Here is a 120,920-nt window from a genome sequence, read left to right on the forward strand (position 1 = left end):
CACAGCACTCGTAGGCAGGGCCGGATTAACAATGGGCCTGATGGAGCTACAGCTCTAGGCCCACTCTCCAAATAGGCCCATTTTTTAGCTGAGGGCCAGGGCTTTCCAACGAGCCCAGCCCTGCGTCGCTAGCCCCCCGGGAACTGGAGATACTGCCAGGCAAACCTGGAATGTTGTCCCCATAGAATAACATGGGACCCGCTAATTCGGACCTCCACCCGGTTCCACCGGCTGCCAGTTCCCCCTCCGGCATCACAGAAGCTCGAGGTTGATCTCAGTCGAACCTTCAGTCTGATAACAGGCCCATATTGGTTCATTGGTTCTAGAGATATTTCGGGTAAACCAATTTTTTTTTTCATTTCTGATATGTAATTTCATGGCTGTTCATGTTGTTTGAGGACAGATTTCTCTGGAACTGGCCCAGTTTCACGGGACCAAAATCATTTGAAGCCTACATGTAAATGGGTCAGTTAGTTCCGAAGATATAGCTGTTTGTTTAAAGGGGGGCGTCGGTGGTTTTCTCTCCCCTCACACCAGAAAATGCAGGGACTAGGCTGGTGTAAAAGGGGCCAGTCCGGGAATGTCCCTGCATGATCCTGGGACCATATTCCTGGGTAAGTCCCTGCATTTTCTGGTGTGAATGGGGTATTATTTCAAATAGCCGGGACATGCAGTGCTCTGAATACAGCCGGGCAGCCCCCTGCTCTCTGCCTGGCTGTCAATGACTGTCATTTCTGCCTGGTGGTGGCTGTACCCCAGTTACCACGAGCATGTATTCCCCCTTGGCAATGAGGATGTAATCCCACATGGCAACGAGCATGGAACCCCTGGCAATGAGCATCCAACCCCTGGCAATGAACATGGAACCCCTGGCAATGAACATGTATGTAATGAAAATGTAAGCAACACTTATGTAGCATAATTTTTAATAGGCATTAGGGTGTTTGGCATAATACGTAATGGACATTATGGTGTGTGGCTTAAAATGTAATGGGCATTATGGTGTAAATTTTTAATGTGCGTCTTTGGCGCGCAATGCCCCTATTTATGAAGCATATTGTCCATTATTGCTCAATCTATTTGGTATAGTGCAGGCATGTCCAAACTATGTCCCTCCAGCTGTTGTGAAACTACAAGTCCCATCATGCATTGCCACAGTTTTGCTATTAGGGAATGCTAAAACTATGTCAAGGCATGCTGGGATGTGTAGTTTCACAACAGCTGGAGGGCCACTATTTGGACATGCATGGTATAGTGTGTATTTTGGTTCAATCCATGTGGCAAAATGTGAATTTTGCCTTAATCTGTGTGGCATAATGTAAATTTTGACTCAATCCATGTGCCATAGTGTGAATTTTGGCTTAGTCAGTGTGAATTTTGGCTCAGTCAGTGTGAATTTTGGCTCATTCCATGTGGCATAATGTGTAAGAGGCAAGTACAGTATAAGGGGGTTACTATTGTGTTGCATGATTTTTATAAGGGGTATATGGTGTGGTAAACTTAGGTGACTACATAAAAGGTGCTGAAATGTTGTCTACCAAGTTTCGGCTTTCAGTATATTTTTATGACTGGAGTGCCGCCTCACCCCGCAAGTATCTTAGGACATCGGCATCCTGTGGGTGCACCTTTGGAGTGCACCCGCCAATATATCTCCCTGCATTTTTCTTATGCCAGTCCCCTGCCTTTTCCAGGCATATATAATTAGTTGAAAGTATTTACACAAATACAGATACACCCATGAGCAGACCACCCAAACAGAACACTGGTCACGCCCCCCCCCCCCCCCCCCCACATTATTAGGTGCTGGCCACAACCCCTATTATTGCGCATAATAGGCCCTTGATCATTTTCAGCTCCAGGCCCATTTAGACCTTAATCTGGCTCTGCTCGTAGACCAAAAGTTTGTTATTGAGAAATTCTGACTTTTAAGACAGGTTCCTTGAATTATTAAATAATTACAGAGGAATTCATAAAAAAATATGAAAATAAATAATTTGTGTTCATACTGTACGTCACGCTTAGGGACAGATGGTGATTGACAGGATTCAATCCTGTTTCTTAACATATTATGTGATTGGAAGCCACAATCACTAGTGACCATAAGTAATTAAAATCCTAGACCACCAACCCAGGGTCCCCCTGCAAGTGCCCCGTGGCACCATCAATGATTCAAGTGCCCCGTTGACCATCAATGATTCATAATCATCAATGGTTTGTGGCCAATGTTGAATTATTTTGCCATCTCTGGGGAGAACAAGATGGTTTCCCTCCATCGATGGCACAGTGAATATTTTTTTTTAGAAGTGGGACCCTTGGATCTGATTGGCCCACAAGCCAGTCAGTCAAAGAATGGAGATGTCCACTAGGTAGTGAAATCATCGATGTTATCTACTGCATACAATATTTGTTCACCGTCAATGGCCATGTGCCATATCACCATCAATGCTAAACATCGATGGCAACCAAGCCAGTGGCTCTCCCTTTCCCTGAGGTGCCACAGCACCCAGTTAAGAAACCAATTTGCTAAGGAAAATTAAAAGGGACTTTCAGCAGGCAGTCTACCAATGTAAGAACAAATGTTATCACTCAATGTAAAGTTATAGCAATTATGAAAATTCTGTTTTATTTTAAACAGCCAGCTACACAATTCATTACGTGCTTTAAAATCCTTTATTTGTTTAAAAAAAATACAAAAATGTGAATTAATGCAATCTTAACAGCTTCACATAGTTAATAGAAAAAATTATGATATTGCATAAAAATGTTGATTTTTTTTCCCAACAAGACATTTGTTTACCACCTCCTTGTTCCTCTTGTATAATTATCATGGCCACCAGGTAACTTTTTTGGGGATTGTAGTCAGTCATTGGCATCATCACAGTAGTCAGAGCAAGTATATGTTCTTAGGGTAAGCCCAATAATCACCCCTTTGAGACCAGCTCATCTGACAAATGACAGGATTACCTATCTATTTGTGAGGGTTAATCTGACACAACATTTACAGTCGAGATGTGCACAAACCCTTGTGTTTGGGTTCTAAATCCTCTTCGTGGTTAAGTGTTTTGGGTTTGGTTTGGATCTGGGTTTCTTTAAAACTTGATAAAAAAGGGTAAAATCATATGATTTGGACCTGTTCTTGTTTCTATTTTGCCCACATCCTTCTGTTAGGTCAGTGGTTCCCAACCTGGTGTACCAGTTAAGGGTACTTGAAAATAAGATTGGCAATGACGGAAGAAGTCTCCCGATGGCGGAAGAAGTCTTCCATTGTCATGGAGACAAAGCATGTTCCCTCACTTCTGGTTCATCTGCAGCGCCATCCGCGCCTCCTCATGTTTTTACCCAACCAGCAATCCACTGGGAGGTACCCAGCGGCCCTCAGACACCAGCAATCATCTGCCCTGCATTGACATGGGCGACAGCAGCATTAATCCTACAGGTGTTAGCAGGAACCCCGGAGACAGTACACAGCCAACAGCCATACACAGAGGGACCGCATTCCTGAGCGCACACTACTCCTCCGCTACTCCTTACTATAAGGACACACATAAGTATACGAATAACGCTCACTTCCACTCCACTCTTAAGTACTATGAATACTTCAAATTGAGAGAAGGAGGTACTCATAAATGCAATGCCTAATTAAGGGGTACAGGAGAGACAAAAGGTTGGGAACCGCTGTGTTAGATATCAGCAGGAATGGAACAAACTTGTGTTTACTTACATACGTCTGGCTGTTCTAATCTAAGTTTTATGTACATATGTGTAAACCTATCTGCAGATCACGTCAAATAGACCCATCTTTCGGTAAATGTGTGTTATGGGGCAGATTTATTAAGGCTGGTAAAGTGATAAAGTGAAAGGGGGTAACGAACCATCCCCCAGGGTCCCCCTGCAAGTGCCCCGTGGCACCATCAATGATTCAAGTGCCCCGTTGACCATCAATGATTCCTAATAATTGATGGTTTCTGGGCAATGTTGAATTCTTTTGCCATCTCTGGGGAGAACAAGATGGTTTCCCTCCATCTATGGCACAGTGAATATTTTTTTTTAGAAGTGGGACCCTTGGATCTGATTGGCCCACAGGCCAGTCAGTCAAAGAATGGAGATGTCCACTAGGTAATGAAATCATCGATGTTATCTACTGCATACAATATTTGTTCACCGTCAATGGCCATGTGCCATATCACCATCAATGCTAAACATCGATGGCAACCAAGCCAGTGGCTCTCCCTTTCCCTGAGGTGCCACAGCACCCAGTTAAGAAACCAATTTGCTAAGAAAAATTAAAAGGGAGTTTCAGCAGGCAGTCTAGGAATGTAAGAACAATGTTATTACTCAATGTAAAGTTATAGCAATTATGAAAATTCTGTTTTATTTTTCAACAGGCAGCTACACAATTCATTACATGCTTTAAAATCCTTTATTTGTTTAAAAAAATACAAAAATGTGAATTAATGCAATCTTAACAGCTTCACATAGTTAATAGAAAAAAATATGATATTGCTTAAAAATGTTGATTTTTTTTTTCCCAACAAGACATTTGTTTACCACCTCCTTGTTCCTCTTGTATAATTATCATGGCCACCAGGTAACTTTTTTGGGGATTGTAGTCAGTCATTGGCATCATCACAGTAGTCAGAGCAAGTATATGTTCTTAGGGTAAGCCCAATAATCACCCCTTTGAGACCAGCTCATCTGACAAATGACAGGATTACCTATCTATTTGTGAGGGTTAATCTGACACAACATTTACAGTCGAGATGTGCACAAACCCTTGTGTTTGGGTTCTAAATCCTCTTCGTGGTTAAGTGTTTTGGGTTTGGTTTGGATCTGGGTTTCTTTAAAACTTGATAAAAAAGGGTAAAATCATATGATTTGGACCTGTTCTTGTTTCTATTTTGCCCACATCCTTCTGTTAGGTCAGTGGTTCCCAACCTGGTGTACCAGTTAAGGGTACTTGAAAATAAGATTGGCAATGACGGAAGAAGAAGTCTCCCGATGGCGGAAGAAGTCTTCCATTGTCATGGAGACAAAGCATGTTCCCTCACTTCTGGTTCATCTGCAGCGCCATCCGCGCCTCCTCATGTTTTTACCCAACCAGCAATTCACTGGGAGGTACCCAGCGGCCCTCAGACACCAGCAATCATCTGCCCTGCATTGACATGGGCGACAGCAGCATTAATCCTACAGGTGTTAGCAGGAACCCCGGAGACAGTACACAGCCAACAGCCATACACAGAGGGACCGCATTCCTGAGCGCGCCGCACACTACTCCTCCGCTACTCCTTACTATAAGGACACACATAAGTATACGAATAACACTCACTTCCACTCCACTCTTAAGTACTATGAATACTTCAAATTGAGAGAAGGGGTACAGGAGAGACAAAAGGTTGGGAACCGCTGTGTTAGATATCAGCAGGAATGGAACAAACTTGTGTTTACTTACATACGTCTGGCTGTCCTAATCTAAGTTTTATGTACATATGTGTAAACCTATCTGCAGATCACGTCAAATAGACCCATCTTTCGGTAAATGTGTGTTATGGGGCAGATTTATTAAGGCTGGTGAAGTGATAAAGTGAAAGGGGGTAACGAACCAGCCAATCAGCTACCAACTTTCAAGTTACAGGCGGAGTTTAAAAAATATATGACAGTTACGAGCTGACTGGATGCTGTGTTATATCATCTTCCACTTTATCACTTCTCAAGGCTAATACATCTGCCCCTAAATCTTTTACATTATACTGTACCAATGCAATTGTGACAAAAATGCTAATCCTATTAATTTAGTACGCTATTACTATTACCAGGGCCGTATTTCAGTGCCATAGCGCCCCTAGGCACCAAATTTTTTTGCCCCCCCCCCCCAAAAAAAAACAACAAGAGAGAGATACCTTCAGCAGCGCAGGGCTGCACTTCCCGGGTCGATCCCTGGCAGCACAAAGCCGGGGGGTGGGGCCTGATCCCCATCTAGCTGCTGCAGCCACAGTCACCACCGCGCTGGGCCGCCTACTCCCGAGTCCCTATCTGGCCGCCGACAGGTCCCCACTCCTGCCTCAGCAAAGGTCAGGCAGGGAGGAGCCCAGGCTGCAAACGGGTGGGGAAGGGGGCCATCGCAGGGCAGCTTCACTCGATCCCCAGCGCCGGAAGCACTATACTGGCCGCTTTTCCCCGGCGCCGGGTGCTCAGCAGCACCACTCGTTCTCCAGCACCGAGCTCCTGTCACTGACATGACAGGCGGCGCTGGTCAGCACTTGATCCCCGGCGCCGGTACACAACTCCCCAGATGCTGCAGGCAGAGCTAGGGAAGGGGGCGGCACTTGCTGCGCAGCACAAAAGTAATAAAAAAAAAAATTGACAAAAGAAAATCACGCCACTGCTTGCCGCCCCCAGCAGGTGCCGCCCATAGGCCCGTGCCTCACGGGCCTAGTGAGAAATCCGGCCCTGACTATTACTGATCTGTGCATGGTTCAGTCAAATTCGCCAGTCTGGTCTATTTGTAACGGTTACCAAAAGTCGAACCCTATTACATTTGCGAGTTGTATACTTTATAATGTGAGAAAAAAAACCGGACAGATCAAAATGTGTGAATTTCACGGCAAAAAGTGAGAGTTTTACCGCAAACCGCATCCTGTTACATGTGAGAATTACACAATACAGGCGAATTCGGACTTTTTTGCCTAAAACTTTCAAAATTCTAAAAATCTCATCCTACAGTATTACATCTTGCCCGTGGACTTATTTGCTTCACTCTCCTAAGCACGCCATCACACTGTACAACTGTAAAAGTAGCCAATGCCAATTTCCAGGTTCACCACAGCGGCTAACTTAAGCAGTGCCACTACCAATTTGGTAACACTGCTAGCACATATATTACATACATGTACAAATGTGTGTTTATCTGTGCTTAGTCATCCCCCCCCTGCACTATGTAGTCAGCACTGTAGCTGCCGCTGAATAAAATAGCCACACCCACTCTTCTGGGAGACTGCAGTACCTTAAAAAGCGGAAGCTGGGTTAAGTAACATATGTATTACAGCTTGTTTTTAATGCTTTCAGGCACCCACCACCCCCTCTGGAAGTAGCCGGGACGCCGTTGCCAAGCAACGCCGATCACCGGAGGTAAGGCAACTGACCACTTCCGCCCGGAAGCTCAGCTCGCCCGGAGGATGAGCTGGGATTGCCTTCACACGGTATAAAGGTGAGGTGTATGTTTGTTTTATGTCACTCTGTTATCTGAAGACGGGGGCAAGTACCCCCAAAACATCATTAAACTTTATTCTGCTTTCAAGTCCCTGAGTGCCGTGCCGGGGATTCTACTAACCCAGCTTCTGCTCTGCGTCTATGTTACCTATAGCAAAGGCACCTGGGTAATTGCTATCTTTCTTTGGAAGTGCCGGCTCGCAGCACCTATATATATTTATTTATATATATATATATAGTATGTCTTCTTTAGTAGAATATAATATGGAATACAGTATATTATATGGTCTGCCTTGGAATGGTTGTTATATGGTCTGTCACTGACAGTTACTTACATTTTAAACAAAACATAACAAGAACAAGACAACGTTGTGCAATAACAGTAACAAGAGGCGACACCACGGATGTACTTAGCATTGACTAACGTCAATGACACTCTAGCTCAGTGGACAATGGAATGTTTTTCATGCCGATGTCAGACATTTTGGGTCCATGCTTTGGTCTCCGTTCCCAACCTTGGCGGATTTTTGTGATTCGTTGATCCAGACAAGGAATGACAAGGATGAACTTCATCGCCAGAACTGCACATGGAATAATTAAGGAAAGAACAAATGCTGGGGGGAGACACCATCGATAGAAAGGTCCGAAGATAAATCTGTCTCCACCATAGACAAGGGTATGAGCTGTACTCAAAACCAGGGTCAGATAGCCCAATTTTGACTGTGAACATAATAAGAGTTTAAGTTAAGAATTGGGTTTGTAGTAGGGAAAGAAAATGACAGTATAGTGTGGGCCAGATGTACTAAGCTTCAAAAGTGATAAAATGGAGAGTGATAAACACCCAACCAATCAGCTCCTGCCTGACATTTTTCAAACACAGTCTGTGACATGGCAGGTAGGAGCTGATTGGCTGGCGGTTTATCACTCTCCATTTTATCACTTTTGAAGCTTAGTGCATTTGGCCCTGTGTCTGGTACATAGTGCTATAGGTTGGTTTTCTGCCACAATTGGAACATATACTGTAATATTGATTGGCATCTACCAACTGTATACTGGCTTTATTGTGTGGTTGTGAACATACAGTACCTTAGGGAATAGATATTTAAACCTTCACTGGGGCAGACAATAATTTTACAGCAGTGGAATATTTTGGCCTTATATAACGTATATATTAATCTCATTAATGCTACAGTTTTCATACAAAGTGGGTGACTTCATCAAGTTTGGAGAGAAATAAATTGGAGAGAGAAAGTACCAGCCAATTGGCCCCTAACTGCCATGTTACTGACTGTGTTTAAAAAAATTACAATTGGGTGCTGGTTTGCCGGTACTTTATCTCTGGGCTCTCAATCCAAGACTTAGTAAATAGACCCTGTATTGAAAAATGACAGTTATGGGGCCTAATTGTTGATACTTTGGGGTAGATGTCTGAAGCAGTGATGAGTAAAGAAGTGAGTCATGGCAAACCAATCAGCTTTGAAGTAACATTTATCAAGTGCATTCTATAAAATGATACATAGCAGCTGATTGGTTGCTATGGCAATGTATATATTTCTTTGAACCTTTATATATATACACAATGTACTCGCCTGTACAAAGCGAAATTCTCTCCAGTTGACAGCATTGCTCACCGACGGTAGGGACGTGATGCCCAGTAACACGTAAAAGAAAAAACCTAGTATTCCCAATGCAACATAGGAATCAGAAAGCCAGGCATAGTGGTGTAAAAGTGGAAACGTGCCATTGCCTTTGATCTGCAAATGAGACACAGTGAAACATTTACCTGGGTCTACAACAAGATGGAAAAACTTTGTCCTTCATGTACAGTTCAGAGTCCCAAAATAACACATGGAGAGAGACCTCAAAATGTGTCCAGATTTACAACATTAGCATATGCGCTATGATTACTTCATGCACACCACAATAGCATAGAGTAGGCATCAGTGGCGGGTTTTTACCTATGGGCTCCAGGGCTGCAGCCCCCCAGGTAAAATCCACCACTGTAGTGAAGACAGATAAAGTCTGTGAGACTGCACTGGCTTCACTGTGACTGGCAGTGACTTCCTATTGGAAGTCCGACCTGCCAGTCACCAAGGCAGTCCCATTGGGAGGTGTTCCCTCCCTCCGGGACGCCTTGCTGCGGGCTGCCGGGCAAAAATGCCAAATGTGCGTGCGCAAAACTTACATGGGGGGGGGAGGTTGTGTGTGTGGCGGTGTGGTATTAACCTGCTTACTAGGCTCTGATTAAACGCAGCCTAGCTAGCAAGCACGTCTGAATTACCCCCTTAATTCAGACTTGATTACATAACACATTGTTAGCCAATGGACAACCCCACGGTAGGTCAGATGTAACATGTGCAGAGAGAGTTAGATTTGGGTGACGTGTGTTCAAACAGAAATTTAAATTGCAGCATAAGAATAAAGACCCTGTCGACCAAAGCAATGTCAACCTTTTTATTGTGTCAGCATATGGCCTGTCAACCAATGGTTGACCTAATTACTGTCGAACCTATGACTGTCGACCTTAATATACTTGACCCAATGACCCATACCCTTTTACTATTAGAAATGAGTGATAAGTCATTTACCCATGTTTATTAAATGGGGCCCTAGCTACCGTCCACAGTGCAAGGGGTCAATGGAAGATGGAATGTTTCATCATCAGCACAGGAAGGATTCTTTACTGTAAATGTGGTGGTGGTGGTGTGTGTGTGTGTGGGGGGGGGGGGGGGGTGTGCAGTCACTAACAGAATAAAGAAAACAGTAAAAATGTATTACCTTTTGGATTAGATAATATTCTGCCCCCCATCGTACGTAATAGCGTATTGGCATCACCAGTGTATAGACGGCATGGAGGAAGGCGTAAGCCAAGGCTACTAGTCCCAGTTGTTTGCGGCAGAGCATCCATTTGTCCAGCCAGTCTGGGAAGCGGCTGTATTTGGTGCCTCGGTAGAGCTGGATGATGGCACCGATGATCCCTGGGAGGTACACTAAGGCAAGTAGGATAAGAGACACAATTGGGAATACTCTGTTGGGAATAGAAATGGCAATCAAATAGGAAGTGTCCTTATTGGCTGTAGCATAGGGGTAGAACACTTCAGTCACTAAGCAATAGAGAAAGATTAATACAGTGAAGCCAGCACAGATGTAGAATGGAAGTCTCCACATTGGAAATAGCTGCAGTGGGTAATTCTCTATCTCATTGGCTGCCAAAAGGGATCCTTGGTCTAGCGGTGTGAGTCCAAGAGAACGAGCAATCTCTGCAACCATTTCTTTTGCTTTTGCATCATCGCCACACAGGAAAACCTGTCATGTGATAAATCGGGATTTAAAACTTACAGTAAATCTATAAAATACTACTACTACTACTACTACTACTATTACTACTTATTTTACTACTACTATTACTACGATTACTACTACTACTATTACTACTTCTACTAATACTATTACTGCTACTATTACTACTACTACTACTATACTATTACTACTACTATTACTACTACTACTATACTATTACTACTACTAATACTATTACTACTACTATTACTGCTACTATTACTACTTCTACTAATACTATTACTACTACTACTACTACTACTATTACTACTTCTACTAATACTATTACTACTACTATTACTGCTACTATTACTACTACTACTATACTATTACTACTATTACTACTACTACTACAATTACTACTACTATTACTACTTCTTCTACTATTACTACTACTATTACTGCTACTATTACTGCTACTATTACTACTTTTACTACTACGATTACTACTTCTACTACTATTAATATTTCTACTAATACTATTACTACTACTATTACTGCTACTATTACTGCTACTACTATTACTACTACTATTACTACAATTACTACTACTATTAATACTTCTACTAATACTATTACTACTACTATTAGTGCTACTATTACTACTTCTACTACTATTATTACTACTACTACTACTACTACTACTATTACTACTATTACTACTACTACTACTAGTATTACTACTTCTACTACTATTACTATTTCTACTACTACTATTACTACTTCTACTACTACTACTACTACTACTACTACTATTACTACTACTACTACTACTACCATTACTACTTCTACTACTATTACTACTAATATTACTACTACTATTACTACTTCTACTACTACTATTACTAATATTACTACTACTATTACTAATATTACTACTACTATTACTACTTCTACTACTATTACTACTACTATTACTACAATAATAATAATAATTCTAATAATAATAATATTTGGAATAATGTGGCAATTAAATATATTTAAAGAACAAAAATACATATTTTAAAGTATATCTACACTGTACTACACACACATATATAGAATTTGGAAATTCCGCACTCACGGCCAACATTGAATATCATAGGGGGTGCTCCTTTAAGGCGACACAAGATGTCCCAATCATAAAGCAAGGTAGGATATGGTTAATCCAATATGGGCACTCACCAAAGTCTCATCATGAAGTTTTAATATTGATGACTCTTGAGCTGTGAGGACGTCTACTGATGACCTGTCTTGAGAAAGGCCACCTAGTGGCCGAAATGTAGACCTACATGTAAATTGACTGGTAATGTACCAATATTAAAACTTCATGACGAGACTTTGGTGAGTGCCCTTATTGGATTAACCATATCCTACCTTGCTATATATATATATACACATATATATATATATATATATATATATATATATAAAATATATATATTCATACTTGCCTATCCATCATACAGGCTACTTTGGGGGCGAGGCTGGGTTGATGCCAAATTGCCCCACCCACAAGACAGGAAAATTATCATGATTCGCAATGGAGGTTGCTGACTGCTGTAAGTATATATAGGCATAACTACCCATACACACAAATTCAGTCACTATGAAGGCGGTGAATCTGTTTTATTCTTCATTAATTGTCATTATTCTTATTACTTCTCTCGATTACTGTTTATAAAGGTCGTCAATTATTGTGTTTTATTGATTAATAATTATTAAGTAAATTTACAGTTTATTGTTAACACATGTCCTCATTACTGTGTCAGATGTATGGTATGGCTGGTGTGAATGTGTTCCTAAAACCCCCCCACTATCCACACTACCTGCGAGGGGCGGCGGAACGCCTCCTCCCGACCTTTTCATACCCCCACTATCCACGTCGACGTGGAGTAGATTCTTTATAGTGTGGCGAGCGCAAAACCTTGAAAGCCCCCCACCACTGTCACTACAAGAGGGGTGGTAGAGGATGAGATAGTTGGTAGAGGACCAGAGGTGAGGGGGGGGGGGGGGGCAGTGCCAGATTAAGGTATAAATGGGCCTGGAGCTGAAAATTATCAAGGGCCTATTATGCGCAATAATAGGGGTTGTGGCCAGCACCTAATAATGTGGGGGCGTGACCAGTGTTCTGGTTGGGTGGTCTGCTCATAGGTGCGTCTCTATTTGTGTAAATACTTTCAACTGATTATATATGCCTGGAAAATGCAGAGGGTTGGCATAGAAAAAAATGCAGGGAGATATATCAGGTGCACTCCAAAGGTGCCACCGCAGGATGCCGATGTCCTAAGATACTTGCGGGGTGAGGCGGCACTCCAGTCACAAAAAAATACTGAAAGCTGAAACTTGGTAGACAACATTTCAGCACCTTTTATGTGGTCACTTAAGTTTACCACACCATATACCCCTTATACAAATCATGCAACACAATAGTAACCCCCTTATACTGTACTTGCCTCTTACACATTATGCCACATGGAATGAGCCAAAATTCACACTATGGCACACGGATTGAGTGAAAATTCCCGTTATGTCACAGATTAAGGCAAAATTCACATTTTGCCACATGGATTGAGCAAAAATACACACTACAGTATACCAAACGGATTGAGCAATAATGCACAATATGCTTCACAAACAGGGACATTGCGCGTGTAAAAATGTACACCATAATGCCCATTACGTATTATGCCAATCACCATAATGCCTATTAAAAATTATGCTACAAAAGTGCTACTGACCTACATGCTCATTGCCAGCGGTTCCATGCTCATTGCCAGGGATTCCGTGCTTGTTGCGATGTGGGATTACATGCTCATTGCCATGGGGGAATACATGCTCGCGGTAACTGGGGGACAGTTGCCAGGCAGAAGTGACAGCCGGGCAGAGAGAGGGAGGCTGCCTGGCTGTATTCAGAGCACTGCAGGTCCCGGCAAAATATTACCCCTTTCACACCAAAAAATGCAGGGACTTACCCAGGAATTTGGACCCAGGTTCATGCAGAAACATTCCCGGGTTGGTCCCTTTTACACCAGCCTAGTCCCCTTTAACCAACCAGCTATTTTTTCGGAATCAACTGATCCATTTAAATGAGATCAGTATGATATTGAAGAACTTTTGAGGTGTGATTTTGGTCGCGTGAAACTGGGCCGTTTGGTTCCAGAGAAATCTGCCCTCAAACAACATGAACAGCCGTGAAATTACATTTCAGAAATGAAAAAAATCAGTTTACCAGCAATATCTCTGGAACCAATAAACCCATATGGATCAGCCTGGTATCAGATTGAAGTCCCAATGACTTTGACTGAGATCAACCTCGAGCTTCTGTGATGCCGGAGGGGGAACTGGCAGCCGATGGAACCGGGTAGGGGTCGGAATTAATGGGTCCCATGTTATCCTATGGGGAAAACATTCCAGATTTGCCTGGTGGTATCTCCGGTTCCTGGGGGGCTAACGACGCAGGGCTGGACTTGTTAGAAAGCCCCAGCCCTCAGATACAAAATCAGCCTATTTGGAGAGTGGGCCTGAAGCTGTAGCTCCATCAGAGGCCCATTGTTAATACGGCCCTGGGGGCGGGGGTAGAAAAGGTGTGGGGGAAGAAAGGTTGAGCAGGGGTTTGAAAGCGTTGCGACAGCCATCACTGTGTATCTTGCTCTGTCCCTCTGAGTGTAGGCTTCCTTTCCCCAACAGTGCAGGGTTCCTCTCCCTTGTGCCGGGTCTCCCTCTGCCTGCTGTGCCTTGGCCCACCCAAGCTTGCGGGCTCTAGGCACCCTCCATAGTTATAGTTACACTAATTGGGGTCGATGTCGACATAGACAAAAACCCATGAAAAACGGTTGTCAACCTTTTCCGGTGTTGACCTTTTGCCAATGTCAACCTAATGCATTTCATTCTTTTTCATGTGTCCACCTTTTCAATAGGTTGACCACCAATAGCGGTCAACTTATTGACTATCAACTGTCTATCTTTTCATCCCCACCCAACAATAACATATACTGAAAGCAATAAACTAGCTCATATTAATAAAAATGTTTATAGATCAATTTATAAATACTTTAAGAAAGTCATGAAGCATCAGAATCCTGCAGGCACTGGTGGCCAGGGGGCAGGAACTGTAACAGATACTGGACACTGTATTGAGTAGGACAATAATGCTTACCTGCCTACTTGCGTCTAGCGTCCCTGATTGCAGGGCCCAAGCTGAGACCGTGTTAAATGCCTTGATTACTTTGGCTCCAGGTAACAAACTGGCCAGGTGTTCTGCATTAGAATTTGGATACTGGTTTATTTTCAGATTGTTGCTGACATCTACCAATACTTTACCTTGCAGAGTGTCAGCAAAAGCTGTCAGAAAGTGATAATTCTCCCTGTGAATGGCTATGATAATGAGGTTGGACTGCTTTGCGGCCTCTGCATGGGCCAGGACTTCCGCTCCTTTAGGGATAAGGGTGGAAGAGCTGGGATTTCTGCTTCCATAGATAACCGTGTAGCCACACTGAAGAAGCTTATACCCAAGAGATCTTCCAAAGTCTCCAGTTCCAAAAATACAGACAGTATCTTGTTTTGCAGACTCCTTTGGATGAAGCGGAATGCTATTCAATGAATTGTCCATTTCCTGTAAAATATGAACAGTAGATGCTCTAAAATAATACATTGAATTCAGTAAATACTTATTAGATATAACACAAAATTCTAAATACATAAATTGCAGTCTCCTACTTTAACTACTGATATTTGAAAAGGAACATTGACCTGAAATCACCAGTAGAAAACGAAGAAATAGACTGTTACCAGGTTTTTGAACATCTGACTTCCCTTGGCAATGTCTGTTGCCAAGGAAACACTTGTCTACAGTTTGCTGTCTTAGTTACAGGTTTTAGTAAAGTACATCAGTTATTTACAACAAATCTGGTAAACGACAGGTACTGTAGAGTTTGTTATTGAGGTTTTAACAAGTGATTTCAGGCATAAAATTCACAATTCCAAAAGCATCAAGATTTAGTGCAATAAATTGCAGTACAGATCCTAGCTGTAATGATGAAGGCCTGGGTCAAAGGTAAACACCAATGACATGATTACCGGGTGTTAACACATAAGAGAGCAGCTGAATCAACACATTTTGTAGGTTCTTTTCAAACTAGGACATTGCCTCTGTTCACAACACTCAATTGTTCCCAGGTTGACCCATTAAAGTGAACAGCAAAACTCATTCCAAGTCAGGTGGGAGTGATTAAGTTCTGAAGATGCTGTCTTCAACACTTTCATAGCATAACCCTATCTGTGTGACATGGCAAGATTAATGCCCATTTACTTCAACATGAGTGATAGGAGAATGATTATTATCTGACATCAGTCTCAGACATAAAACACAAAATATACGCATTGAAAACGAAAGAATAAACACATTACATTACAAAAGTACCAGCCAAAAACCAAACACAAAAAAACATATCTAACTAAATTTACACTATGGGCCTGGATCAGACTGGATCGCAAAGCTCACTTTTTCTCTAATGGACAAAATCATGTGCACTGCAGGTGGGGCAGATGTAACATGTGCAGAGACAGTTAGAATTAGGTGAGTTATTTTGTGTGGAGTGTTAGAGAGTTAGATTTGGGTGGGGTGTGTACTTCAAACTGCAATCTATATTGCAGTGTAAAAATAAAGCAGCCAGCGTTTACCCTGCACAGAAACAAAATAACTCACCCAATTCTAACTCTCTCTGCACATGTTACATCTGCCCCACATGCAGTGCACATGGTTTTGTCAATCGGAGAGTGAATTTGCCTTTCCGAGTGAAAAAGAATAACCACCTTTATGTGTGGAATTGTTTTTAACCAAAACCTGCCAACATTTGTGAACACATCTGTACCTATTTACTAAGTTACTAAAGGTAGGGATGTTAGCCATCTAGGCATTCCTCATTGTGCAAATTATATATAAAAATCTGAAAAAGGCACAATCACGCTCTAATGGACAAAACCATATGCGCTGCAGGTGGGGCTGATGTAACATGTGCAGAGAGAGTTAGATTTGGGTGGGGGTGTACTTCAAACTGATATTTATATTGCAGTGTAAAAATAAAGCAGTCAGTATTTACAAATATAACATATACCTTCTGAAGAAACCGTCATAGTCTCAAGACGGAGAAACGCGTCAAGATTCGAGCCTTGTCACCCTGACTTGTCCAGGATTCCACCCGCCACCTTTACTACCATCCACGGAAATAACGTGGATAAAAGACTCTATAAGTTTGAGTCACGTGGAATAACAACCATACTATTGTCTACCTGAACCCGTATACACCTCAAAGTAAATAAGTGGTGATATATTTAACCTTCCCTCTTGTTGGAAACTAACTATCCAAGCATTGATACAGCTATTCTAAAGGATACAAATTTATTTACTATCTCTTGATTAGAAATTGTGCTTGGAAAGAAAAATCAAGATGATAAGATTCTGGAAACTGCCAATAATTAGTTCATATGAATGGACAATGTTCAAGGGGTACAATAACTTGCATTAAATGTGTTTTAATGTCATCAAATGTTTTTTTATAATTGATATTTTTTTAATAAATTTATATTAACTGTTGTACATGCTCTCTCTTTAATTAGTTTATCAGACAGTATTTACCCTGCACAGAAACAATAAAACGACCAAATCTAACTCTCTCTGCACATGTTACATCAGCCCCACCTACAGTGCACATGGTTTTGTCCATTAGAAAGTGATTGTGCCTTTCCGAGTGAACCAGAATAAACCCCTATATTTCAATGTTTTCATAACACTATGTAGAATGATAAATATATTTTCCTTAACGACCCCCTAATTTATTTTGGCATGTGCCTCAGTCATTACTATCTTGTTTTTTTTTTTGTCTTGCTTAGTGTTGTTATGGATCTTTATATTCATGTTCATATATTGTTATGACAAATCTGAAATAACCCTGTAAAATTATAACAAGCAGTCCAATGTCAGCTACCAGCAGTTTGGACCAGCACATTCAATCTCCACCATAATCAATCTCCTTATTAATGGAAGTAGTTCTTCCAAAAAATTGTGGGGGTCTAAACAAACCAAGCACTTCAGCCTCAAAAGTAGAAGTCCCTGAAGCTGAAGCAGTTTGTTAAATTATGCATGTACTTTTCAATATACAAAATAAGGGTGGGTGGGATGATCCAAGGACAATTCTATTTTCACCACTTTTCTTTTCATGAAGTGCTGAATTTTGGCTTCATAATGTCCTGAATTTTTTTTTTTTTTGCATAACCAAACATATTTATTGGTTATTCCCCTAATACATTACATTATTAATTTGCAACATATTTTTTAACCAGAAAATAATATGTTAACAAAATAGCCAAGGATTCCTAACAAGTGTTGAGATGAAAGAGATGCCAAGAAAATGAATAGTTCTTTTGAAAATAAATGAATAGTTATCATTAGTTGTGCTGATTTTCTAAATGGAATGATGTTTCTCACCAAGATTTGTAAATGTTTTTGGACAATTTAAAAATAATCTAATGATAGTGTGGTAACAGCTTATATTCATTTTTTTCAAAGCACTTTGGCCCTTATTCTGATCTGTGCGGCCAGATCAGAATATGCGGCCAGGACCGTGCAGGCGAATCCCCGCCTTCCATACGGATCGCCACCTCCGTCCGTACGCGGATATGTGGCGGTCCGCATGAAAGTGGACGGGGATACGCCTCCTCCATCTTGGGAGCAGCCCCTGCACTCGATGGTCGCCGACCATCGAATGCAGGGCCGCACGCTCCACCAGCTCCCGCCACCCTAGACCACACGGACACTTGTCCGTATGAAATCATGTATGGGGGCGGGCAGCTGACATCCGGCGATGTCAGATGCCCGCCCCCTACACATGCGTCACGGCTTTATTACCATGCATACGCCCAGCGTTTGCATGGGAACGCCCATGAAACGCGGGGCGTATGCATAGGGTAATGAGGCTAAGTAGCCCCTCACGCCCCTCTCCGCCCCCTGTGCGGCGTCTAAAAAAAACGTACGGCGAAACCGCTTGCACATGCGCAGAGTGACCTCTGCACATGCGCAGACGAAAAACATCGGCGGTACGACCGCAAGCGGCAAACACCGCACCAACCAGAATAAGGGCCATAGTGTATAGCACGATGACTGTCACTGCAAAGTAGAAATGTATTTATGTTACAGTAATTCTGTGATGTATTGTGAAATATCTGAGCTTACAAAGAAATATATTAACATAAAAAGGTTTTTATGACTGTGTTCAGAAAAAAAAATAAACATCTTTCAAATGTCCTTTGTGGTTGTCATCAACATTTTATTTACTTATACAAATGAGTAATGTTTTCTGCCAGCGTTATCTTCCTTATAGGATGTTGTAACACGCTGTGTACATCCAGCAATGGATTAAAAGCCTTCACAATCCATTAACATTCTTTTCAAAGTATTTGACTAATAAACGGCTGTTACTGTTCATAAGCCAATTAGAATTAGGGCGGGACGGGGTTTTTACAACATTTTCATGTGCACTAAAGTCCCTCCACCGGGTACCGCTGCGGGGGTTATCGCTAGAAAAAGATGGCAATACCCTATAGAAGCCTATGGGCTTCTCTCCACAGTGTTGTGTGAGGGATCCGTCATGGATCCCTCCAAGCGTGCCCCGCAACTGGTACCATCACCCTGCAAATGCGTAGAGGGACTCCTGGGTTTCAGACCTGGAAGTCCACCTCCGAAGCCGCTTTACAAAGAACAGCTTTGTGGGAATGCAGAGGCCACAACAGAAAAATTGGCATCTACATGGGAAATATGGTGGCCACAAGGTTGCTCAGATGGCTGATGGGTCACGATGGTTATCCGATGCTGTATCATTGGACATACAGTAGCAGCAGATTAAAGGAGCCACTGGTGGGATCCTTTATCCAAACTCTGAGTCAGCAGCATAGAGATCTGCAGGCACATAGGTGTATTAATGTGTATTCAAAACTCTGCAGAGCCCAGAAACACACAACTTCTCTGAACTTATTGGTCCATATGGCGATGAGGGGCATGATTGCATACCTCCCAACATTCTGTTAGCTGCAGTAGGGACCTCAGCTTGCGCCTCCAGTAGGGGGCATGGCCTAGTGGTAATGGGGCATGGCCTATTGATTGTGACGCCCCCTTTTTCCCCCATTCTGTGAGCTGCTGACCATGCCCCCAGCCCCTCTGTCTCTGGGTACAGATGCTCAGCAGAGCAGCGGCAGGCAGGAGGGTGTTCCAACTGCCCCAACCCGCCTGCTGCGAGACACTGTCTGCCTGGGCGTGACGTCCCAAAAAAACAGGACGGTTCTGCGAAAATCTGGACAGTTGGGGAGGAATTTTTTATGAGAACTATCCTGATAATGCTGCGGAGGGGCACTGCACGGACAGAGCTCTCTACTCTCGCAACCTCTGTCCCTGCATTTGATAATTGATTCATCCATGCTATCTAATTGCGGATTGGGCTGATATTATCACAACACATCAGCATCTGAGGGCGCGGATGGTGATAAATCGTACCCTCCATGCTTAAAACCTCACTGCAAATATTATGTTATACCGCTGTGGTCAGAGTTTTCTTTACAGTAAATGCAAAATAGCAGAACCAATAGCAAAAGGGCTATGAATAATACATGCAATCATTTTTGGAAGTGAGATATGTTGCCCATAGCAACCGATCGGATTTTATCTATTATCCTCTAGAGGGTGCTACATGAATGACAAGTAGAATCTCATTGGTTGCTATAAGCACTGCACTCACTTCTAGAAACTCACACTGTAGTAAATTTGCACATAGAACAAAAACCCCTTTATGTAAAGCGAATAAGGACTCACCTGATATCCAGTTTCAGACGCGCGCTCGTAGATTGCACAGTCCCCGGGAGCTCTGATTTTGTCCTGAGGATTTTCAGAACTCTTCAGCCAAGTGTTTTGCAGGGTAAGAAGCCAGATTTATATCCCTCCCACTCTGTCAGATATGTAAGGAAGAAAACTTTGTGGAAATCTCAAACTTTCCCATGACAGGATTTTTCTTAAGGATGTTTGCAAACGATCACACTGACAGCATATATTGCATAATAGAACATCATATCACATTTCACTCCTGTGCACATTTGTCCTCATACACTATTCCTGCCATCACGCCGAGCAGTCCTTCCATACTAATGTTATTATGCCATACCCTCCAACATGACCCATTCCATTAGGTACAAAATGCTCTGTTCCTGGACTTCCCTGCAAGTGGCAGTTACAGAGGTTGGACTCCAGCACAGTCCAATATTCAAAGAGGGGTCACATCAACTGCCAGTGAGTCCAGGACAGTGATGCTTGGAGTGGCAGTAGGTGAGGTTCCCCTTTTTGAATATTGGACCGTGGTGCAGCCCCAACTCTGCAACTGCCACTGGCAGGTAAATCCAGAAACAGAGCATTTTGTACCTAATGGAATGGGTCATGTTGGAGGGTATGTTATGCATGTGATGCCGACCTCACGGAACCGTGTATCGGTATCGCAGGCAGGGGAAACGCTGGGATTTTGACTAATTTCTGATCACACCGTGGGGGTTATTCTGGTTAGTTCACTCGCATTCGAATTCACATGCGAGTGCGATGTTCCTTATCTGCACATGTGCATTTCTATGCATGTGCATGTGCCGGGTGCGTGCGGCAATGGCGAACAGAGTGTTCGCCAGGCGCACGTACCCAAGACTGTGGGCACGGGACATGGGGGGGGGGGGGGGGGCGGACCGCGGTATTCCACCATGTGAATGCCCAGTGTTTCATAGGAGTGCCCATGAAAATGCTGGGCGTTCTAATGCAAATTGCCTGGTGACACAGGTGCGGTGGGGCGGGCAGCTGACATCACCAGATGCCAGCTGCTCACCCTGTTCCTGGCGAGTGTGCACACCTGAGAGTCACATGTGTGCACCTTCCACATCATTCGATGGTCGGTGACCATCGAATGATATGGGTGTCACCCCATAGGCTGCGAATGGATGTTTTGACAAAACATCTATTCGCAGCCGCGTGGGCATCCCGCCGTGTGGACCAGAATAAGGTCCCGTGTGTATACACCTTAAGGAAGGACCTGGAAAATAGTAATCTAATATGAGATCTAATTCAGACCTGATCGCACGACTGCCGATTCGCAGGCCGGGGATAATCGATAGACTGCGCATGTATACGGACCCAAAGCCGTCCTGCAATAAAAGCCTTCTTAATCGCTGGTCGTTCGCAAGTTGATTGACAGGAAGCTGGCATTACGGGGTGGTATCCAGACCCACCCAAGCATTTGAGGAAAAGACTTGTGACGTCAGCTCTGGCCCCAATCAACCCAGGGGCGAATTTAGGGGTCAGGTCGCCCCTAGGCACAACAATTGTTGTCTGCCCCCCCTCACCCTCTATTTTAACATGACCTGGTGGTCTAGGGCTAACTGCCTACTGGCGAATGCACTTGCCCTAGGCAGTAAAGGGTCAGGGCTGGTTTGAGGCAGCAGTTTTTAAGTGTGCTTTGCGCTCCCGGTGCAGCTGCCTATGTGACAGGAGCACCCGGTGGCAGCAGGAACGTAGGCCAACCATCTTTACATCCTGTCCTCCTACCATTCAGCTTCGTCTCCTGTCCCCTTCCCATCCATCTTAATCTCCTGTCCTCACTGCCATCCATTTCCCCTCTGTCCTCTCTACTTTCTATGTTCTCCACCTGTCCTCTTCCCATTTATATGCCTCTCTTCCAGCCACCATCCCTTCCTGTCCTCTTCCCATCCATCTTCCTCTCTGCAAACCATCTTCCCATCCTGTCCTCCTACCATTCATCTTCCTCTCCTTTCCTCTTCCCATCCATCTTCTTCTCCTGTCCTCTCTACCGTTTATCTTCCTATCCTGTCCTCTCTACTATCTACCTTCCCCACCTGTCCTCTTACCATCCATCTTCCTCTCTGCAAACCATCTTCCCATCCTGTCCTTCTACCATTCATCTTCCTCTCCTGTCCTCTTCACATCCATCTTCTTCTCCTGTCCTCTCTACCATTTATCTTCCTGTCCTGTCCTCTCTACGATCTACCTTCCCCACCTCTCCTCTTCCCATCCATCTTCCTCTCTGCCAGCCATCTTCCCCTCCTGTCCTCTCTGACGCCCATCTTCCCTTCTTTAATTTCTGACAGCCATTCATCTTCCACTCCCATCCTCTCTGTCATCTGTTTTCCCTTCCTGCCCTCTCTACCATCAAGCGACCACCCTTAGTAGATGGCTAAAGATAGTCAGCAGTTGCTAGAGCGGCAGTAACACTAGCTAGATGCCAGCAGGTAATCAGAGGGACCATGGTTGACAGACACATGTTTGACAAGAGTTTTTCAGGATTTTTTGGTGCCGAATGTCACAGGGGTCCCTGGGGACCCTGTATTTGTGCACTGTGTCCTCTTGCATGACCCGCTATTCTATTATATTCTAATTCTATGTCTTGGATAGTAAAAAAGTCTGATCCAAGTGGACCTGCACCTAAAAATCCAGAAAAACTCCTGTCGAACATTGTCCTGCAAATCCCCCGTTACTGGCAGTAGCCGACTATCTTTAGCCATCTAACTCAGCGGGGTTGACTAAGTGTGGTCGACCAAAACATGGTCAGTCTAAACCCGGTCAACCAGGCATCCGGATACCGAGTAGAAGAGTAGTCCTGTAACATGGCTCAGTATATGCAATGATGAATACCCAATAGGTGGGGAAACCGTGCTACACCCAGAAATGTCACCATAGTGGCCTATATAAAGGTTTTTTTAAACACAAGGTGGTCTCAGCATACCCCATTTACAATCTATAGATGGGTGAAGCACATTTACAAAACCATATCAATTCCCGCACACACATCCCTTGTCATCATGTTGTAGATGGTCGACGCACTTTGGTATCAGCAAACTGCTATTGCAGTGCAGGGAAGAGGCCAAGATCTCCATCAGGGGAAGATCCGACACTGCATCCTTGGACCATATAGGGGTATTCAATCTGTGCTGGTATTTCTCGACAAGGGAAATATCGACACTCGTCTATTCAATACTGTCGTTAATGTCAGCAATCTTGCCATTACCGACAGCATTGAAGGTTGTCTAAAACGGTTGTGGGTTGTTAAATTCTTGGCCGTTTTCCTACAAATTGCATCCGTTTTTGACAATTTTAGAACTTTCCAACACTCTACTGTCTGTACATTGAATGCCAACAGTCAAATTAGTGTCGGAAGTCATCAAAAACATCCAGGATTCCGACAGTTGGGACATTCCGACAGTCAAAATCCCGAATTGAATACCCCCCGATATGTGCTATCGCTGCTGCCTCTATGTAAGCAGCAGTGATAGCACCTCCATCTATATCTCTCTGAATGAGGGCCAATGCCCAGGATTGGTTTCCCTAATTGTAATGGCTCTGTGACAACGGAGTTGAGCTGCCATTATTTATTATATGTGTGGATTTCTTCATTACTTGGTCAGTAGAGCCAAACTGGCAAACAGGCAGGCGCAGATGTGCTTCTAATATATATGAAGAAAGGAATACGGAGTCCAAGAAATTATAGACCAGTAGCGAGTGGAATATTTGGCATAAGCGATATTATATTGAGAGATATATTGATTTTCGGCAAGCTCGTAACAGAGATTCAACAAAGTTATACTGAGGATTGGTTGTGCCAACTAATATGATCAGTGTTTATGAGGGTATAATGTAAAATGGATTTTGGCAATTCCACTTCATGTGATTTATTTGGACAGTGCTAAAGAATTTGAACACGTTCCACGTAATAAATTGTTACATAACATTACAGCACCATGAACTGGGGAAACTCTGATGAATAGATAACTGGCTGAGGGAGAGGAAGCAGGTGGTTATAAATTCAGCATTCATATTCGGCTACGGTTGTGTCAGTAGTGTTCCATACAGATTAATACTCGACCCCATCTTTTTCAGTATTTTTGTTGACAGCCTTGTGAATGGCATATAAAGTGTGTTGTCCATATTTCCCGATGACACAAAGCCTTGCGAAGGCTATAAAGACATAACAGGACAATAACTCACTACAGGCATAAAGGGAAAGTGCACATGGGGATCAATATAGGGAACCTGTCTAGGCTGTGGCAAAATATAGTCTACATATACAGTAAATGGGATGCGACTAGGGGGACCAGCGACGGAGATAATAGGAGGAGGCTGAGCGGTAGCACTACAGGCCGGGCAGATGCTGTACAGGTTACTACAAATCTGGGATGCATAATACTTGGCATACAGCAAACACTGGTAAATTGCTGGTTAGAATATATTTTATACTGTATATTGGATACAAATTGGAGAATACACTTCTCTATGATATATGCATACCTCCCAACTTTCCATGGTGGTATATCGGGACCTTTGCACATGGCGCAGCTGTGTGCCCAAAATGTAGGGGCGTGGCCTTATGGTGAGGGGGTGTGGCCTTCAAATCACATCACTTTCACAAGGCCACGCCCTTGTTTTTCCACTGCTGCCCCTCTGCCTGTGGGAAATAAATGCTGTGCACATGCGCACAGCTTCTGTTCACCGCTGCCCAGCAAGTGGCAGCGGGGACTCCCATCTGCCCCTCCCTCTGACGTGGGTCGCGGCAATACATGTCCCTTTACTCTACGCCCCGCCCATTCTCTCATTAGTCCTTTCCCTTTTCATAGCGGCCGCACCTTCGGCGTGGCAGGTCCCGATTTGAAGATTAGCAATGTTGGAAGATATGGGATATGTAGTTTCACAAAAGCTGAAGAGCCATAGGTCGGCCAGGCCTGATATAGGATATTTTATGAAGCTTTATGACTAACAGAGAGAAGGGAGTTACAGATGGTGTAATGGTTAGCATTATGACCTCACAGCATCCAGGTCATGAGTTCAATTCCCACTATTGCCCTCACTGTGTGGAGTTTGTATATTCTCCCAGTGTTTGCAAAGGTTTTCTACTGGTACTGTGGTTTCCTCCCAAAATCCCAAAATATAGGGCCTTATTTTGGTTCATTCTTTCTGACAAAATCCTTCTTAGATTGACAAAACCATGTGCACTGCAGGGGGGGCAGATGTAACATGTGCAGAGAGAATTAGATTTGGGTGAGTAATTTTGTTTCTGTGCAGGGAAAATACTGACTGCTTTATTTTTACACTGCAATATAGATCTCACTTTGAAGTAAAACCCCACCCAAATCTAATTTTCTCTGCACATGTTACATCTGCCCCACCTGCAGTGCACATGGTTTTTCCCATCTAAGAAGGATTTTGTCAGAAAGAATGAACCAAAATAATGCCCATAGTGATAGTTTAATTGGCTCCCAGTATTTAAGTGTGAGCACTTATGTTTCGGTTAGACTAGACGGGCCAAGTGGTTCTTATCTGCCGTCAAAATTCTATGCTTCTATGAAAGTGCCTAGTTTCAGAACACATTTATGTGGTGAAACTTAAAATACTGAAAACACATTAAAACACATAAAATGTAAAACATTTCTAAAAGTTATTCTAAAAGGTTATAAGGCGGCTCCAATACACTTATACGATTTTGGCACTTTTCACCAGATTGCGAAAATGTATATTTCTAACCTCTAATTACGATCTGTTGCGCTGCCCTGTCCTCATTGGATCAGAACCTGAGATTGCAAGGGTTTGTGCAAGGGATCTCATACCATACATTGTATGCACAGGTTGTATTGTATTTGGTCCGGGAGCCCGGCGGTTCCCTGGTGGGCATTTGATACAGTATCTTATCCGAGGGAGGCATGTGATACTTTGCATAAGTGCATGGGCACCTTAACTCTAAACATATGAAAGGTGCTACCATGTTGAGACGGCAATGTTATTTGTGATGAAGGAGACTGTCCTAAAGTGTGATCAGACAAGATGTACAGATATATCCACGGTCATCGTTGCTGCAGTTGGGCCTTTGGAATGGTTCACTAAGACGCACTATTGCTCCATTAAAAACTACGGGCCTTATTCTAGTTCACTCTTAGAGGCAAATTCCTTCTCAAATGGACAAAACCATGTGCATTGCAGGTGGGGCAGATGTAACATGTGCAGAGAGAATTAGATTTGGGTGGGGTTTTACTTCAAAGTGAGATCTATATTGCAGTGTAAAAATAAAGAAGTCAGTATTTACCCTGCACAGAAACAAAATAACTCACCCAAATCATATTCTATCTGCACCTGTTACATCTGACCCCTGCAGTGCACATGGTTTTGTCCATCTGAGAAGGAATTTGCATCTAAGAGGGAACTAGAATAAGGCCCTATATCCCTACCACATGTACACGCACACACAGACATTCTAGGGTTCATTTTGTTGGGAGCCAATTAGCCTACCAGTATATTTTTGGATTGTGGGAGGAAACCGGAGTACCCGGAGGAAACCCACGCAAGTACGGGGAGAATATACAAACTCTACACAGTTAGGGCCATGGTGGGAATCAATGCCATGATCTCTTTGCTGTGAGGCAGTAATGCTAACCATTACACCATCCGTGCTGCCCCAATTGCTTAAAGTGGTGGAACTCATCTAATTGCCCCCAACTTGCCTCCCCCCCCCCCATTACATGGAGCCATGACCAGTGATACAGTAGCATACAGTAGCATTAATAGTTAACCGGTATCTGGACTGATCATAGATCGACTCTAGGTCAACAGTCATAAGGTCGACCACTATTGGTCGACAGGGTCCAAAGGTCGACAGTGAAAAGTTCGTAAGGGTCAATAGGTTGACAGTCAAAAGGTCAACATGAAAAAGGTCGACATGCGTTTTTCGACAAAATTTTGAGCCGACATGTGCCGACAGTAGCATGCAGCTGGTGACCTCCAGCTGCATGCTACTACACCTGTGCATACTATTGTGGAAATTTCTTCCAGCAAACCTTCTAATTAACTCCTCTGAGTTTGGGAAAAATACTATTTTATTTGTCCTGAATGATTGGGATCTTCCCGGACTGTTGTATTGAACTATTCGTCTGTGAATCCACTGTATAGGACACTCATAGTTATTATCGATTGCACTCTTGCCCCTGATGAAGTCATGTTCATAACGAAACGCGTTGGGCCCTTGTCATTGATCAAACTATACACCTAATCAGAGCTGTATTTACTGTCAAGAATATTCACCACGTGTATTTGTATGATACCTGATTACAGTTTTTTTATTTGTTTGTACATTTTATTAAATATTAATCATCAATTTGAAATAGATTTACCATTTGAAGCGCCCTCTGAAACTCTTCTTTTCTTAATTTCTATCTTTCGGGTCCTATGTAATAGAGGACCCCTCAGAGGTGCTGCTCGCACAATCTGAGCGCAGGAAGGGGTCCCCCCATTGTTATACTGTATATATATATATATTACCACATGAAAAGCCTGTGTTTGTCCCTCTGTACCTTACTCTGTAGGAGCCATGCTCAGCGTTACCTGTGATTAAAAACCCTCCCATGACGAGGCCGCCGCTGCTGTCCTCCATGGGCCTGAGAAGCATATGATGAGCTCCACCAGCACAAGCTGCTCAGCCTCTGAACTCTTGTGCAAAATCTCATGGGACTTAGTAAACTCCCAGTAATGCATTGCACACTTGTGCAGTGAGTGTGCCTTGGCTCCCGATGATCAGCACCATAAATCATTGTCACATTAGCAGATAGGTGAAGCTACAGCACTACCCCACTTCCATGTACAAAACCTTTAGCTAAAAATAAAAACAAAATAAAATTCCTACCAACCAAAAAAGGCCCCTAGATAGAGGGGGGCCCAGGGGTACTGACCCCCTGTGCCCCCCCCTTAATCGACCAACATGCTGGTGACCCAATGACCGTATCCCTATAGTGCATAGTGGTGGTAAGACATTACTGTTACCATGTCTGCAAAACAATCAGCTTCTGTCATTTATCTAGCACAGTAAAAAGAAAAATGATGATTTGTTGCTTTGGGCAACTCCCTCTGCACATGTTACATCTGCCCCACCTGCAGTGCAGCATGATTTTGCCCAGCTGCTTGCTTTTTCATACCTCCCAGCATGTGAATCCCAATATCCGGACACTTGCGCTGCAGAGCCATGTGTGCATCCAAAAAGGGGGCTTTGCCTCTCTCGAAGGGGACGTTGTCTTTCTGGGTGCCACTTCCATAAGCCACGCCCCCATTTTCCGGCACTATGGGGAAAAGACTACTGCTGTCCATGCCCCCAGCCCCTCTGTCTCAGTGAATATTCCCCTCTGCTCAAGCAGACAGAGGGACTCCCAACTGCCCCCCCCCCCTTTCCGGAACGCTGCTGTCCCTGGATGGGAATCTGGGATGCTTCCAAAAAATTAGACTGTCCCACGAAAATCGGGACAGTTGGGAGGTATGGCTTTTTACCTTTACTTCTAGCAGGAATCAGATCCCATATCCACTGGCCTCCACTATATTTCATATCACTGTGATTAATATTACTGTCAGTTAGCTGTCTTACTCCGCGCAGATCTCCGGCCTCATTTCTGATGACATCTTGTTTCTATTTGCTGAGTCTCCCCTTCTGCTGGAGCTGTTAGTGTAACCTGGTCACCGCGTCTCCTGTTGGCTGCACACATGGACTTGTGCCAACGTATAACCTTGTTAGAAGAGTCAGTACAGCTGCTCGCACAGTAGCGGATCTGTCCCAGGCCTTAGGAAAGCATGTGTTCCTGACATGTTGCATAATATCAGAATTCACTACTTGTGCTAGAATATCCTCGCGCATAGAACATTCAGTGCTGATAATTCATGGCATGTACAACATTACATAATAACGATCTGTTTAATATTATAGTGCTTTTCTAAAACGGGATGCTTATACAGTATATGCTTACACACACACACATAAATATATATGTATCATATTGTACCTTCTATATATCTATATATATCTATATAGATATATAGATATATACAATGCTATTTTTCAGCAGGAACCAGCAGGAACTCAGTTCCTGAACCTCTAATGAAATATGACATCATCAGGAACTGAAAATCTACTTTTCATAAGATAAATTGTATTTTAAAGTCACCTGTGAGTGCCTTTGTTTCTAAATACAATATATAGATCTATCTCTCTCTCCCTCTCTCTATTATATATATATTTTTTAATTTAATTGATCCGCCCCCAGACCTGGAGTTCCTGGACCTATTTTTCCAGAAAAATAGTACTGGATATATATATAGAAATACTAGTAAGCCCGCTCGAAGCAGAAGCTTTTAAAGCTAGTCAGCTGCCTTCTGTGTTTGTGCATGTGTGAGAAAGAGTTGTAGTTTCACTCTCTACTAGTAGATGGCAGTGTTTCGGAGACTCACGGGCACTAGACATATATATATATATATATATATATATATATATAGATAGATAGATAGATAGATAGATAGATATATATAGATAGATAGATAGATGATGGGGATGGTAATTATAAGCGCAGGCAGCTTTTCCAGCTACGATGCCAGTCCCTAGTACTATCAACCGAGCCCTGCTCACTGGCCTCTAACAGGCATCAGCACCCTGCACTGTGGGTAAAAGGGATCTTTTAAACCCCTTTCCTGCACCTGACTTCCTGCTGTCCCTGGGTGAGCAGGAATACCTGGAATTCCTACAAAGGATCCTCATTTAAAGATTATCAGAAATCCACAATTTACATGATATATCCCAATTTATAAATATTACTAATAAAATTTTTCGCCTGATGTCACGGAATAATCAGCTTATTTTAGCTAATTTCATACTTATCTCCATACAATATCTGGGTGGGAATTATTGCACCAGATATATAGGGCGAGATATAATGCTGCCCGAGTTCAGCGGCAGGGCGAGATTTCCGTCGAACTCTGATGTTTTTTTAAAAGGGGAGTTAACTTACAAGGGCATGGTTTTGCCTTGTAAGTTAATTCTCCTTTAAAAAAAACCTTCAGATTTCATTCAATTGCTTGTCTGCGGCAGGCCCCTAACCAATCCGTGCAGTGCAGCTAGACATTACTGTCAGCTTACAGATGCTTCCGCACCAGAAATAAAGAATGTGCGGTACTTCTGTAGTTTCACGGCGCCGGAAGTGCAGAGGCTCGCGTGCCGCTCTAGCTATGAAACTTTGCAGCCTGCCAGAGGCTCTGATTAACCGTGTGCGTGCCGCTCTAGGTCAGACAGAGTGTGCTCGCGCCGCTCTAGCTGTATTGACAGCTACGTAAACAGCGTATAGCTGTATTGACAGCGTAGCGCCGGGCAGCAGCAGCGCGCTGCCCAGGCGCTGAGAGGTCACTGTCACTGTGGCACTTGTAGTTCCACAGTGAAATAGGCAGCGCCTGGGCAGCGCTGACAACGGGGGTATGTTAAAGTGGACACCCCGGCACAGCGATGCCGGGGCTTCTAAACTGTACGCGAGATTCAGACGCAACTGCGTCTGAATCTCGAGTCGCATAGATAGCCGCTAAGAAGTTTAGGTGGCCCTAGGGGAACACTATTGAAACCCAGTCTCAGTGCCACTAGTGGACGCCACAGCTGTGGACCGTGTAAATCCCACTATCCACGCCCACCCAAAGCGTGGCGAGCGGCGGCGGTACGCGTCCTACGACCTTTTCATACCCCCACTATCCACGTCGGCGTGGAGTTGAGAATAGATTAGTGTGGTGAGCGCAGCGAGCCACCGAGCCTGAAGCGTGGCGAGCGGACGCGGATACCTTCACAGCTATCCGCGTCCCCTCGCGGGCTTCACAGGTGTCAGCGTCCGCTCGCCACGCACCGAGCCCGAAGCGTGGCGAGCGGACGCTGACACCTGTGAAGCCCGCAAGGGGACGCGGATAGCTGTGAAGGTATCCGAGTCCGCTCGCCACGCTTCGGGCTCGGTGGCTCGCTGCGCTCGCCACACTAATCTATTCTCAACTCCACGCCGACGTGGATAGTGGGGGTATGAAAAGGTCGTAGGACACGTACCGCCACGCTTCGGGTGGGCGTGGATAGTGGGATTTACACGGTCCACAGCTGTGGCATCCACTAGTGGCACTGAGGGTGGGTTTCAATAGTGTTCCACTAGGGCCACGTCTGAATCCAGGCTTTCCGGCTTCTTAGCGGCTATCTATGCGACTCGAGAGTCAGACGCAGTTACGTCTGAATCTCGCGTACAGTTTAGAAGCCCCGGCATCGCTGTGCCGGGGTGTCCACTTTAACATACCCCCATTGTCAGCGGTGCCCAGGCGCTGCCTATTTCACTGTGGAACTACAAGTGCCACAGTGACATTGACCTGTCAGCGCCTGGGCAGCGCCGCTGCGGCTGCTGGCCGGCCGGCCGCTACGCTGTTTACGTCCAGCTAGAGCGGCACAAGCTCAGTCAGGCAGAGCTAGAGCGGCACGCGCACAGTGAAACAGAGCCTCTGGCAGGCTGCCAAGTTTCTGTTACAGACTGTGCGCGCGGTGGCGCCGTGAAACTACAGAAGTACCGAATGTGCTATTGGGGGCCACTATCATTTTGTGAAGGCCAAGATCCCCTTGTACCAACACTGGTGTCCCAGGATCCTTACTATACAGTATGTGCCTGACACATCTACCCCTTAATCAATGCTCATTTTTAATAATCATGCCACCATAATTCTAAGTTAAATATTAATATTAAAACTTCACTAAAAAAGAATATTAACAATGGTATTTTTATAATATTTTCCAGTTGTGCTTATTTTCTTAGGAATGGCTTGCGTTATGTGAGAACATAATTAGAAACCTTTAATTCTCACTGTATAAACGCATGGGGATGTGCCATTAACACTAATAATCTGCAGCTCAGTGCCATGTAATTATTTTGTGCAAAAACTTATAAATACGTATGTCCCTTAGTGCTATACATAAATATAAATGTGACCATTTCATCTGTGACTTGGCATATATTATTGGGTATGCATCGCCCCCTGCTGGCTGGAAGAGCCTGGAGTTATTACATAAAATTTGCAGGACTCCATTGGGGAAAAATTTAATAGGATGAGAGATTCAGAAAGTGAGAGATTTGGTAAAGCTGTGTACACATGGTGCAATATATTGCTCAGTGTCTCCTTTTCATCAGCGACCAGAGATGGTCGCTGATGAAAGGGAACCTCTGCCGGGGGAGCCGCAGAGGGAATCAGCTGGTCGACCAGCGATTATAAGGGGGCTAAAAACGGAACTACGCACCCGGCGCTCAGCGACCATATTGGCAGCGATAAATGCCCATGTGTACGCACCTTAAGAAATCTCCACTTTTTTAAAGCGCCAATGATTTACACTGCAAAATCAGTTTGATTTTGCAGTGAAAATGATTGCCACTTTAAAAAAACTGGAGATTTCTTACCAAATCTCTCATTTTCTGAATCTCTCATCCTATTAAATGTCACCCATCAGTCTAGTATTACAGTATTGTTATAAGATAGAGGCCTGTGTTGAGCTTCTTGGCCTATGTCCCCTTGGCACTATGAGAATTATTGGTACTTGTGTAATATCTGGGCGCCCGGTTTTTTCATTGCATTGCATCGCATCGCATCGCATGCAATATAGTGGCATACAATTCATGTGATGCGATTTTTCATTGTAAAGACCCAATTTTTTATTGTATAGTCACCCATGGGTGATTTCATACCCCCACAATCCAACTACGCATGGAGTTGATTTTATATAGTGTGGCGAGCGCAGCGAGCCACCGAGCCCGAAGCGTGGCGAGCGCAGCGAGCCCTGCGAGGGGCCGCGCATTACTTTACATGTATTCTGCGTCTGCTCGCCACACTATATAAAATCAACTCCATGCGTAGTTGGATAGTGGGGGTATGAAATCACCCATGGGTGACTATACAATTAAAAATCTGGTCTTTACAATGAAAAATCACATTGCATGTCTTAAGTAGTGGCATGTAATGATAAAATCGGGCGCCCAGATAATACACAAGTACCGAATTATTAGGCAGTTAGTTATTTACCTTGTCTTTGCTAATCTGTAAAAGAGACGTGCCCAACCTTTTGAAAGAGTTGTGGAAAGAGATAAAGTGGCAACCAATTGGCTCCTACAGGCCATGTTTTTAAAATGGCAGGAGTTGATTGGTTATTACTTCTTCTCTCTTCCCTCTATGGGGCGGATGCATGAACACCCGCTGCTCTACTTAGCCGCACATCGACGGCTACTGCATTGATAATCGCATATGCTCTAAGATATGCAATTATTATCACATTGGACAGCTCTTGTGTTAAGAGCTGCCCTTTGTGAAGCAGCCGGTGATGTGTCATCACGTCCCTGGCAGCTTCTTCTTGTGCCCTCCTGGCTGCAGTGACTCAGTCTCCTCTGACTCCTCCTTCCTGCACCCGGATGGGAAAGTACGGTGCTAGGGAGGAGGATGTCACTGTTCCGGACATCAGGTGAGGGTGGAGCGGTGTGGCCAGTGTGAGAAGCCCGTAGGCTTCTATGATGTATCGCTAGCTTTTGCTGGTGATACCCCCACAGCGGGTTTTAGCTCATACGAAAATGTGGTAAAATCCTGATAACAGGGTTTTAACCTCATTTTTGCTTTAGAGCATCCCACTCCATCTCTCTTCAAGGACTTCAGCCTTTATTTTATGCCATGTAAGTTGCAACAGGACCGGCGGAAGCCGTTTGGCAAGGGATGCAAAGCAGGTAGGCACCAACCAGTAGAGGTGCTCTCCCTGCTCTGCCTGTCACGCAGCATGACAGACAGAGGCGCTAGCAACATGAGCTGCTGATGTCCTGCACGAGGTGGGGAGGATGGTTTTGGAGTACTGCTTAACTGCAGTACTGCCAGAAGCCACTAGATGCCCCCATGTGATCCCACTGTGGAGCTCTGCCCTTATCAGTGTGGTGATAGATGGCCCTGGAAAGAGCCGGCCCTAGGCATAGGCAAACTAGGCAATTGCCTAGTGCATTTGCCATGCCAAGGGGCGGCTCACTTTTACATTGGTGGGGGGGCGGAGCTACAGGTGACTCAGGCTAGAGATTAGCAAAATGGGTCAATAAGAAGAGCTGAGATCAAGCGATCAACCAGTGAAAAGATCCAGCTCTTTTAGACGGGTCTTCGGCTCACTTTGAAAAAAGGGGTAATTTGATAATAATGAAGCAGAATTTGTTTTACAATAATTTATTGCCATTTTTTAAAACAAATAGGAACATACATGATCGAGTAAAACACTGATCGATGGCTGGGTGCAGATTCGCCATCGATGGCAACCATCAATGGCGTCTGCACCCATGGCCATCCCTAGCAGCAGCAGCCTTGTTATTCTTTCTTTCACTTGCAGTCGCAGCAGTGTACTCTGTCTCCGGAGTCAGTACATCTCAGCTGCCACAGATGGCAGTGCTGAGCTCAGGCAAATGCATTGTAATGAAAAATGAAACTTAAAGTAAAAGAACGACGGTTCACCTTTTTGGGATCGGTGGCTCAGTCACTCTTTAATGGGATCTGTCCAAAAGATCCACTTTGTTCGCAAGCAACCCATCTCTAGTCAAATGCATTGTAATGAAAAACAAAAAGTGAAAGTAAAAGAATGATGGGTCACCTTTTTGGGATCGGCGGCTCCCTCACTCTTTTATGGGATCTGTCCAAAAGATCAGCTTCTAAACTCACCTGTGCCATATTACCCACATTGTTAAGGCCTCAAAGAAAAGCTAAAAGCAGTCTTACATTCATTATGGTCACACAAAATAAAATCCTCTCACTGTTTCCTCATCTGAAGAGTTTAAGGCTCTTTGACTATTTACAGCCTGCACCACCCCGAAATTGTCGCACCAAAAATACAATATGATGATTCCTGTCATGCTCGCTCCTCAATTCCAAAGCTACTATAATGGAGAACAATTCTAACAACAAAAGGTTCCTGGTCAAACACTGCTGTACCCAATCATGGGCCATCAGACCATGAACCTTCAAGGTATGCGAAGTAACCGAATACACCCAAAGCATCAATAAACAGCTAAATATGCAGGCTAGGGACTTGGGGGTCATACTGTTAAATTCCTGCAAGAATGAGTCCCAAACCCACAGATCCCTATGAAGCTCAGTGCTTAACCGGATATATGCAGTGCCCAGAACTCAAAATTCTCAAAACACAGCCTGCACCGAGAAAAGTAACAGCGCAGCATTCGGTATCCGCCAGGCCTAGACACAGGAATTCCACGGATGGCGCCGCATCGCAAAGGACAGCTCTTCTGGCAAGAGCTGTCCTTTGCATTACTAATCGCATATGTAAGTGCATATGTGATTAGTATGAATGCGTTATCCGGCGAACTGGGGGTGGAGAGGGGCAGCGGATGGTGGGTGGTGACAGGGGCGTAACTAGATGTTCGTAGGCTCCATAGCAAAATTTTATAAGGGCCCCCTACTTAGCGACTGATGGTGATAAATGTATGTAAAACATATTACTTAGGATGGGTCCCCTTCAGCTCTGGGCCCCATAGCAGCTGCACCCCTTGCACCTTTGGTAGTTAAGCCCTTGGGTGGTGAACATCCCGCCCTTAATCTGAAAAAGAATCCCAACCTTACAGGAAAGCGGCCAACCATGCATCCCAACTATAGCTTCTTAGCCGAAGGAGACAACTTCTGCGATTTATGTGCTGCTTGATGCCCAAGTGACGTTCCTACTGGCACCGATGGTGCTGAGAGGGGGCGGTTGCTTTTTACCCAGGCCCGGGTCTGATGGAGGGGCCTGATACACCCCCTCCCCCATTGCAGAGAGCCAGGCAGTGGGACAGAGAGTACAGGTTGCTAATGCAGCACAGCCTCTCTCCTCAGTCCAGCACAAACTTGACTGGCAAGCATAAAGCCAGGGCCGGCGCTACCCGCTCAGCAAAGCCTGCAAAGCAGGTAGGCGCCGGACCTGAGAGGTGCTCCCTGCTCCCCGCCGAGTGACAGATTTAGGGGGCACCTGTTTCATTAATTGTCCCCAGATGCTTTAAAAGACAAGTAGAGTCCACCGCATCTATACCTATTTCACATGATAGCGGCACATGCTCCTTCCCTTGCTGCCCGCACACTCACTTTTTCTCCTCTCCCGGCGGCTCCTCAGTCAGGCATGCAGCTTAGTGCAGCCTACAGAGCACCGATCAGCATCAGTGGGGGAGCACCGATCAGCATCAGCGTGGAGCTCCCCCTCTGTGTCCTAGGCTCGGCACTCTGCAGGCTGCACTGTGCAATGTGCCTGACTGAGGAGCCGCCGAGTTAGGAGAATAGAAACAGTGAGTGTGCGGGCAGCAAGGGAAGGTGCCCATGCCGCTGTCCCTGCATGTGAAAGAGGTAGAGTGGTGGTGGACACTGTGTGCACTGTGCAGGAGGTTGACGCAGTGTCGCTGTCACTGCTTGCGGAGGAGGGACAGCAGCTGTGGACTCTACTATTATAGCAGGGTTTACAAGAAGGGTGGAGATCTGCGGCAAGGCATCACTCCTGGACCCCTGGTAGGTCTCTGTCCCTGCATCCCCCCCCCTGGTCCCTGTGGCCCCCCAGTCCTTGTCCCTGCGCCTCCCCCCTGGTCCCTGCATCCTACCCTAGTCCTGCATCTTCCTGGTTCCTGTGTACCCCTAGTCTTTGTTCCTGCATCCCCCCAGTCCTTCATCTTCCCCCGGTCCCTGTCCCTGCGTCATCCCCTGGTCACTGTCCCTGCATCATCCCCCGGTCCATATCCCTGCGTCATTCAGCGGTCCCTGTCCCTGCATCCCCCCCCCCCTGGGTCCCTGCGTCCCCTCCGGTCCCAGTTTCTGAGTCACCCCTGTCCCTGCATCCCCCGGTCCCTGTCCCTTCATCCTCCCTGTCCCTGCATCCCCCCCTGCCCTGATCCCTGCCTCCCCACGGTCCCTGTGTCCCCAAATTATATGTAAAGTTTGGCTCAATCCGTGTGGCAAAACGTGAATTTTTTTTTAGATCCATGTAGCATAACATAAATTTTATCTCAATCTGGGTGGCATGACCTAAATTTTGGCTCAATCTGCGTGGCATGATGTGAAGTTTGGCTCAAACTGGGTGGCATGATGTTAATTATGGCTCAATCTGGGTGGAATAATGTGAATTTTTGCTTAATCTGGGTGGCGTAACGTGAATTTTGGCTCAGTCCGGGGGGCATGATGTGAATTTTGGCTCAATCCGAGTGGCATGATGTGAATTTTGGCTCAATCTAGGTGGCATAACGTGAATTTTGGCTGTCGGAGTGGCATAACGTGAATTTTAGCTCAGTCCGGGGGGCATGATGTGAATTTTGGCTCAGTCCGGGAGGCATGATGTGAATCTTGGCTCAATCTGGGTGGCATGATGTGAATTTTGGCTCAGTCCGGGGGGGGGGGCATGATGTGAATTTTGGCTCAATCTGGGTGGCATGATGTTAATTTTGGCTCAATCTGGGTGGAATAATATGAAATGTTGCTCAATCTGGGTGGCATAACATGAATTTTGGCTCAGTCCGGGTGGCATGATGTGAATTTTGGCTCAATCTGGGTGGCATGATGTGAATTTTGGCACTTTTGTTGTGGCATAAAGGTGCCCATACACAGAGCGATCCTGTTTTGCGAGGTGATAAGCGGTCCCCTACATCACAAAGCACAATAAGTATGCTGCACGTACTTTTTGAACTAGATCGCACCGCATCTATGTCAGAACGACGCTGCTTTAGCGCATTACATATGTTTTAACTAGATGCAACGCGATCTAGTTCAAAATGCACGGAGCACATCGCTCCATGTATGGACACCTTAACGTGAATGTTTGCCATCCGGGTGGTATAATGTGATTTTTGACTAAATTTATTAGAATTTTGGCTCATTGTGTGTCGCATAATGTTTAAGGGGCAAGTATTATGGGGTCTGCTATTGTGTTTTATAATGTGTATAAGAGGTATATGGTGTGGCACACTACACTCAAGAACATGCCCCTTTAAAGTGGCCACGCCATTTTTCTGGAGCGCGCCTTCACCAAGCGCATAGCAACATCCTTCACTTTTCCATACCCCCACTTTCAAGTTTCCACTTCAACCCCTGGTGGACATTGTGTGTAACTTGCACTACTCTGGTTGTTATGTGTAAGCCACATTACTATGGGCATTATATGTAAAAGGAACTATTACTGTTAGTATTATATATAAGGGGAACTATTGTGTTGCATAATGTGTATAAGGGACACTAGTGTGTGGTGTAATGTAAATAAGTAAGACTACATACAGTGTAATATGAATAAGATTATGCTACTGTGTGCTGTAATGTGAAAAAACACTCATTGTGAGAACATACCCCCTTTTTTATTGTGCGTACCTCAAACATGCACTGTATCTATTATAAGATATGGGAGGGAGGGCGCAAATTTATAGTTTGCAGGAGGGCGCCCAACACCCTAGCACCGGCCCTGCATAAAGCCCTGACTTCAATCCATAGAGCACCTTTGGGATGAACTGGAACGAAGATTGTGAGCCAGGTCTTCTCATCCAACATCCGTGCCTGACCTCATAAATGCTCTACAGACCGAGGGCCTGATTCTGGTTCACTTGCAAAAGCAAATTCACTCTCTAATGGACAAAACCATGCTGGACTGTAGGTGGGGCAGATGTAACATGTGCAGATTTGGGTGGGGTATGTACTTCAAACTGATATGTATAATGCAGTGTAAAAATAAAGCAGCCAGTATTTACTCTGCACAGAAACAAAATAACACCCATATGTAACTCCCTCTGCACATGTTATGTCTGCTCCAACTGCAGAGCACATGGTTTTGTCCATTAGAGAGTGAATTTGCTTTAACAAGTGAACCAGAATCAGGCCCTGAATGGGTACAAATTCCTACAGAAACACGCCAGCAAGGCATGTTCCTGTTTCCTGCTGGTGTCCTTGTTTCCTTGGCAAACATCCATTTTGGGATGGAAATGTCAGAAGAATTTTGGCAGAACCATTAACACTTTGGGGGTGACATTTAATTGGATGAGATATTTCATCTTTTGCAAATTTTAGTACAAAAAAAGTCTGAATTTGCACGTTTTTCCGAAAATCGCACATTTAACAGGATGCGAATTGTGGTAAAAACAAAACATAGGGGATCCCCAGGATTTCTAAAACCAGCACCAGGCTCAAGGTCCGGTCCTGGTTGCCAAAATACAGGGGACAAAATGAGTAGGAGTCCCTCGTATTTTGACTGGCAGTACCCCTGCGAGTGAAGCCGAATGATTGTTTACATTCGCAGCTCCTTCCGGGGGTTAGTCCTGCCCAACAGCCAAAGACCCCGCCTTATTTGCTGATGGGCAAGACACAGGGCCGTATTCAATGTTGTGCGAAAATGGTTATGTTTACGATTTTTCGCACCTTTCTCTTCTTTCGGTACACTGACGCGATTACTAATTTCGATTTTTCGTGTATTCAAAGTTTCGTTTTCGTGGAACGCCTAAATGCGTAAACTAACCAATGAAGTGAAAACTGGGCGTTTCGTTTTCGCTACCCAGCCTCGCCCGTTTACTATATAAGGAAGAGTACTGCGTAGTGTACTGCGTAGTTTACCCTCCATTTTGGAACACTGCGGAGCGCTGATTTGTATCGTGGACTGTGTGCTGGAAAAGCATATCCAAACGAAGGCAGAGCACTGGAATCACTCGCGGTCTTGAGGTTAACCTTTTTTTTAAAACTGAGTGTAATGTAATTGTTTTATTTTGTTTGCATATGTTTTTTATGATGACAAGTGTGCAGGGATGAATTCCAGTTTTGGGGTGGCCGGTTTGATAGATTTGACAATTCTAAAATGCAATTTTAGAATGTATGTTTTTTGTGAAATTGCGGTTTGCTGTTTTATTGTGCAGGTTTGGGGTGTCCTTTTTTTTGCGCCAAAGATCAGGGTGTGGCTCTTAGCCTACTGTACACTGCTAGTAAGGTTTGTTTGGGGGCTGCAGAGCTGCTGAATGATGTCTTTGGGGTACCATGTGGGGTCAATATTGGCATTGTCCCTGTTTTTTTGCCACCACACATCAGGGTGTGGCTCTTAACCTACTGTACACTTGTAGTAAGGTTTGTTTGGGGGCTGCAGGGCTGCTGAATGATGTCTTAGGGGTACCTTGTGGGGTCAATATTGGCATTGTCCCTGTTTTTTTGCCACCACACATCAGGGTGTGGCTCTTAACCTACTGTACTCTGCTTGTAAGGTTTGTTTGGGGGCTGCAGGGCTGCTGAATGATGTATTTGGGGTACCATGTGGGGTCAATATTGGCATTGTCCCTGTTTTTTTGCCACCACACATCAGGGTGTGGCTCTTAACCTACTGTACACTTGTAGTAAGGTTTGTTTGGGGGCTGCAGGGCTGCTGAATGATGTCTTAGGGGTACCTTGTGGGGTCAATATTGGCATTGTCCCTGTTTTTTTGCCACCACACATCAGGGTGTGGCTCTTAACCTACTGTACTCTGCTTGTAAGGTTTGTTTGGGGGCTGCAGGGCTGCTGAATGATGTATTTGGGGTACCATGTGGGGTCAATATTGGCATTGTCCCTGTTTTTTTGCCACCACACATCAGGGTGTGGCTCTTAACCTACTGTACACTTGTAGTAAGGTTTGTTTGGGGGCTGCAGGGCTGCTGAATGATGTCTTAGGGGTACCTTGTGGGGTCAATATTGGCATTGTCCCTGTTTTTTTGCCACCACACATCAGGGTGTGGCTCTTAACCTACTGTACTCTGCTTGTAAGGTTTGTTTGGGGGCTGCAGGGCTGCTGAATGATGTCTTTGGGGTACCATGTGGGGTCAATATTGGCATTGTCCCTGTTTTTTTTCCAACAAACATTAGTGTGATAAGTTGAGATTGAACATATTTCACTTTCATTCATAGAAATGTTGAGGAACTCTCAAAGACATTTCAATGAGCAGGAAGCACATTCGGATGATTCCCGGAGGTTATCCAATGAGTCAGGGCAAGACACAGAGGAAAACAATGTGCCCGGTCCAAGCACAAAAGAATGCAACAAATTAAGGAAGTCCAAAAGAAAGGTAATGTTCTCCTCAATTTGTACCACCCCACTATTGCATTCACATGCACTGTCCATTAAATGTATTTAATTAATTTTCATTTTCTTATAGGCATGTCACAATTGTTGTCCGACTTTACCTGTTATTTTACATTGATTTTATATTTATTGTTTCAATGGCTGCATGTGTACATTATTTACGCAGACTTCAAGAATGAGAAGCCCTAATCTTTATGAAAATTCGACATCTGAGGAATCGCTAGGAAGATTTGATAATGCTTGGGAGGACAGTGAAGAATTTAGATTGTGGCGATCAAAAATATCATCATCTCGCCGAAAGGAAAATACTTCTGCAAATTCTCAAACCAAAGTAAGTTAAATACTGTATACTTCTTGTTTTTATTTCAAAAGAATGATGCTAATATTTTGGCTTTGTATCTTTTTTATTAGCAAAATGAAGAAACCCATTCTCGTAGGCATGATACAACTGTTCGACACAGGCGTCAAGAAGATGGTCACCAACATGAAATACGTTGTACAGAACCACAAGCTCCAAGGCATACAGGCAATCGTGATAATGATGGAAATTCAGATGCAGGTGGATCACATAATTCTCCCGGAGATGGATCTGCAGAAGAAAACTGCAAGAAGATGCAGAGAGGAATCCGTTTCAATGAGTCAGAAAGCTTTGCCTTAGTTGATTTAGTTGATCGTTACTACGACATGCTATTCGGGCCAAGGGCACAAACTACTGCTCCTAGACAAAAAAGAAAAATATGGAACACAATTGCTGAGAAAGTAACATCGATTTCTGGAATACGCAGGGATGCAAAGCATTGCATGAAGAGATATAACGACTGCCGTCGTCAAACTAAAAAAAAATTAGGAATTCAACGAAGGCACGAAATGGGGACCGGTGGAGGGCCGGAACTGAAAGTGAATTGGCTTTCATGGGAGGAAGTTATAAAAAAAAGATTAAACCCAATCATGGTTACAGGCGTAGCAGGCAGAATTGACTCCAGACGTCAGGGAGATTTTGTGCACGAAGAGGAGCCTTCCAGAAGGAAAAGAGGATCTGTAATGAAAGACAGAAACAATAAAAGAAGGCAAATAGGTAAATACAATTTTATTTTACACTTCAAGTTTCAGGTATGACCCAAACACTCTGGTCTGAGATGAAACTTGATCGAAACTGAGGTTTAAGCCAAATTCTCAAGTATGTATGGCTGCCCATTGTGTGCTGCCACACGATATACTGCGTCAATGTCACCTGGAAAGCTATTCGTCTGCAGGTTATTTTCGCAGATGAACAGCATTTATGATGGCGTTACAAAGTGCTCGGCTATGCAACGCTGTCGACACACTATACTTTGTTAATGGGTGGTGTTTTGAACTACTAGCAAAAAAATCAGTGCTTATTGACCTGATATTGTTACATAATAATTTCATAAGTATTTCTTCTAAATGATAATGATTTTTTAAATTATATTTGCAGATGATCGTCCAGTTATTGGTCAAAGCATTTGTAATGAAACAGCTGTAACAGCACTTCAAAAGAACGCCTTTACACCCAGTAGAACCCAAGAAATGCTAAGCATACCAAGTTGTTTTTTAAGTTCAGCGGAGACTACTTTCCAGGGTTTTGAAGCAAGTTTACCTGAAAAACAAACATCATCAAGAGATTTGCATCAAACTAAATCACGAGGAAACAGTGTTGATTCAGTAGAAAATGCACCAACACCGACTGAAGGTACAATATTTATTTTTCCACAGTTGAATGTCCATGGTGTACATATATATATATATATATATATATATATATATATATATATATATATTGAAACAACTCAATTTATAATTTTATTTATAGATGACAATCCAATGAACATTGCAGGAATGTCCTCCTGTATTGATCCATGTTTTAGTCCAGATTTGATCGGAAATAATTCCAATGAAGAGAATGATGAGCATCAAGCAGCTTCTACACCAATTGGTAATTAGTGTTTTGATAAATAACATTCATCTAAAAAACTCTTAAATTACTTATTAAACCATATAACTGTAATTTGTTTAACTTTATTCACAGCAAGACAGCCAAGGGTGCAAGTAACAACTAGCAAAGAGATTCCAGATGCAGAATATCAGCACATCCTTGCTCTCTCTGATCAAATGCAGGATCGACACAAATCATTCCACACTCTTTTACAGCAAAGTATGGGTAGCCTGGAAACTTCATTAACAGAATTAATTACCACAGTGCAAGAGAATGAAGTTAACCGTCAAAAAGACAACAAAGCATCTCAGGATATTATGATAATCATGGCGACTGCGCTTAACAAATTAGTAGAAAACACATCATGTCAAGCAAGTAGTCTAATGCTAATTTCAGAGGCAAATCAACATTCTGCAACATATTTGAATGTGATGGCAGAATGCCAACGTCAGACAGCATCAAGTTCTGTTTTGATTGCCACATCTTTAAAATTGATTGTTGAGAACATGGCCAATAAAGCTCAACGTAGATCGGATTCACACCATGCTCAAACAAGTCATCAACAGTTAGAACGAAAGACCACTGCCCTTACAGCAGGTTCAGCAACCTATTCATATTCACAAATGTATACGGGGTTTCCAGGAATGTTGCCACCGGGCCGTTATCCTCCAACAGCAACAGTATCTGGGCAACCAATACAATCACCTTCCACGACTGAGAAGCTGGCTTCAAAGATCGCTGAAAATGAAGAGGAGTGTATTACACCACCAGAATAGGGTAACATTTTTGTCCATCTAATTTTTATAAAAATATCCTTTTGAGCACTTCCCATTCCATCACGGCAGTGCCCTTTGTGCGAGTTCTCACCCACATCCCATAATGGAATGTAGGTGAGAAGAAGTACAGGGTACTGCCATGTTGGGATGTGTTAATGGCCTTTTCAGCTGTATCTGCTTGTACCCACACTTCCCATTCCATCACGGCAGTGCCCTTTGTGCGAGTTCTCACCCACATCCCATAATGGAATGTAGGTGAGAAGAAGTACAGGGTACTGCCATGTTGGGATGTGTTAATGGCCTTTTCAGCTGTATCTGCTTGTACCCACACTTCCCATTCCATCACGGCAGTGCCCTTTGTGCGAGTTCTCACCCACATCCCATAATGGAATGTAGGTGAGAAGAAGTACAGGGTACTGCCATGTTGGGATGTGTTAATGGCCTTTTCAGCTGTATCTGCTTGTACCCACACTTCCCATTCCATCACGGCAGTGCCCTTTGTGCGAGTTCTCACCCACATCCCATAATGGAATGTAGGTGAGAAGAAGTACAGGGTACTGCCATGTTGGGATGTGTTAATGGCCTTTTCAGCTGTATCTGCTTGTACCCACACTTCCCATTCCATCACGGCAGTGCCCTTTGTGCGAGTTCTCACCCACATCCCATAATGGAATGTAGGTGAGAAGAAGTACAGGGTACTGCCATGTTGGGATGTGTTAATGGCCTTTTCAGCTGTATCTGCTTGTACCCACACTTCCCATTCCATCACGGCAGTGCCCTTTGTGCGAGTTCTCACCCACATCCCATAATGGAATGTAGGTGAGAAGAAGTACAGGGTACTGCCATGTTGGGATGTGTTAATGGCCTTTTCAGCTGTATCTGCTTGTACTCACTTTTTACCCACACAACAGCAATTTGTTTAACGCTTTATCAATATCATTTCAGATGTCCATTTGAGGAATTGTGAAGAAAACAAGAATTTCTTTCAAAGTTTAACCAGTTTTAATTTTATTTTTTTCTGGAACAAAATTTGTTTTAAAATCTCTTTGACTTTTTCAAAATTTGGGTTCGATGGTCCGCTTTGAACTGCAGTACAATGTTGAGGTTCATTTCAATATTCTGAAGACAACACCCTTTAAAGACAGAAGAAGTTCGCAAATGTTAGAATTTTTTACGAAATAACAGCATTTATAAAAAATAATCGTAATAATGTTAAATTTTCTGTCAACAAGCAGAAATATGAGTACGCTTGAAAAGTTTAATGTCTGGCTACAATAGTAATGTGCATGTGATATCGCTTATAGGTGATACCTCATTTTAGAGTGACAGAATAAAAAAAAGCTTGTTCAGCATCATCAGTTACTCAGGATGACCAACTTGCACTATTGGAAATATCTTTACAGCCACCAGCGTACAAGTTTTTTTTTTTAATAAAAAAAAAATCAGGAAATATGGTTTGGTTTTGTTCAGATGTGCGAAAAGAACGATTGCTACATTTGCAATGAGTGTTGGTGAATGACAGAATATACTTGGAGCAGATAAGATGGATAAATAATAATACAGATGTTTAGGTGGCACAGGAAAATTAGTGTGCAGTGTAACTAGGTTATCCTTGATTATGCCCCCAGCATGCGCAATGCTTTAACCAGTGCATAATAAAATGCAAAGGTTGCCACAAGATCACATGTCTGCAGATGTGTATTTGTAAATATTGTACTACCTACATAGCTACATATCAGAGACCCATACTTTAATTGGGCATGTGCTAACAACAGAGAAAGGTAATATCTATGGGAGTGTGGGTTTGTGGACATTTCCAGATTACCTTGCCTGGAACTAGAGGTTACAAATCTAATTTAAATAACAGCAGCCTACATTTTCAGAAGATTTTCCAGGCCACCCCTTTGGACAAAGTTTAATTTCAAGAATAAAATATAGATAAATGAATCACGTTTTGCCAAAATGTCATCCGTAAATCAAGTTATATGGTAAGGAAGAATATTAACCTCTGTTTCCTGACATTTTTTAAGAACGGAAGCGCACACACTTTACAGGGGGGCAGTGGTTCAGATTAGCATACTCACCAATTTCATCAGCAGAGGAGCAGATAATCCCACCGTCAACAGATCCATCCGTAAAGGTGAGCAGGCAGAAGGGTCATAACTGAGCAGGTCCGGCAGCCACACAGCACATCCTGCAAGGGAAAACAGACGGGGGGCACAGGTTATTGACTGTTTGGATGGGTAGGAGTCTTGACACCGGATTCCCATGCGCACTGAGCGCACACACTTTACAGGGGGGCAGTGGTTCAGATTAGCATACTCACCAATTTCATCAGCAGAGGAGCAGATAATCCCACCGTCAACAGATCCATCCGTAAAGGTGAGCAGGCAGAAGGGTCATAACTGAGCAGGTCCGGCAGCCACACAGCACATCCTGCAAGGGAAAACAGACGGGGGGCACAGGTTATTGACTGTTTGGATGGGTAGGAGTCTTGACACCGGATTCCCATGCGCACTGAGCGCACACACTTTACAGGGGGGCAGTGGTTCAGATTAGCATACTCACCAATTTCATCAGCAGAGGAGCAGATAATCCCACCGTCAACAGATCCATCCGTAAAGGTGAGCAGGCAGAAGGGTCATAACTGAGCAGGTCCGGCAGCCACACAGCACATCCTGCAAGGGAAAACAGACGGGGGGCACAGGTTATTGACTGTTTGGATGGGTAGGAGTCTTGACACCGGATTCCCATGCGCACTGAGCGCACACACTTTACAGGGGGGCAGTGGTTCAGATTAGCATACTCACCAATTTCATCAGCAGAGGAGCAGATAATCCCACCGTCAACAGATCCATCCGTAAAGGTGAGCAGGCAGAAGGGTCATAACTGAGCAGGTCCGGCAGCCACACAGCACATCCTGCAAGGGAAAACAGACGGGGGGCACAGGTTATTGACTGTTTGGATGGGTAGGAGTCTTGACACCGGATTCCCATGCGCACTGAGCGCACACACTTTACAGGGGGGCAGTGGTTCAGATTAGCATACTCACCAATTTCATCAGCAGAGGAGCAGATAATCCCACCGTCAACAGATCCATCCGTAAAGGTGAGCAGGCAGAAGGGTCATAACTGAGCAGGTCCGGCAGCCACACAGCACATCCTGCAAGGGAAAACAGACGGGGGGCACAGGTTATTGACTGTTTGGATGGGTAGGAGTCTTGACACCGGATTCCCATGCGCACTGAGCGCACACACTTTACAGGGGGGCAGTGGTTCAGATTAGCATACTCACCAATTTCATCAGCAGAGGAGCAGATAATCCCACCGTCAACAGATCCATCCGTAAAGGTGAGCAGGCAGAAGGGTCATAACTGAGCAGGTCCGGCAGCCACACAGCACATCCTGCAAGGGAAAACAGACGGGGGGCACAGGTTATTGACTGTTTGGATGGGTAGGAGTCTTGACACCGGAATCCCCTACACAGTTTTGGAATATGGCTAACTCACCAGATTAGACGGAGATGAGATCACTCATCCAAGGTAACCAGGCTTCCACAGAAACATCCTTAAAAGCAGACAATAGAAAGGGATAACCACCAACAACCTGTATGGAAAGTATGTGAAAATGTAAAACAGGACATATGAATTTTCAATCAACAAAAATGTAAATAGATCACATCTCACCTGCATAATGAACAATCTTTTGAAATTTATTATCACTTTAGAGGACTTTTAAATAAAACTTCCAAACACGAAACAGTAATAACAGCAACTGGGCAAACAAACTCAATGAACTGTAATGAACTCCATCAAGAACAAACTCTGTAAAATAAAAGGTAAATAACATTTATGTAGATAAATGATATATTTATATATATATATATCTATATATATATATATATAGATATATAGATATATATGTGTGTGTGTTTGTGTACAGATGTTTTGTATATACTCACATGAGAAGAAGGTGTCAATAAGATGCCTTCTGGTCTCTGCTCCTTCGTCCATACCCACAGATAATACCGAAGAAAGATCCCCATCCTGGCTAACACCAGCATGAATATTCACCGGCAAACGTCTTGCGACACAGATGTTATGCAGAATGCAACAGGCATTAATAATGCCGCAAACTTTTCCCGGTGAATATAAGAGGGTCCCGCCGGAGATATCTAAACACCTGAACCGGCTCTTAAGTACACCGAAGGTCCTTTCAATTACACCCCTCGATGCAATGTGAACCTCCTGGTATCTTCTTTCGGCATCACCTACAGGATCAGGTAATGGGGTCAACAGCCAAGGTTTATTCGGATAACCCGCATCACCTAAAAGGGATAATTGAAAAGGTATTAGACTTTTTTAATTACAGTAGCAACTTAAAAAAAATAATGAAAACTTACATACCCAACAGCCAGCCATCTGGCATTCGACCTTCCTCAAAGTCCAGGAATAGAGATGACTGGCTTAAAACGAAGGAGTCGTGGGTCGACCCAGGGAAACCCACACAAATGTCCAATAATCTCATTGTGGAATCACACACCATCTGTACATTGAGGGAATGGAAGTGTTTTCGATTCCGATAACATTCTTCCGATTCCCTCGGAGGTGTGAGTCGCACATGGGTGCAGTCTATCGCGCCCAACACATTGGGGAATTTCCATTTTTGAAAGAAACCAAATTTGATCTCATTCCATTCGCTGTCAGTGTCTGGGAATTTTATAACCTGGGTCGTTAATTTACGGAAAGCTTTTATGACCTGGGACAAACAGCGTGACATTGTTGGCTGAGAAAAACCGCATGTCTGGGACAAAGTAGGCTGGAAGGTGCCTGACGCAAAAAATTGCAATGCAGCCAGTAGTTTCTGGAAACCACTGACTGCATGATTTGACCGTACCCGAGGTTCCAGGTCAGCTTCCAACAGATCATACAGCGAATAGATATCCTGAGACGATAAGCGAAAGGTACCTATCACTTCCGCCTCAGAGAGACCGTCCAGTACACGCCTAGTACGATACTGGCGTGGACGTGGAATTGAAACACGCACTGACTCACCAAATGTAGACAGATGCTGACCACGATGCTGATATCCACGCCCCTGACCATGATGCTGATATCCACGTGCCAGGCGACGACGTTTGCATCGCAGCATGTATGTCGATAGGACCATGAACATCACAATCAAGTCAGCAAAATACTCCATTATTGTAGGCAGTGATTGAAAAATAATTATTTCTTCTCCAAAAACGCAAATTGCCCTAAAAAAACGCTTCCAAATACAGCTGACTGCAATAAGCTGCTACTCCCTGAAGTCCCAAACGTAGGAGTGAGGCACTGTGAGGGGTGAACAGTATCTTGGGAAAAAATAACATGTGCTTTACCAATGCATGATGGGAAATCAAGTGTATTAATAACAATTTATATATGCCCCTTCTTAGGAAAACAGCAACTAAAGAGGCAAACATTTCTCCAACAAGAATGTTTAGGTTCCGGAGGTTAAAAGGAGGCATCACTCAATAAAAATTTGTATTCGTGACCCATTGGGCGTCGAAATGAAAATGGAGAAACGGATCAAACATGTGCAGATAACAATTTCGTCATCTCACGATTGAATACATTTGTGCGAAAAAGCGAAAAAATCTATAAAAAAAACCACGAAATGTAAGGGTTTGACCAAGCGAAATAAGCGAAACGCAAGCGAAACTTAAAACTTTCGCATGCGTGAAAAATCACAACATTGAATACACGAAGTCTTTTCGTCGCGAAAAAACGAATTTTTTTAGAGAAAAAATGGATTTCGCAAGGGATTGAATACGGCCCTAACCCGGGCATGTATAATTTCCCTCAACAGGTACTTATTTGGGTTCTACTTGGGAAAGAGGACAGGCCTTTGAGGGAATCGATAGGTAATGTATGTGTGAATGAATGTGTGAATAGTATTCCATCTATTCTTACAAGTGTTGAGCATATCATAACAGAGGATCTGTCATAAGTGAAATTTTATCAACTTTTATGAACTAAAGACTTTTTATGAAAATAAACATTCTCACGGATTTTGGGACTTTTTATTGTTGTTGACCTTATAAGGTTATATTGAATAAGGATTCACACCATTGGTCGCCATCTTACCTTTATCTTACCTTTATCTTATATATACTGTACACACACACACAGTACAGTATATATAAATTGTAGCTGAACATACATGATTACATAGAATGGCATTAAGATGTGAGCGATGCATGGATATACTGTATAAATGTCTCACAGGGAATATTTTCATGCTGTTCTATTTAAACGCCACAGTGAATGTTACCAAACAAAGGCGCCAATTTGAATCATATTATAAATCTCTTAATATTTTTGCACTTTTCAGAGCACACAGTACTAAATTGCTTCCATGTTCAGGAGAGGATTCAATAAATACATTTCTAAGAAACGTACAGACCGACAGTAGGTCTTAATCCTCCTGAAAGTGTTACATGTAGGCCTTGGCGGATTAGTCTCTGCTACCAGCAGGAAGTAGGCCACATCGTGCCTGCCTTGCTGTGTATTAAACATTGGCTACATTTCTAAATCAAGCAAAGGAGGATCGAGCGAGCCTCATGGGAACGCTCATTTTAAATCTGAATGTTCTTACTGATTGCTGTCATGAAGAATTAGTTTGATAGAACAAAAATACCTTCTCTACAGACAGAGATTTTGCATCAAATTAAAATTTTCTGTCATGCCTTAAGAAGACTTCCCCAGGAATGTATCGACATATACATTTCTAAAAAACATATCCAATTACTATCACACAGCATCTTCAAGCAAAAGCACAAGTTATCCTGAGATAATTATAACCGTGACATAACATAACATCCCTCTACATCCATAGCTTACCTATACTTGGCTGGTGACAATTGTTATATTGTATTATTATTAACCTCGTGTGTTAAAGTCATTTGTCCTGTCTTTCACGTTTACAAGCAGTGACAGTGTGGAGGAGAAATTACAATGATTTGTTCAGGTGTTGATTAATATAAAATACAGTGGTGGGTCTATACACATGTGTTAGGCTGCCGTAACAAGGCAGGAATAGAATTGCCATGAAATTTATTACCTTAATACCAACCCATAGTCAATTTTTTTCCAGCGCCAGCTCAATAGACCCGTGGCTGGTTATGCTCAGGAGGGAGGGCCCCCACGCCGTTCAAAAAATTATTTTTTTACATTTTTAAAATGTATAACTCTTATTTTTACACATAGAAGCATTACATGAATCTGACTAATCCCTGCGGTGCTTCAGCAAACACGAATGGAAAAGGTGCCGTATTTGCCATTTGTATTTTGAGCTGAATTCTCTCATACTGTGTGAATGGTCTTAAATTTGCCCATGCTGTTGAAGTCTACGGAGAAACGCGTCCAATAGTCTATTCATTCGTACATGATTTCCATTCATAAAAACAGTGATTCGGCTGCATTTTGCCATTGCAAATTCACTGTTGCGCGAATCCTGCCGGGAATGGAAACGCATGGGTGCAAATGGATACATTCGCACCCATTCGATCTTGGTTAATTTCCGATATGGGAGATTAAGTAACGCAGTCATGTTATTTTGGATTAGTCCTAGAAACTCGCCCAAACCTAGTGACATAGAAAGGGTCAAGTGGTGTGGTTAGTGTCTGAATAGGTTCACTATTGTGCAAGAGCACAGGACTATCCTACACCCAAATAGGTGCTTCTTCACTGGGCTAATCGTCCATGATTTGGGGTGTTCTGACATCCTCAATAGTTGTTAAATAAAATGCAGGTGTTGGCTCATACACCCTTAGAAGGTGGCACCTGTTGCGCTCCTACAAGGCACCATCATGCTTCACAATAGCTTTTGGGGCCTTTTGACGATCCCTGCAAACTCCTGACTCTGTATCACCCAACAGGGGTTTGGATGAAGATGATCTGTCCTGAGGACAATGGCCTTAAGCTAGGGGATGTTTTATACTGAGTAATTGGAGTTCTGCAGACCATCTTGCACATTGTTCTCAACTTTTGGTCTTACAGTAAACTTGGAGGTGGGAACAATAGTGTGGTTATCTAGACAGGTGGTGCTTATCAAGAGAGGGAAGTCCATCTTTTGGCATAATGCGATTTTTGCTATTCCCATGGACTCTGGACAGCAAGGACTACTAGCGACAGTCTGGATATGTCCCATTCACTAGTGACAGTGTGGAACTCATAAACCGTGTGGCATTGTCAATGAGTAGCTTGTGTGGTATGCCATGTATAGAACAATGCCTTTTCTGTTTTTGGATGTCTGAGGATTTTGTAATTGTAGGAAGGTAATCTATCTTGAACCAACTGGAATATGAATCCCCTAACACAGCGGTTCCCAACCTGTGGTACGCGTACCCCTGGGGGTACGCGTCCACACGCTGGGGGGTACGCCGCGGCCCGGCCTGTAATGGCGGCCGCGGCAGTCAGACAGGTTGCTGGAGGGGAGGAGAGTGCATTGCGCATCTCTCCTACCCCTCAGTGTGCTTCCCTGTGACTGGCCGCCCGTCCGCCAATCAATCAGAGCTTGCGGGCCGGCAGCCAATCAGGAGCCGGCCTGCAAACTTTGATTGACGGGCAGCCCAGTCACACTGAAGGGAAGGAGAGATACGCAGTGTGCTGTACAGTGTGCTGTCAATGGTGAGTGTGCTGCTGCTGGGAAATACTATGGGGGCATTGCTGGCACTGTGGGGCATACTTGTTGCTGGCACTGTGGGGCATTGCTGGCACTGTGGGGCATTGCTGGCACTGTGGGGCATACTTGTTGCTGGCACTGTGGGGCATTGCTGGCACTGTGGGGCATTGTTGGCACTGTGGGGCATACTTGTTGCTGGCACTGTGGGGCATTGCTGGCACTGTGGGGCATTGTTGGCACTGTGGGGCATACTTGTTACTGGCACTGTGGGGCATTGCTGGCACTGTGGGGCATTGTTGGCACTGTGGAGCATTGCTGGCACTGTGGGGCATACTTGTTGCTGGCACTGTGGGGCATTGCTGGCACTGTGGGGCATACTTGTTGCTGGCACTGTGGGGCGTTGCTGGCACTGTGGGGCATACTTGTTACTGGCACTGTGGGGCATTGCTGGCACTGTGGGGCATTGTTAGCACTGTGGGGCATACTTGTTACTGGCACTGTGGGGCATTGCTGGCACTGTGGGGCATACTTGTTACTGGCACTGTGGGGCATTGCTGGCACTGTGGGGCATACTTGTTGCTGGCACTATGGGGGTATACTTGTTGCTGGCACTGTAAGGGCATTGTTGGCACTGTGGGCACATACCCAGTACCATGGGGTCATACCTGGCACTGTGGTGGCATTCCCGTTTCTGGCACTGTGCGGGCATACCTGGCACCATTGGAGCATATGTGTATCTGGCACTTATGGGGGCATATGTGTATCTGGCACTATTGGAAGGCCAACGTGATCCGTTGGAATGTCTGTTGCTTCAGTAATAGAGATTTGACAAGGTTCTGTTATTTTATATGCTGTCCGCAGAATGGGCTGAGCTTATATTGTGGTCAAGTGGTTGCACTTTTTTTTTTCTCGTCATTGCCAGTATGACTTGCCCCTGTTAAGCCACACCCATTTTAGGCCACGCCCCCTAAAATTTCACGAGGGGGTACTCATAAATGAAAAGCCTAATCAAGGGGTACGGGAGACAAAAAAGGTTGGGAACCACTGCCCTAACACATGGTGCATCTCTCTTCCCTCATTCAAAGAGATATGCAGCAGCAATGGACTGGAGGGGTCTGGAATAGCACACAGAATGATCAAATACTTCAAATACTTCAATACTTCAATGTAGCAGTTATAGAAGGCCAAAACAGGGCACCCTTAGCCTGCAGTATGGTGGCCTCACACCCGAGGTGCCCCTGGTGATCCTGTGGAGCATAAAAACCTTAGTGAGCATAAGATATAACCAGGCAGGATGCCACCTGAAAGTGATCAATTCATTGCCAAAGGCAAATAAATATTTGAGTTCATGAGACAGTTCCTTTGATGAAGAATTCCAGCCACTCAGGACAACACAACACAAATGTAGGCAGCGCTGGGTGTGCAATACATGCTGGGAACTAGGGGAGCAATTCAGACCAGATCGAAACCAAAAATCAGCAAAGTTAGGCAGTATACTGATGGCAACACATATACACTCCAACTGTACCTATTTGGCAGGTACAGTACCGTTTTTTTATGGCATGTACCTTGTTTGGGGTCTTCATCTGCCCATTATAAGTATATGAAAGGGGCAGTGGTGGTTTTCACCTATGGGCTGCAGGGCTGCAGCCCCCCAGGTAAAATCCACCACTATCTCTGCCTAAATGAAGCCAGATGCAGTCTATGAGACTGCTCTGGCTTCACTGTGACTGGCAGTGACTTTCTTTTGGAAGTCCGACCTGACAGTCACTCAAGGCAAACCCATTGGGAGGTGTTCACAGAGGCCTCTCTTTGTGCAAATGCGCGGCAGCCCCCAAAACGAGTTCTGCACATGCAGAGTACTACGGATGATACTGTGCATGCGCCGGACCCAAGAACCTAATTAAGCCTCCGGGGGGCTGCTGCAATGGCAGTCCATGGAGGTTTGTGCCAGTGCATGCGCAGTTTTATGTAGTTACTGCACCTGCAGTGGCCCCGTGCAGGGGACCGGTGACCGGGACCGGCAGGTGTGGGGAGCACGACGGTGGCAGCGGAGCAGGGGGGGGGGGGGTCGCATTGCAGCAGCCCCCTCCTCCAAAATGGTAAGAGCCGCCACTGGGAAAGGGTCATGGTCATACCCCATTTACCCATTACCATGCCCCCTTTCCGAATTTGTACTGGTTTTTGCTATTCAGATACTGGAGGGTATGGATCACACCAGGCAAAGAGTTAAAGTATATTACTATTAGAATATTATTAAAAAGTTGTTTAGTATTTGAATTTCTAGGAACAGAGATTTACTGTATTTCATTATAGTGGATTATTTAATTATTTGGATTAAACCTTGTAAACTGTATGATTCCCTTGTACTTTAAGCTTTGGGGAGATAGGGATGTTTGTCGAGCATGGCTGCAAGTGTTAAGAATTTTATATAGGCCTCAGCCCCAGAGAGAAACATTTTGACAAGGATTTATGTGAGTAGCAGCTGTGCATGCAATATACTACAGTAAATATGCTCAGAAAACCAATGTGGCTTACTGCCTGGAGTCTTACGGGACCCTAGTGAGTGTTTTGCAGAGCTAGGTCTTTTAAATAAGACATGGAGAGAAAAAAAAAAATCCTCAGTTCATTATTGCGTTATCACTCGGAAGCTGGATGACTATGTATATAGTTTTGCTGAATTTCAATTCAGAAGCTGGACTGAGAAATGAACTTTAATTTTGTGTTTAGCAAAGCTTGTTTGAGACGGAGATCGCTAACGCACATGTTTTTGAAGTAGTCTAAAATATAAAGGGATTTATTTACTAAGATGGGGGTTCTATTGAAGATTAAATGTTGCCCATATCAACCAATCATAATCTACTTCTTGGCTGCCCATAGCCACATCACATCTTTAACCCTTTGAGTGCCAACATCCCTGAGAGAGATGGGCAAAATATCCGCAAAAAATTCCAGCGTGGCTCACATTTGTTATATAAATTCAAATAAAAAATTGTTTTTACAAAAAGATTATATTTCCTATATAAGGAAAACCTTACAGGTCATTATGATGAATAAAAATGTTTGCTTGGGAATTTCCACACCGATTTCGAGAAATTCCCTTGGCACTCAAAGAGTTAGAACTCCCATCTTCGAAAATAAACCCCAAAGTGTCAGAATAGTTCCATCTTGATGGGGATTCCAAGATAAAATAGGCAGATAGTTTTGGTATATTACACGTTGGTCCACTAATAATAACCGATAATATATGGTTACAGTATTAAAATAAAAAGAAGTGTGCAGCCAATTGCTAAGTTCCTGTGTCTGATCGCTCCCGGTAAGAGCCAGTAGGCATCAAGGCTTCAAGGGTGGGAGAATTTTTTATTATTTTTTAGTTATCAAGTATATGCATGAAAAGTATTCATATTTGCAAACGATAAAATTATAGACCGAATCTGATTTATTAATTTTGGCAACATCACATCTGTGCATTTTTAGAAGTGTTAGTGAATGTACCACCAGTGCATGTTCAGATCAAGGGGGGAGCTGGGCGTTTGGATGTTGACAGCTACCTGACATTGCTGGATCTGCTTCACTTCTGGGTCTCATACCAGCTTCATGACCTACCATGGTGGTTTTGCCACCTCTGGCTTTTACGGAGAGAATATTTAATCATTTTAGGTTGAGATGCATCAAGTCTTGGAGAGAGAGATATAAAGTGAAGAAGTTGCCCTAACCAACCAGCTTATTTCATTTACAGTATCCATCAGATAGACATTGACTGGCTGCTTTCTCCCAATATTGTAAAAGTTTTTTTAAGGACATCTTGATCAGATGAAAGAAGTATTGGCCTCATGTCAGCCACGCCATGAAGGCTGCTCATAGCCATGGACCTCTACAGCACAAAATGCAAAACCAGTTGGCATTAGTAAAAGGCTTGATGAACAGGAAGATTTATTTTTGAAAGGTTCTAGAGTGAAGACTTCTCAAACTGTGCGGGGAAGAGAGTCCCATTGAGTCAGTGCCACAAAGTTGAACGCTCAACCACCAGATAAGTTTAGCGAAATTAAAGGTACAATAATTCGTCCATCATCTACAGATGACAGTAATCGAGTGGGGCTGTAAGGAATTCTACATTGCCTCAGGTACTTTGGGCCCTACTCATGTTGGGCTTTCAAATGCAATAAGCCAGTGGGGGTTATATTTGCTGGTCAGTTAATAGCCTGGCAGTTGTTTTTTTTGTACCATTTGATGCAGGTGCATTTATTTTGCTGGGAGACCAAGGTAGAGGGCATTGCAGTATAGAAGTGCTGATAAAAATGCATGTATGAATTTAGACAGATCCTCTGAGGGAATTAAGTGCTTAATACTGGCTATGTTTTTAGATGAAAGAACGATTTGATTGTGGCAAATAACTGGTGTCAAGCCGCCATCCAACATGTTCAGTGTTTTTAGTTCTGAACTTCCAAGCATAAATCTTGTTGGCAGGCTACTGTATGCTGCAGTCTTGCCCTGTGACCTATTCAGGGCCATCTCTTCCATTGGGCATAATGGGCAGTTGCCCATGGGCCCCATGATTCTAAAGCCCCACAGCAGACAGATATATTAGTCACCGGAAAGGAAGGCTCGCCTCTCCTCAGTGACAATGGCTACCAAGTCAACCTCCCGCATTTCCCCATGTCATATAAGCCACGCCTCTCTTTACTCCATTCACTCCTCTGTCTTCAGGGGACTTGCTGCCGGAACAGAGAGCCACTTCCTATTAGCGCTGCTGCTGTGGGCCGTCCCTGCCAAGACTGAATCCGGAAGCAAGGAGTCTGTATGAACAGTCGCATCACAGGTCAGCCCTTTGTGCAGAAGGCATCCTTACTGTGGCTCCTTCAGTCACAGACCATGACTGTGAGCAGGTGTCTCTGGCCACTACCTAAGACTGCCCCAATGGTCAACGAGCACCAAATTTTACAAAGTGCTGTCCTGCACGCCAGGGGCAAACGCAGGATTTTCAGAAGGGGGTTTCCAGAGGGGCGGAGCAAAGCACGGAGATGGACACTTAGGTCACCCAGTATATGCCGGGTCAGTTAAAGTATTATAGATAGACCAAATGTATATAAATAATAATAAAAAATATATATACATATATATATATATATATATATATATATATATATATATATATATATATATATATACAGGGGCGTGAACAGCAGTGTAGACCCCTGGGCATAGCAATGTATTGGGGCCCCTACCAATCCTCCAGTGGTAGGGGAAGCTTTGATGTCCCGCGGGTGGTAGGGGGTATTATATCAACCGCTCAGCATGTAGGGCCTGGATCAGTAATTTCCACTAATTACCCCTTTACTGCACAGATGGTGGGAGATGGGGTGGGAGAAGGGGGCATTGGGCTGAATGAAGGGGCCCTGATACATAACTTCCAGGGTGGTAGAGGATGATTAATATGCAGAGGAGGGGTGTATAGTGGAGTGGGCTTATTATTAATAATTTTCTGGTGGTAGGACAGCTTGCTTGACTGCAGATATCTCCAGTTCCCGGAAATAGATTTCTTAGACTGGGGACTTGGGGATCAGAGGTATTGGGGACTTGGGGATCATAGTTCAGGCGGCAGAGCAATCTGCCAAGGAGGATATAAAACTACATACCAGGTGTGTGGAGCTGGAGCACTAACCAGCTGCTGGAAGACTGATATCTCTGGTTCTGGGAATAGTAGCGACAAGCTACTAGTGTCCATCAAAGAGGGAGAGTCCCAGCTTTTGGAATATACCCTCAGAAAAAATCAGACTGAACCTGAAATATCTGACTGGGATAACAGGCTTGGTTGGGGACCACAGCTTTGAAGTCAGATATCTCCGGTTCCCAGGGGCCGATTTTTTTAATTATTGTACCCATGGAAGGAGGGGACCCTCAGCTTTCAGCCTAGGGCCCTTAGATTCCTGGGGGGGTGTGTTTCTGGGTACTCAGAAACCCCCCCTGCGTGCGCCACTGCTGCATGCCCCTTTCCTTGAAATGGTTGCGATACACTGTCTCCAGCAAAGCGCAGTGAGCTAGAAATTTCCCTTATGCACTGACTCCTGCAGCTGCTGTCAAGCGTGAGGAGGGCACTGTTCTCTGGGTTAGTGAAAACAGTGTATGTGAGGGGTGGTGGTGGTGGTGGTGATGTGCAGTGTTCAGTGTGCTCTATGCTCTACATGTGGGGAGGGTAGTGTGTGAAGGGTGCTTAATACAGGGTAGGAGAGGTGTAGTGTGTTCTGTGTGTGAGTAGGACCACCCCACCCCTGCTAGACCAAACAACAGTCCAAGGATAGGGGCCCTAGTGAATTATTTTGCCCAGGGGCCTGCGCTGATGTTAAGACAGCCCTGGACCTATCAGAAGGTCCTCTTTTTATCGTGGTTCAGTAGCAGTCAACTGGCATTCATCCAGTCCTGGAGCTCAGCTAAACAGCCATTTAGGTTTGTATTTGGATTTTAAGTACCGGAAGCAAAGGAAAGGCACAGTTCTGTATCATCTGCATAGCACTGATTATTTCACCCAGTGGTATCATGTATACTACAAAAAGAATGGTATATAGTATAGATCCCTGTGGGACACCACAGGTACTAGTGGCACTGGAGATGATGAGCATACTCCATAGTAAACTCTATGACCTGCTGGTGATAAATGATTTGAACCAGCTTAGGACAGTGCCATCCAGTCCACAGAAATTCTTCAGGCGATCAATTAGAAATCCATGGTCCACCATGTGAAGCGTTGCAGAGAGATCCAGAAGGATTAATATTAACAGTCACTGCTATCTCGTGCCATAAGTAGACCATTCGGCACACATACAGTACCAGAGACGTTTCAGTACTTTATCTTCTCCTGAATCCCGACTGGGATGGATCACAAATCTTATGGGTTTAGAGGCAGGCTTCTAGTTAAGTTGCAAACCCCTTCTCAGTAGCCTATTCTAGAAATACTGAGGACTGATTATGAACAGCTTTGACCTATAGTTTTATCGAATGATGCAGTAGTGTTCCTTGAGGGGGCAGTTCAACTTAAGGCACAACATTTTTCAAATTAATAATTGCTGTTTTAGATGCAAGCAACTTTGATTATTCAGATTGGAGCAGTTATATTAGAGGTAATGTAGCTATTAGAATTCACCATACATCTATTTTCAATAAAAGGAAAGCTCGGCAAATAACTGTGATATTCTTGAAAATAATGTCATGCATTCTAAATTTCTAGTTCGGCTAACAGAGAGAAATAAAAGGAGCATTGTGCAAATACGAATCTCCAAATCATACTGTTGAATATTAATGTTGCTCTTCAAAGTTAACATTTTAATATGTTTACCTTTCAGCGCACGTCTGTGGAATTATCTAAATTGGATATTGGAACTGAACACTTCATTCTGATGTATGTCTCAAGATAAGTAATTTTTCTCCAATAATGTTTAAAAAAATCTATTTTGTACCATTAGTCTTTGAGGTTTTTTTCTAGAGATGTAAGCAGACCCCATGTTTTGGTTTTGGTTCTAATTTGTCGTGGTTTTGACAAAACCACCTTCAAGAGTTTAGACTCGGTTTTAAAGCGAGAAAATATAACAATTATTGATAAAAAATTAAATTGATAAAAATCATGTCATTTTTGCAAACCCAAACCCCAAATTTGGATTAAAAAATCTAGATGCTGCTCTATAGGAAGATCCCAACCAGGACTCGGCATGGATCAGTGGTGGCTCCAGAGGTGCGGCTGCAGCACAGTTCAAAATTTAAATAGAGGGAGGCACAGCAACTGACACCAACTGCCATTCCAAACTGACTAACTGGAAGTTGCAGTTTAATTATTTATTAACAGTTTCTTATATAGTGCATACATATTCCGTAGCGCTTTACAGAGGATATTTCAACATTCACATCAGTCCCTGCCCCAGTGGAGCTTACAATCTATATTCCCTACCACATGTACACACACATACACACACGCACACACAGACATTCTAGGGTTAATTTCTTTGGGCGCCAATTAGCCTACCAGAATATTTTTGGATTGTGGGAGAAAACCAGAGTCCCCAGAGGAAACCCACGCAAGTACGGGGAGAATATACAAACGCCGCACAGTTAGAGCCATGGTGGGAATCAAACCCATGACCTCAGTGCTGTGAGGCAGTAATGCTAACCATTACACCATCTGTACTGCCCGAAGTTGCGGTTGCTCCCCTATTTTAATTTTTGACTGAGCTACAGCCCCACCTCTGGAGTCACCACTGGTTTGGATCATAGTTGCTTGAGAGATACTGGACATCGGTTCAGATCCTAATAGTTTCGTTGGATTCAGATTTCTGGAGAATCGAATGGCACACCTCCTACTCTTTTCATTGTACAGAGTCCAATTCATCTAACATCCAAATAAACTGTCGTGACACTTACTGTATTTCTAGATTTTATTTATCTGTCATCGCAGTAATGCCTTTGGGGGCATTTTTCTGTCTACTGTGTAATCTAACTATCCATAAATATATTATTGATAGAGCCAATAGTAATTGCATACATGCATACATGCAGTAACAAGGGAAAACTTGTGGCTTGTGCTGTCATGGAAGTTTTCAAACAATGCTATAAGACGCTTAGCTGGGTGTTGCTCAGGGGTGGATACAAAACAGGATGACAGGGATGGGCACCATTAAGAGGAGTGGGCTTTGTTTGCAAGCACTTCTGAGAAACTGGGTGTGGCTTTGCAACAAGGGGTATGGCATCAAAGGGAATGGTGTATCCAAGAGGCATACCCTCATTGGAGAGGCAGTGGGAGACAGCAGGGAGAGGCAGTGGGTGATTCAAGGGAGAGGCAGTGGGTGATTTAAGGGAGAGGCAGTTGGTAATATAGAAAGTGATGGGGAGAGGCAGAGGGTGACAGGAGAAAGAGGTGATGAGGATAGTTAGAGATGGAGAGGCAGTGGGTGAGAGGAAAAGGTAAAGGGGGAGGCAGTTTGTGTCCGGGAGAAGCAATAGGTGACACAGAGATGGTGATGACTTAAAGAGGCAGAGGGTGACAGGTGGAAGATGTTGATGGGTAGATAGTGACATACTGTAGCGGAGAGGCAGAGGATGAGTCATAGGGTTAATGGGTAGGAGCAAAGAGAGGTAGATGCATTGGGTGACACTAGGGAGAGGGTAAAAGGGATGGGCAGTGTGTCATATATGAGGGGGCACTGGGCTGGATGGGAAGTGGGCAGTGAGACGGTAGTGGGAGGGGTGGGACACTAGCCACAAGACACAAAAAACAGCCATAATGCATTGGTGTGCTGGCCATATATACTGGTGTAGGAACTTGCAGACAAATTAGGTCCTTTGATGATGGCTGGAAGCTTAATCGTTTTGATCAACATATGAACAAGGTCCCCATGCTTTCATTTGCTAGATAGATACATATTTGCAGTACAGTACTGTATATATTACATATCTATTTACTAATGTCAGTAGCACTGTAGAAATCACAGAGAAAATGATGCTGCTGCCATTTTCCCAGAGTTCTGTGTAGGCGTATTAGAGTCTGTGCCCTCTAGTGCCCACACTCTACTGCAACATGCTATTGAAATGTTCGCCACATGATTACCATCCCCAATTTCCCTTATAGCCTATAGAGCAGGCATGTCCAAACGGTGGCATTCCAGCTGTTGTGAAACTACGCATCCCAGCATGCCTTGCCACAGTTTTAACATTCCCTAATAGCAAAACTGTGGCAAGGCATGATGGGACTTGTAGTTTCACAACAGCTGGAGGGCCATAGTTTGGACATGCCTGCTATAGAGGTATGCAGGAAAATTTGTTAACATGTTGACACACTGAGGGTTCCGACTCGTGCCTAACGACTAGTTAAATCATGTTGACATGTCGACATTGCTGTCAACATTATAAATGTCGGCATGAAAACTGATGACATCCCTGACCGAATACACCTCTCCTGAATGCTCTTTATTTTAAACCAAAGGGACCCCCTTGTTTTAAGTACCTTGGGTACCTGGAACCTTTTATCCAGCTTGCATATACATTCAATATAACAAAATTTATACTTTATTTTAATATTTATTATTAGTATAATTACAATTATTATGTACATTGCAGTAATAATAATATAAATAAATAGATTAAAATAATAAACCATCATAAAGGTCTCAAGCAAATTGTAGCCGACCATTTTCCATTATTGAATTAATTGTCCTCAGACTTCGGAATTTCCCTCCCTCTTTGTTCTACAACTACAATGAATAATGGCATTGTAATACTGTTTTGTAATAAATTATCGGTCAATTATGTCGTTTGTGTTACATTTCTAATGGCTTTATTGTTGAGCTGTGTGAGTGAATGCCCTTTAAGATAATTTTGCTAGGTTAAGCAATTACAAGTAAATGCTTTCATTTACTTCACATTTCATCTTGTAGAAATAATTGTTCTGCATAATGGATCAGATTGTCTACCTCCAGCTTCAACAGGAATATTCTAATAAATGGTTTTCATATGAAGAGATTGGGTCAAAGCTTCACCCATTATAATATCACAGATTGGGATTGCAAAATTGAATGAGGTTTTCCACCTCTACACCCTTCCAATCAGGAGAGACGCAGTCATTACTGGTGACTGTGTCTCCTCCATTCCCCGGCATTCCATGTGACAGTCTCTTACAGTAGTTCCCAGTACAACAACGGATGAAGAGACTGTTGCAGTGTGCACTGTGACATGGGGAGACTAGTACTCATCAGAGACGTACGGTTCGGGCTTTCTTGGAAACAGAAACCACCCAAACTTACGGTCCCCAAGTATTTCTGAGACCCGGTTCTATATTTTCTGCCACACTCGGACCCGAAAAAGAAGCAAAACCTTATCCTTCCAGCATTGTATTTCTTATAGGATTCAAATTCGATTAAAGTTTGTCCCTGATGGTTTGGGTGCCATTCACACAGAACGTCATGGGGGGGGGGCATCTTTAACAGATATTTTGAGGATCTTGCACAGCAACGTTGGCACTCAAAAGCTTAACAAAAAGGTTTGCTTGGCAATTTTCACACCTATTTTGCCTTGGCACGCAAAGGGTTAACATTGTTCTTCAACCCTTGTCAGGAATCCTTGGCTATTACCTTTGCTCTTAAACCCTTGTCAGGAATCCTTGATTATTAAAATTACTATTCATCCTTTGTCAGGAATCCTTGGCTATTACCTTTGCTCTTAAACCCTTGTCAGGAATCCTTGGCTATTCACTTTGCCGTAAGCGACACTGGCATTTTTAATGGATATTTTTCTCACAGCAACGTTGGCACTCAAAAGCGTAACAAAAAGGTTTGCTTGGCAATTTTCAAACCTATTTTGACAAATTCCCTTGGCGCTCAAAGGGTTAAGGGCTACTGTAACTGTTTAAAAGGGCCTAATTCAACACGGATTACAATGGCAAAAAGTCCTATGCAAATCACTGCATGTGTTACTCATTAACTTCACTCCTAGTAGTTGCTAATAGATTAGTAATCAAACCAATAATTACAGTACCTGGAGAACTGAGTTGGAAAAGAATTTGCAAATGCCGGTGAATATACATAAGAATAATTGCACATATGGGAACAATTCCAATTGTAAAATTCTCAAGATGGGAGTTCTATTGAAGATGGGATGTTGTCCATAGCAACCAGATTCTATTATCTTCTAGAACAGGGATGGGCAACACCGGCCCTCCAGATGTTGATGAACTACACATCCCAGCATGCCTTGCATCAGTTTCAGCATGGCCACATAGCAAAACTAATGCAAAGCATCCTGGGATGTGTAGTTCATTAACATCTGGAGGGCCGGTGTTGCCCAGCCCTGTTCTAGAAGGTGCTACATAAATAAGTAGAATCTGATTGGTGGGCAATATCCATAATCAGAATGGGATCATTTGGTCTACAGCAAGTTGGTCGACAGTCATTAGGTCGACACCATTAGGTCAACATGGTTCTAGGTCGACAGGTCATTAGGTCAACATAAGCATTAGGTCAACGTGGTCTAGGTCGACAGTCAAACGTTTGACATGGTGCTTTCACTCTTTTTTTGACCCGAATGCCGACACAGTCGACATGGGCACTTGTTAAAGTGCATCGCGTTTACTCGCTGCTCTGGGTATTCTTTGGGCACGGTGTCTCGCCGTGCTCGGCACACTATTTTATTCTCCCACCATGCCCTGATGGATGGTAGGGCATGAAGAACTGCCTGTCAGCACAAGTCGGGTTAAAAACAGTCAAAAACCTCATGTCTACCTGTTGACTCTCGACCTAGACCAGGCATGTCCAATGCTGGCCCTCCAGATGTTGTGAAACTACACATCCCAGCATGCTTTGCCACAGTTTTGCTATTAGAGAATGCTAAAACTATTGCAAAGCATGCTGGGATGTGTAGTTTCAAAACATCTGGAGGGCCAACGTTGGACATGCCTGACCTAGACCATGTCGACCTAATGCTTGTGTCGACCTAAAGCCATGTCGACCTAGAACCATGTCAACCTATCCCCATGTCGACCTAACAATTGTCGACCAACTTGCTGTAGACCAAATGACCGTATCCCCCATCATCAACAGAACTTCCATCTTAGTAAATTGAATCATTTGTGTGCAGAGAGAATTTTTCTTAAACTAAATATTATTGTCCATTTGCAGTTTACCACATGCAGTACAGGGGCTAATTCAGCATGGGTCCACAATGCGAGAATTTGCAGTGGTTTGCGAGGAGAAATCAACCTTCCAGACAGAAAAAAAAAACGGACCTTGCTAAGTTGCGAGAGAATTGCGAATAGATCGCAGATCGCTATTTACACACAAATATAGAGGCAATTCCTGAACCATCAAAGATTTTTTGGCATCTGTGCAATTGTGAGTAGTTCTTAAGCCGCCCATACACGTCCCGATTCGGGCGTGCTTTCCGTGCTTAACTAGCACGGATCACATTGCATTGCCTGTGCATGCGTTGTGCATGCATTGTGATGCAATGTGATGAAAACTAAGTACAAAAAGTATGTGCAAGCACATACTTTTTGTACCGTGCGATGAGGTGCCGCGGGAGCGCGCACCTCAAAGCACACATCGGACAGCCCGCATCGCTGCTCTAGGCTTCCACTAATCTGCGATTGAGACAGGGTGCATGGTTTTGTCCATCTAAGAAGGATTTTGTCAGAAAGAGTGAACTAGAATAAGGACTTTTGTGTTTACGATCAAAACACATTTTCAGTTGCTAATTCCCCTTGTGCATGCAGGTTGAAAATGGTACACATGTGCATATGCAGGGTGCATGCAGAATGTTCACTGGGTGCATGCACCCAACATAGCGGGCGGGCAGGGGGTGGAGAGGGGCGTGGGGCGGCAGGCTGCCCCACGGTTCTCATGGTAATGAGGCTGTGACACTGGTGTGGGGGACGGGCAGCTGACATCACCATTTCCGTGCACGCATATGTAAGTGACTTTAAAGTCACTTTTATATGTGTGCACCTTCCACATCTTTCCATGGTCGGCGACCACCGAAAGATGTGGATGTTCTTCGCAGCATGTGAATGGATGTTTATGTTAAACATCCATTCGCAGCCTGTGCATGGGAACACATGCTGTGAGGGGGGCGGGCACTTACCAGGCGGGGTTTGGTGGACTCGCAAAACTGCGAATTCGCAGCATTGCGAATAAACCAGAATAACCCCCATTGACTGCTCTTATGCAACCATCCAGAAACTTACTGTACCATTTTCTTTGCGTTACGTATGCACCATGCTTAAAAGCTGCTCATTGGCTGTGTATGCTAAAATCCGCCTATGGGGAGCGTCTGTGAGTGACATGCAGGAGCGACACGAACCCCGGTTCAGACCTGGGTTTTTGGTGGATAAGATGTATTAGAGTGTTTAGAATCTGATATGGCTGCTGTCATCTTATATATATATTGGATCCAGTATGAATACTGAATTTGTACAGTGCTATACGCTCGTTATTATCATTATAATGTGAGTAATCTGTTTAGAAATTCCCAGTGACCACCTTTACCATCCCACACTTCTGCACAGATGTCCCTAGATTGGCCCAGCCACAGATCCATCTGTTTCCTTGTTAAAGTGTTTGTAACAAACCACTTATTCTGTGATTTTGCATCATTGGAATTTTTAAATGGCCTCCATTGTGTATAAATAGTTAAATACGTATACGTTAGAGACTTCTATTGCAGCTTCTCTCGTGTATCTGGTAACCCTCGCAAGCTGCAACCTCTGCCTAACCACAAGATGTCTCTCTTCAATAAAATAAAATTGGATATTCATTCAGCTTAAAGTAATTCAGTAGATCAATCTTTGCATTTTCCATCTGAACAAAAAAAAGGGTTACACAGTACATGGGCATTATTACTCATATTGCAATGGAATAAGTATTTGTATAATGAAACTTCCTGTACTTTATACGAGGCACTTGATATATAGGCTAATATTGATCATTTAATCCCGGCTCCGTCTCAAATAAGTCAGCTCTCTTGCAAGTTTAAAATACCTGCTTGAATCTTCTGTAGTTGTATCGGATTATTGAACATGTTGGCGTAAGAATACAGGAGACACATTAAATGGAAATAACAACATGTGTGTTTGTCAGCGGCGTAACTATAGCACCGCAGCCCCCGCCACCGCGGGGGGGCGCTGTGCATGTGGGGGCGCCGGGGGCTGCGGTGCTATAGTTACACCCCCCCCCCCAATCCCCCGCAGACTTACCTATCTCGCTGGTCCCGGCGGCTCCGTTCTTCTGCTGAGGACCACCACAAAATGGCCGCCCCCATATAGCACACAGTTCTCTGAAACGGTCTGCTGTATGGGGGCGGCCATTTTGTGGTGGTCTCAGCAGAAGAAGAACGGAGCCGCCGGGACCAGCGCGATAGGTAAGGCTGCAGGGGATTGGGGGGGGTTTGAATGGGCGGCGGGTGATTGGGGGCGCTTGGCGGGGGGGCGCCCAAAACTTAGTTACGCCACTGGTGTTTGTGTGTGTGTGTGTTAGAGATGTACAGTTTCATTTTTTTTAGAAACCCAGAGTCACCAGAGTTAAAGGATCCAAGACAAACTTGGGGCCTGATTCAGCAGGACTCGCTAACCAGGGGTTGTTTACTGCTTAGCGAGCCCTGAAAAGTTGGCTTCCTCCCCTGACAAATGTTCGCCCCTCTCACCCTCATCCCCTCAGTAACATGCGGGGGGTTGTACTCAGCCGAAAGGGGAGATAAATCATTTGTTGGCCGCAAACCTTTATTTCCTTTGGTGTCCCCAAAGTCGGGGAATGCCCAGTGTTTTCATGGGAATGCCCAAAAAACGCTGGGCGTATGCTGATCCGGCACCCTGCCCGCCCCCTCTGGAGCAAACTAATGCTAGTAACTTTTTAAAAAATAAAATGTACTTTTGGTTGTTGACTTGCTGGTAGTGCCCTGAATTTGTACCTGCAACTTGTGGGGTATGGGCGGGGGGCTGGGCGGTGCCATGGCTGCAGGGAGACAGTGGGCGGTATGTACTAAGCAGGCTTTTTTTTCAATCATGTGGAGCTTGCAGTAACATTGCAATAATACCTGTACAATGTTCCTAATCTCTGGATGTCCGCTCGTTGTATTACCCCAAACATTACCTAACCCATTGGTCATTGATGTCACAGCATCAACTGCGATCCTCTTTTGATATCCCTGTATTTGCCTTCTGCGCATACACATTCAGCTAAATGTCTATGCCATACATGTATATCCATCTATCAATCAATTCGAATATATCTAGGGAGGTAAAAACTTCTATTGATATATTTCTATATTTACAGGAATATATATATATATATATATATATATATATATATATAGCAATGTAGTGGATGCGGCGGCACTCTAACAATAAAACACGGACGGCAAAGGTAGTTTCCAACGTTTCGTGGCGGCTTCTCTATATGTAAAAAGCACTGACAGAAATACCACTTTGTTAGCTAGCAGTCACCATCCCATTCCCTTGAAAAAGGGATTGCCGTTCTCTCAAATGCTTAGAGTACGTCGCATTGAGAGTGACCAACTTAAATTGGAGGTGTCATTGAATAAAATGATTAGTAAATTTTTAGAACGGGGCTATGCCTACGCTGACCTTTTAAAATCCAAAAATAAGGTACTGACCATAACACGTGAACAAGCCTTGACACCCACCTCTAAAGACAGGAATGTTGATAATAAACTCATCTGGGTCAATTCTTTCCATAACAAAAGTCAGGCCATAAGACAATCCTCACAGAAATATTGGCCATTAATTACCAGTGACCCCACATTACCCAGTCTGAACAACAAAACAATCATGTGTTCCTATAAACGAGGGAGAAATTTGCGTGACCATCTTGTGAGAAACAACATCACTTATCCCATTCCGCAATCCACTTTTCTAGGTACCCCAAAACCTGGATGTTACAAATGTTGTGGCTGCATCACTTGCAGCTACATGATACCAGGCGATTCATTCCATCATCCTTATACTGGAAAAAAATTCAAAATTAAACATCGGGTCAGTTGTCACTCAAAATACGTAGTCTATCTCGTTAACTGTCCCTGTGGCCGACATTATGTCGGCAAAACTGACAGGGCTTTTAAGGAGAGGGCTGCAGCACATAGATCCAATATTAAAATAGCGCTGACGTCTGGACATGGAGACCATCCAGTGAGTAAACACTTCGTTGAAGCCAGGCATTCTCTCACCTCAATGCGTTACCGCATTATAGATCATGTACCTCCGCTTTCTCGCGGTGGTGATAGATCATCTATTTTACTCAAAATGGAGAGCCGCTGGATCTACTTGCTAGATACGCTGACCCCACGGGGGTTAAACGACAATTTGGGATTGTCTTGTTTTCTCTAAGCAGGATATTTATCCCTTGTCACTGTCCTGATATATACTGTCATTATTATGTGATGTATTTGTTTATCTCTTGCCAATCGCTCTCTTGTTATTTTTTAATTCTGGTTTTATCTGCATATTTTCTTTTTTTCTTACACTGATTGTGTTTTTGTTATTCTCAGGTGTTTTAGATTTCGGGCTTTCTCCGTGGAGCACTGCGCCTCAGGCAGTGAGTGACGTCATCATTAGACGCAGCACGCCGGGACGCCGTGTCCCATGGACAGAACCCAGGGCTATAAAGGTATGTTTTGTTTATATGTTTATTGTTCACTGGCACCTTGATAAAGTGGCAACGCCGCCACAAAACGTTGGAAACTACCTTTGCCGTCCGTGTTTTATTGTTAGAGTGCCGCCGCATCCACTACATTGCTACATTCGTTGAACTCCCACGGGAGTTACATCTTGGAAGGCACCTACAGCTTTTACCGGCTTAAACCTTGTCGATTGCATTGGAGTGCCGCCGCCTCCCCCCCTATATATATATATATATATATATATATACAGATCCACAAAGCCTGCACTCGCACTTTTATCAAAAGACAATGGGTGGGGTGCCTCAATGGAACACAGGTATAGCCTGCGTCCAAAATACAAGAACAAAAAAGTCTTATACCCCTTTCACATCGCACTTTTAAAACGGTATATTGCCGTTTTTTTTCCATTTTAAAACGTTTAAGGCTGCAATGTGAAAGTGCCAGAGTTGATTTACCGGTTAAAGTTAACTGGTATTTCAACACGGTTAAAAAGCAGAGTCCTACACGTTTCAAAGCCGTTTTTTTGGCAGTTTGAACAGCTCTATTTCAATGGCTTGAAACGTGTCCCTTGGGGGTTAAACGGGTTGAATTTTGAATGGTATTAAATGATTTTTAAAACGGTTTTCACCTGCAATGTGAAAGGTCTCAAGGCTCAGACCCGTTTTAAAGTCCCATTTAAGAATACCGTGTCATTACCCATTTCTGCAATGTGAAAGCAGCAGTACTGTGAGGTAAGACAAAAGCACTCTCCACAATATGAATATTAGGGGTGATGATAAGGAAAAAACATCTGATAAACCAAAACAACAATGATTAGCACAATCCTGAGCTACAGTATTAAGCTCCCTATTAAGCTTAATAGTTTAGGATTGTGCTAATCATTGTTGTTTTGGTTTATCAGATGTTTTTTCCTGATCATCACCCCTAATATTCATATTGTGAAGAGTGCTTTTGTCTTACCTCACAGTAAGACTTTTTTGTTTATATATATATATATATATATATATATATATATATATATATATATATATATATATATATAATGCAGGCAATAACAGGCGTCACTCCGGGTCATGTGTGAGGTTACCCTGATCCAGCATATGCATATTGCACTAGGATCTCTCTCTTTGTTTTCTTTCCTCTGTGGTCTTTGGAGACACATTGCCAGTTATTCTGGGAAAGGATCTTCTCCGTACATGCTGTTTTGTGGCTTGGGAGTGACGTTAGAACGCGATATACGAGGTGGTTGGATACCACCCCTAACGGTACACCTTCACAATTTGGGGTGTTACTTAATTGGTGGAAGTGTAACTCTGAATACACTAATTATTACACTAGGAGGCGCTCTTTTCACCTCTTTTTCTCTAGATTTTCTTGAACCTGGCTAAATTGAACTAGCCTCCTGGAAAAGAGCAGCCGCCCTGGAAAGAGGGAGAGTGGTGTAGAAGAAGAAACTGTGTTCCTTCTGCAAGATTCTCGTGGCGTTTTTAACAGACTTATTGATAATAGGTGGATTAGCGCGGGTACCACCAAACGTTTCCTATATATATATATATATATATATATATATATATATATATATATATATATATATATATATATATATATATATAGGGTTGGATTCTCGCCTAACCCTGTTTGTGCAGAGATATTTGAGAAAAAGAAGCGGCACTCCAATGGATTGGTTTCAGGTGCAAATGTATTTAAAACAAATTTACAGCATGATAGACAACGTTTCAAGACCGGTGCGGTCTTTTCATCAGGTCGTGCATACAGTGCAAAAAATAGCAATAAACAGTTTCTTACCTCTCACTGGCCCTTATTCTGATCGGTGCGTACTTTCCCGAATTCTTTCGGATCGCGTTTTTTAGCCGTCTGCGCATGCGTGGGGAACGCCATGCACATGTGCCACGCATGGTCTCCGTCCTTGTTCTCACTAATACCGTACAGAAATGTGCACCGCAATCACTCGGCCAATATTGGTGTGTTATGGGCGTCATGCGGAATGACACAGGGGCGTAGTTTCAAAGTGGGCTAAACTGGGCGGAAACATGGGCGGACACGGGGGAGTACACATATTTTGGTAGGCGTGCATTCGGACAGCACGCCGAATGCACGCGAACAAAAAGGCAAGAAATGTGCGGTGTCCAAAAGGCTAGTATTGCTTAGCGGACACCACTCGGTCATGCGCTAGGCCAGTGATTTTCAACCTTTTTACCTTGGGGCACACTAAATAAGATTTTAAAATTGCCAAGGCACACCATGAGATCCCCACAGGGCAAAACACATTGGCCCCCACAGGAAAAAAACAAACCTATTGCCCCCTATATAAAAAACAATCACACTGGTCCCCACAGGTAACACAAATAAAATACATTGTTCCTTTAAATGAAGAGAAGAGACCAGTAAATAACAACTGGTGGTGGCTGTAAACTAGTTTGGGCATCTCTAGATCTGGAGGCACACTTGAGAACAGCTAAAGGCACACTAGTGTGCCACGGCACAGTGGTTGAAAAACACTGCGCTAGGCAATCGGAACGCCTAATCAGGACGGACGCACCTCAACCAATGTCAGCTGAACACAATACAATCACCTACTTTACTCATTACTTGTTAATTACACGCTTCTCACTGCTTCAATTATAACCATTGCAGCTTAAAGGGAACATTACATGCTGCACTTGTCACACACTTTTACACTGCAAATAATGAACACAACTTAATACTAATACACATGTCACTTCTGCATGGATCAATTAATACAGACATTTGTGGGGCCAAAATAACATTTATTAAAGAAACGTAGAAAATAATTTCGAAACCATCACAAAATAAATGGTACCATAACAGGACTAAAAGTAAATAATATATAATAAATAGCCACAGCAGAATCATTAGGAACACATCAGGTGGCTTCACAACAAAAGTAGAGCACCAACACTTCAAGTACAGCACACAGTAATGCTAGCCGAAACTGGGCAACATGGGAACCAAACATGACATTTGAACCGCGGGCAAATGTGGTGACCCTCGGCACGGATTTTGACACAGGATGCTGACACACACAGCTCAATGGAAGATTTGGGAAGACATAACGGTGGAGATTAATGGGGACACAAGTTCATTTGCGGGCACGTTTGCCCCTGGCAGGCTCCTTGCCACGTGCATCAGCTCTTCGGCCTCGCCCACGGCCAGAGTCAGATGGTGGGTCACGTGGAGCACATGCTGGGGAGGGGGTGGATCTTCTTCCCCCTCTGGCAGCAGGGAATGATGATGGTGGTAATGCACCAGAAGCGGGTGACATTAGGACCCTATTGGTGGTAACTAGCTCCACCATAAGTTCATTATGGCGGAGGAGGAGGTCATTTTGCCGCAGGGCTTGATCAGCCAGCACCTGCAGGCTAGCAGCAATAGCCTGCATGCTCGCAGCAATACTCTGCTGGCTGGTGGTCAAACCCTGCAGCACCTCCTCGGCCCTACGCACCCGCTCTGATGCCGAGTCTCCCTGCTGCACAATACTTTCTAGCACATGCCCCCACGTGGCCAATTCTGCCGCAGATATTGCCGGCTGCTGCTGCACGGGCCTGCTACTGGGGCCAGGTGGCACAGACTCCACAACCTCCTCAAGAGATTCTTGACCAAGCGGTGGGGATGCTGTTGAAGGCGAAAATACCAATTACCACACATTCCATGCAAAATTCAAAACATCTACTTATGGGCTGGCAAATAATTACCTTCAAGCGTAGAAGCCATCACTTCCGCTGGGGACTCGCTGTCTATGGTGCTCACCCCCCGGACCTCCTCCACTGCAATGCAGCACTGTGCCATCTCTTCCAGGGGGGTGAGCTGCAGCTTTGATGGCATGGGGCCAGCCCCAGAGGTGTGGCTGTGTTCCCACCGCTGGGTCAATTTCTTCTTGAGGTTGCCTTTGAAGTCGTGCCACCTGCAATCAAAGTGTACATATTAATACATGTCACTCCTCATGTTTGCTGTAGCACCCATTGCAATCTGAAACATAATACAACATGTGCCTACTGACACCAAACTTAGATTATATTCATTTTTAAAAACAACCCTTAGAAGATACAATCACAGTCACCCTCCAATAACTATCAATTCAATGTCATGGCAAACATGTCTGTGCCTCCAAGCAACGTGCCCACCCATTGACCAACTCCATCTAATATTGAATGTAAACATTACTGGACTTGTACTGCTCAAATGTAACACACATGTACTTGCCTCTTCTTAACGTGCTCCGCCTCACGAATTGTGGAGCCACTGCATTAATCTCCGCCGTTATCTCCTCCCAGATCTTCCATCTCCTTGTGTGTGTCAACTTTACCGCTGGGCACTCTATCAAATCACGTGCCCGGGTCAACAGGATGTCAAGCTCCTGCGGTTCATATGCCATGTTTCTTGTGGTTGGTTCCTCTGTTGCCCGACTGCGGCCACTGCCACGGCCACTGGCACGGCCACTGCCACTGGCACTGCCACGGCCACCGGTTGCTGTACTTGAAGTGCTGGCCTGGCTACTCTGTTGGGAAGCCACCTGCTGTGTTCCCAATGATTCTGCTGATGCTGAGGATGGGCCAGCTGCTGATTGGCCTGATGTTGATGGCCCATCTGGCTGCTCTGGGTTGAGGGGGACATAGGTGGTGTTGGCCTCCATGCGGGACAAGAGATTCTGCACCACCTGTTCATCCTCTGACTCTGAGCCAGCCATGTTTCCAACAAGTGTTTGCCTTTCTAGGACAACTTTAAATACTATTTCTGTAATTGGCGTTAATCAGCTGCAACCTGCGTTCCGTACGGCCGCTTTCCGTACGCCAGCGTCAACCGTGCGGCGCATATGGCACGCCCCTTGGTGTGGAAAAATATTTCACAAAAACCTGGCAAACTGAGTAAGTCTGATTTAGTAGCTAAATGCAGATTTCAACACCAAAGACCAAATAAAACTGAGGTCACACATGAAATGTATATTTGAATGTACATCTGTACTGTGCACTTGTTTGGTATGTAGTACAACTGACACTACCCATTCCATATGTAAATCCAATCCACCACTTAGCCACAAGTAATCAGTGCTAGCATCCAAATCACATGTGAAAGCACTCCAAATTCAGCCTGGATGCTAGCTACTTTTCATTCCACATCTGTAGTATGGGCCAGTAGAAGGTAAGTGTACACATGGCAGCATGGCCTAATTTTGGCAAAAGGTCTGCCACTATTTGCTATGTTTCTGCTGCATAGCTTTCATTATAAAATAGCTGTTTAGTACCTTGTTGAGTTAGGTGTAAGTGTCTAGTGATGCAGACTATTTCACCTGTTGCTTATACCCATGTTTGGTGAATGTTATAGATTATATATAATGTGTTTCCATCTTAGTTTACACTGTCTGTTTAGGATGGGTGTGCGATGCAATGGGTTAGCCGTCTGTTCGGGCGCATACACGCTGTTAGTGTAAAAATAAACAATAAAGTTAATACCAAATATCACTCTGACCAACCAATGACAGCACATGATTGTTTGATTTGTGCCATTGCTAAAATGGCTGCCTACCAGCGAGCACAGCCCTTCTCCACTGCGGAGCTGATGTCGCTGGTGGCAGTGATGGAGAGGAGGCTGGGGCAGGCAGGCCCCTTCATCACGAATCGGGACAAGCGCCGGGCATATGTTGCGGCCCGGCGCCGCATATTCGCCCGCACTCATGTGCGGAGGACCATCGCCCAACTGGAGAGGCGATGGTCCGACCTGCGGAGGCGGGAGCCGGAGCGGCTGCAGGCTCTGAGGCGGCGTCTTCAACGCTGTAAGTATTTTCGCACAATACATATAATTGACAGTGGCCAGGATTCAGTCTGCTTCAAAAGTGATAAAATGGAGAGTAATAAACAGGCAGCCAATCAGCTCCTACCTGGCATTTTTCAACTACAGTCTGTGACATGACAGGAAGGAGCTGATTGGCTGCGTGTTTATCACTCTACATTGTATAACTTTTGAAGGCTAGTGCATCTAGGCCAGTGAGTGTTTGCATTTTCACATTATTTAATATTAATATTACATGAGGTCAATTGGGTGTTGATGACATACAAATGCCATATACTATATGTGTGATATATAACACATATATAATGTGGTTATGATGTGTACTTGTTAGAGTGATTTCTCGTCAGTGGTTAAATACAAAATATAGTGTTGCGTGAGAAGGAAACGAAAGCAAAAGCATTGATTTGAGTTAAAAGTGTAAGATAACCCGAAGCCAAGGACTTCTGGATCTGTAGAGATTGAAATGGTATCCACAGTACAGTATGTCAGGCAAAGGGACAGATTATAGAGGCAAAATGACAAGTTTAGTTTTATTCATCAGCGTTAAAGAGCAAGATTACGAAAGAAGAGAGCCGCAAGGCAGCCAGGAACGCAGTCCATTAGAGATGACAGACCAGGAACCGAGAGGTAGATTTGAACTGTCATCTGCATAGAGATGATACAATGATTTTGGAACCCGAAGGACCGACCATGGCTATATTTATTGATAGAGAAAATGTTACATTCAAGAACAAAGCCTTGGAGCCGATTCTGGAACAGGAAATGGTTTTATCGAAGAGATAAAAACTTTATTTATAACTCATAGTTGCCGACACAGTCCCACCCAAGCTCAGAGGACGTGTCCCGCCTGCACTGTGTGGGTTCAAAAATGTGGGGGCTTGTCTTCTAAATCCACTGTTCTACAAAAATCACGAGCCTTTCATTTTTTATTTATAACTGTAAGTGATTTTTTTTTATAAAAAAAGTTTAACATTTCACTTGTGTTTATCTTTTTTTTCCCTGTGTCCTATTTAAGTCATTTCACATGAATTAATTTATTGAAAAATAAATAAATAAAGCCGCCAACTTATCCAGATGGATAAATGTTAAATTTTCATATGCTTTGAGGAGTCTAATGTAGTTTTGCATATTTTCATATCAGAAGCTTTAACAAACACAACACATTCAGTCTACTGTAAACCAAATGTATAGTTTTTTTTTTTCTCCCAAACAGATGCATAGCCCTTATTTCAGATTACAGCTGCATTGTTTAACTGGTTTTAAATCAAATTATGCTTTACATGTAAATTATATAAGTAAAAATGCAGCAGAACTAGGGCGTACTTAACAAACGAAAGCCTATTAGAAATTTTGGTACATATATTCTAATTAACGTGCTCTTGCAACCACAAAATAATGGCTGTTCAAACAAAGTAACCTCATTATTTTACACGAAACGTATAAACCTACAACATGTTTGCACGGAATTAAAGCCACATATTTCATTTCGCTTCTCTTGCCATCTGCTCTGCTCATCTGTTCTTATCCTATTATGCCTATGTATTATTAAATTGCAAATGAGTCAAGAGAAGACATCTGCGGACAGTTAGTAGTTAATATCCTGACATACAGCTAGAATTGTAATTAATGAAATTTCGCTGCTGTGTGTGTGTGTTTGTAATCGCATAATGAAGACGCATCTACATAATTGCATATTAAGAATCTACTGGAATCAAACCGTACCTAAATATTTTCATTTTTTTTTTTAAATGATCGGATCTCGTGTGTTTCTGGACTTATGGTACTAAGAGTAAAGAGGAGAAGTAAGCAGAGGTTTCAGATATGCTGTAGAATCACCAGAGAGTCACCACAGAGGTGCAGCAGTTAAGGGTAGTTTTTTTTGGCGTTAGGGGATCAGTAAAACTGGATAAGCATTTGACTGCAGGATATTAACCTTGGATAGACTGCACTTAAACTGGAGGCAAAATACAGTAGCCACAGGGAACATTGTTCCCTACGGCAAACTCTGATGCTTATGCCCATTCTAATGAGTGTTACATTTGCTGAAATGAGAGCCTGTTCTATCATCAGGTTTAGCCCAAATGAGAGGTTTGGGATTGTTTATTGGACAACATGTCTTGTTATTCTCCACTTCGCATCCAGTAACTGTGGTTGGCCACAATATTTCATCGTAATCAAACTCATATCCAATTGTTATACTGTATGTGAATAGAGACAACTTAACATACAGGGTGAGATTTAATAGGATGAGAGATTCAGAAAGTGAGAGATTTGGTAAGAAATCTCCACTTTTTTTAAAGCAGCAATCATTTACACTGCTAAACCAGTTTGATTTTGCAGTGTAAATGATTGCCGCTTTAAAAAAACTGGAGATTTCTTACCAAATCTCTCACTTTCTGAATCTCTCATCCTATTAAATCTCACCCTTAATCTTTTATTCCCAGATTATACTGCCAAGGTAATAATAATGGAAATATATACAGGTATATATTAGGGATAAGTGGTTTAAGATCTCCAAAACCTTAATCCACTTGAACTCTTTGATTCGAGGTGGGATCCAAGTCAAGAACGAGGCAAAACGTCATCACCTCGCTGTCGGATTCTCACAGGTTATGGATCATACAGTATATATAAATCTTCGCCCAGGGTGCCCTCTCTGCTCTATCAGTCCAGGGGTGCTGTATAATAGTCCAGTAATGCTGACCTGTGGGGTGCCGGACGAGGTCCCGACAGTCGGGATCCCGACAGTCATTTACCCGATGTCGGGATCTCGACTTTTAAAATACCGACGCAAAGGTTTCCGCCGGCCACCAGCTATCCTCCCTCGTGGAGGGCCATGACCCCCATAGAGGGAGAATAGAATAGGTGGCGAGCAAGCGCTTTAATGCGGGATCCCGACTGTCGGAACCCTGTACCACACCTGACCTGTGCAGCCCTATATAAGTCCAGTAGTGCTGCCCTGCGCTGCTGTATGTAAGTCCAGTAGTGCTGGCCTGTGCTGCTTTATATAGGTACAGTAGTGCTGCTCTGTGCAGCCATATATAAGTCCAGTAGTGCTGCCCTATGCTGCTGTATATTTGTCCAGTAGTGCTGCCCTGTGCTGCTGTATATTAGTTCAGTAGTGCTGCCCTGTGCTGCTGTATATTAGTCCAGTAGTGCTGCCCTGTGCTGCTGTATATTAGTTCAGTAGTGCTGCCCTGTGCTGCTGTATATTAGTTCAGTAGTGCTGCCCTGTGCTGCTGTATATTAGTCCAGTAGTGCTGCCCTGTGCTGCTGTATATTAGTTCAGTAGTGCTGCCTTGTGCTGCTATATATTAGTCCAGTAGTGCTGCCCTGTGCTGCTGTATATTAGTCCAGTAGTGCTGCCCTGTGCTGCTTTCAGGGCCAGTGCAAGCCTCCCCCCGCCCCAGGCAAATCCTCCGCCCGATGCAACCCCAGCGGGCTTCGGGGGGGGGGGGGGGGAATACTGCGGCGGGCACCCGCGCTCCAGGGGGGGGTTGCGGGCGATACTGCAGCAGTAACGTCCAGGGTGGAGGGCAGCGTCAATTCAGAGGCGGGATGGGGGGTCGGGGAAGAGGGAAGCCCTCTGTCTTACCTGCTCCCCGCTTTCTATGGTACCTCTATGGTACCTCTCCTCGGCGGCTCATTACCGCCCTCCAGTGGCCGGCGCCCTAGGCAAATGCCTAGTCCTGCCTAGTGGTAGCGCCGGCCCTGGCTGCTTTATATTAGTCCAGTAGTGCTGCCCTATGCTGCTGTATATTAGTCCAGTAGTTCTGCCTTGTGCTGCTGTATATTAGTCCAGTAGTGCTGCCCTGTGCTGCTGTATATTAGTCCAGTAGTGCTGCCCTGTGCTGCTGTGTATTAGTCCAGTAGTGCTGCCTTGTGCTGCTGTATATTAGTCCAGTAGTGCTGCCCTGTGCTGCTGTATATTAGTCCAGAAGTGCTGCCCTGTGCTGCTGTATATTAGTCCAGTAGTTCTGCCTTGTGCTGCTGTATATTAGTCCAGTAGTGCTGCCCTGTGCTGCTGTATATTAGTCCAGTAGTGCTGCCCTGTGCTGCTGTATATTAGTCCAGTAGTGCTGCCCTGTGCTGCTGTATATTAGTCCAGTAGTGCTGCCCTGTGCTGCTGTGTATTAGTCCAGTAGTGCTGCCCTTTGCTGCTGTATATTAGTCCAGTAGTGCTGACCTTTGTTGCTGTATATAGTCTAGTAGCGCTGACCTTTGTGGCCAGTATCAGTCCAGCAGCGCTGCCCTGTCCGCCACAGTTTTGCTATTAGGAAATGCTAAAACAGTGGCAAGGCACACTAGGACTTGTCGTTTCACAAAAGCTGGTGAGCCAGAGGTTGGTCAGGCCTAATCTAGTGTGTCTGGGGCTAAACCCTTTGAGCATACCTCCCAACTGTGTTGCTTTTCGCCGGAACTTTTTGGAACGTTCCCGTGTCCTGCAGCGAGGGGAGGGGGGTAGTTGTGAGTCCCTCTGTTCAGGGGCAGGGGGCATGGCTAGCAGCTCACAGAGCCATTGACCAGGCCCCCACAGCGGCTAGAATGAGGGCGTGTCCTCGCAGGAGCATCAGGAGTATAGGCCATGCCCCCAATATTTCTGGTGCGCGCCAATTGTCCCTCCTACTGTATCTCCAATGTTTGGAGGTATGCCATTCTTGCTTTGAGCAATCCTCAAAATATCCGCTAAAAATGCCAGCACCGCTCACACCGACCGTTCTTTTAGTATAAATCAATACAAACATGGGCAAGTCAATTATTTGAAGTTTAGTTAAATATTGCACCCAAGAAACAGAACAGTTGCTGTTAGCGACGCTGGCATTTTTAGGGGATATTTTGAGGATGTCTCACAGCAACACTGGCGCTCAAAGGGTTAAGAGGTGGCAATTGCAAACTTTTAGTTGGTAAGTTTTCTAGGAATTAAAAAGTCACATGCTATTGAGAGCAGAGAGAACCTGCCGTGTGTTCTTCATATTGGAGTTTTTTCATACGTTACAAAAACACAAAGCTGATACGAAATCTTATGGACACAGGAGTACCCCGAAGACACTGCGCTCCATTGTCACAGCTACTGCAGCATCCACAGCGATTAAGGCGTCTACTGCATTATTGTGATGAACCTTTTCTTTCAACTTAAACCTTGATTACCCTTAGAAGTAAATCACACGGACACAAGAGCTGAAATAACTCACACGGACACGTGCCCTGAAATAACGACACGGACAACCACTGCATAAGTTTAAAAGGTCAAGGGTATTTATTGTGTTATGACCCTATTGAAAAGGGATGGCCTGGAGAGTGCTTGGAGACCAGCCAGTCATAAAACATTAACAATGACGGCGACTAAAACGCCCCAACTTGTAACCAGGGCGATGAACCGCCCCCATTGAATTCAAAGCCAGCCTGCGCTGTGACTGTCTTGCCGCCCCTCCTAGGGCATGGTGAGGACAGTTCTAAAAGTGTCCTGCGTCCCCCCTCAGGGGCAGGACTCACCAGCCTTCCTGGCAGAGGGTGGCAATACCTCCCAGAGACCTCCTGTACTTCAAACTGGACTGCTGATCGAGAGCGCCCTCCCGCCAATTAAGATTAAATTAATGAGAGCCAAATTTGGGTGAAGACCGAAATGCCAGGTGGTAGATTAGCACAAGGGAGGGAGGGTGGGAATCCAGACTCAAGAGGAAGATGGATCACCTGACTACCTCTTATATACCTCCACCTAAGCTACCACCCCTTCTACACCTGATTGGCTACCCCATCTACACTGCACCTCTATGGGTAAGTGACACTCTGATTTCTAGCTTTTGTCATACCATCCCAAACTGCACAGACTCTTATATTCCCTCATGCCTAGGCAGCCCTCGCTTTCTCTAAGGCGTCTACTGCATTATTGTGATGAACCTTTTCTTTCAACTTAAACCTTGATTACCCTTAGAAGTAAATCACACGGACACATGACCTGAAATAACTCACACGGACACGTGACCTGAAATAATGACACGGACAACCACTGCATAAGTTTAAAAGGTCAAGGGTATTTTTTTGTGGTATGACCCTATTGAAAAGGGATGGCCTGGAGAGCGTTTGGAGACCAGCCAGTCATAAAACGTTAACAATGGCGGCGACTAAAACGCCCCAACTTGTAACCAGGGCGATGAACCGCCCCCCATTGAATTCAAAGCCAGCCTGCGCTGTGACTGTCTTGCTGCCCCTCCTAGGGCATGGTGAGGACAGTTCTAAAAGTGTCCTGCGTCCCCCTCGGGGGCAGGACTCACCAGCCTTCCTGGCAGAGGGTGGCAATACCTCACAGTGACCTCCTGTACTTCAAACTGGACTGCTGATCGAGAGCGCCCTCCCGCCACAGCTGGGTTCAAAAATTGCCACTTAAAGACAATTACTGTAGAACCCAAGCCCGCCAACCCTATCAATAAGCTAAGGCAACCAGAGTAAAACAACTAATCCCCTATCTGCAACAACTAAACAAGTCCTGAAGGAGAACGGCCATGCCTGATTCTGACAAATGGACACCATCACTTCTGTAGAAGGATGGGGTCTCCAGTGCTAAAGAGGTGTGTCTAACCACTGTGCCTCCCATGGACGTGGCCACCTTGGAGACCGCAAAGTTAACCTTGCGTCTGATCCTTTCTAAGGACTTAGGGTTCCAGCAGCCTCTCCAGTTGAAACGAGGCACTATGTCGGACCAAATTATCCGCAATCCAGGCCAAAGGCCAACCAGAGTCTTAAAATCAGCCTCGATCCTCAAAATAAGGCCTATGCTGGTTCACTGGCCTAAGTCGTTACCTCCTAGGTGGACCACCAAAAACATCCGGGCGACCCCAACGACGCTCTTTGTCTGACAACAATGGTAAAAGACCATTCCACGGGAGACCCCTGACACCGAACCAATGTACTGCCTTCGCCCCTAGCTCTGCCCGGGCCCTGACAGCTAACTGATGGTTGGATGTTCAGAAAATGAATGAATGCCCGACGAACCAGACAGTGGCATGAGTCGTTGAAGGGGGGGGAAGGGCTGAAAAGGAAAACTCTAACCAGTTAGCATTCAAACTTAAACTGTACAATGCACAACGTAGGGTTAGACATATAATGCACAACATAAATTAGTACACTAGAATCCAAGTGAAGGGGAAAACCTTAAAAAACCTCCGGTGGACTTGAGGGGGGGAAGCCAATTGTAATCAGACCACTATCGGAGGAAAAAGTAAAAAATTCCCTTCACACCCTCGATTCCGTAACGTTGCCGTTAAAGAACCGAGTGTAAACATCATTTTTGGATCCAGCGCCAAAGGCGCGTGCTAAACCTTATCTAAACGAATATAAGATTTATAAGCGGAGGACTTCCAGCGGCCGAGTTCTTGTATGGCATTCACTGGAAGACCCTCCGCTGCTGCGTTGGTGGCCGCACCAATACAGAACGAATGCGTCCCGCAATCGGCGACCTCCAAACCCAACGCAGCCACACAACGCTTAAACACAGCAGTGCACAGTAAGCGCGTCACGGCCATGTATCAGCATGTGCGAGGAACTGGGCCGGAGTGGCAGGCCTCAAAGGCAGATATGCCGTGGCCAGCCGCACGGTGCAGATCCCCTTTCCAGCTGGGACTTAAGGGATACCCAGCGACCTCTGCCCAACTGATCGGTCTCAGACCGGCGGAGCACACAAAGGACGACCCGTCCTGAAAGACCATGTCTTCGAACCGCACCTAAATCAGTGGCATTCTTGCTGGCCGCAACCAGCTCGCTGACCCTAAAGTCCCTAAAGAACGCAAAAGAGAACGCCACCCGAAAGAGTGACGTCTCTTCTGTGCTCTCCGCTACACTCTGAACACAGGCTACAATTTCCACCGCCTTTACAGCTCGCTGGACTTGTGGGAATCCGCTGTCATTGTCTGCACTCACGCTCGCCAATCAAAGCCCTCGCTAGCGCAAAGGCTTTGGTGGGGTCCCTTTCTCCGCGTAACTTAGCACAAAATATATCTCGGCTAATGCCGCAGCCATGGCAGATTGACAGGCCCGCGCCATAATGCCCACGCATGAAACAACAACGGTCATCAACCGACTTCCGCTGTTTCCCGGGGACTCCTAAAAAGGCCGCCCAGTCCTGCAGCGTGGCTGCATATGCCCTACGGGTGGAGGGGGCCAGGTAATCCTCTCACATCTGCTCCATGATCTGCCATACAGGACATTGACAAGTGAGCCCAAGGGGCGCAGCGCTCGGTACCAACTCGCGAAACTTTGCAAATTAGAACCGCGACAGAGCATCGGCTATGCCGTTGTCACCCCTATAACGTGCTGCGCCATAAAATGCATGTTGCCCTGCAAGCAGCGGAATACCAAATGTCCAAGCAAACGCTGTGTCAGTGGTGAAAAAAGGTGCATGGTTGTTAGTGTTGTGCACCCCTCCTAGGTTATGTCACCATAACCTACTGTCTGGCTTGCCAATCTATGAGCCCACCATCCCACCGCTACAACGATGGGAAAGAACTCGAATAGCAGCAAAATGGCAGTGAAACCACTCCCAATCCATGATTGAGGCCATGGGGCTGCGCGCCATTCGCCCTGAAAAAATGCCCCGAAACCCGTTGACCCCGGGGCCTGCGTAAATACTGAAGCCTGGCCATAGGCGAAGGCTCTGCGGTCTAAAGAAGCACCCCATTAAAGTCCACCAGAAATGGAGACCAGCGACCAGGTCATAGCGTATCTCCCGGGACAGCCTAACCATGGATGGGGAAACTCAGTCCCCGCTGTAGCCCCTTTCCGCTTGTGGCAAAACCCTCGCCCCTGGGGGCGGCCCAGCACTCAAAGCTAAGGGACCCCCAGTAATGACTGGACCTGCCTTAGATTGGCCTTCCTCTTGGCCCGGCTGCCCTGGATAGGGACCCGCAACTTGTAGACTCTGTCAGCCGGCTAGGCTACAGCCGCCGGCTGCAGGGCAAATCCCTAAGCCTAGGCAAGACATGACGCACGGTGAGCCCTTGGTCCTGGCGTCGGCCACTGATACCCATAAGTTAGGGTGTCACGGGAGGAGGCAGGAACGGACCCCATGTCCCACTTGGCCCTGAGTGCATAGTGCCAAAAAATTGTGGACCAACCTGGGTGCTTTATCAACAGCTGATAACGCACTTGCAACTTCATCAGTAATAGCATCGTTAGTGGATGCCCTGTGAGGGTAAGACAGGTGCTGGCTTAACCGGTATTTACCCGAAGCCTTCTTGGGTACTACTCCCAAAGGGCGAATAACACACGCTGGGCCATGGGTCAGCCGTGCACGGGCCAACCATTCTGCCCAGCGCTGCCTCGGCTCACACCTCACGTCTCACACCTCGGGGGCATACACCACTGATTTCAAATTCCTGCGAGGAACTACCCTTGCGTCATCGGGGATGGGCAAACTAAAACCGTAACTAAACCTTGTAACAACAACAGGGCCTCTTCCCTGTTAGTGTAGGCATGCATACGGGGTTCCAGCTCGAACAGGACTATGAAGATGTGCCTTACTTAGAGCTGGTGCTGGCGTCGCCAGCGGGGTGGCTTTACAGGTCTTAGCTGGGTGACTGGCCCCCAATTACAGCATTCGTGGTGAAAAGGCATTTTTCCCTCTATCACACTCTGTATCGTTGAAGGCAAAGCATTTGCCTTTAGCGGCTGGCTTGTACCCTTCTTGCCAGGGGGAAAATGGCTTCTCGGGATGTGACTCATAAGCAGCGTGGCCTTTACCCATGTCCCGCCACCATATGCTGACATGCTTAAGGCCCTCGGCCGTAACCTGTGTGCCGGTGTGGGTCAGACTAAGTTTCTCGTCCTAATCCCTCCGAGCCTTAACCTTGTAAGCTAGAAAAACCTGTGTACAAGGAACATGTACCGCCGAAGGTTGTTGCGCTTCTTGGGTCTAGGGTCAAAATTAGCCAGATGGAAACACTTAACCCAGTGGCGAAAACTCAGATACAAGTTTTCACCGGCACCTGCCGATTTCCTGGCCCTGCCGCAATAAGTAAACGTGAAAACATCCCCGAACTCCCTTTGGCTATTTTTCCCTTTGTGCCTTCATGAAGACCCCTGGACCCTGCAGTGTTACTGCGACTGACCATGTCAAAGGAAAGCTGGGACTCAGCGACGGATTTAGTCTTGCTAGCCCGCTTCCTCCCACCCCTGCTTGCTGTGCAACTGCGCGCGCTGCTAGCTAGGCAAACCTGCAGGGGCGTCTAATGGTTCCTGACTCCTCGCAGCGGCGGAGGAATGGCCTGCAGAATATTCAGGTATCAAACTCATCATGCTCACCATCACCCGGAAGGTCGACAGCATCCAGAGACCCGGCCTCATGCGGCGTCCCTGCTGCAGCTGCAGTTGCTTGCGTAATGTTCTCTCCAGAATGATGATCCACGTCCGCGGCTGCCCGCCGTGCAACTGATGAGACCTTGGAAGAAGCATGCCAAGTGGTTAGTGACTCACTTATGACCAGTGCAAAACCCAACCCCGCCCTGAAATTGTGAGGGGGCGGAGGTAGCACCATAACCAACTCTACTAGAAGGGGCCTGAGAGCTGGATGGGGACAAGCGGGGAAACCCGCCTGCCAGGTGGGAGCCGGGGGTGGCTGAATGGCATGCCCAGGGAATCTCGCTTAAGCCTGGGGGGAATATACAAACTCCACACAAACTCCACTCAGTGCTGCAAGGTAGTAATGCTAACCATTACACCATATATGCTGCCCTGGGCCTGCCCAATTCCGGCCGTAAGGTCCGTGAAACTGCCCCCCAGAACTCCCCGCAGGGAAAAACGTCTGACTGGGGCGGGTGGGTAGCTGTACCCGAAGTGCCTAAGGGACGGGTATTGGGTCTGAAGGTCCGTGGCAGGAAAATGGGCCCGGAACCTTGGTAATACCCAGATGGGTTACCTGTGCGGGCGTGCCGCCTTGTGGCGGTGCCCATGGCGCCCCCGGCCCTGAGGGGGGGGGTGTAAAATGTGGGGGTTGATAATAAATGGAGCCCCCCGCCATGGGAATATTGGCACTGGCAGCGCCCTGACCGGGTACAAGACCCCCCGAAAGAGGAACCCCCTTGACCCCGGAGGGGGAAGTTGTGGGAGGTGACGGTGTCCGGACGGATCCAGGGGAATGCAGGCGGCGGGGTTGCCCTAATCCCGCCCCTAGAGAAGGTAACCCATATGTGCCGGCTAATGGGGCCCTGTGATAGCGGTGATGAAAAAATGGCCAGCAGGGGGAGCCAGAGCTTCATGACCTGCGGCCAGCATGCCCTGGAGGGGATCCAGGCCGCCCTCATACCTGGGCGACCTGGCCCCCCCACTGTGTTTTTGGGATATCAGGCCCCCCACCCCTGGTGTGGGGGGTTGTGGCCCTGCCGCCGGAGCTGAGCTCCTGGGCGGCTCATGTGACCCCCCAGCCGCCGCTCGGACGCGTTTTTTTTCCCGCCGCGAGGGGGCTGGGGAGGGGGGCAGTAGGTGCAGTAATGTGGGGAGGCCCCCCCAGAGTAGCCGGGCGATCCGGGTGACCCGGGAGGAGGCATGCACCGCCCGGAAGTACCCGGATCAATCCAGCGGCGAGCAGGGGGTGATGCGTACAACGCGCACGCCGCTGACGATGTAGGGGGAGAAGAGGGGGAGCCCGTCCGGGGAGATGACCGCTCAGGATGGCGGTAACCACTGTGACAGGCTGTGGTGCCCGTCTGCCGCCACCTCGTGCTGCTGATGCAGACAGTGGCCGGGCAGACTCGGACAGCCAGCGGGGAGGGGAGGGAGGGGGGGGGGGCGATCTGAGGGAGCGGCGCATGGCTGCTGGGGCAATAAGAAGTTATTGTGAATTACTTAACTTTTGTTTTACTATCTCTTGCAGCTGCGCTCCGACCTTGACTCTGCACCGACTGCAATCCAGACTCAAGAGGAAGATGGATCACCTGACTACCTCTTATATACCTCCACCTAAGCTACCACCCCTTCTACACCTGATTGGCTACCCCATCTACACTGCACCTATATGGGTAAGTGACACTCTGATTTCTAGCTTTTGTCATACCATCCCAAACTGCACAGACTCTTATATTCCCTCATGCCTAGGCAGCCCTCGCTTTCTCATAACATTGTAACGCAGTATCTTGCCACGTCATGTAATCCTTTAACAATTGTGTGTATTGTTATCAAGGCTGAGGTTTAAGAAGCGTTTTCATTCTTTGTCACTTTATTGTTTGAAAAGTTGTGCTGTAACCATCTGAACTCTCTGACTTTGAAGTGATTAAGTTACTGCAGTACTATATATGTGTCACTTCTATTGACTGAAAGAAAAGAAAGCAGCACAGACAGACCGAGTCGGAGGCTGGTTCAATATCCATGTCTGCTATTTGTTATCTTAGACAAGTCACTTGCTTTCTGTGTGTCTGCACACACACTGCAGAGTTCTGTATGTGTAGGGGTTGCGCACTGCACTTCAGAATACCCAGAGGGGCATGGCGTCAGGCACTTGCTGTGAGTCATATGTCATTCCTAAGGATAAATGCAGGTAGAAATGTTTAGGCTGCTATGAGGCGCAGAACGGGAAAATGAGCTTGATGCATATTATCGGCGCTCTTGTGACAGTCTTCTCGCTACTCACTGTCACTTTCAGGGAGCCACTAGATTAGAATCTATGTGACAGCCAGAATGTTCATAACAAGGTAGCTCTATAAGTAGGTGAAAGTAATACTATCTGTAGCGTCAATTAGATAGATGTGATATCGCACACTGAGGTTAGCGTGTAAATCACTTGATTATAATAATATATAATATGATCAGTAGAGCCGCCACCACATCATGCAGTGTAAGGGACTGAGCAGAGCTGCGGCACATGCCCAGTGTACCAGCTTCTTCTACCACATTTACTGTATGTGTGGATATGAGCACTCAAACATAGCAATGGACCAGAGAGCAGCTGCCAGGAGGAAGAGACAGGAGCCTTATTTAAATGTTTGAAACAGCCTATACTATAGACCTGGGGTAGCCAACCCTAGTCCTCGAGAGCTACCAACAGTGCATGTTTTGCAGGTCTCCTCACAGAATCACAAGTGAGCTAATTAGCTCCATCTGTGGATCTTTTAAAATGTGTCAGTGATTAATGAGTGCAGCTGTGCAGCAGCTAGGTTGTCTGGAAAATGTGAACTGTTGGTAGCTCTGGAGGGCTAGGGTTGGCTACCACTGCTATAGACCATCCGTACTGGTAAATATTAATACTGTATTCCATACAGCATCCAGTGTATAAAAATACCAATATTCAGGGCTCTTATGGCTCTTCCAGACTCCTGTACTTACTCCAATGCGCTACAGAGTGGTAGATTTTGGATTAAACTCCCCATCAGGTATCCCCAGGTCCACACCTTCCATCTCACCATAAAATTAACCTAAACCTTAGCACTAACTTATCTAATAAAAAAGACACAGACACAAGTGCTGGCGTTTCAAAATGAATGTCAATTTATTTTGACAATTAAACTAACTATATATATAATGGTGGCGGCACCAAAGAACGGTCATTATAGGAAAGTGGGGTTAAAGATGTTACCATACACACCATCGCTGGTGATCGCTCTCCCCGGTCATCCACTCGTGCTAGTGGTGACCACCACCCCGGGCGGGAGCATGGCCGATGACCATCGATGTCAGGAGAGAGCGACACCCCACTATCTACACACACACACATCAAGATCTTACAAGGATGACCGTTCTTTACCGCCGCCGAAGAGAAAAGAAATAGGGAAGGGTGGGCGGGGCTTTTTCAGACAGAGGAAGAACTTCCTGTGAGTATGTTCCTTTTCTTCCCTGTCTATACTCCTCCCACAGCTCTGATAGGCCTTATGCCCATCCTATTAACATATCAGCTGACCTTCCAGCGTAACCTGGGGAACCATCAGGGGTTTATGCTCACTCAGTGCTTAATCAGCATTCGTGGTTCTTAAACTCCCCATCAGGTATCCCCAGGTCCACACCTTCCATCTCACCATAAAATTAACCTAAACCTTAGCACTAACTTATCTAATAAAAAAGACACAGACACAAGTGCTGGCGTTTCAAAATGAATGTCAATTTATTTTGACAATTAAACTAACTATATATATAATGGTGGCGGCACCAAAGAACGGTCATTATAGGAAAGTGGGGTTAAAGATGTTACCATACACACCATCGCTGGTGATCGCTCTCCCCGGTCATCCACTCGTGCTAGTGGTGACCACCACCCCGGGCGGGAGCATGGCCGATGACCATCGATGTCAGGAGAGAGCGACACCCCACTATCTACACACACACACATCAAGATCTTACAAGGATGACCGTTCTTTACCGCCAAAGCTAGGCCCTAAGCCGCAGCACCGCCACCAAGTAGGAAAAACGCTCAGCACTGTGTATCTAACCAACTAAAGACATCGCCCAAAAACAGAGCCACGCCCTCCGGGCTCAGATGAACACCATCGCTCCAATACAGCGCACTCCGCTGAAAGCTGATGGCGTCATGGCGAATAACACCCCCGCCATTGGTCAGCAGATACTTCTCAACTGCAGCGTTCACCGTCTTCCGGGAACGCTCCAGGCGGGGGCAGGACATCGCATTCCTTCACACTATCCTCGATATAATGGAGGACCACACCAACTTTCATGCAGGCAAATACAAAGAAATAAAATAGAGGTCCCGCACAATCACTGAGCGTAGCTCGAGAGCGGTCACCCGCCCTAAGTCATTGCCACCCAGGTGGAATATGATGACTCTCGGGACCCCAACATTTCTCAGGGCTCGAATCAGCCCAGCCTGCAGCCCTTTTCATAGCATACCTCTCTCTCACTCAGCCACCTAACCTCCCCAGCTTGACCAAACACGCGTACATCAGATACTATGTTTGCCCTGGAAGCCCAATAGACAAAGGAATGTCCAATCATCCAAATGGACTTAACGTCCTGTCGACCTGAAATATTTATAAAGAGGTTAGAAGGCTGTCGACAAGCTTGCATACCATGCATTCCCACGCTTGTTAGAGAGAGGAATGAGAAAAAACCGTGGCCGACCAGCTCTTGAGGCACAAAACACACCGTCTGGAGTAAACTAACAGGTACGCCATGCCAGATTGTAATTATAGCCGAATTGTGCCCCCAGACGGATGTGAAAACACACCTCAAGGCCCCCACTGTAAGTTGACGAGCGCTTATGCGTCCAGTCGACCATGGTGAAAAGTGACAGATAAAGCTGGCCGAATGTACCTCCGGAATGCTGCCGAGCGCCATCGACCCAGAGATTGAATCTCTGCGTCGGAGCGGCCCTCCGCAGCCGCCGAGGTAGCAGCCCCAATCCTAAAGGAATGAGACCCGAATTCCTTAGGATCGAGACCCGTGGCCTCCAGCGCCCGTCCCAAGACGTGACAGAATTGGTATTTGGTGAGCGGTGACCCATCCTCGTGCATCAGCCATGCGCCTGGAAGGTCCGGGCGCACCTGGGCGAAGGCCGAGACCAACGTCACAGGGCACGCCCTTTCCACCGTGCACGGGAGCAAGGACAGCCACCGCCCCCTCCCAGCCTGGTCCGTCTTAGATCGTCGCAGGTGACATAGCACCGAATCCACATGGACCACCAGGTCATCCACGGTCAGTGGTGAGGGCATTCGCTTTGACGGCGCCACCAGCAGTGTTCCCTCTAAGCTGTGCGCACGTGCGCGCGCACACAACTCGACGAGCGTGCGCACAGACATTACAACAGAGCGCACAAAGCAGCAGTGGTCCCTTTTTGCAGTTCTGGACTCAATTAATGTGTGTTTCACCCATTAACTACATTGTGTGCTGTGTTTTGAATGTTTAAATGTTTAATATCATTTTGAAGTAAAGTTAACACAAATGCAGAATGTCATTTTCCAGTTATATATAAGTGACACACAAAATTTTTAATTTCCGTCCAAAGTTGCACAGCCAAAATCTTTTGCCGCACACAGCCTTCGTAAAATTAGAGGGAACATTGGCCACCAGCTCCCCAAACCTGAAGGCACCATGATACGCCGTTGCATACGCCATTCGGAACAGCAGGACCTCATAGTCAGGCCAGCAAAATGTCCCTCAGGGCACCCAGCAAGGCTGGGAGCAATGTCAAATCAATTGGTCGCCTGCAGTCTGGGAGTGCCGGCGAGGCGCGCAGCCGTCCACGCAACGCACTGGGCACCAGAAAGGACCGGGACGGGTCCGCCCTACCATGCCGATACAAAAGAAAGGCACCCCTGCCAGCATCCTGCCAGCATCCTGCGTAATGAGGCAACAACGCCCCAAGGAGTACCAACTCCAGACAACGGCCACCATAGCCGCACCAGGTGTCTTACCTGCATGAGGGGCAGACAGCCTAAACTGTTCCCCCTCGTGCCATCCTTCCTGATGGCACCACAATGTCCCGGGCATGATAGCCCTCATGGCTAGCCCCTCCACTCCATGCTAATCATCTGAAGTGCCTGCCTCCGGCATGAGGCTCACCTCTGTGGACATGCCAGGGGTCCCAACAGCCGAGTTCCAGGAACAACCACCGGAGGAGGATCTGGCCCGCCCTGTGAGGCCTAAGTGGCAAACGGCCTGAGCTCCTGTGCCACTGGGGACACAATTACGGGCGCCACACTGAAGAGGCTGTAACCCCAGGCAGCTCATCAGGGCAGGCAAAATAACAAGGTTGGGAGCTGGCAGAGCCCCAGTAGGGGAAAGCCCAGACCTGCGGTCCATGAAGGAATTCACAAGGGGGGGGGGGGGGGGCCATAAACTGCTGTACTCTCTTACAGGCAGTAGGTGGCAGGGGCCCTACACCGCGCCAGCCCAACAAAGGGGAAGTATTTTCGGGAACTACCCGAGACCCCCTTTCAGCGCTGCCTTGAGGGACCAGCCCGGTCCTCCGCAGCCATCGTCGCCTGGCCGGTCCTGCAGAAGGCATGTCCCCGGGGATGGACAGAAGACTGGGGTCCCACAATAGGGGAAGGGGGGTGGCCGTCCCCGGTAGCCTGCACTACCAGCCCTACATCCCTGTCACACGTCACCCCGCAGGCCAGTCTAAAGGGAGAATATACAAGCATCTCACCGTTGGAGCCATGGTGGGAACCAAACCAATGCCATCGGTGCTGTGAGGCAGTGATGCTAACCATTCCACCATCTGTACTGCCGGGAATGCCAGAGGGGCGTGCAGTGATCGTGGCAGTAGCACCCCGCCCCCTGCCTCTAACGGCCTCACTATATAATATGGTGGTGCCCCTTATGGGAGTCGAAGCCTGCCCATGGCGTTAACCATCGCGCCAAGATGCTGTACCTCCCCAATGTCGGGGACTGGGCAGTGGCATCATCCCAGCGGCCCTGCCGCCCCCGGGGTAGTTGCGCCATGGGCACTAGCTCTGCCCAAACCCCCCGGGCTGCCAGGAGGTCCTGGCGCCATTGCCGCGGCCTACCCCTTAGTGATGGGAAATCTAGTTAATTTTTTTGACTAATTCATTACGATCTAGTTCACCCAAAAGATTAGCTCAGAAGACTACCATATATATATACTCGAGTATAAGCTCACTTTTCGATAACATTTTTAATGCCGAAAAAGCCCGTCTCGGCTTATACTCAAATGAGGGTCCCACTCGAGTCAATAAGCTTTCCCAGTATGTGATGTAGACTTAGGTGCTTAGTCTTATATTCGGGACGACCTCCACTCGAGCCTACCTACGGCAGTCCATCCGGCTCACTATACCATCAGAGACTGAGAGGAGTGATTAGAACTAGATGCACCAGACTAACTTATTACCCGCAGAGCAGGGGTTTTTATACTAGCTCATTGGAGGAGTAATATTCTCGTTAGGATGATCAGATGGGAATAATCTGATTTTTTAAACCTATTTTAGAAGCAGTGAATTATACAGCACCCTTATACCCCCTTCACACTGCGCTGAACGGAATATTGCCGTTGTTTCACAATTTAAACACGTTTAAGGCAAACAGAAAGTGCAGAGTTGATTTACCAGTGAAAGATGACCGATATTCCAAAACGGTCCTACACGTTTTAGGGCCATTGTTATGCAGTGAGAGTGGCTCGAAACGGTATTTAGCAGAAAACAAACATCAGACTACAGACCCGTCCCCTACCTACTGCCCTGAAACATGTTGAGGGGATCAAACGGGTTGATTGATGTGAATGGTATTCAAATGGCATTCAAAGCGGCCATCTACTGCAATGTCAAGGCTCAGACCTGTCTCGAAAACCGCCTTAAATACAGCTTGCGGAGCGTTTAGGCAGTGCGAAAGCGCACTATAGGGACCTATTCTTTGTTTAGCTCTGCCAAACTTATCCCCTTTTGGTTATTATTTCAACTTCCATAATATGCAATAAAATACCCAAATTCAGAGTAATATACTGTCACTAGTTTGCTTTAAAATACAGTATTTAACATGTCCCTTTTCCCCAATGTAACTGACTTTAGAGAGAGATAAAGTAAAGAGTTTGCAAAATATCCAGTCAGTTTCTGTCATTTATCTTCCACAGCCTAAATGTGACCGAAGCCGATCGGTTGCTAGGGGAAACTGCTCCACTTTATGTATTATGAAGGTTCATACCTATCCCTCTTTGTCCTGTAGAGTAAACAGAGCTACAGTATATAACATCCAATACATGATTGGGAGTGTAACTCGTGACCTAATATGAAGGCAGCATGGCAGTGCAAACTATGGCTCAGCTCCATACATGTGCCTGAGCAAGGCAGTACCACACATGGCCGCCCAGAGGCACTGTACAGCCACATTATGGCTGTATGAGTCCGAGATTAGTCCAGGGATCTGTAGGAAGGGAACTAACTGAACTACTGAACTATTTACATGACTCACGAGTCACCAGTAGATCCGCAGAGTCTAGACCATGTCTGAGCTCAGCCGTGCCCCTTGTGGCAGCAATCATGCACTGCCTCCTATGCACTGCATGAGAGCTGAATAACATGGCTGCTGCGGAACACCTACCCAGATCCCAGCAGAGATTTTGCACAGCAGTATGCTCAGGCCCCTAGGGGTGCCAGCGGGGGCTGCTGGCACCATCTGGGCCCTATTCGGCCCCTGACCTCCTCCCCTGGCTCGCCCACGGCCTCTACCCGGTCTATTAAGGTGGGAGAGGGGGCTCCGGAGGGGAGACCCCCTTGGGTCAGCCTGGAAGCCAGGATGGGACTGGATGAGGGGCAGAAGCTGGGCAAGGCCCTAGGATCATGGGGCTGAGTGGAGGTGGGCTGTCTCACTGGCGCGAATCCGCCTCTGGCGCTGGACCAGGCGGAAGGCCGCGATCCAGGCCTAGCGGCCGCGCCAGCGTTTATGCGGGGGCCTAGCCCTCTTCCGCGTACTTGTGCGGCACGGGCTCTACCCCTGCCCGACCCCCCCTGGCCGCCGCGACCCCTGCCGCGCGTGCCGCGGCCTGCGTCTCCACTACGCGAGGTCCGGCGCCGGGCCGCGTCATCGGCCGGCGCCGCGACCATCGCGCTATGACGCGCGGGCGGCGCAGGAGCCGCAGGACCCCGCCGCGATCCCCTCCGGTCCCCACTGGAACCACCAGGGACCGCGCCGCTAGGCCCCGCAGCCTCCCAATCCGCCTCCGCAAGGCGGGCGGGCGGGCGGGTCGTCCTACGCGGCCGGTAGGCCATGGCTCCAACAGTCAGAGAGGGACAGTTGATAATAGAGGGACAGATCTATGAAGAGGAGACAGAAGAGGAAAGAGCAGAATGTAAAGATAAGAAAGCTTGCACAGAAAAAACAGAATTTTGATTGCTGCAAAGCAGCGCTTGCCTGATCCAGCTACAGCTTTTTCAGACAGAGGAAGAACTTCCTGTGAGTATGTTCCTTTTCTTCCCTGTCTATACTCCTCCCACAGCTCTGATAGGCCTTATGCCCATCCTATTAACATATCAGCTGACCTTCCAGCGTAACCTGGGGAACCATCAGGGGTTTATGCTCACTCAGTGCTTAATCAGCATTCGTGGTTCTTACATTTGGAAACCTCCCCTCTAAAAATCCTGCGTTTGCCACTGCGTCTGAGGGAACTTCCCGACAGTCGGAATCCTGGCTGTTTTCGCCGGCTTCTGACACTGATTCGACTGTTGGTATTCAATGTAGTGCATAGAGGGACTGTGTTCCATCTCCTCAGTCACTCAGTGCAGCCAGTCAGATCATGGTAGGAGCGGCGCCGGGTTATGGAAGGAGCGGCGCCAGGTCACAGGGGAACACAGGAAAATGAGCCTCATTTCACGGGAGGAGCGGCACCGTTTAATAGGAGTAGCAGTGGTGTTGTGTATGGGGAGAAGTGGTGCTGGGTCACAGTACAAGCGGTGCCTTGTACAGAGAGGAGTAGCGCCATATACAGGCAGTAGTGGTGTCGCATACAGGGAGTAGCTGTGCCGGGTCACAGGAGGAGCAGCACTGTGTTCGAGGAGTAGCGGCGCAGCCACACAGGGTCACGGGAGATGCGGCGCCCCGGTCACAGGGAGGAGCTGATGGTAGTCGCTCCATCCTGCATGCTCCTCAGGAGCAGGTAAACGGGACAATGGGAGACAATGAAGGAGTGCCCCCTGTAAGCCTGGAGCCCGGCGGCAGCAGACTCCTTTTTCTCTGGGAATTCCTCCCCTGTGTGTAGTTCAACAACAGCTGGAGGGCCAAAGGTTCCCCACTCTGCATTAGATGCTACACACTTATCGTATACAGTATAAAATAGATTTACTGTAGCATAGAAAAGCAAAAACTGTATCCAGGGGATGCTATCTTAGCTGCTGCATTTTAGGAGTGTGTGAGAACTTCTCAACAAATAGAACGAGTAAAGAATGGGTGAACAGCGCTGGGTTTCACTGCGTGAATTAAAAAATATACACGTACAGTATATCTTTATACATCTTATTTAATGAAGACAAATTAAAAGGTAACAATACAAGCAACAATTGGCAAAATAAAACAATTGCAATCAAAAATTAAAACATGGATACAGCATGTATCAGTAAATTTGAGTTCCTGGGATGTTGGCATAGGTTAGAAAGTATAACACACCCTTTTGTTGGACTTGGGGGTTTGGTCTGAGTTCGATCAATTGTGCAGATAGGGCTCCTTAGATGTTGGAGGAGCAAGGTGCATGAGTGCAAATGTAGACAAAGTTCCGGTATAATGCCCAGTTGGGGTGGGATAATTATCCTGTTTGGTTGATCAGATCCATCTGGAACAATCTGTATAATTGGCAAGTGGTTCTCACAGGGCTGGATAACGTAGACAGCAGAGTTTGCAACCACAGTGGCTTTGGTGCTGGTCCGGAACAATCGTAAATGGGCATGAATGACATAACATTTTTTTTCAAGATATCCAAATTGAACGGCCCGCGGTACCATGCATTGCCGTTCATCGTGTGTAGTATACATAATAAACAATATTTTGACCATTATCGTTCAGATGGGTCAAAATGAACGATATTGGATGAAAAATTGTACCGTGTGTACGCACCTTAAAACCTTTTCTAAACATAAATTGAAGTTTTTATTTATTTATTTATTTACAGTTTCTTATATAGCGCAGCAGATTCCGTTGCGCTTTACAATAGTAGACAGTGATAAAACAAACTGGGTAACAACAGACAGACTTGGAGGTAGGAGAGCCCTGCTGCAAGCTTACAATCTATAGGGACATAGGAGGGAAACACAAGGACAGGCATCAGTAATACAGTAGCATAGCAGTCCCACCAAGTTACAAGTCCAGAAGGGAAGCTATATAATACATAAGTGCCTCAGAGGGTAATGCGTGTAGAACTTAAATATGATAGGCTTGCCTGAAGAGGTGAGTTTTCAAGGAACGCTTGAAAGTTTGGAGGCTAGTGGAGAGTCTTATTGTGCGTGGAAGGGCATTCCATAGGATGGGAGCAGCCCGATGAAAGTCCTGTAATAGTGAATGGGAGCTAGTGATCCGTGCAGAAGAGAGACGCAGATCTTGTGCAGAGCGTAGTGATCGAGATGGGAGATATGTGATAAGTAAGGAGATATATACTGGTGCAGTATGGCTAATAGCTTTATATGCGAGTAGAAGTGTTTTATATTGAATATGGTAAGATACAGGCAACCAATGCAGGGACTGGCAGAGCGGATTAGCAGATGATGGGCATCTTGCTAGGAAGATCAGCCTAGCAGCAGCATTTACAATGGATTGTAGTGGTGAGAGTCTGTTCTTGGGAAGACCAGTTAGGAGACTATTGCAATAATCAATGCGGGATATAAAAGTTTTAAGAGTGGAATGGCAATACTCTATTACAGGGGTCTTCAACCTGTCAAGCCCGCGGAGTTGTTTTTGGTGGCCCGCCAGTGAATTGCATTTATTTAATTAAATGCCGTGCTGATTAAAAAAAAAAAATACTTCCGCGCGCTGTCCCCTTAAAATCCTTCCGCGCGCTGTCCCCTTAGCAGTGGGACGCGGCGGAGGTGGATGTGCTGGCTGGGGCGGGCGGGACTGTGCGCGAACATGCGCATTGTGTACTTCCTGATGCCGCGCACCCGTCCCGCCCGTGCCCTTTCAGACAGCCGGGAGACTGGAGTGAGTATGACAACCGCCGGCAGCCGTGAACCTGTCCCTGCCTGCTCCTTGGCTGTTAAGACAGCCGACGCCGCCAGCAGCAGCCCTCTGAAGGAGACCTCTGCAAGGGACACTAAGGCAAGTGTCTCAGGAGAGGGTGATGCCGGCTAGCTACCGCGGTGCTGACATGGGGGGAGGGGGGCTGGCAGTGCAATGTGGCCCTGTGTATGGGGAGGGTGCTGACTATGGGGGAGGGGGCTGGCAGTGCAATGTGGCCCTGTGTATGGGGAGGGTGCTGACTATGGGGGAGGGGGGCTGGCAGTGCAATGTGGTGCTGACTAAGGGAGGGCTGGCATGCTGCGCAATGCAGTGCTGACTATGGAGGAATATACTAGGGCATTTTGTGAGGGACACTACTGGTGGCATTTTATGAGGGACACTACAGGTGGCATTTTGTGAGAGGCACTGCTGGGGGCATCATATGCATAAGCAGGAGTATTGGGGGCCTTATAGTGCAAGGTGCAATGGGCATCATGGTGTGAGGCATAATGTGCAATGGGTGTCACGGTGTGTGGCATAATGTGTAATGGGCATCATGGTGTGTGGCATATTGTGCAATGGGCATCACGGTGTGTGGCATAATGTGTAATGGGCATCATGGTGTGTGGCATAATGTGTAATGGGCATCATGGTGTAATGGGCCTTCATGTTTATATGTCACTGTGCGGCCTTTAGACAGCCAACTTAAGCGTGGAAGGACAACAACCATTTCTGCGGTAACCAATGTCTGGTCATGCAGGTTGCAAAAGTGAGATGTCAGGTAATTTTTTTCCTGCTAGTTCACACTCTTATAATTAGACCACGCCCCTTATAATTAGACCACACCTCTTTTTGGGAGCACGCGCCTGTGGCGCGCGCAATTTCTTAAATACCAAATTATGTATGGGGGGCTGCATTTTTATTCTGTTCACACTGGGACCCTAATTGTTTAGAAATAGCCCTGGTGCAGACTATATATTGGGGGCAGGGTTTATCTGTATGGGCAGCTGTGCCAACTATCTATTAAGAGCTGTGCTAAATACCACAGTAGAGATTAGTGGCCCTCGGGCTTCGTTGAATTTTTTAATGTGGCCCACACTGTCTTAAAGGTTGAAGACCCCTGCTCTATTACATTTCACTTTCTTACAGCGCTGCAATGGTAAGTCAGACCAACACTAAACAATGTTTTTTTATGTTTCATGTATGAAGATTACACTTTTGAGTTCACTAGTCCCTGAACTACACTGCTGATGTTGTAATAGAATATGGGAGCCCATAATGTCACAATGTCAATGATGGACCGGTGGATAAAAATTATTAATATATTATGTGTGTGTGTGTGTGTATATCTTAGCATTACAAAATGTAATAGCAAAGTTGTCCCAGGATCTATCACATTAATTGGGGCATAGGACGAAATGACTTACTTGATGTAACTGTTTACAAGGACAAAGGCCAGCGCTGATGTTTTTTCACCTTCTCAGAAACAAACGCCCTGGTTTATTGTAGCATTTTTCATTTTAGACGTTACAGAAATAACAAACATGAGCTAAGCATACCTCGGGTGTCCCTGAAACCGCCAAATAGGATCTCATAAATTTAGTGTGAACAGACATCAGCACGGTGTGCTACAAGCCGTCTCGCACAAACTGCAACACTTACAAATACAGTGAAGAGCAGTGAGGATTTTCGGGGCAGTGGCGTAACTATGAATTTTGCTCCCCCCTGCCAAAAAGTTTGTGGCACCCCCCCCCCTCCAGGCTCCTCTCCAGCATGTTTCACCAGCGTGTGAGGTGATGACGTCACACGCATAGCGGAGAAGCTGAAGCAGGATAGAGGAAGAGAGACCAGCAGACACTGCTGCTTCCATTGGCTCCGACGCATCCCAGGCCCCCCTAGCACGCCCATCGGCCCGCCCATCCTGTACAGAGTAGCCAATAGGCGGCTCTGTGTACAGTCAATTGAATCAGAAGGGAGGATTTGTCATCTTTGCCATGGCCGCACCCGCGCTGTGGCTGACTCGCCTCCGGTGCTCAGTCAGTGGGCAGCGGCAGGCAGCAGCATGTCAGTGCGTTCAGGGCAGCCGAGAGGGGGGGGGGGGTACTAATAACCCAGGCCCAGGCTTGCTGGAGGGGCCCCGCAGGGGCCCTGATCTGACCCCTCCCATCCCCCTCCATCCCTCCTGGCAGCAGCAGCAGCAGCACACATACAGCACTGACAGCGTGAGGACTCATGCTAAGCCTGCTGTCAGCACAGCACATGCTGTAGGTGTGTGTTGCTGCTGCTGAGTTTAGAGTTTTCTTTCACCCCCTCTAAACATTTTGGGGTGTGGCCTAAACGTAGGAGATGGCCATACCTCCCACACTTAGGCCACGCCCCCAAATGTTACCGGGGCCCGGCATTCCTCTCGGCTGCCCTGAGTGCGTCGAGCGGGTGCCGGCGCCCACACAGAACCTGCTCCCGCTTGTTCCCCCAAGCGGCTGCTGGGGCTGCCTTACAGTAGTTACGCCACTGTTTCGGGGTTATTCAGACCTGATCATGTCTCTGCTAATTTGCAGAGCCCTTATGTCACAGGACTTCTGCTCAAATGTTGGGCACGCCTGCGTTTAGCCTGACTCTCCCAAAAAACAGCCTGTTATAGGGGCGGATCCGGAAAAAAATGACAGGGGGCACCATGAGAAGGGGGAGGGGTTACTTGCATGTACACACCTGGGAAATGGGTATGACTTCACAACAAGGGTGTGGCCTTAAACGGAATAACAAATACTTATGACGGTGATGTCTTGGAGAAGCTTAGAGTAACAGGACAGGGGAGAGGGTGATGGGGAGATAGTGTTACAAGGGAAAAGCTGAGGCAGTGGGAGATGGAGAGGTAGAGGGTGATGGGATCAGTGGGTGACAGGATGATAGGACAGAGAAGTGACAGGGAGAGATAGTGGCAGTAGGTGACCATAACGTACTATCGCACTACCTCACTCCATTTTGGAAGCCGGCCTAGAATTATAGGAATTAGCACAGTTTTCATAGAAAGCAGACGGAATGTTTCTCAGCAGTGTTAAGGAGGCCACACACGCACCGATGCGGGCGGTGCGATGCTGTACGATGGGGTGCGCGCTCCCGCGGCACCTCATCGTACAGTACAAAAAGTATGTGCTGCACATACTTTTTGTACTAGCTTTTTCTAGCACAGCATCGCATCGCATGCACATCATATGCACAAGGCATACGATGCGATGCTGTGTGTGCTAGTTAAGCCCACAACGCACGCCGGAATCGGTGCGTGTGTGGGCTGCATTAGACATTGGCAAAAGTTAGACATGCATTAGTTAGACATTGACATAAGTTAGACTTTCCCTTAGTTAGACACTGACAAAAGTTAGACTTTCCCTTAGTTAGACACTGACGAAAGTTAGACTTTCCCTTAGTTAGATATTGACAAAAGTTAGGCATGCATTAGTTTCACAGTGACAAAAGTTAGACATGACAATGGTCTACCCATGCATGCAACCACATTCACTTTTAAAAATTCCAACCTACCAAATTCAAAGCGCATACACAGCTTGGACCAACAGCGCAAAGCCCTTAATGAGAAGGTCTGTAGTGCTGACACTCACACATGCAGACCAGTGATAATAACACACACCAATTTAGGATTAGCCCTTTCAATTTTGTTAAAATCTTCACAGTAAAAAGGTGACAAGGAGGGGTCCGTGGCGCAACAGAAGGGGGCAGGACAGCGGCATGTGATGTGAGGGCAGAGTAAGATTTTGCAGCTTCCAAGACATCCTGGGAGACTAGGCAAGTATGCTACTTTCTAGTAATCAAAAGAAAAAAATCAATGACTGTATGGTGGCATCTCCCCATCCTGACAGCATAATGCCAGAGAATTCTGTGGCATGTAATGATACGGGTGCAGGGCATAAAGCAACCACTGATAGCATTGCTCCTTTCCATAGGGCACAAGATATCAGCCGATTTAAGGCAGCTATTGACAACGTTTCGCTACTACTGTACCATGGAACTGTAATTTCCAGTATGGGAATGCTGGCGACCGCTGATTGAGAAGGTGTGACTGTAGTGGATTTCTGAGATAACATTGTATGACTTCATAACATCATCATATACACAATGGTACATATACTTGTGGCTTTGGATTACTGGGTCATCTTGAAAAGTAATTCTAAATGTGGTCACTAGAGGTTACTCCAGACTGACATAAAGCCACCTCCAGTCACTGCTCCTACTATTCTATTATTGTTTGCTTAGGTTTTGTAGCCAAGAAAACTATAGGCTGGATGTTATGACGCCTGAGTGGGCCAAAGTTGTGGGTTCCCAGTGGGTATTTTATAAATTTCAATCATTTACAAGACATGGCTTTGTCTTGTCAATGATTGACCCCTTTAAAAAAGTTCCGATTTCGGCCAGGAACCCGCACCTCCAGCCATCTCAGGTGTCATTACATTCGGCCTTATATATATATATATATATATATATATATATATATATTAGGTGATTCATCGCGCCCTCCGGGCACTCTTCACACCGTCGTGAGGGGCTTCGCCCCATTTGAAGTGGAAATATATGTGAGTGTGAGATGTAGTGTAATTTGGTGAATAATGTTCTTGTAGTGAATTTGAGTGACAGGGGTGTGTGTGCGTTGTGTAGACATGGGGCTGGCTAGGTTGGCCGGCTAGTGGGGAGGGGGGTTGGGAGGCAGCGTTTGTGTCTTACCTGGGAGCGGACAGAGTTCGGTGTGAGCGTCAGGCAGCGGGTCCCCTGGGCGGCAGGTAACGGTGTCCGGGTGGGATCCTTCTGGGAGCGTTAGGCAGCGGGTCCCTTGGGCGGCAGGTAGTGGTGTCTGGGTGGTAGGCAGGTGGGAGAGTCAGGCAGCGGGTCCCATGGAGTGTCAGGTAGTGAAGTCTGGCTGGGAGCCAACTCTCATCATTAGGCAGTGGGTCCCCTGGGTGGCAGGTAGGGGTGTCTGGCTAGAAGGATGAGTGTGCTTCTCAGCTGGGCGACAGGCAGCTTCTGTTAGGCAGGCAGCGTGGCTGTAGATCCGTGCAGGTGTGTGACCTGAGTGGAATAATGGTGGGAAGGGGAGGTGACGTTGGGGGATGCGGGTGGGGCACTGGGCGCATCCCCCTTGGTGGCGGGGAGGCGCTAGGCTGTTGTGTTTGCCTGGGGGGGGGGCTGCCAGACTATCTTCCTGTCCTCCCCCCTCGCTACAGCCACACCCGACAGCGGTCCCCTGCTCCTGCAGTAACTTGAACCCGCCCCCCTTCTAACTGTATGCCGACACGCAGATCCATGTTTGTTGAGGGGCGGTCCCCGGCTCCGGCTGCAGGGCTAATATAATAACAGACACTGGGAAAATGGTTGCCCCCATAATGCTGTATGGGGGCAGGCATTTTGCGCGTGTGTGTTATTATTGCTGGCGGAGGCGGGGACCGTTTGTCGGGCGACACAGATCTGCGTGTCGGGGGGCGGGGTTATTTTTGCTGCCATAGCCTGTGGCAGAAGGGGGCCTGATGCTGGAGCCTGTTGTAATGACTGCCGCAGCCGGTGTCCGGCCGTCGCCCGACACAGTTCTGCGTGTCGGGGGGCGGGGTAGCCGGGGAGCGCTGTGGCAGAAGGGGGGGCGTGCAGGCGGTGTACGTACGTCGCCCGACACCGTTCTGCGTGTCGGGGAGCGGAGTAGCAGGGGACCGCTGTGTCAGAAGGGTTGGTGCAGCCGGGGTCTGTCCTTCGCCCAACACAGCGCTGCGTGTCGGGGGGCGGGGTTAGCGTAGCCTGGAACCGCTGTGGCTGAAGTGGGGGGGTGTTGTTGTGAATGGGTTAGAGGCAGAAGGGGGCGGCCGTTGTGTTATTATTGGTGGCCGTTGTCAGGTGTGAGTCAGAAGGGGGTGTGGGCTAAATGTCCGGTGGGGGGTCTATGAGGGGGGAGGCTGTGCGCGCGGTGTGTAGATGCCCTATGGGCGGTCCGGGGATGAGTGTGTTGGGGGAGGGGTTGTGGGTGGTGAGCAGCCGTGGATGGAGTTAGTGGGCAGGCATGGGGAGTGTTGGGTGAGGAGGGGTGTGTGCTTGTGGAGAGAATGTACGACGGAAGTACGGAAGTGCCTTGCTTCTGCAGTGTGGCTGACGGTGGATGGGCCTGTCAATCACCCCTGAAACCCCGCCCACCGTTTGCCACACTGCGTTGACTGACAGATCTGGCCAAATATATAAGAGATATATATATATATATATATATATATATAAGCAAAGAAAGAACGGGCACTCAGGGTCTTGTTAGTGGTTAAAGCAGAGACTGTTTATTCAGTCAGAACGGGATGCAGTTAATTTGCCGGCGGTCGGGATCCCGGCGGTCGGAATCCCGACACTGGAATCCCGACCGCCGAAATCCCGAAACTTTCTCCCTCTGTGGGTGTCCACGACACCCATAGAGGGAGAATAAAATAGCGTGCCGAGCGTAGCGAGGCACCGGGCCCGCTGCGTGGCGAGCACAGCGAGCCCGCAAGGGGGGGCGATCCATGTCCCCCCCTTGTCGGGATTTCGGCGGTCGGGATTCCAGTGTCGGGATTCCGACCGCCGGGATCCCAACCGCCGGCAAATCGTATCGGATCCGTCAGAACGTCCGTCTATGTTTCGGGGTCTCCCCCTTCGTCAGGACAGGTAAGTGGTATAACAACAATAAAGTGCAATACATGTGAATTATATAAGCTCAGTGACTTACCCCCTCCTGCAGCTTGCGCTCACTCTCCGGGACCGCTGGGCTGACTTCCGGGTGCGATCGCGCCGTGATGACGTCACTGTGATTGACAGTGTCATCCCTCCGGCGCATCAAAGCGGGGCTGGCCTGCGGTCACGTGGGGCGGGGTGTGGGAGGCATACAGAGCGTCATAGAGTACACAGAAATATACATAGTACATGCAAAAAGTGACAATACATTTTTGCATGTACTATGTATATTTCTGTGTACTCTATGACGCTCTGTATGCCTCCCACAGCCCGCCCCACGTGACCGCAGGCCAGCCCCGCTTTGATGCGCCGGAGGGATGACACTGTCAATCACAGTGACGTCATCACGGCGCGATCGCACCCGGAAGTCAGCCCAGCGGTCCCGGAGAGTGAGCGCAAGCTGCAGAAGGGGGTAAGTCACTGAGCTTATATAATTCACATGTATTGCACTTTATTGTTGTTATACCACTTACCTGTCCTGACGAAGGGGGAGACCCCGAAACGTAGACGGACGTTCTGACTGAATAAACAGTCTCTGCTTTAACCACTAACAAGACCCTGAGTGCCTATTCTTTCTTTGCTTATCTACAAGGGGCTGGAAGGTCCCTATCGTTGGCACCTGGGCACGTTCAACACCCTCTGGCTACCCTAAGTCCTGCTGTGCCGGATCTATTCTCTGTCTATATATATATATATATATATATATATATATATATATATATATATATATATATATATATATATATATGGAGAACTGCATACACATTTTTTTTTCTATGCTAGAAACTTGAATATTAGAATTTTGTTTGTGTACCTGCGCACTGAGTGAGGATTTTGACTAGCTACAAACACTCTTGGATCTGACTGGGATCCTGATATTTAGAACATAGAGAAATTGTAGATTAGTGCTGCGCTTTGTCTTTGGTTGTTTAGGCTATTAAGGGTAGGAGGGAACATATGTTGACCCCTATTAATTTTGTCCCCCGTATTTTGGGAACCAGACCTGGCCCTGGAGCTGGTTTTAAAAAGTCTGCAGAGCCCTATGGCAGTGGTTTCCTGAATTTTTAACACCAGCCCCGGCTCTTAGACCTGGTGCTGGTTACGGCCATGGGGTTACATGCTTCTTGACAGGTGTTTCATTATTGCCAGGGGGATTTTTTGCCAGGGGGGAGCCAGGGTACATGCTCGTCACCAAGGGGTTCCATATAATTAGCACGCCAGCGCTACCCGAATCAGCACTTCCGGGTAGCGCTGGCCGCGCTGTTCTTTTCTGACAGACACTAGAGGTATAGCAGTACCTCTGGTGTCTGTCTCCTATAAGGCGGTGGCCATTTTGGGAGAGGCCGTCACCCTATAGTCGTGCGGCCAGGAAGCCGGGAGTGTGCTGGACACACAGAGGTGGCCAGCGGCTGCAGCGGAGATGGCTGGGCTGCAGCAGCATGTGCAAGATGCACACAGCGGCCCAGCCAGCAGCTAGTCATACCGGCCTGGGGGGCATGTGGCACTCTGCCCCCCGGCCCAGCCTGCCTCTGCTCATACCTCAAATTTTCCTGCCCCGCTGCCTGTCAAATAGCGCTATAAGTGCTCAGCTGCCGCTGCCGGATCCCCACAGTCTGGACCCCGGACCCCACCACCCGCTGCTCTCACACACCAGAAAATGCAGGGACTAGCCCGGTGTGAAAGGGGCCAAACCTGTCCCTGCATTGTCTGGTGTGAAAGGGGTATCAGCTTTTATCTACTGCATTGACAGCCTACGTGTCCTTTAGACCTTCCGACCATGTACCCTGTAGGCTTCCGACCATGTACCCTGTAGGCTTCCGACCATGTACCCTGTAAGCTGTACAGCCACTAAGAAGCCACACTGCTTGGAGCGGTGCAGGCAATGTTCTAGATATGGTGAACCTGCCCTCCCACCCACTCTGAAGAGCATAGACTTATAACAGTATTAGCTCAGGGGGTGGCTGCACATTTTTAACCAGGGAGCAAGGTCAAGAATGATGTTGACTTGTCATATAGTACCACTCATCCTGTCTTCTGACCCCCGAATGTTCCATAGCAACCCTTTCTGTATATCAGACTGGGCTGGCTGCAATATCACCGTGTGTTCCTTATAAATCTTAATTAATGAAATTATCTCAGTAAGGTTCTTTATCCTCCCAGTTTGCACTTTAGTAAACCTAATCCTTCATAGACATTTACTCTGTATGAACAATACTGTCCCAGATTTGCAGGTAGATAAGAAGGTCTGCACTATAAATACAGGGTTTAAAAAATAATTTATGCCTTTGTAAATGTCCTCATTAAGGGATGATGAATCATCAATAGTAAAAAAGTTTTCTCCTAAGTATATAATATGTTTCCGAAAATTACTTGCCTGGGAATCATTTGCTTTCTGCCTTTCAGCTGACAAAATAAAATGCTGCAGTTAATTAACAACATTAAGTATTATTTCACATATTCATATTTCACAAAAATTCACGTGGGAAAGGGAAGTCGTTTTTCCTTTAGTAACAAAACAGAGAGAAGCACATTTCTCCCTCACTGCTGGAGACAGATGGGTATTTTTATGACGTACGGTGTACATGGCAAACTGAATGTGGGGGGGGGGGGGGTTGGCGGCGTGCTAGTGGCACGGCGGGGTAGAACCGTTGCTTTCCTGCATTTTTGCAGTATTCAGTTAACATTTTACCATGTTAATGTATTCTCAAACAAGAGGGTAAGGAAACAGATAAAGGTCAGTAGTCTGGAGAGAGACAAAAAAGAATGGAAAATATTGAAAACGAGAACATTTATTTACATGCAAATTGCTGGTTATGTCACTAGTTCTTTGAGTTGTGCACTTGGATTGGAATTATGTGGGGGGTCGCCGAGGAAGCAATAATGCAAAACAGGGGTGGCCAAACCGGTCCTCGAGATCTACTAATGGTCTACGTTTTCCAGATCACCTAGCTGGTGCACAGGTGTAGTCATTACTAACTGTCACATTCCCTAGATCACCTAGCTGGTGCACAGGTGTAGTCATTACTAACTGTCACATTCCCAAGATCACCTAGCTGGTGCACAGGTGTAGTCATTACTAACTGCCACATTCCCCAGATCGCCTAGCTGGTGCACAGGTGTAGTCATTACTAACTGTCACATTCCCCAGACCGCCTAGCTGGTGCACAGGTGTAGTCATTACTAACTGTCACATTCCCCAGATCACCTAGCTGGTGCACAGGTGTAGTCATTACTAACTGTCACATTCCCCAGATCACCTAGCTGGTGCACAGGTGTAGTCATTACTAACTGTCACATTCCCCAGACCGCCTAGCTGGTGCACAGGTGTAGTCATTACTAACTGTCACATTCCCCAGACCGCCTAGCTGGTGCACAGGTGTAGTCATTACTAACTGTCACATTCCCCAGATCACCTAGCTGGTGCACAGGTGTAGTCATTACTAACTGTCACATTTTCAAACGTGCTGAATTCATTCCTACTACCGTGTTTCCCCGATAATAAGACCTTCCCTGATAATAAAAACCTACCCTTAATTCTGCGGAATGGTCCAAAATAAGCCCTACCCCGAAAACAAGACCTACCTAAATCCCCATTTTGCCTGGTCCTTGTGCTACACTACAGTGCTCCCAGCTCCCCCCCCCCTCGCATGAAATGAATGTTACTGTTAAAGATTTAACAATGGCATCCAATCACAGCTGCAGTGTCTCGCTCTCTTACAGTGAGCGCGCACCCTCCCTCCTTTTCTGTGAATGACTCTGGCGAAAGCAGGAATTGGACAAACTAACTTGTTGTAATGAGCGTCAGCGAGCTTGTCCATGCTGATGTCAATATTTCACTATGGAGGCTCCCGACTTATGTGTTGGAGGTCTGTTTCCCACAGGCAGAGCTGCAGCAGTGTAAAAACGGGAGTGTGGCCTCATGTGGGTGATGTGATTTGAAGGCCATGCAGGGCCGGTGCAAGGCTTCTTGGCACCCTAGGCAAAACCTCTGCCAACTCGCCCCCCCCCCCCCCCCCTTTGCCGTACCTCCACAAAGCTTATCGTTGGTGTGGGGGCAGTGGCGTAACTAGCAAATTTGCTCCCCCATGCCAAAATAAATTCTAAATTCTAAAAATTTTTTTAATGCCAGCAGCCCCCGGGGATCAAGCAGAGTGGGCAACGCCGCCTGGGGATCAGGGGAAGCTGGACAGTCAATGACACGTGTGACACATCCCCCGGCAGGGCAGAATAGCCAGCGGAGGTGATCGCTTCTCAGGCTGACGCTCTCTCTCCCCCTCCTGCTTACCGCATCCAGCCAGGTCCTTACAGCTGACTGGTACACAGCATTGTACATTCGCCGCCTGGGAGCCCGGTCGGAATACACAGCAGCGCTGCGTACAAGCTGGAAGGGCAGCGGGCATGGATGAAGGGGGAGCGCTGTCTGTGTGAGGATGCTTAGTGAACTTGTCACTGCGTCCTCACACAGACAGCCAGAGAGCGCACCCCTTTCCACGATGCCCGCTGCCCTTCCAGCTTGCACGCAGCGCTGCTTTGTATTCCGGGCTCCCAGGCGGCGAATGTACAATGCTGTGTACCAGTCGGCCGACGGGGAAGAACACTGTGAACCTGTGCCCCGGTGGCGCCTGCTCCCCCCCCCGCCACAGCTGGGGCTGCGGACCCCAAGTTACGCCACTGTGTGGGGGGCAGGCAGGGAGGTACTGCTCGCTGTGGGTTCTGCGGGCACCACTCTCTCCACTGGACATATAATTATTATGTACTGCTGAGATAGAAACTGCTGGTGTGCTGCAAGTGCTGTTAATGGATTTAGCACGTGTATACACAGCCATACAGGCTTCTCTATCATACACACATTATAACCCCCTACACAGGCAGCCACTACTACAAGTGTTTACCTCCACAAGGCTTATCATTGGTGTGGGGGGCTGGCAGGGATGCGCTGCTCCCTGTGGGTTCTGTGGGCTCCAAATGTTGCAATGCACGCTGACTGAGGGGCGGTCGGTGCGGTGAGGGAAGGCTGGGTGGGCTGCTTCTCTCTGATTGATGCGCTAGTTCTGTTACAGCGTCGCGGGTCCCCCTCCTGCAGCTGGGGGTGGGTTTGCACACTCCGCTGATTGCCGCTGACCAGGGACCAGATCCACGGGCCTGGGATATTATGCGGGCACTGCCACCCTCCGATGATGCTGACCAGCTTCAGGAGGTGGAGGGGTGCGGGCACTTCCTCCTACCGCTGTTGACAGAGAAGGTGTGCTGGGGGATGGGGGCGTGGCTTGCGGACTCACCTGCTCTTTCCCTGAACGATGGGATAAATGATTGGCGGCTGCTTTCTTCGTTCTTCTGGCGGGTGTGTTCATTCTGCTCCTCGCGTGTCAGGCAGCTGCTTTCCTGCAGCTCGGTACCGCCCTCCAGTGGCAGGCACCCTAGGCAAATGCCTTAAGCTGCCTAGTGGTGGTGCCGGCCCTGAGGCCATGCCCCCTCACCGCAAGGCCACGCCCCAAAATGGCACACAAAGGTCCCTCTTCTGCCTCATTGAAAGTTGGGAGGTATGTTCTGTTCTGTACAGAAAACCCTACATACACCACTTTCCTGGGAACTTTATTCTACCATTCAGGACACATTAACAACATACTGTACTCTATATTACCAGTTAGAAAAGTGACATAAAGTACTAAAAATAGAATGAATACAATCTAAAACACCATATTTGTGGTATAATAATTGCAAGTATGTCAGATGAAGCAGTGTCATAACAAAAAATGAAGCCCCCCCACCTTTCTGTACCGCCTGCCGCCGCTGGGTCTGTACTGTAGACTGGACCTGAAAATCTTCTAGTCTTTTGTCCTGATGCTCCTCCTGCTACTGCTGTAATGAAAAAATCCCTTGCAAAATGGCTGCTGCCTCACTGCAGACAGTTGCTTAGGATGCTTCTCCCTCCTCCGGCATCCTGAATAATTGTCTGCTGTGAGGGGGCAGCCATGTTTTGCGGGGCATTTTTAATGGAAATGCAACAGGAGCAGCATTCCAAGCCACTCCAAGCCACCACGGGCTCTGCGCAGCTATTGTTACTACTGGTGAAGTTGAAGTTGAAGGAACACTGGAATCCTCTTATGAGAGATCCAATAATAGGTGATAAATGACCAGATGCCCTGATATGTACTTGTATCTATGATTTATAACATACACTTTTAATGTAATTGATTGCATTGAATGTATTTTCTTTTAGATACTGTAGGTAGAACAAGCAGGCCCCTTAAAATGATGCTTAGTGAGGAATATATGTTAAGGATATAATAATGACTTACGCACATTAATAAGGTTCATCGTGTGTGACTTAAAAACGGTTACGGTATACAGTAGATGATAGACAATGTCTAGGTGGACAGTTACTAGGTCAACCACTAATGGTCGACGGTGACTAAATCGACACCCAAAATGGGACGACATTTTCTTAGGTCGACAGTGCCAAATGGTCGAAACAAGCTTATGGTCGACATAGGCAAGGTCGACAGTCAAAAGTTCGACATGAGTTTTTCCAGATTTTTGGTGTCTATGTAATCGTACATTGACATCGTATCTATGTACCGCGTCCCCTCACATGGCTTGCTTCGCTCGCCAAGCTTCGTACACGGGCCCTCCCTGCCCCAGGCACACTATTATATTCCTACTCTATGGCCACTTGGATAAAAGTATGAAAACCCACCTTTAAAAAAACGAAAAAAAAAAAAAAACTCATGTCGACATTTTGACTGTCGACCTTGCCTATGTCGACCATAAGCTTATGTTGACCTTTTGGCAGTGTTGACCTAAGGTATATCGACCATTTTTATATTAGGTGACATGTAATAACTGTTGACCTAGACATTGTCTATCCACTGACTGCATATCCTAAAACATAGAGTACAGATGTAGCCGGGCTCATCCTTGCAGGGGATTCTACCGTCATCCCCACTAGCGGCCGACTACCGCCAGGGCCGCACGCGCACAAGATGCTTGCGCACCCTGTGGCAATGGAGCTTGGCGGGGGTCCCCGCTGCTTCCCCCCGCCATCGACGCCGGTCCCCCTCGCCACCCTGACCCCCCCGAACTGGGCACCGTCTCCCTGAAGCGGGGACGGGCAGGGAGGTGCTGAACAGCCGCCGTGATACTGGGACGTGCGTGCGCGCGAGACGCACGCGCATCCCAGTCTCTATCGCCGGCGCTCGCCGGTGAAAGGGATCCGGCGAACGCCGGCCAAGGATGGCAGCGGCTCCATCTGTATGAAGACTTTTTATGGGTGTATAAGAATAACAGCTAGTGCAAGAACCAATGATTTAACCAAAAATGAGCATGTAATGAAATGAAGTGTATTTATAAAATCAAAACCCTTGTCCCAATGGACTTGGGAATGGTTTTGAGATTAAGTGGTTTATATACAGTAACATGCTTCAGTGGTTGTTGACATCCTTGTTACAAATATTGTCTGTGAATTTGAATGTTTTTTTATAGGTTATAGGTTTTAATATGCTTTTGTATTCTTTTAAGATGTCCACTCCAGGATGGTGACCATGGCATGGATCAGTTGGAAAGGTGTAAAACACCACATACAGTACCATGTGAAAAACATTTCCCTTTCTACTGGAAGTGTGTCATCTGGAGTTCCGGTCGGTGGAATGCAGGTGAACTTCCGGTACTTGTTTCCTAGCACGGCCACCCCGATTTCCATCGGGGTGGTCGTGTCGGAAAAATCGCGTTGGTCGCATCGCATGCGACCAAATCACATGTGATGCGACCGACGCGACAACCCGATTTTTTAATTGAATCAAATGTGAACAGGGTCCCTGAGACCCGATTTTACATTATATTCAATGTAAAATATTCCCTACACCCCCAATTTGACACCCTGAACGCCACCCCACGATTGACGCGTCTTCCGACCTTTTCATTCCCCTACTATCCACGTTGGCGTGGAGTTGAGAATATAAAGTGTGGCGAGCGCAGCGAGCCACCGAGCCCGAAGCGTGGCGAGCGGACGCGTATTACTTCACAGGTATACGCTTCGGGTTTGCGTCAATCGTGGGGTAACGACGGGGCCATATACAATGTGAAATGGGTCATATTGGCCCATTTCACATTGTTTCCTATATGAGATGGACTTAATCAAGTCCATCTCATCTTGTGCCATTATAATGGCACAAGACCGACGCGATGCTCCCGATTTCAATGTTAAAAATTATTTTAACATTGAAGCCTATGGCAAAATCGCGGCCATCGCGTCGGTCGCGTCGGGGGCAATGTTAATGGCCGCGACCGACGCGATGCCCGCGATTTTTCCTTTGCCGGCAAAATGGACCGGATTTCAAAGGAAATCGGGTCCATCGCGGGCATAGTGTACCTTAACTGTAAGGTACACGATGCCCGCGATTGTGGCCGTGCTAGGAAACAAGTACCGAACTTCCAGCAAACACCAAATGCACAGGAATAAGAGTAAAAGGATCCTAGATGTACTCTGCTCGAAGGAAGTGAACTTTCTGGCATGAACATGATTCTCTGGTGTCTACGATAAAGTCAGGAGTGGACAAGTTTGAAATAATAGATATTGTAGTTTATATATGATCTTTGTCTGGAATAAGGATCTGGCAGTTTAGTGTTCTGGGCGGTATGAAGTCCTCTCTATGGTCCTTTCCTCCATGCCTTGAGGAAGATAATCATTCAGTAATACAAGAAAGTGGATATTCAAAAGTAACGGTGGTTTGTTAGGATTGTCTACTGTCGAATACTATTTTAGACTTAGCGGCAATGGATATTGTTGGTGACCACTTATTTTTTTTCTTAATAAATCATATCATTCACATAGAAACTATTTGGTACAGAAGTTCATTTTCAAGTTGAACCAGTTGACTAAAGTAGGATACACACTGTAAAGGTGGCCATACATCTACAGATTGATTGTCAGATCTGGCTGGTTGAAACAAAAACCTGGTAGTATCTGAATGACAGTTTGTCAGTTTTCCAACATTTCGAAGCAAATGTTCAACTGTCATTTGCTCTCATCCATTACCAGGTTTTTGTTCCAACCAGCCAGATCTGACAATAAATCTCTAGATGTATGTCCAGCTTAAGGCTGTTTTTCGAATCTTTCTGGTTGGAACGAAAATCTAGTAATGTACTGTACAGTATAGGAGCAAACGACTATTGGCCATTTGCTCCCTAACACTGAAAACCAGAAAGATTGGACAACTAATGTTGCTATGGACAACCCCTCAGATTGTATTATCTTTCAGAAGGCGGTAAAGAAATAGGAAGTAGATTCTGAATGGTACATATACTAAGATGGGAGTTCCATTGAAGATGGGGTGTTGCCCATAGCAACCAATCAGGTTCTATTATCTTTTAAAAGGAGCTAAATAAATAAGAAGTAGAATCTGATTGGTTGCTATGGGCAACATCCCATCTTCATTAGAACTCTCATCTTAGTAAATAAACCTTTTTGAGTCCTGTTGGGAGGAAAGTGCTATATAAATAACATTATTATGATTATTATTATTATTATTATTATTATTACTTTTTTTTTTACACATTTTTTATTTGAATTTATATAACAAATGTGAGCAACGCTGGCATTTTTAGCTGATATTTTGCGCATCTGTCAGAGTTGTTGGCACTCAAATGGTTAATTTTGTATTTTTTTTAAGACAAAACGGAAAGATAGAGATGTACAATTAACAAAAATGAGCTTTTTGTAGACATCAATGATCACAGTAAGTACAGTAACTAATTGTGGGAAACACCACCATTTGACCGTTTTAGAAGTTTTAGTACAGTGACTTTAGCCCCTTGGCATTAATAATTATTAATAATCTGCATATAACAGTCAAAAAATTCCAGTATAATGATTGTCTTCTTTCAGAGATCTTTAAGGATTTTATCTATGGAACATGGGTTCCCATAGTGATGTGCAGTCAGAGTAGGCAGAGGAGGAAGAACCTCATCTGTCATACTCTACTGTACTCCACACTTTTGTCTATACAAATGATTAGACTAATACAAAGAAGATATGTATAACTTATAATTATCATCTTTTTTAATATTCGTCTTAAATACATATTTTAAAATATCACCAAATTTGCAACGCTAGGCTTAAAAAACAGGGGCTATTCATAGTCGCAGAGGTGGTCCGTATTATGGGCCAAATGCAGTCTTGTTATCAAGGCAGAAATCTTTGCAGATGGACAATACCATGTTGCACTGCAGGTGCGGCAGATGTAACATGTGCATAGAGTGTTAAATTTGGATCAGTGGCGTAACTAATTATTTTGCTCCCCCAAGCCAAAAACTTTTCTGGCGCCCCCCATGGCAATTTTCTAAAATGAACCAGGTTGTTATGCCACACACAGTAATGCCCATTAGACAATAATCCACACACCATAATGTCCATTGCACATTATGCCACACACTGTAATGTCCGATAAACATTATTCCACACACTGTACTGACCATTAGACAATATATCACACACCATAATGCCCATTACACATTATGCCCCCCACCATAATGCCCATTACACATTATGCCCCACACCATAATGCCAATTAAACATTATGCCCGAAACCATAATGTCCACAACACATTATGCTAAATACTATAATGTCCATTACACATTATGCCACATGCCGTAATGCCCATTAGACAATATATTTTACATCTTAATTCCTCTTACACATTCTGCACAGGGTAGGGTAACGCTGTGCAATGGAAGGGTTAGGTTTAGGCACTATTGGGGAGGGTAAGGGTCAGGCTGCGTGGGAGGGGGATAAGGTGATACAATCTATCTGTACAAACACACAGATATATATATATATATATATATATATATATATATATACAGTCCACAATGACCGGCACTCCCTCTGCGTCAATCCAATGGTACTTTACCCGGTGCCTCCCTGTCAGGAGCTTGTCCTTGAATATACAATGTAGGCAAGAAGGTGGCACTCCCGGTTTTAGCAAGTGAAAAAAAGCAACATTATTGCTAGTACAGGTCCTCCGACATATATATATATATATATATATATATATACGGGGTACCCGTATATATATATATATATATATATATATATATGTATATATGTATATGTATATATATATATATATATATTCCTGTCCAAGTTTGTTCTGCCACTCTAATAAAAAGCAGTGTGGTGGGGTTCCATAAAATACATTTTGAACTGTAAATTGTCATACCCAGTCACAGCACTCTGGTTCTGTTAATCCTCAAGAAATTTTCCGGTACACTGTGTCCCGGTCGGCATGTTTCTTGAGTGATTGAGATAAATCACAGACACAGGGGTCCGGGGGGTGGATTAAGCGTGACCCAGCAGCCATAGCAGGATTAGGCTCTGGAGGGGGGCCCTAACGTCTAAAATGAAAATCATAATACAAATAGAAATATATATTATACACACACACACACATATACATAAATATTTGAGGGAATCCCTCCTTCCCTTCACCTCTTAATCCCCATCACCCATGCACCTCTCACTTTCCGCTTCTCTGCACCTCTTCACCACACTTGCACCTCTCACTTCCTCCTTCCCTTAATCTCTCCATCCCAGTCACCTCTCATTCCCTCATTCCCTGCATTTCTCCGTCCCAGTCACCTCTCATCCCTCTTTCCCTGCATCTCACTATCAGAGTCACTCTCATTCCCTCCTTCCATGCACCTCACTGTCTCAATCTCAGTCACCCCTACTGCTCCCTGTCCCCATTTCCTCCTTCTCTGTACCTCTTCATCCCCTGTCCTACCTGCACCTCTCTGCCCCTGATCCCCCCTGCACCTCTCAGTTCCCCGTGCACCTCTCCATCCCCTGTCCTACCTGCACCTCTCCATCCCACTGCACCTCTATGTCCCTCTGTCCCCTGCACCTTTACAACCCCTGAACCTCTTGGTCCCTCTGTCCTCCCCTGCACCTTTCCATCCCCCTTGCACCTCTCCATCCTCCTGTACCCTCTGCACCTCTCTGTCGCCCTTTTACCTCTCCATCTACCTCTATTCCCCTGCACCTTTCTGTCCCTCTGTCCTCCCTGAACTTCTTTATGTTACTCAAATAAAATATACTGTACGTAGATAACATAAAAATGACTAAGAAAAAAATTCTATTTACCTAAGTTAAGGTAGACAGCAGGCGGAGGATGGGGTGGGCCGCATGCAACAGACAGTAAATGGGCGGGCAGAGGAAGTAAAGTGCCGCTCTAGCAGCCGTGGCTGGGTCCCAGACTCCCAGTCTCATCCATTGCAGCCTGCGCTGCACCCCAGCCACTCCCGGCTCAGGCTGCTTTGACGGCTGCCAATGGGGGAGCATTTCCGCGGGCTCCTAGCATGGGATAGGCTTTCAGAGAGAGGGGCCCGTGGCCTGTCTGGTGTGACCTGTAGAAATTGGGAGGGAAGGACGCGCAGTGTACGCATGCTATGCCCCTGTTCCTGTTAATCAGGCGGCAGCTTCCTCCCACTCCACAGTGCGCACTTCTGCTCCCGCCGGCTCTTCGCATTTCCCTGGTGCCTGTTAGTGCAGAAGTTCCCAGCGCTCCCCGCATTCCCCATCGGCGTTGGTTCCCCTAAGCCGCTGCGGGGGCTGTGGGTACATAGTTACGCCACTGATTTGGATGGGGTTTGTTGAATCTGAAATCTAAATTTCAGTGTAAAATAAAGCAGCCAGAATTTACCTTGCACAGAAACAAACTAACTTGCCCAAATGTAACTCTCTCTGCACATGTTACATCAGCCCCACCTGCAGTGAACATGGTTTTGTCCATTTTAAAAACAAATTTGAGTACTTAGTTTCACGGTAGCACTTCCCTGCGGATCGCATCGTATGCAAATCATATGCAAATCGTAGGCAAATTGCATACAAATATCGCATGCGATTTGCACACGATTCGGATACGATTTGATAGAGATAAAACACCTCTCTGACTGGGAATTAAACCCAGATACCTATATATACACAACTAATCCCTTCAAAGTGGGAATTAAAACCCCAAAAAAGGATACTGGGAGTTAAAACACTTCTCTAACTGGGAATTAAACCCATGAGAAATACTTCAAAACAATGTCACAGCATAATTTGTAGCCGGCTCAAGGGAAACCTTTTATCCCTATAAACATCACCCTTTCTACGTTTCATGCGAACGCACGTCACTAATGTATGTTATATGTATGTACGTCTCAAGTCTTTTTTAAACCCCTTAAAATTTCCCAAGTCTCAGAAAGGAGACCACCCTGTGAGATTCTATATATTAAAAAATCGACACAGGATGTTTGTCTCTCTTCTTTTTAAAGACAAATACTAATAAAAGTTATATTTTAAATTTTTTAGGGTAAATTACCCTTCTCCAACTCTCTCCTTTTTTTTTGGTGTGCATCCATAGTGCAACTCTTTCTCTTTCCAGTTCCTCACTGAGACAGGGCATGACCTCATATCCACTACTCGTTTTTCACCACTCCAGGGGACCTGGGAGATGCGGGCTGTCCCTGGTGACAATGTTACATTGCAGCACTTGGCTCCTATCACTGAGCAGGAGCCAGTATTTTAGTGTCACCCTCTACATCTGCATTATTTGTTTAAGGGGATGCTTTACAAAAAATACAGATATACTAATCTTCATTGTATCCAGGACTAGTCTCGTGTGCGACTGAATTGCCAAGAGTAGCGTGCATGTAATCAGGCACATGCGAATAGATGTACCCATGATTAGGGATGCCAATACCGGGTCTTTTTTTCAATCCCGGGATTTGGGATTGAAAAATGCCTAATCCCGGGATTCCCGGGATACCCGGGATTGAGTTTGTCAATATAATGACGAACTTTAGTCCCCCTCCGGTCCCCACACCCAGTCTCACTCACCCTGCCATTGGTGCGGGAGATGGGCAGTGGTGTTTAGAGGCCGGCTGCTTTGATTGGGGGCCATGTGGGGGTGGTCTGGAGGCCGGCAGATGTGCGGGACCTGGGGCAGTGGTGGTCTGGAGGTGGACGGCGGAGTAGCCGGGCGGTGGGTGGGCATGGAGCTGCAGACAGGCTGCGCAGCGCAATCTCTGACATCAGGTCATGCTGCACGCAGCCGCAGAGCAGCGCGCCAGGGTTTGGGAGCAGACGGGCAGCGTCTGAGCTGGTCTCAGCGCTGCCCGACATTAGATATGCACATGCGCAGGCCAATCCCTGAATCCCGGGATTAGAAGCTCCAATCCCGGGATTCAAAACCCGGCATTTTTAGGGCCAAATCCCGGGATTGGCCATCCTACCCATGATCTATAGAAAATGCATTATGTGATCACAGGTGTGACTATTTGCACGTTTAGTCGCTACCGCGATGCAGGCGCACGTGCTGCATCATGGCAGCAATGAGCAGGGGCACATCCATACATGCTCAGATGCAAAGATCACAGTATGGAGGAAAATCTAGTTAAGTCACTTGGGGCCTTATTCTGGTTGGTGCGGCCGGGCCGTACGCGTACGTTCCGGGGTTTTTCATGATCTGCGCATGCGTACATTCGCTAATGCGCAGGCGCGAACACTCCACAACGCTTACGGACGGGTCTCTCCGTGCGAAAAAACCTGTACGCGAGTGTACGGGCATTGGGGGCGGCATAGGGGCGTGTTGAGGGGAGCGGCCGAAATAATGAGGGAAAATGGGTGTAAATATGGGCGTACACGGGGGTGTGCACCAAAAATGAGCGGTGCTACTACCGCACGATCGCCTAAAGCACCATTCATTTCGGACACAAAACAGGCGGCCGCCAACCGCCAGCTCAGACCACCCCTACAGATACCGCATGCCAGCGTGCGCCTGGGTTTGCTAATTTACGCTGATTACTATTCAAACACATACACCTGAATGTAATAAGCAATGCTGCAGTCTATTAAGTCCAAACCATGATTTCACTACCTGCAAGCCACACACAGCACTCAAACACATTGGAAGCTTATCTTTCTATACTTCTCTACATTTAAAGGTTTGTTTAATTTAAGGTAAGAATTTTTTTAAGACCTGCTTATATATGCTAAGGTAGGTATTTGTTAAAGTTATACACATTCACTACGTGCTTTCATAGACTTTACACAGTAGCACACTCAATCTACACAAGTCGACATGTGTCAACGTGTTCACTCTAATACAAACATAGGTTTTGTATTTATGATACAATAACATAAACCACATCTAACACCTACAAAGGATGTTTCAGCAATGTTTTAAGCCCATGCCCACTATTTTGCACATTAATTAATTCAATCACTTAATTAATTTTCATAATTATAGTTGAAAGGCAAGATTTGCAGGTCCATATATGTGAAGGGTATGCCAGCGTACACGGACGTACGCTCACTCTCACGAGCGGTGACATAAGCTGAGTTTTCTATTGAAAACAATAGGGACCCGTCCGTGCAAGCTGGCGTACGCTCAGATAGCCGCAAGAAGTCGGTGGGAAGACGGACGAGAGACGTCCGTAAACGGTGGTGTACGCTCAATTGTACGCAAGTTGTCGGAGTGTAAGGGCTGGTCCGTCCGTGTACGTTGGCATACGCTCAATTGTACGCCACTCCCCTTCGACGTTGTTTCTGGCCGTACGTATGCGGCTGATTTGTGGGTGGACTTAACCCCAACGGCCGCATACGGATAGCGTACGTTAATAGCGAACGTACGCACGTTTGGCCGCTCCGATCAGAATAACCTCCTTAAT

General features: G+C 46.0%; 2 protein-coding genes and 2 long non-coding RNA genes across 7 annotated transcripts; 2 read left to right on the top strand and 2 right to left on the bottom strand.

Moving 5' to 3' along the window:
• Nucleotides 1-4,401: 4,401 nt before the first annotated feature.
• LOC146081260 (metalloreductase STEAP4-like) lies at nt 4,402-28,773 on the bottom strand. Of its 4 annotated transcripts, XM_083189381.1 has the most exons (6): nt 28,564-28,770; nt 20,384-20,516; nt 14,684-15,139; nt 9,985-10,512; nt 8,796-8,960; nt 4,402-7,926 (listed from the first exon to the last, which is right to left on the bottom strand). In XM_083189381.1, exons 3-6 carry the CDS (start codon nt 15,134-15,136, stop codon nt 7,633-7,635), a joined length of 1,440 nt encoding a protein of 479 aa, XP_083045507.1. In that variant the 5' UTR covers nt 15,137-15,139; nt 20,384-20,516; nt 28,564-28,770; the 3' UTR covers nt 4,402-7,632. The 4 variants fall into 4 exon arrangements, with proteins under 4 accessions (XP_083045507.1, XP_083045508.1, XP_083045504.1 ...); XM_083189382.1 differs by lacking the exon at nt 20,384-20,516 and having other exon boundaries at nt 9,985-10,196; nt 14,848-15,139; nt 28,564-28,773; XM_083189378.1 differs by lacking the exon at nt 20,384-20,516 and having other exon boundaries at nt 28,564-28,771.
• LOC146081262 (uncharacterized) lies at nt 28,723-102,248 on the top strand. Its single transcript, XR_014475101.1, has 3 exons — nt 28,723-28,895; nt 60,244-60,299; nt 102,157-102,248. It is a non-coding gene; the product is annotated as an uncharacterized LOC146081262 (long non-coding RNA).
• Nucleotides 41,241-44,441, top strand: LOC146081258 (uncharacterized). The gene is made up of 6 exons (XM_083189377.1): nt 41,241-41,493; nt 41,677-41,841; nt 41,922-42,585; nt 42,967-43,221; nt 43,342-43,464; nt 43,558-44,441. Exons 1-6 carry the CDS (start codon nt 41,338-41,340, stop codon nt 44,238-44,240), a joined length of 2,046 nt encoding a protein of 681 aa, XP_083045503.1. The 5' UTR covers nt 41,241-41,337; the 3' UTR covers nt 44,241-44,441.
• On the bottom strand, nt 47,550-49,578 carry LOC146081259 (uncharacterized). The gene is made up of 3 exons (XR_014475099.1): nt 48,201-49,578; nt 47,926-48,063; nt 47,550-47,845 (listed from the first exon to the last, which is right to left on the bottom strand). It is a non-coding gene; the product is annotated as an uncharacterized LOC146081259 (long non-coding RNA).
• Nucleotides 102,249-120,920: the final 18,672 nt, after the last annotated feature.

Source organism: Crinia signifera, chromosome 5 (assembly GCF_055691185.1).
Source record: "Crinia signifera chromosome 5, ASM5569118v1, whole genome shotgun sequence".
NCBI classification, from domain to species: domain Eukaryota; kingdom Metazoa; phylum Chordata; class Amphibia; order Anura; family Myobatrachidae; genus Crinia; species Crinia signifera.

Excerpts from the sequence above, each read along its gene's own strand:
- LOC146081260 (XM_083189378.1), bottom strand. The coding sequence starts at position 28,695 with ATGGGGGCGTGGCTTATGGAAGTGGCACCCAGAAAGACAACGTCCCCT. Across the intron at positions 10,513-14,683 it reads CGCTAGACGCAAGTAGGCAG|GTTTTCCTGTGTGGCGATGA; the intron begins GTAAGCATTATT and ends ATCACATGACAG. Across the intron at positions 7,927-8,795 it reads GAGAATTTCGCTTTGTACAG|TCAAAATTGGGCTATCTGAC; the intron begins GCGAGTACATTG and ends TTATGTTCACAG.
- LOC146081258 (XM_083189377.1), top strand. The coding sequence starts at position 41,338 with ATGTTGAGGAACTCTCAAAGACATTTCAATGAGCAGGAAGCACATTCG. Across the intron at positions 42,586-42,966 it reads CAATAAAAGAAGGCAAATAG|ATGATCGTCCAGTTATTGGT; the intron begins GTAAATACAATT and ends TTATATTTGCAG. Across the intron at positions 43,222-43,341 it reads TGCACCAACACCGACTGAAG|ATGACAATCCAATGAACATT; the intron begins GTACAATATTTA and ends TTTTATTTATAG.